Here is a 123,750-nt window from a genome sequence, read left to right as displayed (position 1 = left end):
ATTAAAGAGTGAAAACAAAGCCTCACATAGTATTCAGAACCCTTGTGTTCATGTTAATTGCAGATTGATTTATGTGATTTATATGATGTATGATCATACGTTAGTTTCCTCTGAGCTCCAACCATCTAACAGCAAGCACAGATATTTTACTCTGATAAAAATGTATCATCTACATATTAAGGATAATTAAGATATTAAGCCTATTCATTATACCTATTAGTTATAAAAAAGAAGGTAGAATATTTAAATAAGAAAGTGACGTCACCTGCAGGTTATTTTTGATCCTAAATGCAGGATACTTGAAATTCTTAATCGTTGAACTATGTGCAGATGAATATATCTGTAGAGTTTGGACGCACAAAGATGAGTAACACATACCTAACCTCAAAGTGACATTAGAACGAAGATTTACTGCAGCACATGGAGAATCATTTATCTGGATGTAACTGAATCATTTTTCAGAAATGATGAATTATCTCCTCAACAGCAGTTTTCTCAGGCACATCGGTGAATTTCAGGGTCATTGGCCGCTCATTTCTTTCCTTCTATTCTCAACATGAAATATTAAAACATCCTTTAAGGACACAAGTGCAGTGAGACAGACTAAACACTGTGTGGCACTGTCAGTCCTCCGACTTGGAACACAGGAGGGAAGCACATAAACAAAACAAAAGAATCTTCTCTCATATGCCACAGCTCCAAAACACAACCCCACTTGTCAGTAACTCTCTGCCTCCCAGAGCACACAGCAATAAGCCTCGCTGTGTACGTGTTTGTGTGTCTGTGTGTCTGTGTGTCTGTGTGTGCATGTTGTAAGTGCGTGTACCCAGTCGGAGGGATGGCGTGACTGGTGGATCACAGAGGAAGCAGGCTGAAGGCAGGAGATGGGTTCACAGACGGGTTGAGGGACCGCCGAGGAACAAGAGGGCAGCAGATGTATATTACCTCAAACAGCCAAACATAAAAGCTCAGCTTAGTCCATGCATTGTGTGTATGTGTGTGTGTATATATGTGTGTGTTTGTGTGTGTGTATAGGGTCATTCTTAATGGTGTCAGAGATCAGTGAGACCATTAGAGAAGATTAATATATATTGTTTTAACCCCTGTTCAGATTATCATCACAACTCATTATTCCTCTCATCCAGCATCCAGCCAGTTTCACTCTGCATGTGTGTGTGTGTTTGCGTGTTCACGTGTGTGTACATGTGCACCTGTTATCTGCCCGTGTACTTGTGTGTGTGTGCTTGTGTTTTTGTCGCACAGGCATCATTTCCTGTCATCAAGGCCAAAGGTTGCTAAGCAACTTCACTTCTGCCAATTGTCAGAAAAGATGCCTCTCCACTGACCGACTCACAACCCAACTCTCTCTCATCCTCTTCTGTCGTTGCCGTGACGTCGGAGGGAGGAGGCAGCCTGTGTGTTCATGGCCGAGCGTGTGTTTACATGGACCAGTGTATATTTGTGTTCGCAAACATGATGAAGAGAAAGAGGGAGAAGAGAGGGATGTGGAGAGGTATTGTCTGTTGGATTTTTATGATTCCTCCAACTAATAACGAGGGTGAGTCAGTGGTGTTGCTTCATGTTGGATCCCCTCCAGTGGTTTACATAAAATACAACAAAATATCAGAGCATGAGCCGAATATTACACTGATGAAGTGGCTGAAGTCTCTGTGTCTCTGAACATAATTTATTCTCATGGTCTTACCATGATTATATATTGATTATATGTACATTCTAGTCTAGTTTTTCGTTTATTATTATATTTTACACATCCTCTCTTACTCCTGGTCACACTTTATTTTGTTATACTTGTTTTTAAACTATTATATTATTCTACAAAAGAAAATTGTATCTGATCTTACTACAAATGTTTGAATACACACAAAAAATTTACAGTGTAAATATTTCATACACAGTGCATATTTCATGATCACTAAAAGTACTTCCTGGTTATCTACCCAGGGACACATGTAGGTATGAAGTGAGGTTCGGCAACAGGACATCTACATCTGATTAAGAAGGACTGAAATATTAAATTGTGCGTTTATAAATTCAATAATTGTGTTGCATGGCAATGTTGCTGCTGGGTAACAAGACAGGGGCCCCATTTATATCAATGAGATCATACTAAATACAGGAAGCAAGTCTCGTTATAATGCAGTGATGTATCAGTGACTATAAAGTTGATCGGTGCCTCTGCAAAGGTTTCATTTTAATCTTCATCAAGTGCAATGCTGTCAGCTCCATCAAGTTGCACTGAGACAGAATGGTGCCATGAGCTGGACACTTGTGTTACCATGCTGACATGATCATACACGTGCAATGAGGTTCAGGTGTAATGTTTATCTCTTAGTTAAGATGCAGCTGAGGATGACTGGAGTGTTTTCAATTATTTAAGGACCACATCAGCCGAGAAATTGGACATAAATTCGGACCTGATAGTGGTGCTAGATGAAAATGATTTGATCCTGAGAGGGACCTTGAACACATAGTCATCTATCAAGTAACTGTTGCGACATCTGGTTTGAAACCACTTATGTCCCGGCAGCTTCACCAGTTGTTGGAATATCTCAGTCTGGATTAAAAGCGGTGAAGCAACTGAATTGAGCCCAAACAACACGATACTTAAGAATAATCATGATACCACGTTTGAAAACTTCAAAAGAGCATTTTTAAACCAGTAATTCTACTTTAAATATATCAAAACTGCTTCTTCAGAAAATTAAGTATTACTAAGTGATTATTAAAGTAAATAAATTACTACTGAGTAATGATTCAATATATAACCAGTAAACCAATAAGATTGTTACTTGTCACGTGTGTCCTTTATGTCACCTTATGTAAGAGTTGTTGACTTTATCCCTTAACCAATAGGAAGTGACTATATTGATGATCCATATATGCCATATATACGTATATAAATAAAAAAATATGTACATAGTAATTTGTGGGCTGTAACATTATATATATTCCACTAACGCTGCAGTGATGATAAAGACTGAGAACAAGGAACGACAGGTTTACAGTCAACAGAGACACATAATTGCTGTTGTTGCCTTTGTTCCCCCCACCATGAAAACTGAAACTTTAAACACTAGACACTGATACCTGGGAACAAGGTGTGTTTGTGTGTGTGTGTGTGTGTGTGTGTGTGTGTGTGTGTTTGTGTGTGTGTGTGTGTGTGTGTGTGTGTGTGTGTGCCCTCTTAACCTCTGTGTTCTTCTACTGTAACCAAGTCAAGTAAAGCAGTAGGCATGCTCCGTGTCACACTGCTGACTGGTTTTGTAAAGTGTGTGTACACTGTGTGTGTATCCGCACTTTGTATGGGGATGTGCCCTCAGGGCGTTGTCATGGCAATTCTAACGACTGATCAGGAATATTGATCTGTAATCAAATTCCCACGTGTGTGTGTGTGTGTTTGTGACAATGCCGTGGAATGAAATACTTCCTCGTATACAGTATAATGCTATGTGATGGTCACCATGGAAACACACCCGAGGGGCGCCTACCACACACTGGTAATATTGTTTGGCCTAGATATCTATCTTCAACCAATAACATAGGGAATGCACATCTTTGTGTGTGTGTGCACCTCAGTGACTAATGTAAATCAGCATATGAACACACCACAGTGACAGAGCCGCAGTGAAAAATGCATGAAATGATTCTGTGGAGCAGAAAGAGTCTTGCACGAGTTACACGAGACAGTAAGTGTGAGAGGGATAGGACGGAGGGGGGAGTAGAGGAAGAGCGAATGGGAGTGGAAACACACATCCAGGGAGAACCAATAACAACCTATTACTACCAATTCACACACAAACACACACACACACACACACACACAGAGTCTTCCTGCAACCATCATCATTTTCTTCAGTGGGAGAGGTGTGTGTGTGTGTGTGTGTGTGTGTGTGTCTGTGTGTGTGTGTGTGTCTGTTTTCAGGCTTGAATGTGGCCTAGATATCTTAAACTGTTGAGATACACTTTGCTGCTGCTGTAGGAATTATGATAGCTGTGAGGGGTCTGTCCGCTGTGGGCGAGGATCGGGAGCCGGACGGTGTTTCCTCGCTCGGAGTGAAATTCTAATCTTTTGAGCCGCACTAGTGCTGAGACAGTCTGTCTGTTAGACTGCGGGTTTGTCTGTGTCCGTCCAAAAATCACGAATGTTAATAATGTTTGAAGCAGAAAATGAATCAAATTTACTGTGGGGATCATCTTACTTTGACATTTTAGCACTTGCAGGCAAATAAGAAAGTCATGACAAATAAAAATACAGCTCAAATTTTCATTTCATAAGATATTCCTACATTTGTCTGTGAGGAGCACTAGTAAACCACAGACTGTTCGATTACAAGATACCAACCGACAAGTGAAACCAAATCCTCCGTCTGAAAGTTGATTTTAATTAGTGATTTGAAGGTAGAAAAAGGGGTGAAACTTAATAATTGACAGTGGAGATTGACTCATGATTGGTCAGGTGAAAGTATCGAGGGGACATTGATACCGTTGCAACCATTGCAATATGGCAGTGTCCATATTTTGGCTTCATTCTCTTTAAAGTGGGAGTCAATGGGATGTGTTGTCCATCTTTAACGGCAGTCTCTGGGCTGTAAATACAGACGGGACTAAGTGTGACATTTTGGCTAATAGTTAACATGCGATCTGCATTTCAGTCTCAACACAGGGCCGATGCAGACCTGAGCCAAGTTGAATTTAAATGCCTGAACATTTCTGCTGCACTGAGGAAGAATCCTTCTCATTTCGGTAACAACGAGGCTTTTACCTGCAGAACAACAGACCAAATAATAGATGTTTTATCCCTCTAGTTGGATCTAAGAATAACAAATTCGCCTGTCTATTTTGTGATCCATTCAAATTTGTTTTCTCGCATGTAATGAGCATTCCAGCCTCTCGGAGCCTCCACCGTGGGACTCTCGTTTCCTGCCTAATGGAGTGTAAACACCATTCAAAACATCCCCCAGAAAATCATTTGCAGGCCATTTGTTGATATTATTAGCAGGAGAGCAGTTAAGAGTTGTCCCTGTTAGCTGTTTGCTCAGACCTACTGTAAACTGTAGTTCTAATATTAGTTCCCAAAGTGGGAACCAGGGACTGCCAGGCGGACCTCAGGGACTTTCACGTAGCCCTGAGAAAAATGAGCTGTAGTTGAGTTCCAGCTCCATTTTGAGACTTGTATGATGCCGGCTCTGTGTTGGTCTCACTGCCGTCTCACCCAAACATAAAATATACTTTGTTTCTTTGCTGAAACATGTCATTCCTAATATGGATACAAATGAAAATAAATTATGGACAAATCTTGTAAGTAAATTGAGTTTGGTATAAAATACAAAAGTCCAATTTTTAAATGTACTTTTATTTACTGGCTCCTTTGCAGGTTCTGGTTTTAACCCAAACACATAATATAAGCAAATGGAACATTATGTGGTAGATTCATCTAAACCATCTTTACCAGATACAGCATGGAAACAAATAATACTGATAATGTACCTGTACATGAATGCAGTCAGATCACAGGATATTTGAACTGTAGCTGAACCTCAGAAGCAAATCAAACTCGTGAGAACTGGCTTTTGAAATTGTGCCGTCGACAAATTTCCTGCGAAATATGAAGACGACTGAATTCACTGGAATTTTCCAACACTCTACAAGAATATAGTCAAGTACTGACATTTGCACTGTGAGTGGGAATTTTCCATGTCTGAGATATCTTTAAAAATTATGGCTTTATTTATTATATGCACGTATTTCAGTCTAACAATTTAGATTAAGGATTAAATAAATAAAGTTACAGTTCACCTGTTTTCACATTGTCATATTCTTAACCTTTATATAAGTAAAGGATTTCTATTCCACCACTGTTATGGAAATGTTCTATATAATAAAGCATCAATCACCCGTTAATTCATGTCCCCTGGAACCTTACATGAACTAAGCTGATTTGAAGGTATTGTGTTGGTGCCCTGCCACATTTTTTGGTTTAGTGAAGCGACACCCCTGCTGAGTGAGACTTGTGAAGTTTCAGCTCTCACATGATGGCACCTTCTGCCTGCACACACACACACACACACACACACACACACACACACACACACACACACACACACACACACACACACACACACACACACACACACACACACACACACACACACACACACACACACACACACACACACACACACACACACACACACACACACTGTCCAGGTCGCTGGCTGCTGAGATAACCGCCAGGCAGAGACAGAAAGAGGGATGTTGGGATGGGGTGCACTGTGAGGTGGAGGAGAGGGGACAAGTCACATGCTCTGACTCGCTCTGTCAGTGTCAAGTTATCCTCTATTAAGAAAAAACTCCAGTGAAAACTTTCAAAATAAAACTGTTAGTGGAGACGACACAGCGACAACTCATGATTATTATTCAGTTTTGTAGCTTAGTCTGCATGATGAGGCAACAGCATCTGGATCTGCCTGATTTTATTATCAATTTACTTGTTAGAAATTTCCACAACAACAAGAACAATATGAGCTATAACGAGTTCTGCATCCTTTGCATCCTTCTTGAAGATTTCAATTTCCGTATAAGATTATTTTGGGTGTATTTCAATTTTTGTCATCAAAATTGTTATTGTAATTATTTCCAGAAGCTCAGATTTGCACATTCAGATTTCTTCTTCTTTCTGACCAACACTAAAATCATAAAGATGAATTCGGCTCAATATTATAGAAAACTGACAAACGAACAACTATTCACATTTGAATGCTGTAATTTAAATACTTTTTGCTTAAAAAATAGACTCAAAAGATGAATCAACTATCTACTAAAATTTTCCTCAATTGTTTTTTTTTGTGCGATTGATCAACTATTCATTCTCTAGAGCACTGATTGGTTTCTGGGTGCCTGTGGAAATAATTGACCTACCTTGGGGCCCAATAGTCAATTTTTACCCCGGGCCCCTGGAAACAGTTAATCCGGCCATGGGCGAATCCAAAAAACTCAAATTAGAATATCCCACAAAAGGCTGTTTGATTCCTGAACCATAAACAAACACACTGACTCTTCTATCAGATTAAAAACATCTCCTCAGAATCAGAATCAGAATCAGAAAGGATTGCCAAGTAGGTTTACGCCTACCTGGAATTTTCTTTGGTAAAAAGGTGCATACATTTAACATAAAGCATAAAAACACAATAAGTACTTCACATAAGAAAGAAATAACTGTACACAAAACAAATATATAAACAAGACCTAAAAATTTAAATAAAGAGTAAAATGCAAAAACAGATATATACAAGATATAAAAAGTTAAATAAAAAGTTAAATGCAAAGCAGGAGAGAAATGGGGATGTGCAATATGCAATATACTGTTATGTTATGTGCGTTAATGTAACACAGAATTGAGACGTGGGTGCGGGATAAGAGTCCAAGTCAGTCGTCTCAATCTGAATCACCACATGTATTAAATCACCCACTTCCGGTCGCGGACAGTCTTATTGTGAAGGCGGATCTGTGTGTTCCGGCTGCGTGTGTCTGTCTTCACGCAGCTCTCCTCTCCCCGGTGCTGAACTCCCGCACCTGGCAGCGGAGGAGCAGGACGCAGACGCACCAGGGAGGGCGCCGGCTCCTTTTACAACTTTACTTTCCCAGGTTATTAAAACTTCCTGCGTGGCATTCCCTCATTTCCTCCCTCTTTGTTTTCTCATCCTCCGTGCGGACGGAGTGAGTTTGGATACCGGCAGGGGGTTGGGGGGGGCGGAGGCAGGAGGACCGGCGGGCTGCTGTCAGATGGAGCACCGGGGCTCCGGGAGTGAGTGACGCTGGTGGATGGACGCTGCTCCCCGGTAAGCTCTGCATGCAAAGTTTCACTTGTGTTCTTCTTCTTCTTCTTCTTTAAATTTTTCTTTGCATCCATTCACTTTTCCTCTGCTCTCCGGTCCGGGGCACCGAGCTGTGCGAGGGTCCGTGGCTCAGCGGGAAATGTCCACGTCCTGTGATGTGGCTCTCTGTCGATGGCGCTGAGTAATCCCATAATAATAAGGGCTTATAATGGAATAATATCATCATGGGCAGGTGTAAAGTGGCTTTGCAAGAAAATGGAAAGTCAGAGTCCTCATAGGCCACTTTATTGTTGACCTACATTATGTGTATTTACGATTTATTTGGAAATATTGGATGTTTGTCTTTCTATGGTTTATTATAGTGTTAATTTCATCGTTTTCCAGGGAGGTGTTTCAGCTTATTCAGCCTCCTAGATGTCGTCAGTGTGTGTGAAGCTGTCGGCCTTCACAGGGATGGAAACCTACATCACTGTAACGAGAAGAAAATGTCACATTTCTAGGGATTCATTGTTTGCCCTGGTTTTTTATTGAAACACTCTCGGTACAGAATTTGCCCAGTCCATGCATTTGTGATGTGTGGCCGGTCTGAATATAAACCTGAGTTAATGGGTTTCTGCAATCTTGGAGGTATGAATATATTTGGTTCCTGGTGTCTGGTTTGGATTCAGCGGGGGTGATTTAATTTTCACGTGGCCTGGCTGTTGTGGCAGGGGAGGCTCCTAATGAGTTTAAAACATGTTTTCAAAGGGCTCATCAGCCAGTTTCCTAACAGTGCAGAAGAATGGCTCTCCTTATTTTTTTAGTGGTTCATTGATGTCTGCCCAGCAGCTACTGTTGAATCACAACAAAAAGCCTTAAACAGCGCGGCCCTGGACTTCTTACACAGTCTAGGCTACATGCCCATTATGAAAATAGACGGTAAAAGAAGAGTACTGCCAGATTCCGTCTCAGTATTTTCATCTAATGCACACACACACACACACACATAGACACACACACACACACACGCTATGAACTTGCTTGCCAGTTCTCCCGTTGTCCTCTCACTGCAGGCTGAGTCTACATATGCCTGCATGGACTTGCTGTTGGCCCAGACTTCTATTGTCCTTCTCCATCTCTGTGTCACTTGTCCAAATCCTCCGCCTCCCAGTCCAAGTTAATAACAAATCCGTAGCTTTGGAGTCGTTTTTTTTTATTTTTTCCCCCCAGAACCTCTGGGGATCGATGAGCGGTGGAATGAGCACACGGTGGACCGACCGGTGGGGGGGTAGCCGTGTCCTCGTGACAATGTGGACTGTGTCACGTGGTCCGACTCCCGTCGTTTCCTGCCAAACTCCGCCGCACGCTGCCCAACAAAGCATAAAATACCATGTACTTAAGAGAAAAGAGAAGTCCAGGGCCAAGAAATGAATCCGTGCTTTTAACTTAAACCGAGATTGTCATTTAATTTGACATCTCCTACATGATATTCCAATACTCCAGTCGGTACTTATAGAAATTAACCACATGGCTGCTGCTGCTGCTCGACAAAGTCATGAGATTTTATCTTAAATTATAGCTCAAGGAGAAATTGCAGCTCAGCGAGCTCTAAGTAACACTAATCATCATGAGTGGAAATTTATTGCGATTGACCTTTTTTTTTTTTTACAATACACCCAACCCCGCACTTGGTTCTCTGCATTGCAATATGAATCATGTCCGGATTGTGTAAAGCCGGTGTGGATTAGAAGCAGTAATGGCCTGTTGTCATCACAGAGTTGTCCAGCTGTAGGATTACAACAGCTGGAGGCCTAAGTGCTTCCTGTGGTCTGCACCGACTCTCTGTGTTTGCACCTTTGCTCACCTCCAGCTCTGTGTTTGGATTAATTTGGATTTATGTTTCCTGCACAGCACTTTTCGCCGGCTGCCATTCTTCCTCCAAAGGTCGCTTATTGTTTCAGAGAAAAACAGAGAGAGTGTTTTTTCTCAGGCTGCAGCGCTTGAGGGTGAAGGGTCTTGTGCACAACGTGGCAGGCCTGACAGTCTCTGGTTTGTTTTGAGAGCTGCAGTGTTCACCAGCCACCAAGGCCGCACAGCAGAAACACATGCATGCTTGATCTGTCCTCATCTCCTGAACAGTCTGTCGCCACCTCCTCCTCGGCCCTCCTCTAGGTTCCGGCTGTCCACTGCACGGCCATGACGGGCACCCAGGAGCCAGACCTGCATGAGCAGCACCGAGGACCAACGCAGGGGGAAGGGAATGAGAAGGAGGAGGGGGAGAAGGTGCATGTGTCCGTTGAGGGAGAGGACAGGGAGCAGGAGGGGGAGGAAGAGGAGGAGGAAGAGGAGAAGGAGGAGCTGCCGTACCCCGATCTTGCACCAGTGGTCCTTTTGGCTCTGACCCAAACCAGCCCGCCCCGCTCCTGGTGCCTCCGAGCCGTCTGCCACCCATATCCTTCACCGCTGAGTGCCCCTGAAGCACCGTGCACATGTGTGTGTGTGTGTGTGTGTGGGTCTGTTTATAATGGGAGAGAGTCATTGTCTGTTTGTGTTTCAGCTCTGTACTTTCTCAAAATCCTGTACCAACAAGGCACAGAGCGCCTTGATGTTTACTTTACATTTATACACAGGGGAGACAGAAAGAAGGTCAGTATTGTGCATATCCCAGTTAGTGTGTGTGTGTCTGTGTGTGTGTGTGTCTGTGTGTGTGAGTTCGGAAGACCTCAGGTATTTCCTTGGACCCATTAGCTGTGAGAAAAAATGGTTAACACTCCTCCTGATTGGAGGTTTCCATGGAGACGAGCCCTAATGAATCTCCAGGGTTACAGTCGCCTGTCAGTAGCATTGTTACCGGGCCTCCAGTTCTACAGCCGGAGTCACAAATAGGACAAACTCACGTCACCCGCCCGAACCTCGCTCCGCTTCTGTCTTCATCATCTCACCCGGCACCCTCCGCCCTGTCTCTCACTCCCTCTCTCTCTCTCTCGGAAGATGTGAGGGTGTGAGTGTGCAGTGTGTGTGTGTGTGTGTGCAGTTATCAGCGCTGTATTGTTGTGTGTGTGTGTTCCAGCTATGAATACTCCAAAGCATAAACGTCAGCATCACCTCAGGGATTTGTCGAGGCTTTCCAAATTGAACATTTTCCACTGCTTCGACTTGAATGTGTGAGTGCCTATTTGTGTGCTTGTGTGTGTGTGTGTGTGTGTGTGTGAGAGTGTATGAGGGACAATTTTGGCTCAATACCATCATTGTGAGGACATTTTGACGTTGTGTGGACATTTCAGCCGGTCCTTGCAAAGGGTTCAGACTCGCTTTTAGGATTAGGGTTAGGGTTAGGCTTGCAGTTGTTATGGTTAAGGTTAGAGTAAGGGTTCTAGGGAATGCATTATGTCAATGAGCATCCTCATAATAGAGAGACTAGTGTGATTGTGTGTGTGTGTGTGTGTGTGTGTGTGTGTGTATGAGGGACAATTTTGGCTCAATACCATCATAGTGAGGACATTTTGACGTTGTGTGGACATTTAAACCAGTCCTCGCAGTGGGTTCAGACTTGTTTTTAGGATTAGGGTTAGGGTAAGGATTAGGGTTAGGCTTGCAGTTGTTATGGTTAAGGTTAGAGTTAGGGTTCTAGGGAATGCATTATGTCAATGAGCGTCCTCATTATAGAGAGACTAGTGTGATTGTGTGTGTGTGTGTGTGTGTGTGTGTGTATTCCTCTGCTTGAGCGCGTGTGTCATTGTGCGCTTGTCAGTGCGCGTAGCTATTTAGCCACCGTCAGCACTCTGTGTACTCTATGAAATATAAATACATAATTGCTGAATAAATAAAATGGACACCGAGAGGAAAAAAAGAAGGAAGAAGAAGAAAGAAAAAACCCACAAATGCCACGAACCATGCTCCTCTGTCGCCTGCTGGGCTGTTAGCGTGGTCGCGTCCCAGAACATTGTACGCTCACTGTGTCAGCACTAAGTTAGTGGACACACTTACAAACGCACACTCATGATCACACATGTGAGCACGCACTCACACACACACACACACACACACACACACACACACACACACACACACACACACACACACACACACACACACACACACACACACACACACACACACACACACGAGCAAGTGAATGCCCTCACACAAACGAGGGAATCTCCCATGGAGAGGCTCTGTGGAGGAATCACCTGGTTGCTTGGCAACAGCGTAGCTCTACCCTGACGGCCCAGTTACTTCCGCTCGCTGTATTTGTTTGTTTTTGTGTGAGTCTGTCTGTCTGTGTGTGTGTTTGTGTGTGAGTGTGTGTCCGTACAGTATGGCGACTGGCATGTGTCCCATCTCGTGTTTATTGCTCTACATTAATTACTTATTGTGAGTGTGTGTGAGTGTGTGTGACTTTGTGTGACTGTGTGTGAGTGTGTGTGAGTGTGTGTGTGTGCTCCTGTGAAGGATCTGCGGGGGAAGCAGTGGGTGGACGTTGTTCGACAGGGACATTAATGTGAGCTCACTGGGGGGGGGGGTGTAGTCCCGTTATGCCTGATGTGACCCCTCCTTCCTGTTTAGCGTTTTCTTCCCTCAATTCATATTGCAAATTAATTTCCCATCTCCCTCCTTCCATTTCCTCTCTCTCTCTCTCAGAGACGACCTCCTCTCTGCCGTGTTTACTGTACATCTCCCCGTCCTACAGCACATCTAACAAATTTATTCTGAAACAAAAACAAGATTAGCTTTTGCCATTATGTAACGTTCCCTTGTATTCCTCCCGAGCTGCGTTAGCGTTGTGTTATTCCCCGGCGCCGTCGGGAGGAGCAGGATGTTAGTGACACCCCGAGTGTGAGGTGCCTACTTTGTGAAGTGATGAGCTTTCCATGTGGCAGTGATCAATGCTCCTTTAATGTAACATATGACACATGGAGAGAAACAGGCAGGCTCACACACGTGGAGAGGTGCACACACACACACACACACACACACACACACACACACACACACACTGGATATAAGTTATTCAGCAGTGCATTAAACATTCAGTGCGTTTCCTTTTGTTTAAAGATGAGAAAAGCTGATTCTGTCACTCTTATACAAGTACCTTTCTCTGCCTGTCTTTCTTCTCCTGCTCCCTCCCTCTCATCCCTCTTTAGTCGATATCAGCCCCATCCGCTCCCATTCATTGCTCCCTCTATTCCTAAACTGCCTCTTAATTGGCCTGAGGTGTGTGTGTGTGTGTATATGGGGGAAAGTTGGGGTGCGTGGGGGGGGGGGTCAATGTTGGAAGGGAGGAGGTCTTACTCAAAGTATGATGAGCTGTCAAAATCATTTTAGCCAATTAAAATGCTTCTAGCAACTGTTTCCATGGTTACCGGCTGTCACACTGTTTGGGGGTGGAGCTAGTGTCATCAACAACTTGACAGCAACTTGGCCCACCGTCACTTCAGAGACTCTCGCTCTCTCTCTCTCTCTCTCTCTCTCTCTCTCTCTCTCTCTCTCTCTCTCTCTCTCTCTCTCTCTCTCTCTCTCTATCTCTCTCTCTCTCTCTCTCTACGTCACACACACACACACACACATACACACACACACACACACACACACACACACACACACACACACACACACACACACACGTAACTAGGTTATGTTTAATCAAGTCTGTGTGTGAGGATTCCAAAGTGAAAGTGTGAAGCCCAGCAGCAACGAGCATGATGAAATAGTCAATAAATTCACACAGTGAATAATTCACTGATGCATTATAGATCTGTTATCATTATGCCCTCAATAAACACTTGGGTTGCCAGGTTTGAAAAAAAAATCCCTCTGGGTGGTATTGAACCTTAAACCTACTACACCTGCCTCGCCTTTAAAGGGATAGTTCACCCAAAAATGAACATTCACTCTACTTTCCACTATGCAGAATTTTTATTTTTCGGTGAACTTTCCAGCAGGGGGATAATTATCGACATTGTATATTTCCCTCAGGATCAATAAGGTATCCATCCATCAATCAATCTGAGTTGATTTGTGAACATTTATTGACTTACTCTGTAACTGCCAAAAGTGTCACAAGGGACAGTATTGATCACTTTGTAAACAAACAATCAGGTATATATATATATATATTTTAATTTATTCAGATGTTTGCATCAGACACAGAACACACAATCAGAAAAATCTATTTACAAACTAAACCTAAATAGAAGTAGAAAGTAACATATCTAAAAAATATTTATGGTCATTGTTCCATATAAATCCAGCTTGTGAACCTCATGGTGGCGCTAGAGAAACAGAAAAAGTTAGTATCACCCATAGACTTTATATAAAGATGGACGACATGACCACGTCCTACAAGTGAAGCCAAAGAATTTTGATCGCCCCCTGGTGGCTGACTGCAGCACAGTTTATGGACCCCACCTCCTCCATGTTAGTGAAATGGACATGGGCCAAACTAAAGGTCGTTCTTATCCCACTGATGTTTGTTCAAATGTCAATTTATCTAGTAAGAGTGAAACGTCATCACAGCTTAGACTAACCCATAACAGATTCTGATACTGTGGCTCTATTCTGTGGCTTTCATATCATTTGTATGATTTCCGGAGAGTAGGGGCATCTTTGTATATGGTCTATGTAATCACCTAAGTCATTAGAATTTATCCCTATGGAATCACGAATATCCGTACACAATGTAATCTCTAACCATTCATCAGTTATTTCAACCTGGAGTTAAGTGGTGAAGCGATCATCTGACTAACGGATATTCCCCGTCCATATAGCTGCTAATGAAAATATCTTTCAGTTCAAATAGTCATTATAATGACTCCAGGGTTTCCCACTTTGGTTTTTGTACAGATTATCTTCAGAGCTTTTTTGCCAGAGGCCGAAGGGGTCAAGGAAACGTCTCCTGATGATCAGCGTCAAGAGTATCAGAGAAAGATTAAGTGGTGAGGAGAATCTGAACCAGACGAACGGATCTGTAAAACCGCTCAGCCCGGACGTTGTTCTTCCTAATAGTTTTCTCTAAATTACAACTTCCTACATTATATAAAAGCTGCCGAGTGCGACGGTGGCACCACACTGGAAAATCTACAACCTTATTAGGTGTGAAGACAAAATAAAATCGGCCACTGCTCGTGTGTATTCGATCCAGACAGCGTGCGTGTCTCTGTGGAACATCCTCTTAAGTTAATGAATGTTCTAAATGAAAATGTTCCCACACGCTGGCCTTAGCATGTGTATTCCAGCCCAGGGTGGAGGATGATGACAGAAAGATCACGGAGATGTGATCTGATTTGATTTCTAATGTCTGCCTGACCTTTATTACCTGTGTTGGCACTCGAGGAGATAGAGGGGGGGAAAGCACGAGGAGGAAGAGGAGGAGGAGGAAGAGCAAGAAGAGGCGGGGTTGAATCTTGGAGAGAGATGAAGAACGTGAAGATGAGAGGATGAGGCAATTAGGGAGAGACGGCAAAGTGTTGAGGAAAGATAACGTTTGCAGTTATTTACAGCTGAAAGCTTAAAATCCGAACCTGTCTCCTCTGTGCTTTTCGGCACTGAACCGTTTTCTTCACCTCATCCCTCCCTGTCCCTCACTCTTGCCTCCTTGTTGCCGCTTGTACATCTCCATCTCTCGGCCTGTCTGTCTCTATAAGACCCTCCATCTCGCCGACGACGTTAATTATTAAGCGTAGTTGTAGTTTATCTGTTGGCTGAGACTCAGGTTTCTGACAGGGAGACTACAGCTCTACCCAAGGGCAGTCATATGTGGGGACGGAGCGGAGGGGAGGGCGCCGAGCAAAACCGATTCTGGGAGGGGAAGGAGAGTGCGAGTGCACGGGAGTGAATGAGAGAGGGGGTAAAAATGATATGATTCGGCACGAAGATGGGAAATTATACCGTACTATATAAAGGAAGATGAGAGACAGAGAGCGGGAGGAGCAGAGCAAAGAGAAAAAATAATTGGGCCAAAGAGAGGAGGAAAAAGCCTGTAAGAAGAAAAATGAGAGAGACGATGGAGGGAAAGGTTGAGAGAGGAAAAGCGATGGAGGGAGCGGGAAAAAGAGGAGTGGACGTTCCCCGGTGTGTTTCACTGCTGATGCTGAATGATGGGCCAACCGTGGAAAAACTCCCATCTCGTCCATCACTCAAACCTTGACCCGGCCCCGCCCCTTGTTTAACTACGCGTGTGTTTGACTGGGTGTGCGCCTGCGAGCGTGTTTTATGGACACGCCGGCTTATTCAAACTGCTGTAACTTACACAGATGGAGCGAGATTAAAACTACCGTCCTCAGCATTGAGCAGATGAAGGATGCCGCAGCAGGGGTTGTGTGCGCTGAAGGACGTCATTTGTGTGTGTGTGTATGTGTGTGTGAGTGTATTAATTGTGTTGTCTTCCAGTCCAGACAGGATGCAAGCGGATTGTGAAACTCAGGAGTCAGTTCCCACGGTGAGATAGGGGTTCCCATGGCAACCACAGCAAAGGGAGGACACTGGATTACCCTCGCTCTCTCTCTCTCTCTCTCTCTCTCTCGTGCTCCCTCTTTTGCTCTCTTCTTTCTCTCTCTCTCTCTGTCTCAAGGGTGATAAAGGATTGTACTCTCATTAATTTTTCCGCCCTCTCGAGAGCAAAGTGTCCGGAAAGGGGACTCGTGTGTGTGTGTGTGTGTGTGTGTGTGTGTGTGTGTGCATGTGTGTCCATGTGCCTGCTCCAGGCTTTGTTATGTATGCGTCCTTGGCTCTTGAATACATTCCTGTCATCCATTCAGCAGTTTTCCCATTTGTGAGTGTGTGTGTGCACCTCAATCCAAAATCATTTCTTTAACTTTCTACCTCAGACTCCTCTCTCTTTGAAACCTCTCTGCTATTCCCTTCTTTCACCCCCTCCCTCACACACGCTCAGATGTCTCGCCGCCTGTTTCCTGGTAGCTGACTTGCTTTTTTTTTCCGCTTGTGAATATTAAACACGTCAAAACCTCTCACCGGATGTTGTGTTTGTAAATGACGGATGATATATTTAAGCTCATTATCGCAAGTTTCCACCCTCGCACAAGTTGTTTCTGTGGTTCATACATTAAATCATGTGCTTGTAAATTTGATTTTCACAAGCTGCAGGGTGCTGCTTCACCCGTGGAGCTGTGTGTTTTATACGCTCAGACAGATAGATGCTTTTTTTCCATTAATGTTTTATACGTTACAAGGTTGAGGCAGCTGGACCTTAAACTTAAACCCCTCAGGGTTTCCATTCGGGTTACTACATTTACTAAATACAGACTGGCGACAAATTTGAAGGATAAACCTGAATAAATGAGCGGAGACACATAATGAATTCAGATGATTGCACACAGGGCTCACAGGGTCACTGAATGATTCGATGAGTGTGAAAATGATGTGAATTATATGCTATAGCTCTCACAGTCACCACATCTCAGTGGGAGATGTGGGACAGCTGTGTTGGACAGAGCTCAGCGTCTCCGTCACCAAAACACCCCACGATGAACGGTGTTTACCCCTGCAGCAGAGTTACGGAGACTTGAAGAATATACAGGGCCAAAGATCACCCAAGCTATTCTGGTAGCTGCTGGTGGTGAAAGCTCTTTCCTGAGACACTGAACATTATTTTATTACCTCAAGTTGTCACTGAACTGTGTGAAGAAAAGACTTTAAACTCGTCCCTGACTGTGTTTAATTAGGTTTTCTTGTTCAGGTAGATTAAAGGTGACTGTGCGCGCACATTTTAACACCAGGACAATTCAACCATTTACTGAAGACATAATTTCAGGTGGAGGAATGGATGAACTTGTGATTTTTCTGCACAATAAACCTACATAGATTAATACATTACAATATATATCCCATTACTGAGGACAATTATGAATAAATTAAACTACATAATTTATGTATTCACAATGTTTAACAAGCATCTGAGGTGTTAATACAGAAACTGTTTCACTCTCTCTCTCTCTCTCTCTCTCTCTCTCTCTCTCTCTCTCTCAGAATGAGGTAGGATCAATCACCAGCAGACATTAGGGACCATTATTAATGAGTTCCACTCCGAAAACATGCATTGAATCAGATGTATAATTACAACAGAGTCTGAAGGGCCACGTAAAAAAAAGAATAATATAAGATTAAGAGAATAAAGTCGTCACTTAAGGCTAAATGGCATTTAGAGAGGAATATGAGAAGATCAGCCTGTCGCCTGCAAGGAAATGAGAAACGAGGATCATGTTAAGTTTTACTTTAATATAAGTTTCATAAATAACAAAGCATTGAATCCGAACCCAAAAGACTCTGAGGAAATTGTCCTCGAGTGGAGGAGAAAATGTTTGGTGGTCGACTGGGAGGTTATGGCTGGTTACGTCTGACTGATTCTTTTTTTTTTCCCCCTATTGAACTACTACATTATTCTCGTAATACAACAACTTTATTTTTGTAATAGAACTAATATCTAAATCGTCTCCATTATATGAAACCTTCTTGTGACTGCACGGCCTCCAACAAAGACATTTTGGCTAAACACATCCAGACCTTATATAATCTCCCTTCATTAAAACAACCTATGTGCACAGAGAGGTAAATTCCTCCACCTGCTCTGACCTCACAGAACAGGCTTGATATATTCAGGCTTGACATTCTCTCCCACTGTTAGTCCATAAATTGAATCTTTACACTGAGTCAACTCCACAGTCAGAACCTACTGTTTAGGTTGATGTGGCGAGTAATAGGCAGTCTAATTGGCTTGTGTGATTGGCCAGAGACTCTTGTCAATCAAACTGATGAGCATCATTTACAGGCTCATTATTATGAAATGTGTCAATATTGAATATTGTTATTGTGACCAAACCTTTTTACCGTCATGAACCTTGACTCTGATCCACATGGTTTGAGCGTGTGAGCATTTTGGCAATCCTGCTGAACTGTGTGACTCTCGGGATGTTCCAGCCTTGTGGCCACACCCCCTACTTCCTGCAGGTAACACACACACACACACACACACACACACACACACACACACACACACACACACACACACAGACACGTACACACTCACAGATACACACCCTCACACAAACTAATTATGTTCCCCGTGACACTTTATTATCAAGGGTCTGAAAAGTTTTAGCTTAAATTTTTTTCCACTTAATCAGTTTACACTAATCCTCTGGGTTTTATTATTGTGTGTGTGTGTCTCTGTGTGTGTCTCTCTGTGTGTGTGTGTGTGTGTGCGCGTGTGTGTGTGTGTGTGTGTGTGGGTTATGCAGGCTCTGGATGATGGGATCTTTGCGTTTTTTGCCGGGGAAATGGTGATGAAGATGGTCGCTCTCGGGATCATAGGTCAGAGTGGTTACCTAGGCGACACATGGAACAGACTGGACTTCTTCATCGTTCTTGTGGGGTGAGTGTTTGACAGACACACACACACACAAACACACACACGTGCACGCAAACACACGCTCATCTGACATTAAATATGAGCCAAAAGTGTGTGTATGTGTGTGTTTTGTGTAAAGCTTAGACACTTGTTTAATGCCAGTTAAATGTCAAATGTGTGTGTGTGTGCGCGTGCTTAGAGGAACCGACAAAAGTGTGTGTGTGTGTGACAACTTTTGTAGAATGACAATCGCATCGTTCAGTCCTGAGAGACGGAGACATGTGTGATTGGTTAGTTTTGAAGGCTATGTATCCCAGAGACCCTGCCCTGCGTTCTGGTGGACTCCCAGTAGACTGTCAGAATTTGTCAAGGTCAGGATGATCGCGATGCCGATGACACAGCAGCGGCTTTCCCTCTTCACAGAATGCTGGAGTATTCCCTTGACGGACACAATGTCAGCCTATCAGCCATCAGGACGGTCCGGGTTCTCCGCCCTCTGCGAGCCATCAACAGAGTTCCCAGTGAGTTTCTCTCCTGTTCCCTCCAACACGCGCTCGGAAAGTATCAGGACCGTTTGTTTTTATGTCGTTCTTTGTTTCGTTCTGTGCCAACACATTGGATTTTAAATGAATCAGTGGCTGTGAGGTTACAGTGCTGACGTTGAAAGTTTTAAAGTGTGTTTAAATTCAAATCAGCACAGCCTCCTGACTTTAGGACAATGCAGCAGGTCAAAGATTTTAGAGAGAAAGGACGGCAGGTTTTAATTGTCAACCCGTATAACTTGACTTGAGGGGTCTCTAATTTAACCTGACCATGTGTTTCACTCGCGTGAGTCCAGACTGATTTGGCAGAAAGTCCCTGAAACAAGTGTGGAGGGAAGAAGGCTGCAGCACAGGCCTGGCAGCACATCAGCAGGAAAGAGACCAAATGTGTCTGAGCAAATTCTTAAATGTGATGACGGTGCACGAATTCGCAAGGTTTATGTTAACTTATCCAATAAGGTTCTAAATTCTTCTATAATTGGTTTAACACGCATAAAAAAAAATTCCAAAATCTTGTGCAGAGAGACCCTGAGCTGAAAGTCAGCAGCTTCATTAGTCACAGCTATGACAGTGAAAATGTGCCACTGTCCTACTCCTCTCCGGCTAAACAGTAGAGTTTTTCTTTAAAAGAGACATTCTGCTCATTTTCAGGTTCATAGTTTTTATTTGGGTTATTACTTTAAATTATTAACCTGCTCCAATGTTCTGGAAACACATACATTTACTCATATTCTCAAATGCTGCAACTCCTCTTTTCAGCCTCTGTCTGAAACACTCGGTTTTAGCTCCTGCTTCTTTATGACCCGCCCTTCCGTTATAGCCCAGTCTGCTCTGTTGTGATTGGTCAACCCCTCTCACTTTACCTGACTTTGGTATAGGAGGCGTGTCAGGCTAGCTGCTAGGTGTGACGGGTCTAGAATCAGGCGACGACCCAATTGCAGATACCTCACGATCCAAGAAGAGATCCAATGAACAAGCTTTAATTTGAAGAGTATGCAAACAGGAAGACAATCAGGAAGGAAGTGGTAACCTATCAAAATAAATATACGTGCCAAAAACTGTGATCTCTCCTCCCTCATTGTCTTGTAAAATTAGCACATTCAGCGGATGTCACATTTACATCGCAGATAAAAAACACCGTCAACTGCGGGGTAGTTTGACCCGTGAATCCCAATTGTATTTGTTCCCATCGCAGACAAAAGCCTGGAATGAGCTGCTGTTAATGGGTTTTTTTGACCAGTGGAAAAGGGGCTAAAGTCCTTAACTAAACACAATGAGCCTAACAAAAGATCCACAGTGAAGTAATCCAAAAGTCCACAATGACAGGGGGAGAATCACGAGTAGTTGTGGATTAAGCAAACATGGACCATGGTGATGAAGCAGAAGTATCTGCTGGAGAGAGAGGGAGGAGCTTTGGCCTTTTTAACATTGGATCTTTTACACACACAAAAAAAACTGTAAAACCCACCTGAGGAAAGACTAAAAAACCACAATAAGTTTCCTTTAACTTCCCAACCTGCCCAGCTACTAGACAGCTACATACTAATCCATGAAGTCATTGAAATCATTCTGATTTCTGTGTTGTTTTCTCAGAGCTCAGCACAGACGGGTCAGTTTCTTTTTGACTACACTCCTTGAACTTGGCACAACTCAGACTGAGCTCTTCCAAAATTGTAGGCCGCGTTTTTGACGGAGCCAAAAGTCTAGAAGCAGCTAGCAGGAACATTTCTGTGTCTGTGCTATTCAACAGAGTGGAGTGGAAGATAATTATCAGTGTTTGAACTCTAATTATTTGCCATTCAGTTAATTGCTCTGCTCCAGTTTTGTGCAAAATACATGAAGAGATTCTTCCCGTCTAGCCAACACTTCCTGGGACTGACATTTTGCTTCACGCAGATCTTCACTTGATTGAGTGTCAAGTCCTGGTGTTTACGCTGCGTGTGTGTGTTTTGTGTGTCTGTGTGTGTGTGTGTTGGCAGGTATGCGTATCCTGGTGACGCTCCTCCTCGACACACTTCCCATGCTGGGCAACGTGCTGGCGCTCTGCTTCTTTGTCTTCTTCATCTTCGGCATCGTTGGCGTGCAGCTGTGGGCGGGGCTCCTGAGAAACCGCTGCTTCATGGGAGAGGATGTCAAGATGTGAGTTACTATAGTAACCGGCGGCAGATGTCACGACGAGCGACGCGCTGGCCTCATTACTCCGAACCCGGTGTCAAAAGTTTGTTCACCCCGCTGGTATTTCCTAGAGGGGATCAATAGGGCTGATAGGCCGATCTCATTTGTTCTCTAATCAGTTCCTTCTGGGGAGGAAGTAAATGTGTCGACGTGTTTCCTGCTGGAATCTCAAGAAGGCTCAGTGGATTCTTGTGTGTTGTTATTCAAGCGTTAACACAAACCTTCAGAGTTTCCCTGTCGCTGCTCTTCTCTGCCACATGATCCTTCGTGTCATGTTCGATCACTGTCGGCATGACGCTGTTGCATCACTGCTCTCACTCCCGCTCACATGTTCACACACACACACACACACACACACACACACACACACACACACACACACACACACACACACACACACACACACACACACAAACACACACACACACACACACACGCACACACACACACACACACACACACACACACACACACAATCCCATAATATCATATAACATTGGATAACATTGTGTACACCTCCTGACCTCCCATCTGCTCGACCAGATAGTAATCACTGGTAGTGATAACACTGTATGTGGAACAGCTTTTAATATGCAGTGATCTATAGGGTTGTCATATACATGCAATTTGATAATGAATGTACTGTATGTTACCAATGTACCGTTGCCATTATATCATAAAGCTCCTCCTGCCACCACTAATACTGATTATAATGATAAAGACTTAACTTATATAACACATTTTAAACAGAGTTTCAAAGGGGAAATACAATTTTGTCACATGTGAAATTACAGTGAACTTCATATTTTGAAATACCCAGAATTGTCAAACTAAGTAATACAAGTAGAGCGAGACTGGGTACAGCACATACACACAGAAGAAGAAATAAAGTGAAATGAAGTGGTTTATTATTCTGAATTCTTAAGTCTTAGACAATGGACATGATAGACAATAGACAATGACATATTTTTCTTTTAACTCAACATATCTACTGAACAGAAATACACATCATGTATGTTATGGCTGAAAAAAGACAACCCTATTAAAATATTAAAATCTGCAGCATTCAGGTTTTAATTTAGATCCGCACCAAAGTGTGAACATTCATAAATATCAGCCCTGAACTTTAATACACAATATTCCCTGAAAAACTTCTCAAAATGTTGAACTTCCATTATCCAAAATGTTCCCAACAATGTTCAAACCCAGAGAAATCCACGATGTTTTCAAAGTAGCTGAATTATTCATTTTGGTCACTTTTTAATTGTGAAGTTTTGTCCGTCTCTCCTTTAACTTCCATAGCAAACATCGTATGATGGAGGAAATCACAACGCTAGCCAGTCACCTGTTTGATTATTCATTGCTGTTTTCCCATGATCCTTTGCTGCTTCATGACATTGTCAAACTAGGCCCTTTCTTATTGTTTTGATTGAGAGACCCCAAGTGACCCCAAAAAATCTTAATATTCATCCATACCCAAATTATATGGGTTCTTCCCAAGCCCAGACACAATCCTCCAAAGTTTGGTTTAAATTAACTCTTAACAACTTAACCAACAGTCAAACAAAAAGACCGACAGGGAGGAAAACGTAACCTCCTTGGTGGCGAGAATAAATGAATAAGAGGCTGTTTTTAAAGATAAGCTTTATGAAATGACCTTGATTCAAGAGTAATTGAGAATAAGTGACTCCTCAGTTTTCAAGCCAGTAATTCTCTGATTCTCACATTCATCAAACTCAGAACTGCAACACGGCATTTCAACAGAAACTCTCAGTGCGGACAAAGAGGGACAAACGGCCTTGAAAATCAATCAGTTCATCACTGACGCACGAGTCTGTGATTGTATCTCTAACACGCTACAGCTGTTAGAGAAAAGGCAGCATCATATTCTCATCTCGCTTTCTCCACACGTGGTCACAAGAGGCTGCTTAACGTCAGACTACACATGATACTTCTCGATTTTCTTCTCAGTTAGCAATTTGAATTTTTGTTTCTGCTTCATAAACAACAAAGTGCCCTTCCCTAATAAGGAGCGAGTGCGATGTTCCCCTGTGACCCTTTCTACACCACAGATGATTGATTACTTATCTCTCTGCTGCTTCCCTCCCTCTCCCTTTCCTCTTCCATTCATCCTCATTTCTCTCGATGCTTCCACATTTCCCACCTTAGCACTCGTCTTCTTGTGTTTTTCCAGAACACTGACATTTTGAACAAAGAACAGGTTGATACAATTATTTAATCCTCGTTTGAATTTAATGCTCATTTTATTATATTTGGGCAGTTTCTAGCAGATGGGAATATCCTCTATTTACACATGGAGTCAACTGAGCTCTCTAACAAGTATTATTTGTGTGGTCTAAGCTATAACTCATTCCTTTCCCTCTTAGGGCTCCATTGTTGTCCAGACATGATTAAACCCACACCATTGTACTGGGTGACATTCATTTAAAAGAACATGGGCACAGTAGTTTAACTGGTGTCAGTCTCACTTACTGTATAGACCCACTCGTAGATATGAATCTGCAGCTAAACATAGTCCGTTATTCAACATTTACTCCTCTTCCTCCTGTCGTACAAAAAGGAAACTCAAATGTTCCAGGTACAAGTGCTGCCATCTTGCACTGTGGTATCAAGGGCCTGTCAATACATGTGTTTAATCAAATCTCAGCTCAATAATGACATATAATCATGTTTTAAATCATAAAATAACAAATTAAAACCAAATTTACCTTACAAATGAACACTTGAGTCATGAGTGTGATAAGAATTACTTAAAATGACAGGAATCATCTTTAACCCTTTGATACACAAGCTATGCAAACCCCCTCTAAGGCACAACATGGGTCAAAAATGACCCGTATTGACTTCATGCACGGCTGAGTGTTTCTTTGCTATATTTTTGGAAATCTAATTATTTCATCATTTAATATTCAAAGTATTCATTAAATATCTTGTTTTTGATTACCACAAATCATTATTTTCATTTTATCTTTCATAATTTATGAACTAAAATAGTTTTTGTATTTTTAAATCAAGTTTACACACATGGGTCAAAAATGACCCGATGGAGTTTAAATTGTAAATATCTTTGCAATAAATGTATTTCATCATTCAGAATTTCAGGAATTCCTCAATTAACTTGTTTTTGATCATCACAAATTCTTATTTTCATTTTTCCTTTTCTACATTTTTAATAAAAAACATTTTTGTATCACTACCCTTCCATGGGTCAAAAATTACTTCGTATTCATTTCACATGTTATTTCATGCATGGCTGTGCTTCTTTGCTATATCTTTTAAACCTATTCATTTAATCATTTAATATTTCAAAGTATTCATTAAAATATCTTGGTTTTGATTGACACAAATCATTATTTTCATTTTCTCTGTCTTAATTTTTGAACTAAAATAGTTTTTGTATTACTTCATCACGTTTACACACATGGGTCAAAAATGACCCATGTATGCAAGTGTGAATTTGATAGGAACCTTTGATTTGTAAATGTTTGTAGTTAGGAACATGTTTACTGTGGACAACTTTTCACATGCCACACTTGTCAAAACTACTTCTCAGAACTAAATCATGTTGACCTAGCTATCGTTAGCTAGAATTTACCTAGCTTCCATAAGCTAACATTAGCTAGCTAAAAGAGAATATGTTAACAGCTAGCTAATAATTTTGGACATATTTTTTTACCCACCAGTAGAGGGAAATAATGTTCAAATGTTATGTGAAGTTATCTTTTCACAAGATATCAAATATTTTCTTAGGTAAAACAATTGTAAAACAAGACGTACATGAATCAGATGTGCAAAAGCAGCCCGTTTAGTTCTGACAAGTAGTTCTGACAAGTGTGGCATGTGAAAAGTTGTCCACAGTAAACATGTTCCTAACTACAAACATTTACAAATCAAAGGTTCCTATCAAATTCACACTTGCATACATGGGTCATTTTTGACCCATGTGTGTAAACTTGATGTAGTAATACAAAAACCATTTTAGTTCAAAAATTAAGACAGAGAAAATGAAAATAATGATTTGTTGTAATCAAAAACAAGATATTTTAATTAATACTTTGTAACATTAAATGATTAAATAAATAGATTTTAAAAGATATAGCAAAGAAGCACAGCCATGCATGAAATAACATGTGAAATGAATACGGGTCATTTTTGACCCATGTTGTGCCTTAGAAGGGTAGTGATACAAAAATGATTTTTATTAAAAAAGTAAATAAGGACAAATAAAAATAAGAGTGTGTAATGATCAAAAACAAGTTAATTGAGGAATTCCTGGAATTCTGAATGATGAAATTCATTTATTGCAAAGATATTTACAATTAAAACTCCATCGGGTCACTTTTGACCCATGTTGTGTATCAAAGGGTTAAGAAAAATGTATTTGACTTTATTTGACAGGGTTTATCACCTATATTTCAGCCAGCCACCAGGGGGCAATCAAATTATTTGGCTTCACTTTTGCATAGCTGTCATGTCCTCGATCATCGCAGTCTATGGTCCTGCTCTTTAAAAAATCTAACAATTACATCCATTCTTATAAGGTCTGAAGTTGTTAATGATTTTTATACATGTACGATTAACATGCTTCTTTTTATTCATCTTGTGCCCCACTCCCTCTTCCAGGAGATATAACGTTTCCTTCCTGAGTGGCTACTACCAGCCGGACGGCACGGACGACCATCCCTTCATCTGCTCGACAGATCGAGACAACGGGATGCTCCGCTGCTCCGACGTTCCTCGCCGCCGCGTCGGCAGGTCGTTCTGCTTCCTGGGTCCCGGGGAGGCCCAGTCCGAGATGGGACTGATGGACAGAGAAGAGGAACCAGTCTCATGCGTGAACTGGTATCGGTATTACAACGAGTGTCGCGCCGGGGAAGTAAACCCACACAAAGGGGCCATTAACTTTGATAATATTGGATACGCATGGATTGCCATTTTTCAGGTAAATGACTGAAGGATTTTAATGCAGTGGTAAATCGACAATGATATGCACCACACATTAGAGTGATTACTGTGTGTGTGTGTGTGTGTGTGTGTGTGTGTGTGTGTGTATTTGTATATTCAGGTAATTACTCTAGAAGGTTGGGTCGACATCATGTACTATGTCATGGATGCACATTCCTTCTACAACTTCATCTACTTCATCTTCCTCATTATAGTAAGTACACACACACACACACACACACACACACGCACACACACACTTCGTTTACTGAGAGTGCATCTGGTGTAAGTACAGTACAGATTAGTCCACACATTGCACAGAACTACAACACCCTTGAGTGTGATCTTTGCAAAGGACACTCAGATGTGTTGCCGTGGTGATAATAACCTGGATGTATTAAGTGAATACATTAACGTCTTGTTAATGAGGACTTTGTTTGTCAGCAGCAATAAAATTAAAAGCATCGACTCAGGACTTTGCAAACAGTGCATGAATTGTTTATACCCCTAGTGAGTCAGTGCTTACATTTAAAAAATGCTATTTCATAATGATGTATCGTTTATACCATGATGAGTGATTGGTTAATCTGAATAAACTGTAGATCATGTCGCTAATCTCATTGGCTTTAAAAGTGAATGCAAAGCTACATTATATGTAATTTTCTGACTTTACAGTGAGATCATGATGACATCATTGCTAACATATGATCATGAATTATTATATGTTCTATATACGCTTTGTGTCATGTCTATAACCCTATAGGATGCTGAGATACATCAAAATATGTACTTCTTTGTGACTATCTCATTACGTCACTTGTCATGTGATACAAACGATGTTGTCAGAATCCAAGATGGACGTTTTCGAGAACACGGCACGGGCTACAATCTTCTGCCCGAACAAATCGGAATGTTAAACTTGCCGAGCAGCTAATGTGTGTTTGTGTTCTTGTGTGTGTGTGTGTGTTGTCGTGACCAGGTGGGCTCCTTCTTCATGATCAACCTGTGCCTGGTTGTCATAGCAACCCAGTTTTCCGAAACCAAGCAGAGAGAACACGCCTTAATGAAGTCGGAGCAGAACGCCCGGCAGCTCCACCAATCGGCTTCCACACTGGCCAGCTACAGCCAACCAGGAAGCTGCTACGAGGAGATCATCCGCTACCTGGCGCACCTGGGCCGCAAGGCCATGCGACGCCTCTCCCGCTTCTACGCTCAGACACGCCCACACTTTCACTGCATGTGCACGTGCCACAGGAACCGGGGCGTGGCCTCTGCCAGAGGAGCCGGGGAGATGAATGGACTCGCCCACCGGCACTCAGGCCACGCCCCCAATGACCTGTCCCACCTGCATCAGGTTTACCATCGCCACCAGCATCATCATCATCACCAGAATCCTCAGCCTCAGCCTGAGCCTGCAGTCAGTAACGGAGGGAGTGGATTTAATTACCCCTTCATCTCGCCCCTCCTGAGCAGCCAGGAGAAGAAAGCCCGGGATCAGATTCGGCTGACGGCCCCAGAGAACGTCAACAGGCTGCCTCAGCTGGTGCTGGAGCACGGTAAGAACAAACGTTTGTATTTATGAGTCGTCCCAAGGTCAAACATTCACAATCTGCTTCTGACAGGGGCAGAATCACAGGTATGAAAGCACCCCCCTCCTGTGCCAAGCCCCCCCGAATTAATTCGACATCAACAGACAGTTTTGTTTTTCTTCTACTTGTTCCTTCGAAGAATTTTTTTTTTTTTTTAAGAACAGGTCCCAGAATACAATTATACGTATTTTCCAATCACCTTCATTCATATTTTTGACCTGCTGATCTATATTAGAGATGGATTTGATCTCGGGATAGAATCTCCAGATGATAGACTTTTGGACCTGATCGATGAAATGTCGAGCTAAACAAAAACATGATTAGGAAAAAGACATTTTCTCAGATGTAATAGGGCCAGAGACACAACATAAAGCTTTTATTGATCAGGAAAACCATTCTCTCTATGTGATAGCATGATAAGTCACAGAAATACCATAATGAAAAACGCATATTTTGAGGTATCTCAGCATCCTACACGGTTATAGACACCACACAAAGCTTATATAGAATGACAAATAATTTACAGTCATATGGTTGGAATGAAGTTGATGATATAAGCATTGACTAACTAGGGTGTAAACAGCTCATGTATGTTTTGCATCGTCCTGTAGATGCTTTTCATTTTATTGCTGGGGACAGCAAAGTGCCCCCCCCCTCATTTACAAGCTTTTACTCCTGACACAAAGCAAACAGAACACCAGACTGTGATCCATCCAGGTTATTATCACCACGGCAACACATCTGAGCGTCCTTTACAAAGATCACACTCAAGGGTGTCGTAGTTCTGTGGAATGTGTGGACCGCAAGGATGGAGAAGAGGAGAAGCGATGTGTGAAACAAAGAGAAGGTTCACTGTACGTACAACAGCTGCATCCTCCATAAGCTCCGATGCTTTGGCAAAGATCAGCCAAATGTCACCACACTTTACAGCACCATAGATCTAAGGGAGAAAGTGTCAGATTAGAGCACGATGCTCAGATAAGACTCATTATTCAAGCCTTAAAGGTTGAAGTGTCTCCAGACAGTTGAGTTAAAATATGACTGTGTGATCAGATTTTCTCCTTTGTGTGAGATTTTCTGCAAACTGAGGGAGAGAGATGTATTTTCATGACAGGTTACTGAAGATATTTTCACAGATATCAGTAGACGTGTCTCTGCATCAGATGTGAAATGAACATGAAAACTGGTGAAAGACGTTTTTCATTGTTGTGGCACTGAGCTCAAAGCATTGTAAAGATACATAGAACAGCATTTAACCCTGGGAAACGTTCCATACTTATAAGTGACAGTAATTATTTATCGTGTTGAATCACACACACACTCAGAATCACGGGTCAGAATGGATGAGAGTCACACCTCTAAAGTGGTGAATGCTCTGTATTTATACAGCGACCGAAGTGCTTTACAGCCGCTCACCCATTCACACACACACACACACACACAATGCATCGATGTGCAGCACTCTCTCTATCACACATCACTCACACAAACAGCCGGCACAGGATCCTGCCCCAGGACACTTACAGGCACGTGGAATGGGGGGAGGCTGGGATCAAACCGCTGACCCTCTGGTTAGTGGACGACCCGCTCCACTTCATGAGCCACAGCCGTGTATTATCTCTGTGTTTTGCCTTTTGCAGCCTCTGCCTGCTCATAGTTTCCTAGCAGGACACATTATCTACACACAGACACACACACACACACATCACAGGGATACGGGATCACATTTACTACATCAGTCTCCAGTGAAACATGAATTCGTTGTAACTGCGATGACGAGTATGAGCTCGTTTAGTCTTTGTTGTTGGACGATTCCTCCCGAGCTGCCTGCTAATGAATTCCACTGAAATCTTACTCCCACTTCACTCCACATCCCCAACCCCCCATCACACACAGACACACACACACACACACACACACACACACACACGCACTAACACGCTTCTGTTCTAATAAAAGAACTCCCCCTCTGCACAAAAGTGTCCCAACTGCACAGTATCTTCCATATTATTGAATTCTTGTCTCCCAGAAATGAAATGACGGCGCTCTCCTTTACCGAGCTTCTGGATATCTTGAGTGACACAGTGTCTTCCCACAGCAACTCCAACACACACAGTCATCAATCTCTGGTTTCACCTATGGTTTTGTGTGTGTCACCCCCCCCCCCCCTATCCAGGTGGGTGCTCTGGGCATCCTGCCTTAACGCTGCCAGGCGAAGTCCCGGGGGATCCCTCGTCGTGTCCCTACTGCATCTACTCCAATCACCTCGGCGACGGCGAACATGTTAACGAGCAGCCCGAGGACCAGCAGCTCGGGCACGGCAACTCGTGCCCTGGCAACAGCCCGTGTCACAGTGACAGCCCGTGCCAGTGTAGCAGCCCCCGCCGCGCTGATGTTCAGGTGTTGGAGCCAAAGAGGAGGCTGCTGGAGCGCTGCTGGGCCGGCTTCAGCAACAAACTGGAAGTCATTGTCGCCAGCAGATACTTCAACAGGGGGATCATGATTGCCATCCTCATTAACACGCTGTCGATGGGCATCGAGTACCACGAACAGGTAGGTCTGCGTGTTTGGATGGACACGTGCCCGGCTATGTGCCTGCCCCCCCAGCAGATTGATTGTGATGACGGGTTTGATTGAAAATGGATGTGCTAATCACTGGATGTGGTTGGAGTCAATAAGCTCACCCCCCCAATCAACACTTACAGCGAGCGCATATGGGATCGCTGGGTGTGTATCCGTGTGTGTGTGTGTGTGTGTGTGTGTGAGGCCCTGTGTAGGTGTGCACACATGTATCAGGAGATGGAGAAACTCATAAGACCTGAAGTGTTAATTAAAGCGTGACCCTGGGACAGGAGAGAGAACGAGCGGCGTAAAGACGGGGCAGAGCGAGTGAAGCGAGCGAGAAGCGAGCGAGGAGGAGGAGGAGGAAGAGGAGGAGGAGGAGGAGGAGGACCGATCCGACACTGTGATTGGCTGAAAGGCAGCGGTAGACCGTGGGTGGGAGACGGGCAGATTGCATTTGGCCCATTTCCCAAACAATATGACAGATCAAGATGGCCTTAGATTCTTAAATGACTAATGTGAAAGGATAAAGCCAGACCTATTTAGCCTTTTTATAGTATAAGTAAAAACCCAGAGGAGACTAGAACCAACAATGAAGCAATATGAATGAATATAATCACGTACAGAATGTGCAGCCAAAGCCTCATATTGGTCCCTTTCCCCCTCTGTGCTACAGAAACGTATATTTCCATCCAAAGACATTTAAATACAAATAGGAGCTGCACAGAGTCAGCGGGCCACGTTCCAACGTTTCAGTGAACGTGATGAGTGCGGTTTAGTTCCAACACCTCAGAGACTCGTGTGTGATCTCAGGAGAGCAGCGCTGTGTCAGGCAGATGTCACCGAGCATGCTCAGACTCTCGGCGCCTTGTTCTCACAGCTTCGCTTCTTTACAAGTCGAGCGGAGTAAACCACAGTGGTTGTGTTCTCGTTAATAAAGACATTTCACCCAGCGCCATGATGGAGAGGACCTTTCTGTGTTTTTAATGAAATAGGTTCTGTTCAACAACAGGGCAGCGACAAAAAGCTGTGTGAGACTTAATCAGACAACAGGCTGTTGATAATATATTAACCCTGGTTAACATCAGCTTCAACACCTTGTTATTTGTGCTCTTAAAGATTAAAATGCTTTGTCTGTAAAAAGAATGATAATTTAAAAGTCATCCAGTTTTCTTGCCTTTTAGATTCGGTTTCTTTTCGCTTTGGCCCTTAACCCCAACCTGAGCTTTTACATTCTAGGTTTGTCTTAATGATAGATAGATAGATAGATAGATAGATAGATAGATAGATAGATAGATAGATAGATAGATAGATAGATAGATAGATAGATAGATAGATAGATAGATAGATAGATAGATAGATAGATAGATAGATAGATAGATAGATAGATAGATAGATAGATAGATAGGTAGGTAGGTAGGTAGGTAGGTAGGTAGGTAGGTAGGTAGGTAGGTAGGTAGGTAGGTAGGTAGGTAGGTAGGAAGTAGGTAGATAGATAGATAGATAGATAGATAGATAGATAGATAGATAGATAGATAGATAGATAGATAGATAGATAGATAGATAGATAGATAGATAGATAGATAGATAGATAGATAGATAGATAGATAGATAGATAGATAGATGATAGGTAGGTAGGTAGATAGATAGAGAGATAGATAGATAGATAGATAGATAGATAGATAGATAGATAGATAGATAGATAGATAGATAGATAGATAGATAGATAGATAGATAGATAGATAGATAGATAGATAGATAGATAGATAGGTAGGTAGGTAGGTAGGTAGGTAGGTAGGTAGGTAGGTAGGTAGGTAGGTAGGTAGGTAGGTAGGTAGATAGATAGATAGATAGATAGATAGATAGATAGATAGATAGATAGATAGATAGATAGATAGATAGATAGATAGATAGATAGATAGATAGATAGATAGATAGATAGATAGATAGATAGATAGATAGATAGATAGATAGATAGATTGATAGATTGACCTTTGTTTAATCGTTCACAAATAAAGAAGTAAGTATATAAACAGCATGTTTGCTTATATAGACTTCCCATGAAAACTATAACAGATATAAATGAGGCAGTGATTCATGTGAATCTATATTGTTTTTGGTCATGTTTTTTTTTTCTCTAAGACCCTGAGGTAAAGTTAAAGGTGATAAATCTGATGATCGAGTAACAGAACAAGGTTAAAAACTCCCTCAACTCAGTTATTCTTAGACATTTTCTTTAATGCCCCACTTCGGAATCAGAAAACCTTTAATGGCTTATTATAAAACTATAAATGATAATAATAATAAAGACTAGAATGGCTTTCAGCTTCCACCAAGGCCTCACTGTCTCGATAAATTCAATCAAGCTGCACCAAATATCCCACACTCACAGATATCACTTCCCTTAATATGCCAGATTTTCCATCGATATCCATGAATTACTCCCTGTGAGAAACAATGTCAAAGAAAGTGAAAAGAAAATTCTGATCCAGATCCGCACCAACTATCATCGATTGTAGTCAAACTGACAGGAGTAATAATCGGGGAAATTAAAGACAGAACAAACCAAGTTGAATGTTTTTCTATTTGCATCAATTAGAGTTGTAGGAATTAGACACTTAATAAAATAAATATGTCCAAACTGCTTGATTTGATTTGGACTAGAAGCAGCTCACTTGGCTCCATGCAGCAGCAACAAAACCATCCTTCCATCTCCAACTCCCTAATGAACACTTTATATCTCCTACAAATCCTGAAGTGTAAGAAACCGACACTGAGCTGTTTTACAGGACTGATATGCGGGAACATTCCTTGGCTGGTGTAGAAACCTCCTGGAGTTTCTGACTGTAGATCAAATTCTCCGCCACGTAGGCAGTGAAGAAATGTTAAATGTTAAACTAAACCTGGGGTCTGAATAAATCCTCAATAAATTATTCTTGAATCTTTAACACAACAGTTATTTTCTTATGATTCAGATCAACTCAAATCCGATGGGCAAAACTTTCCTCCCAGTCATGTTTGCAATCCCCTCAGTTTGAGAAGAATTGATTAAAGTCATATCAATAATGTCAAGTGTGCATCTATAGATTTCCCGAGTGGTGACGCCTTTGTTTTCCGATGTGTTGAGTCAGAATGTGGAAAAAAACACGTATGCTGTAAACAAACCACACCTTAATATTAATATTTTCACGAAAAGCAAAGAAAAAGGATCAGATGTGACGGACGCAAATAATGTTTTAAAACATTTGTTCACATCAAAAGCTGCTGTTTAGAGGTGACTGTGAAAGAAAGAGTGATTATGTCAACAAATGTTTAAAGTAGGGCTGGGCAATGATTAAAAGTTTTAATCGCGATTAATCGCATGATTTCCCTGATTAATCACGATTAATCGCATTTGTATACGCAAAATCCAATAATGAATTAAAAAGTAGTGTATAGCGCAATTTTATTTTCAATGTTCTGCCATATGAACAAAAGTGCCATAACATTTGTTGTGCAAACACTTTTAACATCAGCATTTAATACAATAGCAGTTAAATAAAATATTCAGTGTAAATCTCAACTTAACAATGTTATCAAAGCAAATACAAAATTAAAGCTCAATGCCACTGCCAGGGCATTAATGTTATCCTCTTCGTTATGAAAAATGTATACTCCTCCCTGCGTCTAACGTAGTCTGCCGAAGCCTCGCTCCGCTCGCTGTTTCGTTGAGTGATTTGCTGATATCAACTGTGTGTTTTGCATTTAGGTGATATTTTAGACTGGAAGTACTCCGGTGATAAGAAAATTCACCTTGGCAGTGGTTCTGTCGACTCCGCCGTCTGGAAGAACTTTTAAATGAAAATGGTTATGTAAAAGCTCCGTACCCTTATCCATGGTTGTTTATCCGCCAATTATTTTCTTTTTTCCGGTTCCGCAGCAGTCAGCAACAGACTTTCACAAAATAAAAGCCTGACTTTCACAATAAAACAATAAATAATCAAACCTGAGTTAATGCGAGATAAAATAATTAATCGAGTTAACTCATCACTTGAGTTTACTCGATTAAAACGGGTTAACTTGCCCAGCCCTAGTTTAAAGACTTTCCGAGTTCTGACTTGAGTCGGTGACACATTTTTTCAGATTATTCCGACGCACGTTCATGCACATCAATACTGAAGTGGGTAAAAACCATAGACTGGTAAAACCACACCTTCATTTATGGGGCAGCTCCTCTGTGTATATTAAAGACAGGTTCCAATAACAGCACCTCTGAGTAGTACTTTATAAACTCCCAACACACTGAGTTCGCAGTGCTCTGCTCTCTCAGTCTGTTTACTTGTTCATTCCCTCTGTGCTTGTCCGTCTCTGCGCATCAATCTCTTCTCTCTCTCTCTCAACAAACTTTGCCCCCCCCCCTCTCAGCCTCAGGAGCTCACGGATATTCTGGAGATCAGTAACATGGTGTTCACCAGCCTCTTCAGTCTGGAGATGCTGCTGAAGCTCATGGCTCTCGGCCTCTTCGGCTACGTCAAGAACCCGTACAACGGCTTCGACAGCGTCATCGTCATCATCAGGTGTGTTTGTCCTTGTGTTTACCACCCCCCCCAAAAAAAAATTTGGAAATCTGTCCTCAGTCATTTTGAAAAGACCTGAGTCAGCAGCTGTCACAGCCTCTCGTACTGAAGGCAGTTGCACTCCCGGTCCAAGCAGCAGGCCTGCATTCCCTCCATTATGTAGTACTACAAGCTGAATTATGTATTTCTGCACTTGAAGGCTCGGCTTGTTTACTGCTCTCACCTTCCTCCAGCTAAGCTCTCGACAGCATTCGCCCGTTTCCTGTTTTCCGTTGCCACATGTCACGAGAAAAGGGCCTTTAGCACCTTCTCTACCTGGAAGGGAGGCTTTTCCAGGACGATAGCGACGCTGACTTAGAGAGACTTACAGCTGATCCCCCGACTTGGTTTGCTTTATTGTGTGTTGAATCAAGCTTTGTGTTTATAATCTGCTTGTCATCTGTGTGTGTTTTAGTGTGTGGGAGATTGTGGGGGAGGCGGAGGGAGGCTTATCGGTGCTGCGTACCTTCCGCCTAATGAGAATTCTGAAGCTGGTCCGGTTCCTTCCGGCCCTGAGGAGGCAGCTGGTGGTGCTGATGAAGACCATGGACAACGTGGCCACGTTCTGCATGTTGCTGATGCTCTTCATATTCATATTCAGGTACGGTGTGTTTGCTTCTTTCTCCGAAGGCATCGCTGCAGGGTAAGACTCAAGCTTTTTTTCTTGAATTTAATTAGGGTTGATTATTCCTTACACAAAATTATAATCGGGACATATTAGAGGTGTATCATCAACTTTCACACAAACACAATTATTCACACCGTATCTTGTTGCACAGTAACCATATTATATTACCATCTAATGAAGGCAATGCATTTTTTGTTGTTTTGTGTGTGTGTGTGTGTGTGTGTGTGTTTGTGTGTGTGTTGCAGTATCTTAGGGATGCATCTGTTTGGCTGTAAATTCGGTTTGCAGCAGGACAGTGGAGACACTTTACCCGACAGAAAGAACTTCGACTCTCTGCTCTGGGCGACTGTCACCGTGTTTCAGGTGAGAGAGAAACACACAAATACAATCAGACGTGAACGAGCGCTCAGCAAATACACAGAGAATATTCAGCTTAAACGAATCGTCCCAATCGACACATTTGATTTTTAAATGCTGCTGCTGTCACTGGCACTCGTGCTGACGATCTCATCCATTACTTCATTTGCTCCAATTTGGAAACGCTGATGCTCCATTTTTCTAAAACATATAAAACCTCTCCCAGGTGGCAGCTAAGAAGATACACTTCACAGGGAGGAGAAATGAAACCCGCGCTCCACAGGAGCTCGTTTAACACTGATGAGCATCATTACTGTTCAGCTGACAATGAGATATAGAATACGCTCTTATTCTTCTTCTGATTATACCGACTGGCATGGATTTTTAAAGGACAGATGTGGATACCAATATTTAGGAGTGAAAAACTTCTCATACTGATATATCACCCACTGTATATATATCTATATATCAAACATTTACTTGAGTTAAAGTACAAATAAATAAACAAAAATGTTCTCGTTTGACTGAACAGTAAAAGTGCCGCTCTCTCTTGACTCTTGTTGAAGGGGGCGGGGTCTAATGTTAGTCGCCGGTTCCGATTGGATCAATCAACTATCTCCCCTCCCGCTATTGATTACTTTTAAGAAACATGTGCGTTATAAAAAATGCAGTGGAGAAGAAAGTACAGATATTTGCTGATACTGTATATGTAGTATAGTAAAAGTCAAAAGAACCTGAAGATACATCTACTTAAATAAAGTACTGACACATCAAAAATGGATAGAGGTACAATAACTAAGTAAATGTACTTAGTTACATCCCAACACTGGTGGATTGAGAATTGACATTTATAAACTATAACTTACATAAGTAAAAATATAAAGAAAAACACAAAAAAAATTAATATAGAAGATCAATTAAGAAAATAAGCATTATTACACAAGCTGTAAACAAAGCAAACAAATGCAGAAACTCATATTTCTGTGAAAGGCTCATATCAACCAATTGATTGCCCAACAGATATATTGGTCTGGCTCTGCTACTTACAGCAGATTTTTGAAAGAAGGTTTGGATTTCCAGTCCATTTTGTGTCTGACTTCCTCCTCTCGCTCTCCCCCCCCCCCCCCCCCTGCAGATCCTCACCCAGGAGGACTGGAACGCCGTGCTCTATAACGGGATGGCCTCCACCACGCCGCTGGCCGCCCTCTACTTTGTCGCCCTCATGACCTTTGGCAACTACGTCCTCTTCAACCTGCTCGTGGCCATATTGGTTGAGGGCTTTCAAGCCGAGGTAAGGGCAACGATGCAGTTTTGTTTGAGCCGCTCAGGGAGCGAGTCGGAGGGAACAGGACTAATTGAGCTCTGTCGTGCTGATGATACCAAAGCTCCTACAAGAGAATAATCTCCTCCATCCGGCCTGTGTGGTTTCTCCTTTCACTCTTTCCACCACTCTTTTTTTCTCCCGTTTTGTTTCTCAGTTATTCTTGCTTTCTATCCGCTTTCCTCTCTTTCTCACGCTCACACAAACACACACACAAAGCACACACGCACACTCTCTCTCTCTCCAGGGTAGGGATGTGTTTGATATCGCCTGCCATTCACAGTTGGTGAGCTTTTGTTGTTTAGTTTTCATCTTTTATCTCCAGCATCAGAGAGCACTTGCTCGCTCTCTCTTTCGCTATCAAACACACACACACACACATACACACACATGCACACACACACAAATACCCTTTGCCAAAGCCGTCTGCCTCCATCTTTCTGGCGTGAATTTTAATTAAATTCAGTAAAGCTTTATTGGCGTGACTACAGGAGATCGCTGCCAAAGCCATGCACATAACTCAACTAGAGAGCACTGGAGATCCCCTCCACCCTTCTGCCTCCCGCTCTTTGTCTCTCAGTCCCTCCATCCCATTATTCACTTTAACAACAGTCACCAAAGAGTGACTAAACGAAGGTGATGATGAAGATGATGACAGTGGAGATTATGATGATGGTGGTGACCCTAATGTGTGTGTGTGTGTGTGTGTGTGTTTTAGGGTGATGCCAACAGATCGGAGGCAGATGACGAGAGACAGTCGCTCTCGTTTGAGGACGAGGAGAAGTTGAGAGAGTTGTACGCTGCAGGTACAAACTCCTAAATCATCTCCGACACGGAAATGCAAACTCCCCTGCAGTCACCTCGAAGGGAGATTTTCCTCTTGGTAGTCGGAATAACCTTTCCAGTCTGTAATCAGAGCGTCTCTCAGTGGAGCGGAGACCTGATCCAAGGCCCGAGAGCCGACTTAAATTCAGTCAAGCGACACCAAATTTCACACAATCGTAGATATCTGTCTTTAAATATGTCTCTATGAATTATTAAGTTGGGAAAAAACGTTCTATCCCACAATGTTAAAGAAAGTGATAAAAAGAAAACCCTTTGAACCGCCCCTTCGTCTGGATCCAAGCCAAAGTGTAATGGCTTGTGTCTTGGCCCACGTCCCATTGTTCCAACAGGTTTCATGGAAATCCTTTCACGTTTAAATGCACCAAACAAATAGATGTCAGTCCCCTAAACATGCTGGATTAATTTAATCGAGATGCATGAATTATTATCTCACAATGTTAAATAAAGGTGGATTATATATTATCCTGGATCTGCCCCCTGATCCATATCTGCCCCAAAATCTAGTTCCTCCTTGACCCAAACTGCAGCTTTCTATCAGGTTTCATGGAAATTCTAGTCTCTAAATGTTGTTAATCATTAGTAGCCTATGTAATAATAGTTTATTTACATGTTTTATTTATTCATGTGTTTGTAAAGTTTTCATGGCTGAAGAATTGGCAGGAATTCTCCATTTTTAACAGCAAATTTCCAAATGCTCATCACGTCTAATCCTCAAATTCCAAGAACAAACAACTGTGGGCATGACCTCTCTGTCTCTGTTTGTATGTCTGTGTGTGTGTGTGTGTGTGTGTGTGTGTGTGTGTGTGTGTGTGTGTGAGTGTGTGTGTGTGTGTGTGTGTGTGTGTGTGTGTGCAGAGCTCAAGATCCAGTCAATGATGCTGAGTCCCAACGGCCTCCTGAACCCAAAGGCCTCCATGCCCCACCTCACTGCTCCGTCTCTGCCCGTCATCACGCACACAGCAGCCACGCCCACCATAAATAACGGCCAATCGCGGCGGGCGAGCATGACCTCCATGGATATCTACAACCCGGAGCAAAGATCACCGGTGAGCCGTCGTCATTTTACTCATATTAACACATTAACTGTCATTATGTTGATTTAGTGAAGCAGTCAGACAGAGGATGTTTGAATATATTGTAAAAGATCAATCCAGGCTGAGCTGTGATTCAAATTTGATTAGAAGGAGACACTTTTTCAGTTTGTCTTTCCTCCATAACAGACTGAGTTGTGAAGTGTGAGTATAATATAACTTTTGACACAACATGTGTGTGTAGAAATGGATTCATTTCAGTAGGTGTGTGTCTCTTCCTTCACAAATGTGTGACACGCACAACTGCACTGAACACGTCGAGTGCATCCAACAGCTCGGATCATGTTCTTCTGTCAGAATGATGACGGGAGGAAACGTGTTTCCTGAGGTGTGACGCAGTGAAATCTGTGCAGCGCAGAGATAAAACCTCCTCCTGCTGCAGCCGCTGCTGGTGTCCTGTTGGTTTCTCTCTGGAATCCAGTCCCGACGTCCCTTTGAATCGGATCTATTTGTTTGAAAGTTAACTTGTGCTAATTGGGCTCATATGACTTTTTTCATGGGTCTGTTTCTGTTTGGGTCCAACAATTTGAAGACCACTGGCATGCACCAAGCATTTGCATTCCCACCCTCTGCAGTCATTAGCGGTTTGTTGTCAATTTTGGCCAAAATGAGAACTTGATTTAGGGAAACCAGGGACATAGACTCGTAGTGTTTTTAAGACTCCAGCTGTGGATGTCTGAGTGGCTGGAGATGATGTTGTGAGGTTTCTCTCTTTCAGGTGCGTGGGTTGATTCACAGTTTTACCTTTGCTTGCAGAGTTATGCAGGTGCATTAAACTGTCATCCTCTCTGGATCTGGATTCACACAACACATTGTAAATCTTAAGCACAGATAAATATTTGTTCTTCCTCTCTCCATCGCTAGATTTCTGCGACTCTGAAACATTTGAGTTTTTCTTAAAAAGCTTTTCCTTTACCCTCCTGTCACTATGCCAACGGAGTGGGTGAAGTGCTTGAGTCCACAAAACCCTCTCGGAGTTTCAGGGGTAATCTGTGTTGCAGCCGAATCCAATACAATTGAAGTAACTGGCGACCACTTCTTCAAATGTAAAAAACTAAAGCCTCCGTACTGCTCCTGTGGTGTTATCCACGTGTCTGCAAGCCCAGAGATTCAAATTCCTCTCGAAACAGCCTCATTTACACCTTTATTTTGTAAAGATAGATAGATAGATAGATAGATAGATAGATAGATAGATAGATAGATAGATAGATAGATAGATAGATAGATAGATAGATAGATAGATAGATAGATAGATAGATAGATAGATAGATAGATAGATAGATAGATAGATAGATAGATAGATAGATAGATAGATAGATAGATAGATAGATAGATAGATAGATAGATAGATAGATAGATAGATAGATTACTTTATTCATCCCCGAAGGGAAATTAAGTCGTCATAGCAGCCGGTATATTTGAATACAATAAAATACAATGCAATAGAATAAAATAAAAAAATATTGAGGTAGAAAGAATAAAAACAGAAACACAAGATAAATAGGTAGATAAGGTGCAGTGGCAAGATGATGGTAATAGTACTGATGATATGATGGTAATGTTATTGTTGGACAGTATATAAAAATAGTACAGTATATATAGTATATAATATAACATAATATATAGTTATATATGATAGTAGTTATACCAATATAATAGCAGTACATAGTAATAATGGCCGCAACAGTATATATAATAATAATAGTAAATATAATAATAATAATAACATGTACACATGTATAAATATGTGTATATAGACTTATATATACAAAGAATATACAGAGAGTATGATATAATATGATATGATATATAGTAGAGGTATAAATATAAGTATTTGACTATACAATAGATAATATAATATACTATGAGTGTAAGAATATGTAGACAGAGTGTGCAAAAGACAATATTATTGTATAAAATGATATATAATATCAATATGGTTTATATTAACACATATCACATATGATGTGAAGTAAGAATAAAACTTTATATGCATTTGAAAAATCCTTAAGAAATCCCACTATGTGTTGCTGTTGTTTCAAACTGTCCTCGCAGACTATGTGGGACAGCGGGCCGGAGAGCCGTCGCTCCAGCTGGACGAGCATCAGTCGAGCCCCCAGCCTCCACCGCAGGAGCCAGTCGGGGGAGATGGAGTCGCTGCTGTCCGACACACACTCCAACTCCAACTTCAGCAGCAGGGAGCAGTCCCTGGACCAGGCCGACTACCTGCAGGTGCCCATGCTTCACACGCCCGACTGCAACGGCACCACCTTCCGACTCGCCGACAACTACGACGACCCCCCCCTGACGACGCAATACCACGGTGATCATGATGAGGACGAGGTCGAAGAGGTGAATCCCTGGGCGTTTGTTTTATGTATATACAATGGACAAAATATAGATTAGGCTGGTTTTATGAATTATGTTCACGTGACAAGGAAAATGTATTTTGCATGTTCACAAGTTCAAAAACTCTTGTTAACTGAGTTAACAACTGTGTGTGTGTGTGTGTGTTTGTGTGTGTGTGTGTGTGTGTGTGTGTTTGTGTTCCTTCCAGAGTATATGTAAGAAGGTGAAGAAGATCCTGGAGCCATATCAGCCTCAGTGGTGTCTGGAGCATGTAGAGTGGTCCCTCTATGTGTTTTCTCCACAAAACCGGTACACACACACACACACACACACACACACACACACACACACGCACACAAACACACACACACACACACACACAGAGTCCCCCCGTTACTCTCCTGATTGGCCTAGGTGACTCAAATCCCAGCGTGTGTGATAATTCACAGTGGAGGTGTGAAGGTTGCAGCGATAGGCTCAGTCTTCAATTTTCACTTTTATCAATTAAACCTGACCGAGTGTAAACAGACACATTATAATGAGAGGTGTCGGGGATGTGTTATAATTACCAACCCTGACGCTCCCTCCTCCTGTTTGTGTCTCTTCCTCAGGTTCAGGGTGTGGTGTCAGAAGGTCATAGGTCACAAGATGTTCGATCACGTCGTCCTCCTCTTCATCTTCCTTAATTGCATCACCATCGCACTGGAGAGACCAGACATCCAGCCGCACAGCATGGTAGACAACACACACATGGATTCACATGTTGTACTAATTAGCATCATGCATTTCCTCTGTAACAACATGCCTGACCCCAGACTTAACCTGTACTTAATGGTTGTAATTTTGAACTGAAAATGCATTTCTTATTTCTTTGTATGTGGTTTTGATGCATTTTCATTCCTTTTGGAAAGTGCTAGTCACTACGCTACAGCAATATGGGATTTAAAGGTTGTTGAGGGAAAGGGCAGAGGTGAAGATGTGTCTGAGAGGAAGTGTTGAAGTGCAGGTGGAACGAGACTCAGTGTGGGGATTGTGTCTCAGGTCTAATTCCACCTGAGCTGATTAAGCCCCCTCATACCCCACCCCACCCAGACAGTACCTAGATTTTAGAGACGTACGCACTGGACTGAATAAGAAGGGATGAGGGATGGAGGGAAGAGGAGGATGAAAGGATGTGGGAAGGGATGAGCTAAAGGGAGGAGATAGAAAGCTGAGTGGATGGAGGGAATGGAAAAGGTAGGTCGAGGAATCTGAGACAAACACAGCGAGATGGATATATAAATATTGTCTCTATATAAAGATCCACAACATGTCTCCACTTCCTCATATCGTATAAAAATGAAAATAAAATATCCCATCTTGTGCTTTTGATGGTGGTGTCATCCACTTAATTTACAGAATTGTTTTGTACTTTTTGCATAATCCTGCTGACAAACTAACCAACTAACAGGACAGAAAACCTAACCTCCTTGACAAGTATAAGAACCACAGATGGACTTATTATGTGCAGTATGATATTAATGTCAATGTTTGACAAATATAGGCACATTTACTGCAGACATATGGATCGCTCCAGCAAAAATAGACCAGACACGAAAAAGAGTGAGATGTCCTCATCACTGTTAAAGTGGACATTAACACCAGCAGCTGCCAGAATGAATTGGACACTGAGAATAATTCCCTAGAGGCCAAAAGGAAGCAAATCTCTGCAGCCGAGTTCCAAACCATCGAGTGTTCTTAAAATTGATTCTTCCCACTATGATGAAGCCAAGATATCCTGGATAGGACAATGTCATCTAGCACTGATGATGTCATTGGGACTCTGCACACTAGTGATCATGGTGTGGTGCCGCATGTTCGACCAATCATGAGCAGTCTCAGCTGTCAAACCTGAACAAACTTAAGTGTGATAACATAAAACAATGGAAGCATCAAAGCTGTATATGTGTGTTTTGACCCGGGTCCCATCTGCTAACATGGAGCAGGCTGGGCAGCAACCAGGGAGGAGCTGTCCTGTTGTCCATCTGTATATACAGTTTTCTGGTATATGATATATGTAGGCTACTACTTAACAACTAGTTAAATTCATTACGAATAAACCTGTGTCACCTTAAGCTCAATCAAATTTTAACCTGTGACTCAACTTTAAATCTCAAGCAGCTCTTTAAGAACAGGGAAGAAAGGCTGCAGCTCCCAGATGTGGCAGCCGTGTATCACACACAGCACAACACGATTTCTCACACACTTGTCTCTGATGTAAGAGCAGAATCATGATAGCAACACATGCAGTATTTTAGTCATAATGGATGTTTCTCCAGCTCAGTGTGTAACACATTGTAATGAGCTGCAGAGCCGAATCAAAGCTAAGGAAGCTACTGGGACAAGAAAGCCTTCAAACTGACGAATATGCTTCTCTGTGAGTACTCTCATGTGTTTGTGTGTCTGTGTGTGTCTGTGTGTGTGTGTGTGTGTGACAGGAGCGGGTGTTCCTCAGTGTGTCCAATCACATCTTCACTGTGATCTTCGTTGGCGAAATGCTGATCAAGGTAACCATAACAGTGCACGTCTTACGAACATCCCCTTCACTCAACAGTCGTTTTCTCATCTTCACTTTTTAAAAGGGCAATTTTCTTCCTGGACGGAGATTAAATTAGCCCTCAGTCTTCTATTATTTTAATTTTATCAGTAATTATGGTGTGATGGATGTGTGTCTGCCTGTGTGCGTTTGACAAGGTGGTAGCTTTGGGCCTGTACTTTGGAACCGGCGTGTATCTCCAGAGCAGCTGGAACATTCTGGACGGGCTGCTGGTGTTTGTTTCCATGGTGGACGTCCTGGTCTCCATCGCATCGTCGGGCGGGAACCGGATCTTAGGAATCCTGCGTGTGCTGCGTCTGCTCCGGACCCTGAGACCACTCAGGTAGGACAGATTTTCTCCCGTGTTTATTCCCTTGTGTGTCCAGTCATACATTTTACACGTGACTCTGATTGTGTGTTTTGTGTGTTTTGTGTGTTTTGCAGGGTGATAAGTCGAGCTCCAGGTCTCAAGCTGGTGGTGGAGACTCTCATCACGTCCCTCAGACCCATCGGTAACATCGTCCTCATCTGCTGTGCTTTTTTCATCGTCTTTGGAATATTAGGAGTTCAGGTAAACATTTAAACTCTATACGCTCGTGCATTTCAGCTTTCTTACAGAAAAGAGTTTAAACTTATTGACCCAATGTTTAAAGTCACCAAACATCCAAAGCTTGTTGTGATTTCCGCTGCGGGGCGACAATGATCACCACGGTTTATAATAAATGAGGCAGAGCTCGGAAAATGCTTCAGGTTATAAAAAGTGAAGAGAAAAAAAATTGGGAGAAAATGCAAATGAGCAGCTGATTATGCACCCGAGTCCCTGAAAGTAATTATAAAAACAATGGTTCAGCTACAGGGAGATTGTGCTGAGAGAGTTTTTTTTTTTTAAATCAGTTTTTCACCTGGATTTTCTTTTATTAACATCATCCATTAAAAATGTTATTATTTATTTATTTTATAAAGTTTTTCGTCCATTTTAATATAAAAAAAACAGATTCATAATTTTTCCAATAAATAAAACACAATTAATCATAAAAATCATTAAGATCATGGTAAAAACAATGGATACAATTTCCTATAGATAATAAAAAAATACAAGAAAGAAAATATATAGTTTATTTTTTAACTATGTTTTTGTAATTTCCTGTTATTTTCCTTGTGAAATATTGGAAAAATATCCTTTAAAGTAAACAATCTACAAGAGAGAATTTCTCTTTCGATTAAACTGCTCATATCTCACAAATCCTATTTCTTTATTTTAATGGGCCATCAGGGACATTTTGAAGAAGGTATAATATAATGAGAATAAGTCATGATTTAATAATTATTATTTTATTCCTCACATTTTCCCCACCTTTAAGTGGCCCTAAAACTCAGTCATACAAAGACATTGGCAACCACTGTGTAAAATATAAAAATATATTCATGGTAATCCTGTTATATGTGTGTGAAATTAACATTATACAGTTAGTAATATAATATTATAAAGAGGGCATATGACAGTCCCCTGGGAGTTAGCATTAGAGGCCATTGTGCTGAGATGACAGACCTGAATGTGCAGCTGATTGAATCAATCTGGTCGTCTCGCTGTGTTTTCCCTCACGCTGGAGAAGTCACGACTCTCAGGAAGTGCTTTCAAAGAACAACCCCGTTCAGTCGTCTCTCCACGGGGCGTAAATTAAAGCAAATTTATTCATCAACTCTAAATATTCAAGCAGAATTCTCCTCCACAAGTGCTATTTGTCCCTCTTCCTGAAAATCTTGCTGCGAATCCTCAAACGTAACGCTGGCACAGTAAATGAAGCTTGATGAATTCCGAAGCTAATATTAACACACCAGCATATTTGTTAAAAACACAGTTTGAGTGGATTCTCAGAGAACACAGAGAATCCTGGAGCGTTACAGTGCTTGTGATGGCTGTGAGGCAAACTGGACCAGATGGTGTTTGGATTTCTCTGCTGTAACATACAGTGTGTGTTCATAGACTCTAGTGTGTTCGGTGACTGTGAAGATACCCCACTCTATACTGCCCACTTGTGGCCGTGCTGCAGAGGAGGCAGAATGTGGAGACTCAGGGACTTTTAATGGAAAGGATATGAAGCTCAAAGAAGCTGCTGCACGAGCCAAATGTTTACTAATGTTGTTGTTCCCATCTGCTCTGCTGTGATATGAAATCTGATACAGAGAGGTGCAGTTGATCTGATTCTGCAAACGTTGTTATCAGAACCTCAAGTAACCCTGAGCTGAGGTCCGCCAGGTTCTTATATAGAGCATGGAGCCATTAGCGTTTCGGTCCTTTATGTGGATTTCTTCTTATTTTGGCCACGGGCCTCATGAGCTGAATGGATAAATGAATTAGGAATTACTGAAGGGCGCTCGCTCAGCGCTTTGCTTTACACAAGTACACAGTTCTCATCTGTTGTAATCTGTGCACACATCTGTCTGGTTGCAGCTGTTTAAGGGGAAGTTCTTCTACTGCGATGGACTGGACATCACTAACATCACCAATAAAACTCAGTGTCTGAGCACAGGATACCGCTGGATCCGCCGGAAATACAACTTTGACAACCTGGGACAGGTCTCATACACACACACACACAAACACACACAAATATGTTTACATCCTTAAATATAATGACTTAAGTTATGGGGACTTGCTTTTTGTCCCCATAAGAAAGACACACACTCATCCATCACTGACACCCGCTCGTACAAACTGATTGACGGCACGACGCTGGTTTACATGTGTCTCGCTCTTCCAGGCGCTGATGTCACTGTTTGTCCTGTCGTGTAAAGACGGCTGGGTCAGCATCATGTATGATGGCCTGGATTCTGTCGGAGTGGATCAGCAGGTGAGAGCGCACACTCAGACACACACACACACACACACACACACACACACACACACACACACACACACACACACACACACACACACACACACACACACACACACACACACACAGAGCGAGAGAGAGGGGGCTGTATGAGGTGAATAATGAGGAGACATAAAAACTGTTAATCCCGTGTATTTTGTGTTTCTCTGTGTTGTGTGTCAGACTCAGGCTCCATATAATCTTGTGTTTCGTTTTTCAAGCAGAAAGGGGGAAATATTTCGGGAGAGGGGGAATATTTCAGGAGCGAGAGGAGGTGTACGGAAAGAGAGAAGGCAGATGGATAAATAGATGTGACTTGACAGTGCTGGCAGTTTCACTGCTGACTCATTACTTACATTGTCTTCTTGTTTATGCTCTCTCCTCTTCTTCTCCACCCCACCTCACCCATTGTTCCTCACTCTCTGGTTCTCCCCCTTTCTCCTTTTTGTCCCGACGCTACCTCCACACCTGTCTTCTTTCCTCTCTCTCTCTCTCTCTCTGTCCTATCTTCTGCTGCAGCCAATAAGAAACAACGACCCGTGGATGCTGCTGTTCTTCATCTCGTTCCTCCTCATCGTCAGCTTCTTTGTGCTCAACATGTTTGTGGGCGTGGTGGTGGAAAACTTCCACAAGTGTCGCCAGCAGCAGGAGGAGGAGGAGGCGCGGGTGAGGGAGGAGAAGCGACAGAAGCGCCTGGAGAAGAGGAGGAGAAGTGAGGAAGGGGATGGGGGGGTTGGGGAATGGGACACCATCACAAAAACGGGGGCTTCAATCTGCCTCGGTAACAGACTCAACTCTTCTGTGGACGTATTCCACATTGAATTTGGAACATAGTCTGTAACTAAAGATGGAGGACATGTCGGTTCCCCTAAAGCGTCTTCTCCGTGTTATTGGATGGGACATGGGCCAAATTATAAAAGGTCAAAGTCGTTCTTTTCACACTTTTTTATTACATTACTTATTTCATGCTATTTGACAGCTGAAACGTTGCTACTGTGCAAACTCTGGCTCTTAATGACATCATCGGTGCGAGATGGCAGCGTCTGCATCCAGGATATTTTTTTGCATCATTTCTGGACAGTGGGAGAAAGTGCAGACACATCTTCCATCTTTACATACAGTCTGTACTTTTCCTTTCAGCTTCGGGAGCATTATTTTCAGGGTTGAATTGATTTTTGCTACACAACATCTGCAGGAGCGTTAATGTCGACTTTAACAATGTCGAGGACATCTCGCTTTTATTTGTGGCTCCTTCCATTTCACATCGGGTCTAATTCGCTGGAGTCGTCTCTAGTGTCTCTGCAGTAAATGTTCCTGTATTTATTGAAAACCGACATTAACGTCACACCGTATATTATGAGGCCTTCTGTAGTTATTGACTTTGTCGTTACATTCATCCAGACAAAGTTGTTTGTTTATATCCCTGCTGCTGAGGAAGAGACACATTGTTTCTGCTCAGTTTAATTTACATCATAGAGGAAAAAATGGCAATCAAACAACTACTAAAAAACTAGAAATGTGGCAGGTGAAGAACAGATTGAAAGACGACGGATCAACTGCATCCAGAGGACACTGGGAACGTGATGTGGTTTGCAGTTTGTCCCAAAGGTGTTTGGATGTGGCTGAGGTCAAGACCCTGTGGAGCTCTGGAAATAAAACATCCTTTTATTGACCTGACTCAGGAAATATGATACTGCGAAGTTGGAAGCACTTTATTGTCCTAAAACATTGCTCCCTGTAGCGTTAAGATTTCCCCTTAACTTAAACTTAGGGTCCTTACCATGAAATAAAGCCCCATGACTAAATGTATACAAGACAATTATGAGTACGTGTAAAGTTTTAACCTGTATAACACTCACTTATTGCCACTGCCCTCTCTCTCTCTCTCTCTCTCGCTCTCTCTCTCTCTCTCTTTCTCTCTCTCTCTCTCTCTCTCTCTCTCTCTCTCTCTCTCTCTCTCTCTCTCTCTCTCTCTCTCTCTCTCCGCAGTGTAATCTCTAGTATTGCTTTTCCCTTTGTCAGTTAACTGTCTGGCAGCAGACAGCGAGGGTTTCTGCCCAAAGACACCTTGAGGTGCCATGCAGTGTGTGCATGGGTGATGGATAGGATTGAATTCCTGAGGTGGCAGTTTTAGTCTGTAGACACACACACACACACACACACACAACCACACATGCACACTCACCCCCACTCACAGCAGTGCACCACTTGGCAACCACTTCATCAATGACTTCATAGCCCGTATCATATTTTTATTTCAGAAGTGTTTTAATGACTAAATGTGTGTGTGTGCGTGCGACACAGGGGCCCAGGAGAAACCCTATTACTCCGACTACTCCCCGCTGCGTCGATCCATCCACACCGTGTGCACCAGCCACTACCTGGATCTCTTCATCACCATCATCATCTTCACCAACCTCATCACCATGAGCATGGAACACTACAACCAGCCTAAGGTAACCATGGCAACACCTTCCTCCACCTGTCCTAGAACCATAGTAATGAAGGCGCTGGGACAGTACAGCTACAGTGTTTGAAGTGTCTGCGTGTGTGTGTGTGTGTGTGTGCTCTTCCTGCAGTACTTTGAGGAAATACTGAAGTACTGCAATTATGTCTTCACGGTGGTTTTTGTCATCGAGACCATCCTCAAACTCATCGCCTTCGGCCTGCGGCGCTTTTTCAAAGAGAGGTAATCACGCCCTCGCATGAACACAAAGATGCTTCGAGACATACAGCATTCTGCAAACTGACATTGTGTGTCTGTGTGTGTGGGTGTGTGTGTGAAGATGGAACCAGCTGGACCTTGCCATTGTGTTGTTGTCCCTCATGGGAATCGCGTTGGAAGAAATCGACCTGAGTGCTTCCTTGCCCATTAACCCAACCATCATACGCATCATGAGAGTCCTGAGGATAACACGAGGTACACACACACACACACACACAGTGACACAAACAAAAACAAAAAAAGTACTACACCCACACACACACACAAACAGGATGTCAGTGACAAGTAGTGACACGTTGTGATGTTTCAGTGCTGAAGCTCCTGAAGATGGCGACCGGGATGAGGTCCCTGCTGGACACTGTGATGCAAGCCCTGCCTCAGGTAAGAGGCCGCACTGACGCTACAACACAAAAGAGGTTTGTTCAAGTCCCCGCCTGGTTTCCAGATCTGATGAAATGCAGACAGCTTGTTTTATTAAGCAGTTTATGAGAGCTGGCACTGACCGCCTCCCCCATGATTTACTGACATCACTGATTTCCCAGCCGGCTGGTGTTAACCCGGAGACCCCAAATAACCACTCAACAAGCACTAAGTCATCCTCGTGTTTAGCTTCAGGCTAAATGCTAATTCCTCCATTAATCACCAGTTAAACTGTAACTTTATGGCACATATCTTCTTGGCTGCTCCGGTTGTTTTCATACCCGACGTCCGTGAGAAGATGAAATATGAAAGTCCAGTCGAAGTCTTATCGCACACGGAGACGCCACACGGCAATTTATTGTCCTCTGAGGCAGGGTTGTAAAATGCTGTCAAGTTGTAACGGCTGCAGTATTTCTCTCCGCTGTTTTCCGCTGCTTGTGAGCTGGAGAGTAAAATTAGCGGAATGCTACAAGCAGAGAGGATTTCTGGATGGCGGCAGCAGCATGAGTGATTTTTCCTCTCTCTGCTGGAGCTCTCTGCAGCAGCTCCTGTCTCATTGATGATGCTTTGTTTTTGATGCAGTGCTATTGTTGGTCTCAACCAGAAATTCATGAGCAAGGACTGAAGTGCACTGTCCTGGAAAACCTTAGTTAGCTTTACTCCCTGGATGGTAATGTCGACTGGTTGCTGAACCTCTTCGGTCAACACGGGAATATCTCAATTACTGCCAGTACATTCATGTCCTCACAATGTGAGTTGTGAAAACTCCTTTAGTCCATTAACGTTTTAACTAAAAGTATCTTCAGTTCAAGTAACATTTTAACATTTTCAACTCTTTGGTTAATGACGATATACCTGCAAAGCTAGGGCAGTGGCGTCTACCTTAAAATCTGAACGTACACAACAAGCATTCATAAACACAGGCGAAGGATCCATATTTTACATAACCGTTTATTGTAGCGAATACTGTCACTTAATTATGAAATTATCTTAGATTTAGAGAATTTTATCATTCTTGATCGTACAGAGGGCAAAATGATTATCGTGCATCTGGTAACACTGCTCTTGTTGAATATTAAACGAGCAGTGATTGATGACTAGCAGAGACCAAAGTGCTAACTCGTTTAAGAAACTATTAGGGTTTCTCTATCACATTATAAGGTCTTGACCTTTAATATGAAAAGTGCCAATAAAGGCAAATAAAATGGAATTGTATTGCGCACAGTCCAGTATGACGTCGGATGTGGTGCAGTGCACGAAGCATCAGGAAGCGCAGGGAGTGCACGGTAAACAAGAAGTAGAATAAACAGGCTGTGCACATTTAGAATCTGTTTGAGGTGCAGTTCTGAGGTGGAACCATTTGGGATCTCCTCTCCAACTTGAATGGGTCAGTCCAGAATCACACGGAGCTTCACAGTAAAACACAGCTGTTCATAAAAACCAGTAGGGACCTCGAGCGACCCGAGGGGATTGAACCCTCTGCAGTGGCGTCCCCTGCGCTTCATCAGTTGTTCTCTTCATCCTCTCACTAGACCTCTCTACGAGGGAAGGCGAGTCAGTTCCATGTGAATTGCTCGCTGCCGTTTTCGAATACACAAACATGTTTGTCTTTCATGAGGACTGGATCCAGGCTGTGAAAAGTGTACCTTGTGTTTCTGAAACTGAAATCTGAGATATGATTCAACTCCAGGTATCACGATGGCTCCTGTTAGTTTCTAAGAAGTAGTAAACATCAATCCAGTAAGGCTTTGCAGTCTTTGTCTATGGCTTCTCTTCTATCTGTTTGCATGTTTGCGTCGCTCTCTCTCTCTCTCTCTCTCACTCTCTCTCTCTCACTCTCTCTCTGTATACTGTATATGTCTTTTTCTCTGTGGATCATACACTGTATATATCTGTGTGTGCGTGTAATATGTCCGTCTAGGTGGGGAATCTGGGTCTGCTCTTCATGTTGCTGTTCTTCATCTATGCAGCTCTGGGAGTTGAGCTCTTTGGAAAACTGGGTTAGTGTGTGTGCGCGTGTATGTGCATGCATGTGCGTGTGTGCGTGTGTGTGTTGCGCGAGTGTGTGCATGCATATAAATCAGTGCTGATGTGCAGATGTCCGTGTGTGTGTGTGTGTGCGTGCGTGCGTGCGTGCCTCAGCTGACATTGGTGAGATACACGTGGATTACGTAACATGAATACATTTTGTTGTGTTGCATACATTAATTATGTCGATGTAGAATCAATGTTCTCGTCAGTGCTTTAATCTACACACACTTTCTTCTCTCCCCTCGTTCTTCCTCCTTCGAGCTCAAACGCCTCTGACTCTCTCTCCCTCTCTTCGCCCTCTTTCAGAGTGTTCCGAGGAGAACCCGTGCGAAGGCCTGAGTCGCCACGCCACCTTCGACAACTTTGGCATGGCTTTCCTCACGCTCTTCAGGGTGTCCACCGGGGACAACTGGAATGGGATTATGAAGGTTATTTCTCTCTCTCTCTCTCTCTGTGGAGCATTTCAGGCATATGCACAGACATATGCAACTATCAGATATTAGACAGGTGTTGCATTAAGCGGAGAGCAGATCACTGCTTTTACGACAGACTAAGAGCTGCTGATATTAGAGGGTTAGGAGGGCGTATTATTCTTCTTTGACAGGCTCAAGGTCCTTTCACGCTCAGATCAACATCCCCCCCTGTTGGAGAGGAGAGAAAATACAGCCTGCCGCGTTGAAAAGACCTGAATATCACCTTAATCCCTTTATCTGTTATCTGCTTCCTTTATTGCTTCATACATAACGTTTGTCCTCTCCTCTTATCGCCGTCCTCCAGGACACTCTGCGCGAGTGTCGGCCGCAGGATCGCCACTGCCTCACCTACCTGCCCTTGATCTCCCCCATTTACTTTGTCACCTTCGTCCTCACGGCTCAGTTCGTGCTGGTCAACGTGGTCGTGGCCGTTCTGATGAAGCACCTGGAGGAGAGCAACAAGGAGGCAGCGCTGGAGGAGATGGAGGAGAAGAAGGAGCGGGAGGAGAAGAAGGAGCAGGAGGAGAGGAAGGAGAGGGAGGAGAGGGCGGAGGCCAACCGACGCCTCAGTGCGGTGTCTTTGAGCGGAGCCCCGGGGCTAAACGTGGATGCACCTGCTCAGGTGACGTTCAGCGTGTGTTCATATTTCTTTCACGTGTTGAAGCGGAGGGAGGGGGACACTGACAATGATGATCTCATGTGGCAGGTGCAGGTCGAGGACGAGGAGTGTTCCCAAGGCAACCTGCTGAGCATGGGACGCATGATGTCTCTCCCCAGCGACAGCTACGTTCAGCCACTCAGATGTTCCCCTCATCCTCCCGTTGGCCACGAGGTTTACTCCGGCTACAGCTACTCAGGTACTTACGCTATTTATAGCCCATTCAATTAAGGCAGCAGTTTTTTCACTGTGCTATAACCACTAACTGATTGCTGTAAAGATTATTGCTTCCACAAATAGCTTAAAAGGCGGCTGGGGTGTGATGTGGCACAAGTGAGTGATTCTGTGATTAAAGGCCTGATAGAATAAGATGCGGTTTTCATAATGGCGACAAATTGAACATAAAGTACATTGGTTGACTTATTTTTAAGCACTGGTGGTTCTATCCCAGAGTAGCTTTAGAACAGCTTGGCTAGAATCAACTCGTCAAAACAGAGTAATAGTGAGTTTTAAGTGTACTTATGTTTAAGAGTTAGATTGAAGTATATTACAATTTAAGGAACAGCAATAACATTTAGAGTGGGATGAGCAAACCCCCCAAAAGAACTTATTCACAACCATTTTTTACTTTATGTCTTTATGTTTGTGTAAATTAGATTAGATGAGATGAGATTAGATTTAACTTTATTGTCATTGCACAGTACAAGTACATATACAACGAAATGCAGTTTAGCGTCTAACCAGAAGTGCAAAAAAAGGCAGTAAAAGTGCAGAGTATTGTGCATATTAAAGTGAAAATGTAAATAAATAAGATCTGTACAGTAGAAATATATATGGAATATTACAGTATTAACAGGAATTGTAAGATATAGGGACGATGAATACACTATGAGCAGGATAAAAATATAAATATATATAAATATGAATACACTATAGGCAAGGTAATACAGTAGTAAAAAAAAGTAACAGTCAGTGCAAATGTACGAATGTTTAAATGTTCAGTGGTTGGAGGAGGGTGTGTGGCAGTCCAAGCCAGGGTGGATACACTGAGAGCCACAAAAACGTTTCATTCATTGTTACACAGTCAGTAAAGCTGATTGTGACTCTACCTTATTCTGTTGAGTTGCTGTCATTCATGCGATTATCTACTGTGAACACTATCTTCTGTAGGCTCCATGTCGTCTCTGGCCTCCAGCGGCGGCGGCTCCATGCTGCAGGTTCCAGGAGCTCTGCCGGCCATCAGCCACGCCACACTGGGATCCGGCCGCAGCTCGAGGCCGATGATCTGCCTCAGCACGGCCCAGAGCACCGAGAGACACTCCCCACGCAGACTCAGTCCTGCCGACAGCACGGAGGGACACAGGCTCAGTCCCGCTCACAGAATAAACAGACTGAACTCGGCTCACAGTATAGACGGATACAGGTTCAGCCCGGCACATCGGATAGACAGACACAGGCTCAGCTCTGCTCACAGTATGGACGGATACAGGCTGAGCCAGGACCATAACACAGACAGACCCAGACTCATGTCCAGTCACAGTATAGACAGACACCCGTCCCTCAGGCTGAGTCCCACCCACAGTGCCAGCAGACATCCTTCTCATTGGCTCAGTCCTGAAGACAGTCTGGACCGAAACATGCTGAGTCCCTCATACGTCCCCGACAGTTCAATCCAGAGGAGACCAGCTTCCTTCCACACCGCCAGCAGACAGCTGCGAAGACAGGTGGGTTATCCTCACCTCTTATTTCCTCTTCTCTTCTCTTCTCTTCTCTTCTCTTCTCTTCTCTTCTCTTCTCTTCTCTTCTCTTCTCTTCTCTTCTCTTCTCTTCTCTTCTCTTCTCTTCTCTTCTCTTCTCTTCTCTTCTCTTCTCTTCTCTTCTCTTCTCTAATAGTATACAATAAGAATATACAGCTAGATTAAGAATATGAAGAATACCTCGTTCAGAATTAAAATGTTTATATAAGTTAATATTGGATTTACATACTTTTTTATTTACTGACATAATTTTTTACTTTTAGTTCCAACTCATTACCACCAAACCATTATAATACTACAATAGCAAAAGCTCTAAAAACTTATTTTTTATTAATTATTAATTGATTTACAAATATTCAAGAGAAAAATCTCAACTTTGCTCACCTCGACATAGAAAACATAGACAAAAATGTTAAAAACAACATAAAAAAACCGTTATCGATTTAGTCCTGATGGAACAACTCACAAACACAAATACTCAGAGTGCAAAAAAGCCCAAGACACTTTAAAATGCAGCTCAGCCTTTATACAGCCAGGGGTGTTTTTTTAGTTCTCCAGATTCAGCCAGGAACAACAACACACGTCAAAATATTTTGCTGTTTACACACATACACCTGTGGCGGTTGAAACACCAAGTAGTATTTTTGTTGAACGGTGATGAGGTGCAGACTTTTCACCTCTATCTGTTAAAAATGAAGCAAGTTAAGTTCAATTAAGAATTAAGTGTTCACCGTGATGGATTAAACAAACCAAGGCAATGGTTTGGTAATGGAAGTTGATGATGCCTGGAATTGGAGGAGAAATGGCCACGTTTGCAGAATCTTAAACCTAAGGAGGGGAAATGACAGATTTATAGTTTGGTAGCAACGACATGATTGGATAACTGCAAACACCCCACAGTCAGCTGATTAGAACAGAGGCCAGAGGGTGAATGGGACATAGAGAAAGTCTTTAACTTAAGCTTAAATAAAAATATACAAGTATTATTGATTCTGCTCCATGCTTTGTAGTGTGGGTGCATCGGATTGCATGAACACAAATTCTCTGTACCACATCATAAATCATCACAAGATTGTTCTTATGCACAGGATGTGATGATGTTCAAGGAAAATACACCATTTAACCTTTTGATCCTGGTTGACTTTGATTGTTTATTGTCTTAATTCATTGACAGATTATATTCTTCAGTTGTCATCACTAGGGTTGCAAAATTCCGGGAATATTCAAAGTTGAAAACTTTCCATGGGAATTAACGGGAATTAACGGGAATAAACGGGAATATACGGGAATTAACGGGAATACACTGGAAATGTGTTAATTTATACTAACTGTATCTACCTTGTCGTATACACACATAAATATAAACATTTTGTTTGGTTATAGGCTGATTTGAGCCCTGAGGAAACTTTGGGCACTTGACTATATGCTTCTGCATCGTTGTATCATTCTTTACATAGGTCTTTGCACAGTATTTGCAAATGTTCAACAAATTCAACATGAATGGGGTGAAATGTCTCCACACATGAGATAGTGCACGTGGCATTGTTCTGTAGAATAAGATGAGAAAAAAGTTTGTAAAAAAACGCTAATGCAATGCTAGAGATATAAATAGTTAGCCAAACAATTGGAATAGTCTGTAAAAATATTTTACAATTGATGGATAAATGTATGGAAATAGGCTAGATGAACAATCCTCAATCAGCATGCTAATATATTTTCCCAGTAATATCATCGAAACTTACCTGACTAGTCCTGCACACTACAGCAGGCCTGAACAGCCCTGCTGTAGAGTGAAGGATGCTGGGAGTTATCTGTGCATGTGATGGAAGAATGCACAGTGGAGGGTTGAAAATCAGCGGGGAGCATGTGCTGCTTTCCATACATCTTTAAAATAGAGTTTTGAATGATGTTTTTATTGCTCAGCGTTTAATTTGCGTATTATAATTTTTTTTTCAAAATTCCCAAAATTCCCGAGCTGAACTTCCCATGGAAAGTTTCCAGAAAGTTTCCGGAAATTTACCGGAAAGTGTCCGCCCCTTTGCAACCCTAGTCACAACATGGTACTCAGTGTTGTTGTGCATGTGTTGTTTCTGCAGGAGGCCGTGCGTGGTGACTCTGTGGATCACGGCTCAGCAGACAATCTGGCGGAGCCTCACCTTACTGTGCCCACTGTCTCTTCCACGCCACCACGCCAGCGATCGTCCAGTGTGCACACGCTGAAGTACGCGCACCCCCAGAGGGTCATCTCGTGCCGCAGCCCCAGCCGGAGCCACGGTGAAACCAATGGACGAGAACATGCACCTGAGCAGGCCGATGGCGGTTCGCAGCCAGACACAGATGTGGAGACAAGGCCGCAGAGCTTTTCCGGTCTGAAGGTTTCGGGCGGCGAGTCCAACCTATCAGCTCCGCCCTGTGGCTCCAGAGGGCCCAGCTTTGGCCCCGCCTCCAGCACGGGGCCACAGGTGGACGACGCTGACGAGGAGGTCAGCCGCATTAACAGTTCTGGTCCCACGGACTCACACACACAACTCCCTCCCAGCTCTTCACACAAAACCAGACACCTCACCCCGAGCCCAGCAGAGCACAGGAGCCAATCAGTGTCCCCGGTGTTGGGCAGGAAGAGGAAGCAGAGGATGAGCCCGCCGCCAGGGGAGGAGCCGGTCACTATGGCGACCCAGCTGATGGACAGCAGTGTCGATCTGAGGAGGCGAACTCTGTCCTTTGACGCCACGAGCCTCTCGCCTAATCAAGCAGAGGGGAGCTCCGTGGACGACTGAACTCAGCGACCGGATGATGGATTGGTTATTCTCTTAAAGATGGAGGAGACAGGTGTGCTGCTGGAGCCGGAGCGCACGAGAGGGGCGGGAGTCGCCATCCAAAACGGGAAGGATTACCGGTTTCCTGTTTCAGGCCACGCCCCTCGCCTCGTCCCGTCCAATCACATGATTTTCACAGGGTGTTTGAGATGAACTCATTCAGACTGTGATGATGTTGGAGTGTGTCTAAAGACTTGCATCCCGTTGTGCTGTTTGCACACAAGATGCACACAAGGAGACGTTTCCTTTACTTCCTTCATAGTCCTAGCTTTAGTTCAGACACAGTAGTCTCTCTCTCTCCTGCGATATTTACCCAAACACTAACTTAACCCTTGCTTGCGCTCCCCCTTCTACGCCCACTCTCATCCCGAACCTCGCATCTCAAGCCTAGGTCAGAGTACAGGACCAGATCACAATAAAGTTACTGCTTATAGACATGGAGACAGAGAAGATAGGGACTTCCACCAATGATTATTTGGAGTATCGATTAAAGCTTGGGTTGGTAATCCTGGAAAAGCTAAGAAAAGCAGGCTACACTTTGAAAATATGCAACCGATACATCCCAACCTTCAAAGCTGCATCTCCAAAACACATCGACGCTCACTGCCTGGCAACGTCTAGAAGTCGACTTTTCCGTGATTCACTCACAACAAGAGCAGGACTGCAGGTTGATTCTGCTAATTGGTCGTGTTTATTCCAGTCCTCCGAAGGCCACAGACACCAGCTTTTTTTGTTTCTGCTATTTGTCTAACGATTTAATTAATTTAATGATGGTTCTTAATACGAGAAGAGGATTTCAACGAATAAGTTAAAAATGTGTTTGGAAACCACTCACCAACCCTTCGTTTAATCTGCAGATTAACATTTCTTCCAGCCCAAGGCGATTTCTAATGATCAAAGTTCAATATGCTTGAAAAATAATATTTGATTTATTATTAAAATGAATATTTAATTAATTTGAATTATTAAAATTCAAACAGCTATCGTCGGATCATCACTTGTGCTGCATCTACAATCAGCATCAATTATGCCGCGTAACATTTTACAGAACCGTTTACTAAGTGTTAAAGTCTTCTCTTGCTGCGTGGTGCAGAAATGAAGGTTTGAGTTCACAAAAGAAAAATAATTTTTAAATGAATAAACTTACAAACATGAAAGCTTTTTATATGAAATTGCTTAATTTGTAATTGCACACTTCTACAAATCATTTTATAAGAGATATATTACTCCAAACACAAAAAGGGGAAATTGTACAGCAGTGTAGTTTTTAGCTGTTAAATAGGACGTCTATTATAATTTATTTTACCTCTTGACCTGCAGTAAACTGCCAATGGCTCCAGCTCCATCATTCTCAGATTAAACTCTAAGCAAACCTCCCTCCAGGATTTTTCCCTCCACGCTTGAAACCACCCAAACCCGACAGTCAAAAAATGAATTTGCTGTTTGAGCCTCTGCTTTGAATTCCTGTAGTGTGACCTAGGCTTTATTAGTCTCTACCTCGCTTCCTCCCGATTCCCACCTCTTCGAATGTTAGTTTTCTCACTTCCCCTCCTTCCACTTTGCTTTTCTCTGTCTTAGTATTCTCAGGGTAGAGGTAGATCAGACGCAGGTGAGTGTGAAGCACGCGATCACAGGCCTGCAGACGTAAGGTCGCCCCCTGCTGTCAGAACCCAGAGCTGACGCGGGGGTTGGCGGATGTTCGTGGAGATAATGCTGTATCAAAGGGGTTGCAAGGTGAAATGGCGACTGAAGCAGATGCACTGAAGGGCTTATTCCGGTGATGTAACAGTGTGTAAACTCTTTGTAGAAAAAAGGCTGACACTATATTTTATTAACACAGCGGCGATGTGACGAGAGCTTCAAAGGAAACTTCCTACGGTTCTGAATGTCATTTTATCTGCAGGTGCTGGATTGCGAGGATGGATGACGTTAGTGTTACAGAATGACGATGAAGCTCGTGATGACTCTGGATGATGCAAATGTTTATAATATTATAAATATAAATATATATATATATAATGTTCCTGCAGATTGTTGGAAGCAGGGAAGGGACGTACAGTGAGCTCACCTGCAGCAACATGATTGGACAGTGCTGGAATAAAACCACTTCCTTTCTGACTTTCATTTGACTCTGTGACCTTGATTCTAACTCTAGTCCTGTAGAAAGAGATTTAAACCCTCACGCAGTGGGAGCGGCTGTGGACCTTCAACGTGAGCTGTTTAATCTAAAAATAAAGCTCACACACAGCTGTCGCCTGCTGCTGCTAATCAATTCGTCATAACTCGAGTGCCCTCTCTAATTATAGTCCTCCAGCAGATGTGGATTCACATGGCTCACACATCCTCGGATCTACGTCAAGATACGTAATTATGTTAAAAACAGTTTCTCACGTTGCACGATGTAAAAAAGACAGAACTTATTTAAAGACGATGCAAACGGGAACAAAGGCAGACTCGCAGCTCTGTTAGTGCCTGTGGTGCTGGATAGGTTTTATTTTTCATACTTCATTATTCCACTTCAGCATATCACAATAAAATATTTAATCACATGAATATTTCACACTGGAACACTATAGCGTTCAGAATGCATTAAGCCGACCTGCCTTTATTTCCCTGCCAAGAAAATGTACCAATTTCAGCAAGTTCTATCCACCCCCCTCCCCCTCATTTGTTTGCTCACAATCTATTGGTCAAGGCGCCTGACTGTGTCAATTTCAGCCAATGGGAGGCCACGTGTCTGCAGGGCAGCTTGTGATTGGAGAGAAAGGCTGAGGGCAAACAGAACTTTCAATACACCATAGATAATACCTTGTGTCCTTTAATTTGGCAACGTTATCACTGATTTACATCTATGTTAATCTGCACTTCACCATATGAACATGCAGTCAAGGTGTGTGTGTGTGTGTGTGTGTGTGTGTGTGTGTCTGTGTGTGTGTGTGTGTCCTTCCAGGTGTATAAACAAGTGTGTCCAGGTGTACCCGTAGGTCTGTTTCCAGGTGTGAGTGAGTGCAGCTGTGGTTTGAGTGCGGCTGTGTGTGTGTGTGTGTGTCTGCAGGAACATTAGACGGTATTCATGACACAGAGAAGTCACAACTAACTAAGCTCAGCCAGCAGTTGCCATGGTGAAACTAGACCGTACATCACATGACCCCCAAATCCCACCAGTCCCAGGAGAGAATGGAAAGCTACAAAACAGCGAGGCAGGAAGTTGTCTGTGAGGCGTCGATCATCTCACACCTCCTCTTTCTTTCTTTCTCTCTCTGTCCATGTGTCTGTCTCTAGAAGGCGGGAGCCATCGGTCTCTGCTGTGTGAGTTTCTGCGGGTCCAGGGTCTCAGTGAAGGGCGGGGCTTGATAGGGGTTGGTGGTTACTATGGTAGCACCGTTGGCGATGGGATACGGTGTAGCTCGAGCATTGCCGGGGGCGGTCTCCAGGTGTTGCCATGTGAACAGGTTTGTTTTGCTGCCAGTCAGGAAGCGTCGCAGTGCGCTCAGCGTCAGCACAGTCTGTTAGTAACACAAACACACACACACGCGCACACGCGTTAGCAGAGGCTGTTAGTTACACACTGATTTATTTACATTACAAAATGTAAGATAAGTGTTGCACCACTCTAAAAAAATATATAAAGGATGTGTGTCGAAACTTTAGGGAGTAAATAAACTGGGTTCACCATCTTAGTTTGGCAGATCAACATGCTAAGACTTGCTGATGAAGACTAAACACAAACTAACTAAAGTGCGGTTCGGGACGCCATTTTGTGTCCAAACCCGACCGAGCCCAAGAGAAAACTACTGATGTGTAGAGTGAGTATCTTAATAGCGTCAGCTGGAAGGAACGCCGGGCTGAAGCATACGAAAAATAAAGTTGCTTGACATTGCTATGCGCCTATTAGATGTATTTACTTGTTAATCAAAGGTTAATAAGCTAGCCCCTCCCCCCTTCCCCCCGAGCTCTGCAGAAACTGAGTTCCAGAAACTCATCTCTAATGTGGATACAGAACAGAATCTTCCGTTTTCTTAAGTTCCTGCAGTGGAAAAGCTCACATGCAGTTTTAGTGCAGTTACACAAACAGGAAAGATGGATTGAACGAACTGTTCTGCTTCCGTCAGTCTATCCTGACCTTGAGTAGCTATTGTGTCGAACTCAAAAATGAAGGATCCCTAATTTCCCATATTTAAATTTTGCATTAACCCTCCTTGCCTGGTAAACTCCTCATCTTACAAGCTCCATTCCCTTTTAGTAACACATAATTTTTTTATGAAAACACAGTATAGTCTCCAAGCATAGACTCGATAGCATAGAGTGTGAAACCACTGAGAAACTATTCTCAGACTTTATAAAGCCAGAGGACATTAAACAAGTTTCACAGGCTGAGTTGAACTCCTTAAATCGACCAGACTTCCCCAAAAAGTATCCAAAGTCAAAAAAACATTGATTTTGTTCGTTTGACTCGTTTTGTGAATCCTCTAAAGAAGAATATTGGAATATTTTTCCACAGGATTAATGGAGAAAAGATTTTATGTTAGAATAAAGTGAGGGAGGGAAGGGTCTTAGGCAGCAGCCACTGCTCGTCCTCCGTGAAGGGAATGCTCTTACATGTGTTTATAGCCAGCAGACAAAGATAACCCTGAAAATACAACACACACCACTGGTCACACACACACATTTATGGGGATGATGAAGACACATTCACATGAACGTACACACACAGATGTAGGTGTACACACAGATATAAGCATACAGACCCAGGAGAGGATGGAGAAGAAGCAGAAAGTGATGGTTGCTCTGGCGGCGTCGGAGCCCTGGGCCAATGGCAGCTCGTCTGGAGAGGTCGCCTGCCACTGATTGGCCAGAAAACAGAAGCCAACGAACCACAGGAAGCTGGCCAGGCCTGGAGGGGGGAACAGACAGGGGCTTTTAGGGCTTTAGGTTGTAAAAGGCTCATGTGGATCGATACCCGCTCACTCAATTAGGATGTTAAAATCATCTAAACAGCAGCAACACAACTAAGAGACGTCATAGCAGCTCTGTGTTGTTCGGTCATAAACTAATGAAAGTTTGACCTGATGATGGCGCTACATGGAAAGTTAACGGTCTACAAGACTACAAGTCATCCTGAGGCTAACGGGAATGTCTGTGCCAAATCTGATGGCAAAACGTATGACAGGTTTTACTGAAAACCACAAATTTTAACCTCATGGTGGCGCTAGAGGAAAGATAAAGGGATCAACTAAGTTATCTGTGAATGTTTGTATACACTTTGGTATTTAGTGTTAGCCTATAGACGTTGACAAAGCCGATTACAAAGAGAACATAGAGACTTTATAAAATCGATGACTCTTTGGAGAAGCTAACTAACAATCATGAGGTTGGTGATCAGCAGCATCTACAGAACATAAAACCACGTGTAACCATCATGTGTAACTTTTATACTTTGATTTTCATTTGGATTCAACAAAACAGATTTCATGTCATAATTTGTCAGCTTTAGTGGAGCTGGTTGGCGACTCTTATACCAGCAGACAGGCTAGCTGTTTCCCTTTTAGTGCTTTATCTTATTCTGTTTTTAATCTCGTCCAGTTTTGTCTTTCATACTTTCACTACTTGAGTTTTATTCATTAGCTATTTTATATTTTTTAAATTTTGCGCCAATTTATTTCTTAACCTTTGACAATCTGTGCATGACATTTATGTTTATTCTTACCGGAGAAGACGAGGTCCAGCAGGACGGCACGTCTTCTGTCCCGGATGTTGCTGATGGAGGGAAAGTAAACGTCCAGGATCAGGAAACAGATGCTGCCTAGGAAACAGGCCACGCCCACCGTGACGCCATAGTTACAGGCGTCGGCGTTGTTGTTGAAGACGCAGAGCAGACGCTCGCTGCCGATGTTGATGTAGCCCTCGTTAACGATGCAGCTGAACACCACCACGGAGAAAACCTGCAGGCAGAGACACGTGGGCCGGTTTATTATCTCACGGGCGAGAGAGAATGAACTCACACTGATGTATGAATGAGCTCTCATTCCTCATACAGGCCCCACAATACAAACACTGTGTGAGTGCTGTGAGGGGATGAGAGGAAGAGGCAGATTCAAACAGATATTTCTCTTTAATATAAAGGTTTTGTTCACCAAAATAACAAAATACAGTCATTCAATATTCAGTCGTTATAAACTGTCGTCCAGTTTGGTGAAGCTGGGATCAAGAAACTCCATTTTTACTAAATAAAGGGTCACTTCACCCAATTACAAAACATCTTCCCACTCACTCTTAATGGTAATGAGCCAGTTTCAGTTCAGGGACTTTGAGACTTCCATCGGTGATTAAACCAAACGAGCTGCGTGTCTGCACACAAAGTATCTCCTGGTAACTGAGGATGATTCATTGTGTTAAAAGCCGTGTTTTTTAGTATCTCAACTAATTCTAGAGGTTCCTCCTGAAAAGACTCATTGCTGTTGAGCTTTTCTCATGTTAGAATATTTTCTATATATTTTATCTGGTGAAAACACAAACAAAATTCCCTTTACCTCCAATGGGGTAAACATTTCGTGTTGGGTCTCAAAATAGAACTCTCCTTGGGTGTTTGCATCATGTCAGCTGAAATATTAAAGCTTCCATGTTGACTTTTTGACCCCCAGTTTAGCCATGGAGCTACTTTTTAGCTGCTGGTGCAAAGAGACACCAGTAAAGCCAAGAAATAGGAAGATTGCAAGCTACAAAAATCTATATAAGACAATGATTCATTTATCTTATTTTATAGACCTAATGCTTAACGGAGAACATTTAATTTGCACAGATGGTTTGGACCCTACACTTAATAAATCAATAATGAAATGCTCTTGTACAAATTTTCAGGTCTCCATTGTTTTTAATACTGACCTGCTCTACGTTTTTCATATCTGAAAAGCTTAATCATTCCAAATTACTGCAGATGCTTTGTTTCTACCGTGAATGGAAAAATTGCTTCTGACTAACTATACGAGCTTCGTTGAATTATAAGACCCAGCTCCGAGGGGCTGTTAACCTGCTTTGTCTCCCTAGAAGCAGGTTGTTGTGTTGTGTCTTCAGTGCACATTACAGGTCTGTGTGGTGGTGACTCACATGCAGACGCTGGGATGTGTCACCTCTGAAGCTGAAGCCGAGTGCAGACACAAAGAGGCCCCGGATAAACATATGGTAATCACCCTGTGCTGCTGCAGCTCCAACCTGCAGCTGCAGCGCTGGGTTCGCGTCTGTTCATCATAACACATTAACACCACAACAGATCCCTTTATTAAAACCGGGTTCCATTCATGTCCTGAGCGGTGCCGGAGCTGCAGGCTACATGCAGCTTGTGAATGGGAGACAGACAGAGGTGGGGGGTGCAGGCCCATCCACCGAGGAGGCTTACCCACGACATCAGCCTGAGGATGGTCCGGGGATGCGTGAAGAAAGCGACCGGGTCGAAGGAGATGCTGCCGGCCCTCCCGGCGCCGTACGCGCCCGCTGGCTCCATCCCGCCGGGTGTGTGCAGCCGCAGGCCCGCAGAGAGGAGGAGAGGAGTCGGGGAGAGGAGGAGAGGAGGAGAGGAGTCGGTGAGAGGAGGAGAGGAGTCGGGGAGAGAAGCGGAGGAGCAGCGGCGTCCTCCTCCTCCAGCTCCGAGTCACAGCGCGTCACCGGGAGAAGAGGCTGCTATGCGTGGACGCTCGGTTCTCATGGAAACACGGTGCTGAAGATCGCTCCCCTCCAAAATGATAAATGTGTGTTTGTATATTTAATTTGGCTGTATATAACCTACATATCCCCATGATGACGATGAATAGACTATATTATTTAACTCACAGTGCACCCTTAAAAAGAAGGTTCAAATTAGAACCAAAAGTGGTTCTTCACTGCTTTGCCACTGTGGTCAAATCAGCCGACACAGAAATTATACTGCGCGCATATACTGACACTTATGGTAAACGCATCCAAACCCCCCATAATATTTCAAAGTTCTATAAAAACACTTTGCTCAATAAGTTCAGAGAGAGACTGATATATCTGTGTTCAGGACCTCTCTGACTATCTACATACTGAATATTAAACATATTTACTGTATATATATGGAGATTTTTCAAAGTAAAGTCAAATATGTCTACAATCAAACCAGTTAATTTCTGGATATTTCAAAGTACTATAAAAACCCTTTGCTTAATACGTTCAGAGTGAGACTGATATGCCTGTGTTCAGGACCTCTCTGACTACCTACATACTGAATATCCAACATTTTCACTCTATAGATTTGGAGATTTTTCAAAGTAAAGTCCAACATGTGTACAATCAAATCAGTTTATTTCTGGATATTTCAAAGTACTGTAAAAACAATTTGCTCAATACGTTCAGAGAGAGACTGATATGCCTGTGTTCAGGACCTCTCTGATTACCTACATACTGAATATGAAACATATTTACTGTATATATTTGGATATTTTTCAAAGTAAAGTCAAATATGTGTACAATCAAACCAGTTAATTTCTGGATATTTCAAAGTACTATAAAAACCCTTTGCTCAATAAGTTCAGAGTGAGATTGATATGCATGTGTTCAGGACCTCTCTGACTACCTACATACTGAATATTAAACATATTTACTGTATATATGGAGATTTTTCAAAGTAAAGTCCAACATGTGTACAAACAAATCAGTTCATTTATGGATATTTCAAAGTACTGTAAAAACAATTTGCTCAATAAGTTCAGAGAGAGACTGATATGCCTGTGTTCAAGACCTCTCTGATTACCTACATACTGAATATCAAACATATTTAATGTTTAGATTAAGATATTTTTCAAAGGAAAGTCCAACATGTTTACAATCAAATCAGTTAATTCCTGGATATTTCAAAGTACTGTAAAAACAATTTGCTCAATAAGTTCAGAGAGAGACTGATATGCCTGTGTTCAAGACCTCTCTGATTACCTACATACTGAATATCAAACATATTTAATGTTTAGATTAAGATATTTTTCAAAGTAAAGTCCAACATGTTTACAATCAAATCAGTTAATTCCTGGATATTTCAAAGTACTATAAAAACACTTTGCTCAATAAGTTCAGAGACAGACTGATATGCCTGTGTCCAGGACCTCTCTGATTACCTACATACTGAATATCAAACATATTTAATGTTTAGATTAAGATATTTTTCAAAGTAAAGTCCAACATTTTCACTGTGGAATAGATCAATCTATACAGTAAATATGTTTAATATTCAGTATGTAGGTAGTCAGAGAGGTCCTGAACACAGGCATATTAGTCTCTCGCTGAAATTATTGAGCAAAGTGTTTTTACAGTACTTTGAAGTATCCTGATATGATCTTTTGCACAGTGGAAATGTTTGACTTTACTTTGAAAAATCTCTTAATCCAAACAGTCAATATGTTTGATCTTCAGTATGTAGGTAGTCAGAGAGGTCCTGAACACAGGCATATCAGTCTCTCTCTGGAATTTTTGAGCAAAGTGTTTATATAGTACTTTGAAGTATCCAGAAATTAGCTACTTGAAGCTAAAAATGTGTGACTTATTTTGTAAAATCTCATAATTGATGTATTTGATTATTTGTATGTGAGCAAGATTACACATCCTTCTTTTTCCATGGCATTTTAATGCTGTATAGTAATGGACGGCATGAGGTTTGCATTTTCTCCCTCTGCCTGTGGGTTTGATTTGGTTAGTGCGGCTTGTCGACTCCAGAGACCTGCAGACAGAAGCTCACTGAGGTTGAATAACTGAAAAACCTTTCAGCCATATGAGTTTTTAACGGAAGACTTTATTAGACCTGATCGCACACACGGTTAAGGACAGTGTGGTTGAGTAGATAAAACAAGATCCATGTTTAGAGAGTCCTACACACACACACACACACACACACACACACACACACACACGTCTCTTTATTCTGATATTAAAGCTCGTCTTTGGTTTTGTCTGCATTTTTCGCCTCCTCAGCTTTCGCGGCCTCGATGTACTTCTTCCTGTCTTCATCCTCCTGGAGACACAAAGGAGACAAGTTTATTATTACCAGAGAATAAAGGAAGCTCTCTCTCACACACACACACACACACACACACACACACACACACACACAAACTCTCACACAGTCATCAAAGCTCAGCTGGCGAGGAAGATGATTTTACCTTGACTCTGTCCTTTTTGGCTTTTTCCATCTCTTTATCTAAAAACTTAACCAGGTCCTTCACCTTCACTTTCCCCTTGTAAACCACCATCTGACGAGAACACAGATCAAACACATCAACAACTATCACAGGTCTGCAGTTTGTCACACTTGCAGCAAGGTTAACATATGCAATGTTTAATGTACGTTACATTTAAAATACAGTATTTAACCTAATTAACGTAATGTTGAACGGTTTAAAACAAGTTGTGTTTGGGCCAAAACGCCCTGAATCTGTATTGCTCCAGAGAAGCTTCATACCCTCTCAGCGTACAGAGCAGGAAACAGGCCGAGAGACGGGCAGCGTCCCTGCATCGACAGGTTGATGTCATTGGCGGAGGCGTCGATGCGAGCGACCACCACGTCCTCTCGCTCCTTCAAGGCCTCGGCTAGTTCTTCCCACAGCGGGAACAGAGCCTTGGATTCCTGACTGTACGGCAGATCTGAGGAGCACACGGTGAGCACTGAGGTGAAGAAGAAGCCTCCACTTGGGACTTGAACCCTTTGACTCTGTGCGACCTGTGCGGACAGCGGTGGTGTGTCAGTGTAACGTGTGTTTACTCACAGAACATGACAAAAACAGTCTTGTTGGGGTTAAAGGCGACTTTCTCCAGAGTCATTCCCACCAGCTCCTTCACCGGCTTGGTGTCCCACCCGTCAGGTACCGGCTCGCTCTGCAGCTTCGGCTGTTGCATCAACACAGACACATTCAAACCGTCAGCTCGACCTGTCGTCCCAGTTCCACTCACCAGATGGGAGTGTGCGTTACCTTAGCTTTGCCCTCCAGGTAGGACTGACAGAATGTCTTTATGGTCTCTACGTCCAGAGAGTCAGAGGGCAGGTGATAGGTCACATGGTCTGTCAGGTTGACCAATCGGATGATAGGAGCCTCAAAATCCCGTACTCGGAAATACTCCATCATCCGGCCATTACGAGGCTCGAACACGTTCACCCACACAAATAAAATCTGAACACACAAAAGGAAAACGAACAAAGTAAGCGGATGTTTGAAAGATATAGTGTGTGTGTGTGTGTGTGTGTGTGTACCTTCAGCCTGAACGCCCCTGCAGCAGCGTTAAAGGCAGAGTGAATCTCTTTGAAGTCTGCAGAGCTTTCGTTAACAAACAGGAGGGCGTGGTTCAACACAGGCGAGGCTAAGATCTGATTGGCCGTCTGCAAGAGATAAATACAATATGAAGGTACTCAGTCCACATCATAGACTCTATGTTAAGATGTTACAGATGAAACTCAGTGCAAATAAACTAAGCCACACCAATTCACACACACTCATATCATATCAGTCCCATAAATGTGCCGGATTTTTCATTGAGATCCATGAATTATTTGTCTGGAAATTTAGTGGAAACATCGAAAAATACATTGTTACAAAATCCCTGGATCTGCCACCTGTTCTGGATCCGCACAAATATTTCTCCAAATCCTCTTCACAATCCACATTTCGGCTATTTTATTCAAATCAAAGGAAACCCTTCTTGTGTTTGTTTCAGAGTTAGTTACCTTCACACAACAGATATAAGCAACACGTGCTTCAAACAGCCTGAGAATCACAGACTTTTCAAAAATGTGCAAACAGGCAGCAGATCATCAGACAAATTCCCAAATAGAAAGTCAAACATTCCATTATATTAATATTCACAGACAATCCCAATGAGTTTAAACACAAAAAACAGCTCCAAGCTGCAGTGGAGCAGTTACAATGTGTGTGTGTGTGTGTTTGTGTGTGTGTGTGTGTGTGTGTGTGTGTGTGTGTGTGTGTGTGTGTGTGTGTGTGTGTGTGTGTGTGTGTGTGTGTGTGTGTGTGTGTGTGTGTGTGAATACAACATGCACTTAATACCTTTCCGGTGTATTCAGTGACTGGGTCCATCTGGTAGACAGTGATAAAGATGATCAGCTCCTCTTTAGATGTCTGAGGCATCATTTTATAAGCCTGGATGAGCTTAGACTGCAGCACACAAACACACACACAGAAAAACACACACACACACACACAAACACACACACAAACACAAACACACACACAAACACACACACACAGGTATGAGTACAACAAACTGCTGGTCTTGAAATACTGTATACATTCATTCATATCGAAAGAAGTTTCATAAAAAATGTGTGTGTGTGTGTGTGTGTGTGTGTGTGTCTGTGTGTGTGTCTGTGTGTGTCAGTACCTTTTTTAGCAGCAGAACAACATCATGGGTGAGACCATATTTACTGATAACTTCATTGTTCTGTGTCACAGCAAAGCTGACGTCAGGAAGGTCCATGGCTGCAGAGTAGAACACCTGGACGTACTCGTGATCCAGCTCCTGCAAACACACACAATCACACACAATCACACACACACGGTTACAATTGAGCGAAGCCACAACAGCAAAAATTAAAAGTAAAACAGCAGATTTTCACCTTGAAGAATCCGACCACCGTCAGCTCCTCTGAGGCCTCTGATAGGCTGCGATCGGTGATGAGGTCAGCAGCAGATCCCGCCCTCCGTTTCAGCCAGGTCAGGAGGGACGCCGCACTCACAGGAACTAAATACGATAATAACTGAAATAATCTTCCATGTTGTAGAAAGGTCAAATAATAATCAACAGGCTCTATACACATGTTCTAACCCTTCTATTGTGTCTGTTACTGTGGAGCTGGAGATGATTAGTTTAGGTTAGCATGAAGCCAGGGGAAACTGCTAACCTGGCTAAACCTTTTCAAACCTATTCAGTTTCTCATCTAAAAGGAGACGACTGACAGAGGAGCACATCTGAGGCCTAACCCTAAATTACAGCTCCACAAATGTGCTCTATAAAATCTGTGTCTTTCACGTACCAGGGCAGGGGACAGGGTTCTGTTTGTCTCCGCCCAGGTACAGCCTGATTATTGGAGGACCTTTGGCGTTGAGATCTTTCACCAGCTCCTTCTCCTTTGAGACATCGACGACGGCCAGTTTGACCTCTGACCCCTGAAGCTCCGCAGCTGCACCTTTAAAAGCTGCTGATACATGATGGCTTTCTGCAGACAGAGGAGCATCTGCACATGGAAACACAGACACACACACACACACACACACACACACACACACACACACACACACACACATACAAACACACAGCAATAAGGACAGTAGTTTGAGGAAGTATTTTGGTTTTAAGGTACAGGTAACACTTACAATCCATTGAATTGCTCTGTGGTGAACATTTAGGTTAAGATCAATCGGTGTGACTTACAGAAATGCACCAGGAGCTGGTTGTGTTTTCTCAGCGCCCTTTCGAAATCCCCTTCGTTCAGCTGCAGGACGCCGTCCTCCTCGGGGAGAGGTTTGTCGCCCTGTCGCTCACGATGCTCGGCGGCGGCGACAAACGCACACAGACAGAAGGCCGACAGCCCCAGCAGCAGCAGTCTCCTCATGACGGCTCAACCAAGATCTGACAAACTGGTCACTGGTACAAGCTTGAAGGGAAGGTACGTCTGAAGGGAGGGGTGAGAGGAAGGGCTGATGTGTGCATGTCAGTGTGTGTGTGTGTGTAAAGGTGGGTGTGTGTGTGTGTGTGTGGTGCAGGTAGAACTCATGTTGTGGGGACCTCATTCGTCTTAGTCACATTATAGGGACGTGTCTTGCTCATGGCAACAAAAGAGACCCCACAAAAAATGTTTTAAGGTGTTGTAATGATAAGGTAAGTCTCCAAGTGTGTTTGTGCATGTGTGTGTGTGTGTGTGTGTGTGTGTGTGTGTGTGTGTGTGTGTGTGTGTGTGTGTGTGTGTGTGTGTGTGTGTGTGTGTGTGTGTGTGTGTGTGTGTGAGAGTGCTGAGCTGGTAGCTGTGAATGCTTTCTGTTATCTGCCGACTCGACCCACCGGTCTGTAGCTGATTAACTTCCCTATCTAAGCCCCGTTGTATCTCTGCCATTGGCTGCTGTTCATATCAAGTATATCACGAAATATCTAAATGCCCTTTGCCTAACACAGTTCCCCTCCACAAGGTCAGAATGGAAGCGAAAACACACGCGAACACACACATTTAACAAATGCACAAATTCAAGATGTGCAGAATTCACCCACCAGCGCAGGTGTTAGAAGACTATACGTGATCGGCCGTGTTAAAATAGTCAAAACCTTTGTTTCCTATCAACATAACAGATTAATAATTAACTTTGTCAGGATACTGATCATTGCACATCATTACAACAGCAGGTAAAGAAGGTGCATTAATCAATCATTGCATTACAGGGCAAAGTAGGACACTGATATGCCACCAGGAGGTCACAGCAGGTTTAATCACAGTATACATCATGTCTGTTCCCCTGAAAAACAAGCTCAACACTTTGAGAAAAATAAGCTCATTTGTTTTCTTGCTGAGAGTTAGACGAGAAGATTGATGCCTTACATTCAAATATTAAAAGTCTGGCCAGTGATAAGAAAATGTTAACTTAGCCATTAGGACTGCAAGCCAGTGACACAATCCTCCTGCTATCACTCAATCTGATTTGTTAAATCTGTACATAAACCAAAGTAGAACGTGAGATGAAAGTGTTGGTGTCTTTAAATGCAAACTTAAAACTAATCTAATTGAATAAGCATTTTGAACAAAAGGTCAAACTATTTCTTAAATTTGTGAAGATGAGGGCAGACACTTGCACATTCTCTTTAACATCCTCAGCTGAATATTGTGCCTTTGAAAAGTAATGCAAAAAAAGAGGCAAATTTAAGACATGGAATCAAATTTGAAAAACTAAAATATATGGAATACGACCAGTTTAATAAACTGGTTGTAAACTGTGAATCTATTCACAAGATCAATCTGTGTTAAATCTGGGTTTGAATGGATAATAATAGAAAACAAATAATAATTAATCATAATTTTATTCATAATAAAATCACAATTTAAAAAACAACGTGTGCAAACTTTAACTCACATGTAAACAAATGTTTTACAACAAACAAACACACAAAAATCACATTTAACGATCACAAATCGTACCTGCACATCCACACGTGTTTTACTATTGGACCAGAAAGAGTCTCACACACACACACGCAAGCACACACACACACACACACACACACACAGACACACACAGTCCTGAGTAGACTGTTCAGATGAATAAAACCACCTGTGTGGGTTTACCATGACGGTGCAGGGTAAAAAAAAATCCCTGTGTGTTTAGTAAATCCGTTTTTCCATTAAGCTTTGTTTGGTTTAAACATGTCCGACATTCACACCTAGTTTCCTCTGTTTCATCACAGAATGTGTGTTCTCTTAGTATTTAAATATGTAAATCAGCTCATTATCATGTTGGTTCATGTAAATCAGTCCCTGGACTGGACAGGAACTCGTTTGTCCACATGTCCTCTCTGTCTCTGTTTGTGATCTGAGTTCTGGTTAAACGCTACAAGGAAGGATTCAGTATTCAGTTCCTCCTTGTGTTTAAAAAAAAAAAAAAAAAAAGGGAATCCACCACCATACGTTCTTACAAAATATAAAAAATGCGAAAAGTATTCTTGTTTTTGTTTGTATAAATAAATTGTATATATTAGAATTGCTTTTTAAGATTGAGCCTTACACTGTTAAAAAAAATGGCAATGACAGATTGGGATATGATTCGGGGGCTGACATAGATAAACAAACAATCCTATATAGAGTTTCCAATTAACGTAAACTGCATGTTTTTAGACTGTGGGAGGACGCTGGAGTACCCGGAGGAGGAAATAGTACACAATGTGTCCGTTGATTCATGGAGTAATAAATAAGGATTCATTATTAAGAAGATTCATCCTCTATCTATATCGCTTATCCTTTGAGGGTCATGGTGGGCTATCTGGAGATAAACCCAAATTACAAGGGACAATGACAAACTACCATTCACATTCAGGTTTTACAGGCAAAAGAGAGTATTGATTTAACTTAACCCCACTCTGCATTTCCTTGGACTGTGGGAGGAAGCAGGAGAAAACCCACTCAGGGAGAACATGGCAATTCCACATAGAGATCGACCAATCAACATCGGCTTCAAACCCTCAACCTTCTTCCTGTGAGGCGACGGCTCTAACCTTCGCATATTTTGAAAAACGATGATCATTTAAAATAAAAAGGGAAGCTTTTTAAGCGTATAAAGCAGCTGTGGTGAGTCTCGATTCTCGTTGGGTAAAAGAATCAAGTTTCTATAAAAATAAAAATTAAACAGAAATGTCCACGGAAACGTGTGAAACTGCTCGTCGAGCACATCCACTTCTCTTCTGTCCAGTCTGTACATCTCTTAGAGCTCCAACACCTTAAAAACTGTCCTGGTTTTTAGGTGGAACAGTCCGGGTAGTCCTATGGTCGTTTGTAAGTGAACACATGGTGTCCACACTCTGGGCAGGAGTGATATGAGTCTTGTAGTCCACATGCAACGAGCGGGATCAGACAGAAACCACAGACCAGCCTGAAACACACGAGGGGTGTGGGTTAGTTAAGCCTGTAACAGCTCTCTAACATTAACGTGTGTGTGTGTGTGTGTCTCACCCCATCACTGCCAGAAGTAGACACAGGCCCCAGGCATCCTTGTTAGGATGGTACTTGACCTTAGTGGTAACAGTTCGCCGGCAGTGTGGGCAGCGCACCAAGCCGGGCTTCCGTGTCAGATGCGACGGTGTGATGCGGACCGGCGGCGGCTGGGTTTGGCTGCTGTTCACAGTCTGTCTTGCACCGACTGTAGAAGGACAGAGGACAGTATCAAGGGTCAAACACAACCAGGGAAGGAGAGGAAATATAATTTTCACCTGCTGGGTTGGATTATAAATGGAGGACCTATACCTTGTGTGGTTGGATGGATTATGTTTCCAGTGTTTCGGGGAGTTGAGGTCACAGACGTGGGGACAGAGGGAAGAGACAGGACGGGAAATGGATCCCGCTGAATCCTAACTAGAGAAAAAGAAAAAGTAAAACGTTACTTCACATGACGTTCTTGAACACATCTCTTTCTCTCTGTTTCAGCTCTTTGTGCAGATATTTGCAGAACAATACAGAAGGTGAGAGAGAGTTGGGAGTTTTGAACCAGTACATTTAAGAATATGGCCTTTAGTGACCTTTAACTTCCTCTTCTCATTCATTTTAAATACCTGTGTGTATATATGCAGTACAGGCATAATGTATAATCAGTATAATCAATATAACCTTGTGTTTATGTACATAAATACATAAACAACATCTGCTCATTAAAACTTCTGCTCTACTGTAATCAGACTGTGACGAGTCTGCACTTTAAAGAAGACACGTTCTGCTCACATTCAGATTCATCGTTTTGATTTGGGTTATTCAAATGCTCTAAAGTTCAGAAAACACATCACTGTCCTCGCACTGCTGCAGCTCCTCTTGTCAGCCTCTGTCTGAAACATTTGGCTTTAGCTAAAGTATCTTTAAGGCCGCCCCCATCCCTCCTGATAAAGTCCAGTCTGTAGTGATTGAAAAAGCATCGGAAGTCTCCTTTAATATTGTCTGTTTAAATTGTTCTGTTTCAGTTTACGGTTAAGACCAAACTACTGTCCCGAAGATGCTTGTATTTTGATATCTACTTTGCTGATGAAATATGACTAATATCTCATTTTTCCTTATCTTAATTATTTTTGGAAATCCAAGTTTTATTGTCTGCACTGAAAGACAAGATTCAGATCTCTAGAAAGCGTATTTTATGAGTGAGAAAACCCCCAACGCACAGACAGGAAGATGAATGAGCGATGAGAGATATTCTACCTGCTTCTACGTAGGTGGGTGGAGGCGTGGAGGGGGAGGAGAGGGAGGCGTAGTAGGAGGGGGGAGGTGGGGTGTACAGTTCTTGAATATTCCGAGCAGGAGGGTGGAGAGTGGACTCTTCGTATGAAGGAGGTTCCATCAGGAGATCATCCGGTCAAACAGGACGCTGCTGAGAAGGAGGAGGACGGACAGAGATGGAAATAATGTTCATTGTGATGTACACAGACAGGGAGAAGGGCCAAAAACCAAAGGGATTATCAACATGGGATTAAACATGGGATTGAACAAAGAGTTTTCAAACATTTCGAACAAACCTATACCCAGTACCCAGACAAACTGTTGCTAATACTTTGTATGAAGTTAAAGGATAAATGAAATTGTTTCTTGTCACCTTTTTGAAAGCATCCCCTTTAATTTGAGTGTTAAAAAACTTTGCAACACACTATGCTTTTCCAAACGTACTTTTTTTTTATCCTGAATGTTCTCCAATTAAGCAACATCAACAATCCTGTGAATTCTGTGAGTGAAACACTCTGAGAAAGATCCCTGCTCCACCATGAGGGGTTTTAGAGTAGATTTATTTTAAGGGGTGAGATGCAGAAATAAGTCATTTGTATCATAGACGTGTGAAAAAAGATGGCCGACGTGACAGCTGCCAAAAGTGAAGCCAAAGTGTCTCAGACGCCCCCTGGTGGCTGGCGGGAGTATGGGTCATAAACCAAACTACATAGTCCATATACGGGTTAAATAGATTTTTAGGTAGCACTTAGGTAGTTTGGTTTTAATTAGTTATTTGATGCTATGAAAATAGGGTGAAAATGTAATTGTTATGGCCAAACATTACCCTTATGAAACCCAGTGAAAATGTAAAAAATCATCCAATCTCATGATGTTAAAGAAAGTGATAAAATGATAACTTACATTTTATGGGGTCTTTCAAGACCCATAATGCATCCTTCCACCCAGTTTTGTAGTATTCCCTTTAGTTTTTACAGTGTAATCTTTAATATGATCTTTTATGTTAACTTTCTCTTTTTACTTTTGTCTCGTTTTGCTCTGTGTTGTTTTATTCCCATGTATTTTGTAAAGCACTTTGTAAGCTTATTTAGAAAAGTGTTACAGAAATAAACTATGTTATTTGTAATAATAATAATAATAAATATAATTATATAATAGATATAATTATAATTATATACTGACTCTAGTATCTCAATTTGGTTGGCATTAGTTATAGGCCACCACTTATTTAATGTGTGTTTGTGTGTGTGTGTGTGTGTGTGTGTGTGTGTGTGTGTGTGTGTGTGTGTGTGTGTGTGTGTGTGTATATGTTTGAGTGAGGACATTTTGGCCATTACCTTTTTCAGAGAGCTGGTAAAGAGGGATAAGACTTTCTTTTAGGGTTAGAGTTAAGGATCTAAGGGGGAATGCCGATGAGCGTAGTCACAAAGACGAAGTAAAGAATGTGTGTGTGTGTGTGTGTGTGTGTGTGTGTGTGTGTGTGTGTGTGTGTGTGTGTGTGTGTGTGTGTGTGTGTGTGTGTGTGTGTGTTTGTGTGTATGTGTATGTGTGTATGTGTGTTTGGACACTATTGTTATTATCTGAACATCTCGGCCTTCCTTCACTTCAAGCTGCGTATTGTCACATGTCACATAATCACGTCGGGTCTGCCTCTCTGATTCTGTTGTTCAAGTTACCCCCCCCCCCACCCCCCCACCCCAAACACACACGCACACACACCCTCTTGTAACATTATAGTCAAGTCGCACAAATACAAATTATTCAGTTACTTACACACTGTAAAATACATGTTTCTCTCTCTACAATGTATTTCCAGAGCAGTTGTGCTTTCATTGAATTAACTTGAAGTATTTCCCTTTTTAAAAACTCATTCTCAGCTTATTTCAACTCAGACGTTCAAAACAACAACAACAACAACGACAACTACACACCGTCAGTGTCGTAACTGACTCTGAACTCAGATGATCCTGAATCATTCTACTGCCAGGGATGTTTTTTTTAAATGTTAAATGCCATCTCATTACATCACATTAAAAGCAGCCGGACCAGTAACGAACGTGCCTTTTGAAAACAGACGTGTAACTCTACCTCACATGGGTCCCTTCTCTTTTGTGAACAGGAAACATCCGAGCCCTGGAGTCTGATCCAAAACCAGGCGCCAACCCTCCTCCGAACAAACTCCAAATGCTGCCGGTGACGACCTGTCCTCCGTCTCTGATTGAAGTGTGAGATGTGTGAGAGCAGTGGTCTCTTACCTGGGACGAATCAGGAAGCTGGGCCAGAGGCTGGTGACAGGCGTGACATCACAGCCTGTTCAACCTGTTTTCCTCTGGAATTAGAAACATTTTACTTCCCACAGAATGAAAACCAACCCTCTTCCACCGTTTCCCTCTGGAGTTCAGCCTCTCACACAAACCTGTTCCCACATGAAAACTCCTCCTTTAAACACACAGGATAGTAAATCTTCATGTGTGATATTAACTTAACCATTTATATATTTGTTAATGTGTTTGTTTATTTAACAAGCACCAGATAAATGTCACGTAGAGACAGATAGAAAGTGAAGGGGACATAAGATCTAGTTTCAATAAAAGTTAAAATCCAATCTTTTTAATTTAGCTTTTAACTAAGCCTCTTATTTATTTCTATCTTGTGTCTTTCTACTGCATCCGTTCTCTTGCACTGTTTTTACTTTCTCTCTCTCCACCCTGACTGTGTTGTTTTTTCCTTCGCCTGTGTATGTAAAACACTTATGCTCAACTCCAGTCTTCTTGTTTTCTCGCTCGTCAATTTGTTTGTTGGTTGGTTTGTTTGTTGTTTGTCTGCAGGTAAGATAACGCAAAACCCACAGCACAGATTCCCGTGGAACTGGGTGGGGGGGATGTGTTGTGGGGCAGGGAAGAAGCCATTTAATGTTATTGTTGACCCAGGATATTTTTTTATACAATTCTTGAACATAGTGAGACATTTTTTGACATTTCCCTTCTTTCCCAGGGAATAACTCATGAATCTTGAAAGTGAAATGAAAAAAAACATTTAGGGAACTTATTTATTAGGTGTGTGGTGCAGTGTCTTTGTGGTGACTGTCTTTCTTTCTTTCTTTCCTTCCTGAAATAATCAATGCATTGTTAAGGTCATTTCAAAAATAATCATCAACACTTTTTAACCCAAATTCATTTTATTAAGAAAACCTGAAGACGCTACATGGATTCTGATTGGCTCAAAGTGACATCATAGCTCATCTTTAGATGTTGTGTTGGTCGGCGTCTCTTCAGAGTCGTCAGCGTCCTGAAGGAGAGAACAATAAATGAATGGATGAGAAGAGGGTGAGTGGAGAAGAGATATTCTGATGTAGGAATATAAAAGAATACAAACCTTGTCACTCTCCTCAGCATCATCATCATCATCATCTTCATCATCATCATCATCATCATCATCTTCCTCATCCTCCTCAACACCAATACTTTCCTCCTGAGGCAACACTCCTCCATCATCCAGGAACTTAGAGAAAGTCTCCAGGTCTCTGTTTCCAGCGAATTCGACCACCTGGGAGAAGCAGAAAGACGTGATCACGAGCTCTGTGATGGAATGTGTGTGTTTGTCTGTGTATGTGTGTTTGTGTGTGTGTGTGTGTTTACCTCTTTGCCGCCGGCTGGGAAATACTTGAGCGTGGGGAATCCTTGAATAGTGACAGACTCTATCTCGTTGGCTGAAGAGTCGATCTTGGCGATGATAATATCTTCGTGGCCAGCGTACTTCTCACCCAGCTTATCCCAGATGGGAGCCAGCTCCTTACAGTGTCCACACCATGGAGCATCTACACACACACACCAACATAACAACACACTTACACACTTAATTCCAGCCTGAGTTGTTACAGTACACATGTCACTCTGAGGCAGACGGACACACTGACTTACAAAACTCCACAAAGACGTTTTTGGTCGGGTCCAGAGCAACAGATTCAAAATTCTTCCCCACCAGGACAGTGACTGGTCCTTTGTTCCAGTCCTCTGGGATCTCCTCTGTGCGATAGTACGGCTGCAACAAAAAATACATATTTAAGCAACTGATTGCTATGAGTGTGAGTTTAAGTACTCGAACGAACACCAGTGTGATAAGAACTACCTAAAATGACAGAAACCTTCTTGAAGATGACTTTTTTTTCCAACCTTTATTTTGACTTATAAGTTTGGTCCATGTCCCATCTGCTAACACGGAGGAGGAGGGGTTTATGATCTACTGTATATACTGCAGCCAGCCACCAGGGGACCGCTGAAACACTTTGGCTTCACTTTTGGGTAACTGTCATGTCGTCCATCTTTATTTACAGTCTGTGCTCACAATGAGGTCATGAGGGTTTGAGAAGAAGTTCATCTACAGGAACTATTTCTTTCTAATCTTTATTTTATTGTGAAAATCTAGATAATTCAAATTAATAAAGTGAATCCATCTGAGGGCTTTTAGAGGAGCTGATGACATCTCATATATATGTCCCCATATGGGACACATGGAGACGTTTTCATTCAAATGAATGAAGTGGAGTAAAAAATACTATTTTTATGTGATGTTATGTTATCTATGTTATTGTGTAAAGTAGATAATAGGTGTTTGTGTGTTTTACCTTGGCGGTGCCACCCACAACCTCCTGGCACAGTTGTCGCAGTGAGTCTACACTGAGGTCACTGGTGTCGATGTTGAACTTCTTTCCCGTGTCCATGTTGATGATGCGAGCAGTGGGGGCGTCGCCCTCGGCCACGCCAAAGTATGTCAGCACATGAGACATGGCGGCCGTCACGTCGATGACAATGAACAGCATCTGCGTGACACAAACGCAGACACATACAGACACACAAACACATATACCCACAAACGGAAGAAAATTGTTAAGACAATAAGGTTAAATTGAGCTTTAGGTCTTATAAATATTTAATCACTTTTAATGACACTTTTTTGTACAAATACACACACACACACACACACACACTCACACACACGCACACACACACACACACACTGTGTTACCTTGCCCTTGAACTCTTTGGCAACAGGCCTGCTTGCGTCCAGCAGAGCCGTCTGACTCTCCACGGTGGAGTTGATGAACAGCAGGCTGTGCAGGAGGATCTTCGAGGAGAAGATCTTATCTGAAGTCTGAAAACACACACACACACACATGGTGGGATTTGAGTATAATTTAACACTTAATTGTCTAATGATGTGTGTTTGTGTGTGTGTGTGTGTGTGTGTGTGTGTGTGTGTTTGTGTGTGTGTGTGTTTATCACCTCCTGCTTGAATGGGATGATCAGCTCCAGACTGTTTTCGTCGATGAACTTGGTCAGGTTCTTTTTGTCCAGTGTCCCTTCTTCTGACAACGCAAAGTCGGCTCTGCCATCGTCGAACTAGCAAACAAACACACACAAACATACACACACACACACACAAACACACACGTCACATCACTTCTAATGGAGGGTCTAACCAGGTATCTCCCTGATCTCTTGGGCCCCTCGGCCTGTTCAGTAATCTTTGCAGACATGTAACACAATCATGATGAAATACTGAAATTCAATTTTATAAATTTTTTTGGCTACTACTTATTTCTATAAATACCCTAGAAAAATGCTATAAGCACTGTATCTTGGCACTAGATGGCAGCAGAGCTAACACCATGAAAACTCCCTGTACCTAAACACTGTCTCTCTATTAACCTCCGGACTCTTGTCTCTCTCTTGATGTCAGAACATGTTCGTACCTTTTTGAAAAGCACCACTGAGTTTTCTTGCACTTCATACTTCTGGAAAACCTCAGGAGTCGCTGTCAGAGCAAACTCTGTGTCCGTCACGTCCAGGGAAAGTTCCTTAAACAGCTTCGCCGCCTCACTGTCCAGATCCTAGTGATGATTAAATTTAAATATAGTTTGAATAATAAAACAAATATATTTCATGAGTTTTAAAACTGGGTAGATAACGTACGTCAAAGAATCCAACGACATTGATGTCATGAGCGTCGATGAACTGAGCTGCAGACTCTGCAGAGTCGAGCAGTGGAGCACCAGGACCTGAACGACGCTTCATCCACTGGACGATTCCCTCTGCTGTCCTCTTACCTGACAACACACACACACACACACAATTAGGTCAGGCTCACGAATATATGTCTATGACCTGTTGAGGTATATAGATAATGTACAAAAGCATAAACCTAAAAGTTTGACGATTTGGGAAATGTTCATGTGTTTGTGTATATTTAAAACATGGCAAAGACACTAAAAATCTGATCTAAAGAGTTAGGGCTAATCTACCTTCACTATTTCCCCTTACCCTCACCTAACCTTTCTCTAACCCCTTAAACTAACCATATCATTAATTTAATGAGAAACTGACCTGAAACTAATCGTAATCTTAACCTACACCAAAATAAACAATTATAATAAATTAACAAATCCTAACCCTTACCCTAATCTAGCTTCCCCCTCGACTTAACCTGAACCTAACTTTACCCATCCCACTCTAAATTTAACATAAACCAAAAACTAAACCTAAACTTAAAACTTAAACAGTCCAAAGTAAAGTCCTCACTCTAAATGATTTAAGTTGTGGAAGCCACACACACACACACACACACACACATATACACACACACACACACGATCTGGAAATAGAAACTAATTATGTGCAGCTGTGAGACTTAATCATCGAGGGTCTGAAATTTATTTTTTAATCAGTTTAATTTAATCCTCTGGGTTTGTGTGTGTGTGTGTGTGTGTGTGTGTGTGTGTGTGTGTGTGTGTGTGTGTGTGTGTCTGTGTGTGCTATGTGAATGTGTGTTTACCGGTGAAGTCGACAGGCTTGCGGCCACCATCGATGAACAGTTTGAGAGTTGGGAATCCTCCGATCTCAAACTCCTCCGCCAGCTCCTTCTCCACCGCCGCGTCCACTTTGGCCAAACGCATCTTTGACTCCTCCCCCTTCAGTTTCCCAGCAGCCTCAGCGTACACCGGCTCCAGACGCTTGCAGTGACCACACCAGGGCGCGTCTGCACAAAACCCACACAGATCATGTAGAAGACAAACTGGGACCTGAGGGGGGGGTCATGAACTGAAACAGGCCTCGGCTCCATCCACCTGTTTGTCACTATCAGCAGCACGTGAGCAGATATACATGGAAATAAGCTGCTGATAGCCGCGGTGGCAGTTGGCTTCAGGCTCTATCCCCTTTGATGACCTCTCCTCTGACTGAGCTCATGTGTGGGAGAGTTGAACCTGGAGAACATCTGGACACGAGAGGCCACGTGTGTGCACGGCCATTTGCACGATAACGCCTCAATGCATAAGAAGGCTTTAACGGTTTTTATTTCGATAAAAAGACTGAAGGTTCTTGTACTCAGCTCTTCCTGCAGCTTTTGGTCGTATCCCAAAGTTTTCCTCTACTGAGTTGAGACCTCACAGCATTTAGTTGGAAAAAGGCCAAGAATGACCCTCTTCACTTGTTTTACATTTTGTTTTTTCTTCTCACTCTAAAAAAAAGAGCTCACATCTGCACTTCTTCTTTTAAAAATACATATCTGCATCACATTACAACACAAAATCATATTTGTGCTAAAAAGCAACACAGATGTTTAAATGAAGGCAAACAGATGTGATTAACTTCGTGAGAATTGTACAATAATTGGAGGGTTTTTTGGAAAACTTAAATATTTAAAACATTTTAGAAGCGAATGTCTGTTACTAGAAACTCCGTTTTACTTTTTGGGACCTGAACCTAAGGAGACAAATATCAAAGATTTCAACCCTATGGGTGCAGAATGAAACAAGTGTATGTAATAGAATGAATGAATGTAAGTTTACAAGTTAATATGGACTCATCTGCACACAGGTGAGATTGAGTTACGGTTAATTTAAGTTTCTATGTCAAGTAATGCTCTGGTTTGTAAAAATGTTTGTTTGTTTTTCAGTTATTCATATTTATATATATTACATCGTAACTACTCACAGAATTCCACCAGTAGAAACTGGTTCTCGCTCAGAGCTCTGTCGAAGTTGTTGATGTGGAGAACCATCACATCTTTCTCCTCCTCTATCTCGGTGGTTTTCTCTTTCTTCACCTCCTCCTCCTCTGTCTGTCCTGCAGCTTCTTCTTTGCTCTCCTCTGGTGTTTCTGTCGGTGTGTCACTGTTCTCCTCTGCGTCGTCGGCCTGGATGCAGGAGGCCCACAGCAGCAGGCCCAGCAGCGTCAGGGACAGAAGCGTGTGCGTCCTCATGTCGGCTGTTGTGGTGCCTCCGCTCAGGTGTGGAAACCTTCAGTACATGTGTCCCTGCAGGTTTCTACCTATATGTGTCTAATATGAAGAGCGTGTGTCGAAATGTTACTGGCCTCCCTGCTCACCCAATCAGGAGTTACACCCTATCCAGTTTGAGCCAATCGGGCGGTGCCCTGTAGAGTCAACAATTGGGAAAACTGGCTGATCTGCTGTTAATGTTCCTGGAGCCTTCACAAGTACACTCATCCATTTGCTTCCTCCTCCCTTTTCCTGAGAATGATCCTGTTTTTCTTTCAGAGGTTGTCACCAGACAGACGGGAGCATGTGGATAAATATGCTGAGTCATCACTCTGGGCCTTATCACACCCTCATTTACCTGAAAACAGAGTTCTATCACATGGATGTAAAGCTCTCATTGTCACCTCTCACCGCCCTGATGCAAATGTTTCTTTCACACTGTGATAACAGATATTATTGTTTTGCTTAGAGCTCAAATTCAAATTTCAGCATCACATGAGCACATTGTCAGCAGATTCATGGTTTGCATTAGTCACAGGAGAGTTCACCTCTTTATTTAACCCTTAAACTGTTCATACTTTACTTAACACTGTATTAAGGGACTCTATAATAGTATTATAGGGAATTGTTACCTTATGATATTGCTGTTATTCATGTAACTTTCCCACTGCTACCTGTTCATATGTACTTTTGTATTGTATGTGGTATGTACTGATGTGTTGTGTGTGTATTTGATGTACTTTTGGTGTATTTTACGAGAAGCGAAAGACACATTTCCACTGAAAGTTTCTGAAATGAATTATAATGAGAAATATCAATGGTTCTATTATTTATACCACTTTCCTTGAGGGACACACACATTCATACAGTGCATTTATTTGCAACACTTCCTCTATCACACATGACACCTCCACTGCCTGGTCAGAACAGCTGCCGTCAGGGCTGCTGCACACTGGAGGATTTTCAACTCTTGACCGATTTTTGAAATGTGGGAGCCACAGACACACTGACAGATTTAACAGATCTTTAATCTTATAATCTTCAGATCACACACACACTGGATGAACTGCCTCACTTGCCGTTTGTAGAGAACAATTTCACAGGGACAATTCCAGAGAAAAATCACACAGAAACTTGCCATATCTTCTTCTTTGGGGCAAATTAGCGCCACCTTCTGAAGTGGAGGGTGGAAAAGTCTTGTGATTAAACGTGACTTCAGAAAAAGAACAAAAATGGGCGTCTGTACTGTTTTGCAGCAACAAAAAAAGAATAGTATGGAGGGAATAAATGCCAAAGAAGGATTTTACATTTTTCTACAATTTTGAGGCCAAGACAGTGGCGAGTTGGTAAAGTATCACTGTTTTTAGTCCCATTGTTTTATTACAATCCACCTCATTGTATCAATCATATGTACTGTTGTCTCATAAACTCTAAAATACTGGCAGCGGTGGGATTTGAACCCACGCCTCCGAAGAGACTGGAGCCTTAATCCAGCGCCTTAGACCGCTCGGCCACGCTACCTGTACAACTTTGTGAGATTGCCATTTACACAAACGTCTAACAAAGACATTCAACAGTTCACACATATGGACATTTAGATTATCCAATCAACCCACTCTAGATGTGTTTGGACTGTGGGAGGAAACTCTTGTACTCTTGCTCCACAGAGAAAGAAAGAAAAACCAAGACTTGAACCGAAGAACCTTGCTGTGAGATTTAAGTTCAAACCACCACAGCACCAGAAGAAGAATACAGGATATACAAGAATAAAAGAGACACATTCAGGAAACATTTTATTACAAAGTGTGAACAGGACCTCAGAGCCGTTAGCACGACTATCGTATCAGGGTTCAAATCTCAGACACACAGGAAACAGACGTTATTCTTTTTTTATTAAACTTTTTACAATGACAAACTGTGACGGACACACAACTTCTCACACTTACTTCAATGCTGCATGTGTGTGCTCTCCGTCAGTGTGTGTGTGAGCTCTGGGTTCGGGTCCCAGTACGCCAGCAAGTCACTGAAATCCAGCTGATTGTTTTCCAGGCCGTGTGCGTTGTGGTGTGTGTTAAAGGGCATGTGTGTGTCATTGTCTGTGTGCGTGCCGCCCTGTGAAGGTGTGTTCGTGTTTGTGACGTCGGGTGTGTTGGTGAAGCCGCCCAGGGAGCAGCAGGGGATCGGCTCGGTCCAGAAACTGAGCGGGAGATGGCGTTTGACCATCGGCCGGCCGCGGCCCAGACTCGGGCTCACGTGGTCGAAGAGTTCAGCGAGGGGCCCTAAAATGGAGTTGCCCTTTGCGACCCCGACTGCTTCCTGTTCGGTCACGGCGGAGCTGCGCTCCTCCGGACTTCCCGCTCTCGCTATTCTCAGCAGGTCGTCGTAGTAACGCAGGCGCCCGCCGGTCGTGGCGGAGACGGAGTCGCTGTAGATGTCACAAGCGTCCTGGTCCCCGGAGCAGCGTCCGAAATACCTCTGAACGTCCCGACTGATGAGGTCTGCGAAGGTCAGCAGCTGCTTGGTCACGTCCAGAGCGCAGTGGGCCGGGTTCAGAAAACCCTCCTCTAAGCCTTCGTCCTCCTCTTCCTCCTCCTGAGCGTCAGAGTCTTCATCGTCCTCGTCGTCTTCTCTGTCCTCTTCATCTTCCCTCTCCTCTTCCCTCTCCTCCTGCTTCTCTTCGCCCTCCATTTCAATGTCGTCCTTGCACGGAGAGCTCTGGAAAATCATGGGGAAGTAGGTCGGAGTCTGGGCCTGGACCAGGAAGTTCCTGATGACGCCTGCCGCCATGATCGCTCGTCAACGCTGGAGAGACGGTGACAGGAGACAAGAGGTGAGAATCCAACAGGATAGAAGGACGCTGACCGGATCAAATCTTTGAAAATGGTTTAAAAAGTGAAAGTTTTATTACCCAGAGACGTGGAAATCAGCTGAGATTCTGTTGAAGAGAAGGTCTGGTCAGGTCACTGATGGATCCACGTTTCTGTTTGTGTACGTGCATGTGTGATACTGGGCCACTGGGACTGTCACTGTATATATACCTCCGCACGCGGCCGCAGACGCGTGTGTGTCCCCCCCCCCCCCGTCCGACGAGGCAGCTTCCAGAACAAATATTTGACTGTCGAATTGGTCAAACACTCTTTGTTTACTTTATCACTGGGAAACCGGGGAGGGGGTCCGAGGCTAATGGATCCTCTGCCAGGGGATGATGGAGAGTTGTTAGGAACACACACACACACAGACACACACGCTCAGTTGCCTTTTCCGTCCCCGTTATCGGGCTAGTTAAAGGATAAAAAGAGCGTGAAATCAAATCACATGCTGTTTTGACTTCTAGAGGGGAACACTCTGCACCGACTTCAGCCCCCACCCCCCCACTCGTCTCCCACCGGAGATACAGTCAGACGCAGCTCGTCACGATCCATGACGCTCTGCAGTGATTCTTCTTGTTTTTAATCAGATGCAACATTAACCAGGCAAACTCCCCAGAAACAGATGGATACTTTATTGATCCCGAGGGAAATGTAGGCATCAGTTATCACACAAAACAGTCAAATGAAAATAATGAAAGGTCAAAATGTGTCGAGAATAAATTCACTCTAATGAGATAACAAAGCAGCAAAACTATTACAAAGGTGTCACTGTAAAGAAGTTTGTGCCAAAGGGAGATATTGACAATTCAACATTTTAAGTATAGGGTGATTGAAAGACACAAGGAGTATTGAAACCAAATATAATACAGATTTAAAGATAAGTAACTGAAGCTATACAGAGCTATACAAAGTTGTGCATTAGACTAACACAGCCTGGACAATTATGGTGCAGCAGATATATAAAGAAAAACTGTGCAAGAATAAAACTTAAAATATCAAATCAAATACAGATGAACACAGGCAGTGCTGGTGACAGTCTGGCAGCCCAGTGACGTGGTTAATGCAGGATGATTCAGATGATGATTTTATTGTCAGACGTCGTGTCAGTTCCACCTGAAGCTGTCGAGCGACTCAGAGAATTAAACTCTGAGATAAAATTAGATCAGGCAGAGAAAAGATCCCCAAAGCAACAGACTGTCCCCGATGAACAGGTTAGAACTTGACATGACAATAAACCAAGAAAGCAATGAGTTTTAACGATTTAAAAGATACGGTTGGAGATGATTTATGTTTTTGTGACTGTCAACAAAAAGACCAAAACCAACAATATGTTAGTTCATTCTGTCGTCTCTGAATGTCCAACTTCCTTTCCTCTGTCAGGCTCAGTGCCCCGCCCATTTGATTCTTCCTAAAATGTAAATGAGATGAGTGTTTGTGTTCATTTCTGTCTTAAACATATGATTTTATATTGAAAAAGAGTGTACCCAGCAACATTTTTAACTTTCCTTATTGCTCACAATTTGCCATAAACCACATTAATATGGATAAACTTATCCTATAAAGAACGTTAACTTTACTTCCCTGAAAAGCATTGACAGTTTTTCCCTAGTACAATAAATTCCAATTGATTTCTATGTGGAGCCTGAAGAGTATTTCAACCAAAATTAAAATATGCATGGTTTTAAGTTACATGTATAAACCTGACCAAATAGGAAATAAAAACTTCTAGTCATAAATATTACATTGTTCTAATCTTTAGTTGATGATAAAATGTCCTCTTTTATATCGTGTCAAATTCTGTGCTTTTAAAGAAACGTCCCTGAAGTTGAAGGTATGAAACTTAGAAAACATCTTTCTTAAACTTTTAATTAGAATTAAACAGTAAAATGCACGAGTCATGCATCAGAGCCTCTGCATGAATGTAATGATTTGATGAAGCCTCACTGAGTAACTCCATCACTCACTAGATTTTACTGACCTTTACGGACATCTGTAACTCTGTACATATGTGCACGTAGAGCATTAATGTGTTTGTGTGTGTGTGTGTGTTTGTGTGTGTGTGTGTGTGTGTGTGTGTGTGTGTGTGTGTGTGTGTGTTATCAGGACACCCTGGCTCCCCTGGCCTCCCTGTCTTCAGTATCCAGGCTTCTGTGTTGACTTTAGGGCTAAAGATCAATAGCGGCAATATGTCAGCTCTCAAGAGTACGACAATAAATTACACACGTTTTTAGGCACAGAAGCACATGGATACACACACACACACACACACACACACACACACACACACACACACACACACACACACACACACAGATGTGCACAGCTACCGTTATTAGGACTTTGTGAGGACTTCCAGTATAACAGTTTATTCCTCATCTTAACCACAATCAGTTCATAACCAACTTTAGCCTGTAACTCAAAACCCACATTTCCAGACACGTTATCAATCACACGTCTTTAATAGCGGCTCTCAAACTTTGCCAGAACCTGTCCACCTGGTTGTCATCATCGGGCCACTCCAGGTACGTCCTGGAGTTCATGACCCTCCGCAGCCTGCAGAACTTTTTGGGGAGGGTCTTTTTGTCGATTGGTTCCAACAGAATCAGCACAACCGTGTCGTCGTTTTGTTCAAACAACCTAAAATGGGTGTAGTCCAGCTCGTACTTGCACCACTCACTCTGGACAAAATGCTGAGAAAGGACGAAGAGTGTTTTGTGACTCTTCTCGACGGCGTCCATGATGTTGTCCATGATCCATCCACCGGGACGGAAATCCCTCTTGTGGAGGCAGAGTCGGAGCGGGGGCTCGGACTGCTCCAGCTCCGGGACCAGATGCGCGTCCACCCAACCGGAGTCCATCTCGCTGTAGGACACAAAGGCGTCGTACTCAAGCACTCCCTTTTTCAACTTTGGCTTCCTCTTGGCTCTCAGCCAGGCCCAGGTCATCTCCACGTACCACGCGGCGTTGAACTTGTGACACAAACCTGCAATGAGCAGCAACACAACCAGGAGAACCAAGCAGAGCAAGGAAAAGGATAAAGCTGCTTGGCACTCGAACGCCGACAACCTCACGTCCGCTACGCTGGTTCCTCTGACGGCGTCAGGCGAGTCGCATATGTACGACTTCAACTCGTCTTCGATTCTGACTCGATGCTTCGTCAAGCCGCTCGTCACCAACTCCACAAAGTCACATGAGCAGACGTACGTGTTACCCGCTGCCTCCAGACTCTTCAAACTATCATAAGCATTTAGAGTATTTCCGCTGAATGTCTGTAAGTCGTTGTTTTGAATGGAGATGGCTACAAGGCGAGGGTATAAACGACCGACAGGCAAACTATTGATCTTGTTGCCGGTGATGTACAACTCTGTGAGGAAAGGCAATCCCACGTCGAACACGATCAACTCATTGTTGGATAAATCAAGGACGTGCAAACTGGGCGGCAGACAGGAGGTCACCTTTGTTAAATGTGTCGATGAAAGGTTTAGAAACGTTAGACTGGGAGGCCAGGTACACGTCTCAGGCATAACGTGAAGCATGTTTCCACTCATGTCGATATTGTTTAGGTTTTCCAGTTTGGTGAAGAGGTGGCTGTTGATTGATCGCAGGTGATTTCCGCTGACGTTGAGGGTTCGCAGACTCCACAGGCCCCCCCGTCCGTCGCACATCATGTTGCTCAGCGCTAAATCACTGAAGAAGTTGTCACTGACGTCCATGTACTCCAGCTTTGAAAAGTCAGCAGCGGATTCACAGGGGAGGGCGAATACCTTGCAGTTCTGCACAGTCACCCGTCGCAGCCCCCTCAGCAGCGGCTGCAGGAAAAAGAGAGCCGGGAAGTTGAGGAACTCGGGGACATCCACGTTTTTTAAGACAGCAACTTCCAACCGCAAAAAAGAGTTTGGGATCGTCCGAATGTCACCCACAGGAAATAAGAGGAATTTTGCATCTTCAAGTGCCAACATAGATATGTTAGAGTCTGGCAGCATGTTTAGAAGAGCTACACATGCTGCAGTCGCCATGCTGATGTTTTTAAAAATAATACGTGTAGTACCGCCATTGTAGGCCACTTTCAGTGGGTACATGTCATATTTGGAGAAGAAGACTGTTTCAGTGAAAGTCAGCGTTGTGGTCGGGTGTACAACATCTGAGAGAACCACTTCTACGAGCGTTCGATTCCTGTTAAAGGGACCATTCAGACTGAGGGTCACACGGCTGATGGGCCCAATTCGTCTCAAACTTCCTTCTGCATAGTTCCGTAGGTTTGTCCCATCAAAAACCAGCTCCTGAAGACCACTCAGCCCAGAGAAGTCTGTTTCTCTGACGGACTGAAAGTAAGGTCCTCCAAACTGGAGGGTTTTTAATTTCTTCAGAGGCTGGAATAGATCGACTTCACCCGATGTTTTGTATCTGTTTCCCAGGAGATTCAAGTGCTGAAGGGAGAGAAGGTTCTTAAACCAGTCAGCAGACAGTGCAGCCAGTTGGTTCATGGACAGGTCCAGTGTCTCTAAATGAGTCAGGGGGACAAAAGCTCGTCCCTGGATGGTTTTGATTTTGTTGTGACTCAAGATCAAAGACCTCAAACTGGCATATGCACTAAAATCGTCCTGCAGAATCGTCTCCACTCTGTTGAATGAGAGGTCGAGTTCAGTGATGTGCTGTGGGGGGGCTGCAGGGACTTTCCTCAGGTTTTGGTTTGAGCAGTCACACGATGTTTCCTTACAGAAGTGACACTGAGGTCTGGAAAGTGAGAAGCTTTGATGCATTAGAGGCATTAACACGAGAAACGTCAGGATCTTCATGTTGAGTTCCTGTAAAACACCAAAGAAAAAACCCCATCAGGCCTTTTGTTCCAAACTGTTGAAGAAAACAATAAGACAATAAACAGACATGCTATTAAATTAAGCACGTTAATGTGCTAAGATTGGTTAATTAGCACTGAACACAAACTGTGGAGGGAAATGGGAACGGTCATTACAATTCATCCTGTGGAAAACATGAAATCTCAAATTTAATAGCAATTAATTCAGTAGTTGTTGAGGCTTTTCACTTGAAACCACAAATGACAACCTCATGGTGGCGCTAAAGGAAAGGTTGGGGATTCATCCTCTGGGAACAATGAATGTTTGTTAAAATGTTATGTTGGTTATTTGGTAGATAATGATGTTGATCTGTTTTCAAAGTAGTAGAACAATAAATCGACATTTCCATCTCTGCAGCAATGCTGTGTTAAAAAAAATATAAGTGGCTGTGGTTAATTATCAAAAATGTTCATATTTATCAAACTATTCCTACGTCATCTAATATTTAAAATACAAAAGAACATTGTGAGTAAAACAAATGTTGTCTGAGCTATTTTCTGGTATAGCTTAACCACAGAGAATCGCCAATGATCACGTTTTGGGTTAAATCTCCATCCACTCTTCTTATTTTCTAAAATATAGATTGTTTCAACATTACAAACATTTTGATCTGTATCTAATAACATAAATGTGTTTTAACCATGATAGTGTGACAGTGAGCCGACGTGTAAAACTCCAGCATCTTGAAACTGAAGCAGCTCTATGGAATTTAGACTATTTTAGATTATTAATATTAGTACATTTATCTGTGTGAATGTGAATCATGTCCTTCTTCAGTGTCGAAGGGAGAATTAATACCAGACGTGTATGTTCCAACTGTTTCGCCATTTTCAATTACTGCACATATTTAAAATAAAATGTTTTTATTGACAAAATATTTATAAATATTATTACTAAGCTCCTCTTGCCTCACTTTTGTTGTTTTTAATCAACATTTTAAATTCTACTGCATTAATTCAACAGGGGAATTTATAAATTAATTAAAAGGCAATGTTACATTATTCAAAGTCACAGTTAATGCTCAATGCTAATTAAATTACCCACCATGTGTCTTTATGGCAGCAACCAAGCAATGAATTAATTTATAAAATCGTCAGTGCATGATTAAAAATGTTTTAATTTGTCTGAAACTGAGCCGGTTCATAAAGTAAATAATCCTGCAGAAGACTATAAAACACAGATTAAGCAGGACAGAGTGAAAATACAGTGAAAATACCTTGATACGAGTGGTGTCCTCCTCACATCTTCACCAGCAACATCATGTCAGAAAGTTGAACTCGTTTTCTGTGTCACTTCTCTAGTTTGAAAACGATTTCCCCCCCAAGTCTCACTGGGTTCATTGAGAATCCTCAGGAAGCAGCGGCTGCAGTTCCCTGGCACAGCTTCAGGATCAGATCATTGCCGTGACAACAGGAGGGCTGTGGTTTGACTTCACAGATGAGTTGTGTGCAAAGAGCTGACAAGACTGCACGAAGAGCTGGAGGCGGATCAGCAGCTGCCAGAACCCAAACCCGTCTCCGCTGTCAGCTTCACGACTGACAGGTGCTCGAACAGCGGAACAGAGAACTTTGATGAGAACCATGAAAGCGTTTATGTGAGCGGGTCTGTCTTCTGACTGACTGACAGGGAAATCTGACTCAAGGCGGAGGCACCTTTTAGAGTTTCAGGAGTGGGTTGGACTAACTATTGGTCATATAGTTGGGTTAATGGTCGGAGGAACCCTTCACACCTGTTACTTTGGTTCAGACTAAACAGAAAAGTCTGAAGGTCCTGACCAAACCAGTAACGAGAGCAAGGCTTCACTCCATCCTCAGCAAAGGGATTCACATGTATTTGTGACCAGCGTTTAAAACACTTGCCCTGTTACTACAATATACTGAATTTCAACAACAACAACGAGTGCAGCAGCAGTGTCAGATGAAGCACTTGTATGAAAAGGAGAAGCAGCCGATAAAAGAAGTTTATAAAAAAAACACTGTCTCTTAAACTGAGTCTATTAAAGCATGTGAGCTTGTTCCTCATTTCTGCAACAAGAGCTGAAAACTTCCCCTAAAAAGGAGCGCGAGCCGAGGAAAGAAGAAGCTTCTGCACCAGCACTTAATGCTGTGGTAACATTTTAAATAAATCCCAGTGAACGATTGTGTGAGAACCTATAATTAACCATAGTTTCCCTGTCCTCTCTACATGTTCAGTGTTTCCCAACAGTCGTTGTCAGCAGGATTAAATAAAAACACTGTTTCCACAAAAATTGAGTGAAAGGATGAAACATGGGTCAAGAAGAGAAGACATATTTAAAGGGTCTGATATCTGTGATTGTGTGCAACTCGCTGCTGATCCAAATAAAATTCTGACTCTAAATGTGGAGCAAGAAATCTGTAACCACCACCAATGTGTCGCTGAGGTGATGTGGATCCAGTCGTTGATGAAGCACCTTTATTAGTTTAAGACTGATTCTTACTCTTCCCCACCAGGTCGGCTGTGGTCTGCTGCTCTCTCTTCCCATCAGGACATGACAGAATCATCGGATCCTTCTCATCTTCATCACTGTTCTTACAGCCCTTTGTCTTGCTGTTACATTGCGTAGTAATTGTTTTGATTCTGCTCAGCCTGCACCGGACGAACCAGCTGTTACGGAGTCGACTGTGAGCACCTCTGGTTCTGTTGAACCGGACCTTGATGCTGCTTATTAAGGCTTCTGAGATAAAACTGCTCCAAAGCCTCACTGCAGATGGTTCTTTAGATCTATGCACCAAACAAACTCCATCAGATTTGAAAGGCTGATTCAGATAAACTCAAGCTCGCTCTGTTGTATGATTCATTAAGTTTTAAAGAGCAGCCAAGATGGAACGGCAGGAGGGTAAATTATTAAAAGAAACCGATGTGCCGTTCAAGTACAAAACCTTTTTTTTTATTTTCTATGATCAAAACTGCAAAACATCTAGAAAAATATACAACAAATGGTTAACCTTTCACAACATTAAACATTTGAAAATGGGAACATAAAAGAAAAGAAATATTCACATTTTCCCCAATATTGATAAAAGAACATTCATTTTTATTTCCTTTCTTTTACATATCAATGTTTTTTGTTTTTTTTATACGTTTGCCAATATTGTTTTAAGGTCTGCCGTTGCTTTTAAACGTCTCCACAGTAGCCGGAGTCGTTGGAGAGCTGTGAGTTGGAGCTGCGGTTGGAGGAAGAGTTCCATATGTCGAGGTTCATGTGCGGGCCGAACGGGTGGAAGCTGGAGTACTGCATCGGTCTGCAGGTCACCTCCGGCTCCCGGGTGAAGGGAGAGTGCGGGGGGGTGATGGGGGACACGGGGGACATCGGGGCCGACCTCTCCGGCTGGAAGTGGCTCTGGTAGGGCTCGCTCTGCGGCGTCCAGATGGATCCGAACAGGCTGGACATGGGGGAGAGGCTGCGGGTGCCCGAGAAGTACGGCTGTGGAGGAAGAGGGAAAACATGAAGTCTTTTCTGAATCGTTGAAGCTAGTGTCAGTGCTCAGGTGAAACCGTGCACAGTCGTATCTCAGCACTTCCATGAGATTCTAACCTCACCTGTAAGAGCTCTCTGCTGCCAATGAGCATTTGACTGTTTGCTTCTGGAGTCATTTTGCATAATTTAAATCTTGTCTCTCCTTTTCAGTTTAAGGCATTCGAAAGCACAAAATGAACGTCCTCGCCCACGACCAGTAGAGGTCTTCATTCTCTTCTTCTATTGTTAAATTCTGTCTTAACTTCCTGCAATTAGTCCAAAAGTCTGAACTATCCCCCCAAAAAATGAACAAAATGAACCCTGGTTCAGTTGGATCCAGACTGACACCACCTTTTTGGGTTGGACTAACTATTGGTCATACAGTTGGGTTAATGGTCAATGGAACCCTTCACACCTACTTTGGTTCAGACTAAACAGAAAAGTCTGAAGGTCCTGACCAAACCAGTAACGAGAGCAAGGCTTCACTCCATCCTCAGCAAAGGGATTCACGTGTATTTGTGACCAGCGTTTAAAACACTTGCCCTGTTACTACAATATACTGAATTTCAACAATCTACTAACAAACACCACAACTGGTTTATCTGTGACAGGATTGTATTGGCTGATAATTCACTCATGAGTAACAGGAGAATGCAGCAGCAGAGTCAGATGAAGCACTTGTGTGAAAAGGAGAAGCAGCCGATAAAAGAAGTTTATAAAAAAAACACTGTCTCTTAAACTGAGTCTATTAAAGTATGTGAGCGTGTTCCTGATTTCTGCAACAAGAGCTGAAAACTTCCCCTAAAAAGGAGCGCGAGCCGAGGAAAGAAGAAGCTTCTGCATCAGCACTTAATGCTGTGGTAACATTTTAAATAAATCACAGTGAACGATTGTGTGAGAACCTATAATTAACCATAGTTTCCCTGTCCTCTCTACATGTTCAGTGTTTCCCAACAGTCGTCCCAAAACAGATTTAGTGTCTAATGTTTTAACTATTTATCAATTTTAACCCTTATATTATTCATTTATGTTTCATTTACGACAACACAACTTAAACTACATCCTGTAGATCTATATTTAACTGTCTGCTGCTCAAAGACATAAACGTTTTTCTTTTTATTCTATACTTATTGATTGAGTTGGGCATTATTAATTAAATTTAAAAAAAAAACCCTAATGCTGTGGCTACATTTTAAATCACAGTGAACTATTGTGTGAGAACCTGTAATTACCCATAGTTCCCCTGTCCTCTCTACATGTTCAGTGTTTCCCAACAGTCGCCCAATACATATTTAGTGTTAAATGTTACAACTAAATTTTAACCATAATATTATTCATTTATTTTGTGAGGAACACAACAATATTTAACGGTCTTGAAACCTTAATTACAATAATTTGATGTATGGTTATGTAGATCATTACAAATATATCTTAACATATATATAAGGGTTTTTAGTTGTTTAGGAAATAATCTCTATATATTAATCAATAGACAATATAATGGTTAGTTGCTGCTCTATACCACAGATGTACATGTATCTCTTGTACTTTGGTAGATGTCATTAAGGTGAAACAGGTGAGCGCTTTGGGGATGTGAGTCGTCACCTTGCTGCCCACACAGGCGGCCGTGTCCCAGGTTGAGGGGGATTCCTGTGGCTGCTCCTCGGTCCAGCACGTCTGGTTGCTCTGTGAGTTCTGAACCTCCTGGGCGGGAAAACCACCTGGAAAAGTTCCATTTCCTAAAAAAAGGTGAACAACAAACATGTACTGAGTTTCCATCCATAGAATACTTTAAGGACCCAGAATTAGAATTAGACATATCAATATAAAACTGGATAAAATTAAACTGGTCAGTACCTATGAAGTTGGTTTCCTCGCAGTAGGGGTAGGGGTTGTTGCACTGGGTGTTTGCACTATTCCAAGTAAACCTGCAGGAAACAAGGGAGATAAATTCTCAAATTATAAACGAGTACCAAGCCAGGACAAATCTCTGGGATTACTAACAAAGACATTTGAAGCAGGCAGGGGTGTCGCTTACATACATGTACCACAGCCATTTTAATTCAGGAGATTAAAGTTAGAAAATGTAATTAATTTCGCCTGTAAATTAAAGTTTCTTGTGCAGTTAATACAAACGTAATCATTCTGTTCCCTCAATGTGTAAAATACAATAACAGTCCATTTCTTCTTTAAAGCTGCAACTGATTTCTTTGGACACTAGGGGGCAGACGAAACCCACCACATTGCTGAAAGATAGCTTATCATATGTGTTTTGTCCTTTTAATTTGCTGTTAAAATAAAAACATCTATTTGTAGATCTCAACGTGATATGCAATCGAATCCTTACCCATTATACGGTCTGCTGGGGGGTGGCCGAGGTATGTAGGGCAGCGCCTCAGTGGTGTTGTATCTGAACTCAGTGGTGAGAGGTATGGACGGAGCCGACCACGTCTCCTCAGGTAGATACTGATTGCTCAGGTCTGAGGAAGAACACAAACACTTTACATTAGACTTTACAACGGAAGCAATGGAGACTTCTTGTAGTTGAAGTTCAAACTTTGCTCCGGAGACAAAGCGGTTTGTTATGAATGTCTTTACCCATGTTTCTTTCCACTCCTGCAGCAACAGAAGCAAAACTGGGAACAAAGCTGGAGGCTGGGGGGTCGGAGCTTTGGCACATGTCTTTACGGTACAAGTTGTTCATGCTGAATGAACAGAGGAAAAGCAAAAGGTTACAGGTCAAACACCACTTGGATAGGATGTGGATGAACATTGCATATTTCTGATTTATAGGTTTAGTTCAAATCTTATATAGTTTACAAAATGATGACTTTATCGCATCAGAAACACTAAAAGAAAAGATTAAAAACCTTCCTGAGCAACCTAACTGTACAGTATATTTTCAAATCACCATGTTTCATTTAGTTTAACCTTTTATTTTATTCAACTTTAAAAGTGCTGTGTACAATCCAAATAAAGAAAACATTTCTTATATTTTCTTAAATATCGTCCAAATTAAAACATACATGAAATATGTTCATTTTCTACTGACCCTGAAAAGTTTCCATGGAGGCTAATAAAATCCCCAGAGCCACTTATCCACGTGATAGAGTCTGTGTGTGTGTGTGTGTGTGTGTGTGTGTGTGTGTGTGTGTGTGTGTGTGTGTGTGTGTGTGTGTGTGTGTGTGTGTGTGTGTAGTGAGTTTACTTTAGTACCTTTGAGCCTTGTAGTTAGTATTCATGTTCTGGTAGCAGTCTCTCTCCACTGGGTGGACGTTGTACTGCATGGAGTCCCCTGTAAAAACCAAAGCAATTCATTATTGTAAATCATTCTTATCTATAATAAAATTACAGTAACTGTTGAGCCACAGAAAAGAACCACTAGACACTCAAAGGAGGAAGTCCTGTCGCTCTAATGTCAGAGTTTGAGTTCCTGTATTGATAGACAAGGCCGTGCAAAGTGGTGCTGTACTTTTTCTCGATGAGGTAGTGCAGGCGTGGGTCCTGGAGCCGGGGTCCTTGTCTCCCTCCATGCTGCTGGCGCTGCTCCAGCTGCCCCAGCTCCCCCTGCTGGCCCTCACGCTGCCTGATGAGCTCCCGGAGTCCGAGCCCGACTCGCACACTCCACCGGCGCGTCGCTCTGTGGCAATCTTTCTCCTCGGGCGGGCAGGGCACACACCTGTCGGACGACAATCAAAGCCAGTGATGTTACACTCAATTGTTCAGTTGTGTGTGAATCTGTGAGGCTGCAGCGACAGGCCAGGTGTATTCCCACCGTTTGGTTTCAGGGGGTTTTCGGCACTATGACCAGGTTTTGGTGCTTCTGGCTTGGAGCTGTTGCAGCAGCGGTTCCTGTTCCGAGGCGCGCTGACGATTCGCTCTCCTGTTTTCCACTCAGGTTCCTTTTCCCTCTCTGGCATCACTAGCATGTTGTGCTCCGGAGCGCTGGTGCAGCAAAACCAGAAAAAACACAGTTTAGTGTCTACTCTTTTAATACCTCTAAAAAAAGAGCCATATCAACAGTTATTTCCCTATCAAATATTTGAATTAATGTTCAGAGTTTCATGGATAAAGAATATAGTGACGTCTACCTGGAGACAGCTTCTGTCTTCCTGCGGTTCCTCTTTCCCTTATTATTCCCGAGTGCAGTGCCAGTCTCAATGCTCTGTGCTTTCTTTTTCTGGCCTTTGGTTTCTTCTCTCAGCTGCAGTGGTAAAAACAATAAAAGGGATTATAGATATTTTGTCATAAACCCTTCTTCAGATGGTATTCGTTTCAAAGATTTATTGTACGCTGTTTCTCACCTCCAGTTCTGAGCTGTCCCTTTTGTCAGAGGTGATCTTCTCTGCATAGCGCTCAGTGCAGCTCTTCTCAACAGGACTACACACTATCAGACCTGGTCTAGGTCCTGGACTCAGTGTGACGTTGTGTGGGAAACCAGCAGGCATTTCCACGGGAAACATAACTGCTGGGGCTCGATCTTCTATAGGGCTGTGGGGCTCCTCTTTAAAGTCTGCGGGTTTCTTTTTATCCAGCTCGGGGGTGAAAGCTGGTTCGTTGTTGTTGCAGACGTCAGAGTCCGGGGTCAGAGGAGCGTCTGGGGTCAGGTCTTCGTGCTCTTCATCCACTGTCACAGCGCCACCTGCTGCAGACGAGCTGGGCTTGTATTTGGAGTAATAAAGCGAAACTTTGTGTTTCTTTGTGGTTTGGGATGGGGTGGTCGCGGTGGTTTTCTTCGAGGACTGAGGACGCTGGGTGGGGCTGTTTGCCAAGGCAGGAGAGCCACGGCCCTTGCCTTTGTCAGAGGTGTGACACGTGTCCACGTAGCTCTTACAACTTCCCTTTGTTTTACTGCACAAATAAGACACATTTTAAGTATTTTAACACACAAAAAAAAATCTACTGTACATGGAAAAGACAACAAAAACAAACACTGGACGTACTTCACTCCATTGGGTGTTATATTGTTGACAGAGCCATTGTCCCGGGACAGGATCGAGTTGTGGTTGCTTCTGATGCTGGGTGTGAAAAACTCAGTCAAGATGTACTGAGCCTGATGGAACGCCATCAGACAAACACCGAAGAGCGAGAAGCTGTGGAGGAAAGAAACACAAGATTTGTAGCTACAAGAAAAAAACAGATGATTGTATCGGAGATTAATAAAAATGTTCATGGAGGAAATCCTTGATTAACGGAGAAGGTACTGACCATGTGAAGATGAGGGTGATCACCCAGAAGGTTTCCTCCCAGCTCGGGCCGGGAACCACCTGAGCACAGAGAGGCAACATGTGGTGCGGCAGGGTCACGTTGAGGGTGAAAGGAAAAGAAGTTCCACGGGACGTCACCAGAGTCAGGTCCCGGATCACCCAGGACGACGTGAAGTCTGGGGTGAACCTGAGGAAACACACATGAAGAGACAATGAACTAGGATAAATACTACAACTACTGCTTTGTTGGAATGTAAATAAAGTAAAAGACATGTAGGTAAGTAAAAAAAACAGCTGACAGAAAAAGAATAATTGTAAAAATGGCCCCCGAGGATGTAAAACATATGTTCAATGCCTGTCGTTGAATGATATGAAACCTCGCTCTCAATTATACGTCAACATTTCTCAAATAATAAGTGAAACAGATTTAAAATTTCCTCTGTAAACAACACATTACGCTTAAACTCCACTTACGCGATGGTGATCTCCGCGGAGGTGTTGTGGTTGAGGCTGAAGGAGCGACACTGCAGCACCTCAAAGCCAAATCCCTGACACTTGTATCCGTTTATATTCATGAACATGACCGTCAGGGGAAGCTCTCCTGCATTCTCCACTTTGAAGCTTTTTCTGATGGCGAACAGCGGCCTGTTGGTGCGCAGACCTGGGAGTGGCACAGGGTACAGTTGAGACATTTGTGAAGCAAATACTTTTAACTCAAATCAAAAGACGATATTACTCAACAATAAAAGTTGTATGTTAGATGTAAACAACGCTCTCACCATCGCGACACTCCATCAGGGTTGACTGAGGGACGTTGAAGCGCAGTGAGGCTCCCAGGCCCGGGAGCTTCCCTCCTATTCGGAGCAGCTCTTTGGCCCCGTGGCCCTGAACCGTCACCATGTCGAACACCGTCAGGTTGTTCCTGAGGAAAAAACACACAAACCAAGATCTTAAATTCACACCTTCAAAAGAGAGGAACATTTAAAGCCATGTTTTTATTCGAATAACGTTAAACTTCAGTATTTACGGTTGTCTGCGTTTTCATCATATACCAAATTAAGTGTATTGTGGCTTGTAGTATATGTATATATATTCTACTGCACCTTCACAGGAGAGCAGGTGCATTAAAAGTGTTGGGGAAAAAGTATGATTATATTCCTCCTATTGGGGTGATTTAAATACCTGATGACGAGAATGGTCGTGGTGGGTTTGTGTTCGGTTGGAGTGAAGACCACAGCGACCTCTCTGGCCTCCCAGGGCTGCAGCAGCAGACGTAGGACCCCCTTTTGTGACATAGTCTCGATATTTTCACTCGCCTGGGGCAGGAAAAAGCAACATGATTAAACAAGATTAAAGCACAACAACAATGCCAGTGTTGTCCATGTGTATCAGGAACCAAGAGTCAAAAAGCTATGCTATATATTAACAGTGCCAAAACTTTATTAACCAGGAGGTATTTACCTTTGGGGGAGAAGCTGACAGAGAAAACTCGGTGGTGCTGATGTTGACAGAGAGGGGGCTGATATTAAACCTGCCAAAGGAAAACAATGCAATTTTAATCAGAGCAATATGCTGGAGCATCGTGGCACGAAGCCGCTGAAGCAGAATTTGATTGAATCAGTCGCTGTGATGTAAAACAGTGACTCTGCTCTGCGTACCACTTGGTCAGGAGGTCCAGAGCCTCTAAAGGGGCCGGATACAGGGAGAGGATTCTAATTTCTACAGAGACCACAGAAGAGGAGGGATTCTTCAGCATGAAGGTCTTCACCTGAAACACAAAAACAACTTCAAGTTTAAAGTCTTTCTTAAAAATAGCTGAACTATCATTTTGAGAGTAGAGCCTATAAGGAGTTGCCCACCTTGCTCTCATTGACTGGTGTAGCACCAAAGTCCAGAGCAGCAGACGTCTCCACAGGGAGTCTGGGCCACCTGGGAGGACACACACATCCACATTTATGAACGCTGTTCATTATAGGAAATACTCAACTTCAAAGTTCACAATGGCATGAAAAGGCAGAGGCAATGAACTAGGACTCACCTGCAAGGCAGTTTGTCTTTGTGGTTCTGCCATCGGGAGCAGAGCTCAGCTGCCAGTTTGCTGTCGACCGCCCAGGACGAGAGGTGAAAGTCTGGGAGGAGAGAACGCTGCCACTCTGAATGACCTGATGTGAGAAAAGGAAGAATATATAAAATGACCAATAAAATATTATGTTTTCAGCAAGTTTCCACAATTAAAATTTCAGAATTTAAAAGCCAAAAAATGTACATGATTGACTTATAGATTTTGCTCAAAGGTGATTATGACAATTTACCTGTTTCAGACAATCTGAGTGGGCAAGGTCGCCCACACTCTCGCTCCGCCTCCAGCACCACCTTCCCCTGCTGGGAGAATGAACACATAATTACACCACTGTACTGATCCCCCATCCAACATACTACTAACCAACCACTTAAGCTGCCATTTTACCTTGGAGGGAGTAGAGTGAAAGAGGAGGGGGACGTGCAGAGCGGAGCCGAGGCTGGTTTCCAGCTTCAGGGAGGCCAGCTGATCGACTGGCAGCTCCCTGCTGAGCAGCTGGAGGGACAGGATCCTCCAGCAGCCCTGGGGAACTGTCAGGGGGCCGCTGAAGTTCATCACCTGACCGACAGGGGGCAGCAGAGATATTAGTGTCATTTCCTCTCCTTACCTTTACATCCTTGTGGTAGAAATATAGTGTTTTATATAAAATAAGAATGTTTACTGGTCACCATCTGATCATTATGGTGCTGTGGTGCATACCTTCATTACTCCCTGAAGCTTCTGTGAGAGGCTGGCCTTCATCACAGTGAGCGGGAGCAGGAGGGTGTTCGTCATCCACACGTCCACCAGGTCGGCCTCTCTTTGTTTCACCTGGAACAGGCTGAATAAACCCCCCCACCGATTATTTTCAGGAAGACAAAATAGTTTCAAAATTGAACTATGATACACTATTCAGTAACATATGCTCAACAATTGCTGCTTATTGAGAGGAGACAATTACTATAAATATATGTTAAATATCAGGTGCTGGTTTCTAGCTGCAACTCAAATGTTATAAAACAATTTTAAAAAATAAATAAATATGGGAGTAAAATAGTAAACAATACCTGTGTGTGATATGTAGGCCAGGGAAGCTGTAGGTTGTCCTGTCTCCCAGAATCTTTAAACCAATATGACTTGTGCATTTTCTTCCGTGGCCTGGCAGTGAACCTGACATAGAACACGTGTTAAGACATTCAGGTTTCAATAAAATGTCACACAGCAGGAAGTGAGAAATTAAAAGTATTCACCTCTGCAGCCAAGGGTGGCAACTTCAGTGAAGTTTTTTGCCTCTGGTCTCAGAGGAACCTGATTCAGTTCTAGGCTGACTTCCCCTTTTGATAGCACCTGCATTTCCTGGAGAGATAAAAACATATTGTATAAAACACAGAACAATTTTACGTAGAGGCTGTGAAAAAGCAAGATAAAGAGAAACCCCACCTTTACATAGAGCTTCTTGCCTCCAGCATTTAACAAATACACTCCTATATTTGGTTCCCCTGTAGGAAACAAACAGAAAACTGAGCACATATGTACATTGTATAATACTAATTTACTGATTAGTTCACACAGTAATAAGCGATCCAGTTTACAGTGAGTGTGAATCTTCTGATATGGAAATCTTGTGTACATTCAGGGAGACATTTTGTCAGCAGTGTCGACTTTTTGCCTTGTTTCGATAGAAGTCCACTACAGAATCAAGTCTGACTGCAAAGATGTTTACTGGAGGATGATAAAACTTCATTGGATGTGTCTGTTTTGGTCATAGACACCTACCTTCTGCAGCCTGTCCAGCAGTGGGGGCCACCAGAAGCACCAGAATATGCTCAATGACGTAGGGCTTGAGCTTGTCCAGGTCAGTGGGCCGGTCACCACGCGCCGACAGATTAATCTGCAGACTGAGGCGCTCCTCACTCTGGAGGCAGGACCCCTGGGACGGGACAGGAAAGACATACCAGTCACGCACCGAACAGATTCAGATAAGGACATGGGAACAATGAGAAGCTTAAGAGTCAAGTAAATAAACAAAAGACAAACAAATGAAACATTTATGAATTTTTTAATTTCCGGAAAAAAATCACTGGTGGAAAGTTTTCATTGCTGTTGACCAACTGTCACTGAACAATGAGGGCCCGAAACAAGGGGGCCGTAACCTAGCAGTGACCGACCCTGTGACTAACACCCTCATAAAACTGATAGATCAGTGGAGTGCAAATCTCACTTGGCTTGCCTCGGTGGGTGAATCCCCACTTGACGACCAGACGCCCTGGTTCAGAGACACTAACGCTGAAGGACTGCAAAAGCAAAACCAAATCACTTGAAACCAAGTCTGCTGCTGCATTCCTTCCTGACTGATTTAATCTGAGTGGAATCGACACTGACCAAAGACCAGTTCACTATTTTCTCAGTGAGGTCCACCAAAATAACAGAGGAACAGGTGTTGATCTTGGATATAAGCTGAAGGTCGCAACTGAGAGACTGAATGGATGATTTCAATTATGAAAATATAGTATTGTTTGCTGCGGTCTCTTGCGTCACCAGTATTGCGCCACATGTGCACTGGGAGCCCCAGGTCAATTATTGATTTTGTTGAGAAAGCAACTGAAAGTCTGGCGAGAGATCTCACCCTGCTCAGAGGCTCTGGAGAAAAGTGAAGGTGCTGCCTTTTCAACCTGACATCTTTGTCTGCGTATTTGCATTATTTTTTAATTTATCTTTGCCTCTGTCGCATGTTAGAAACTTTATCAACATCACAAGGTGCTTACTTTAAGTTTTTTCCTGCTGTATTCCCAGATGGGCTTATGCTGACATTCCAGACAATTTACTAAAGGGCTGGCAGGAAAATGACAGGAGCAACTGATACAGACATTTACATTCTCGCATACGGTCCTGAAAAACCACTGTTTCCAAATTCAAGCAGGTTTGATTTTCAGTGATCCATTCAAAGGCTTCATTGAGGGAGAAGAAGTACCTGAGGATTGTTAAACAGACTCTTGGGTAAGCTGCACTCCAGGAGTAGACCCACAATAGTGATGTTGGAGGCATCTTCCTACAGGAGAAACATATCACATCAAGCAGATTAATGACTGAATATAAACATTGAAGGGAGGATTGACTGAAAACTAGTGGTGGTACAGTGCATTACACTTTATAGTACAGTGGAAACCAGGTAAAGTGATCACAGATATATTGATATAGTGTCTTACTCATCTTAGGGTTAGGGTTAGATTTTCCTCAAGTTCTGGGACTATCATACAGAAGCACTTAACAATAAATTATGAAGATCACTAGGTTAATAACTTTAGTCTTTAAACATGGTGTTAAATGTCCTGGTAATTACAGGGGAGGATTGAAGTATAAGTTTATCAGCCTTTAAACCTGTATGTGAGCGGCTGTCCATGTACAGCAGTTGCCGTCTTTAGTGATTTCGAGACCTTCAGGTTCTTTGCACTTGGCCAAACTGACATTTTGCAACTGCCCCCCCACTTCCTGTTGTGGCAGGGCGGATCTATGTCAGATACCTTCTCACACGCTTGTTTCTAAAACCATGCACTCAATTCTCATTCATTTACATGCTGAATTACAAGCTCATATAATTTTATATTGAGTGTGATTAACATAGTTTTAAAATGTGTGCACAAATGAGAGATAGTACAAAGTTCATATACTTTTAAAATGAGTGTTTTTGATTATCATCTACTGGTAAATATTTAGTTCTTCACCATGGAAAGAATTCTGAACGTTTAGTGGGATCCTTCTTGCTGTCTGAGCACACATTCAGTAATTTCACAGCAACAAGTGCTTGTCAGTGTGTGTCACAGAGTCTGTTTGTTTGCATGCAGCCCTCATTTATCAGGCCTGGCAGGAAAGAGGAAATCAGCTGTTTCCAATGATGAGCCGTTATTTGCTTATCTGTGTGGCATGCACAAACCATTTCTGTAAATACATACCTGAGTTTGGGTCAGCTTAATGCTCTGGATGTGAGGGAATATTAGCTGACTATCCTTTCTTTGGGTGGATTTTAATGACCCCGAGTGAACTCCTGCACCAAAAATCTGGAAAAAGAATGGTGAACATTAATAAAGAAAGGATTCAACACAATCAACAGGGGAAACAAAGGAGCTGTGTCTTTTATTAGGCCTGAGCTGAACTTTCTAACATGCTAGGTAATGTTTTGTGTTTATAATTAAGATGAAATAAGTTGGCTAACAAGGATGTAGCGATTTTTGGTGTTATTAAAGAAAATAAAAACACCAATGGTACCATTATTTAAGTTGTAGAAACAAAATAACAAGTGGACGGGTGTCACCGACTGACAAAGTGTCAACAGACAAGTGTGGAAGTGTGAAAAACACACACGCCAGTCCTGTGTTGTTGGGCTCTTTGTTAACATTGAAAAACAAGTAAACGTGAAAAGGGAGTGGCTGCTGGAGGCTGCACATGATAGTCCAAGTGTCTGCGTGCCTGGGCGTGTTCATAAGCACATTTCAGAAATACTGTGCAGGTTTGATACGGGATGGACAACATTCACAACTAACTGCTTGTGGAGTAAATCATGTGGAGTTTGTAATTATTTTGCTTTGGTTCCACTGCAGTTGACCAAGAACACAATTCTATAAGAAAACAAGCTTCCAAGAACTGACATTTACACTTGTTAAAAAAACTGAAGAGATTACTTAAATCCAACAACGGTAACAAAGGTCAGGTGAGAGAAAGTGGCTAAAGTGGAACTTCAAGACCGACTCTGTGGCTTGAGTGCAGTGAGTCCAGAGGATGCAGCAGTTTGCAGCATGTGAATGAATATTTACAGCCCATATTCTTAATTTTTATAGTAAAACTGAGTATAAACAGGAGTCAGGAGTGTAAGCAAATATGTTTTTTAATTCCTTTGTTTAAGCATGTGCATGTGGGATGAAACTGAAATGCAAAAACAAACATTACTGATGCTGGTAAAGTACGGAGCAGAAGCCTAGTCTGTTGTTAGTTTGATATCTTAATTATTGAAAGGAAAACGTTTGATGTGATTAATGTTGGAAAGCTCAAATAGTGTTAATACAACAAACTGGTGAGCATCTTTCAGAAGGGTCACAACGCATTTATGAACAGGGCCCTGAGGCTGTACAGCAGGGGGGTATTAATGGAACTGACCTGGTATGACAGCAGCCCATGGGCCGATGTGTTTATAAATAATGTGTTTTCTACATTGCCCTCCTCAGACGGGAGGAAAATTAGTTTAAAAGATGCCTTCCCTCTGGGTGGGATCACCTGGGAAAGAGAAGAAACGTGAGCACAATACAGACACACTAAACAATTGAACAGAATTCATTCTGAACATGGTGTGGAGCACACATATGGAAACTTACTCTTCTGTGAAAGGAAGGTATGTAAAAATGCCTGCTGGATGTAAACATTGACAGCAGTGTCACAGGAACTTCCTGGCTGGGGTTGTGTATATATATGGTTTCAGCTCTTGGCAGCCCCAGCGGTCTGTAAAGACAGAGAGAACAGCATCATAAATAACTTGCTTCTTCACTCAGCTTTTACCCAGGATACATCACGGTAGCCTGCTGAAAACCTGAAGGTCAACAACAAAATTTAAAAAAGGCCCCAAGTTGTTCTCTACAGAACTTTCCTGTGCAGTATGAGTCAGCTTCCTCTAACTAACCACCATCTTGCACTTTCGCGGTCGGGGTCTGTGCAGTAGCGATTGGGAACTGAGACGCGGTAGTGAGGCCTCTCTCACACACAGGCTCGACCAATCGAAAGTCAGTCTCAGCTGTTTCAGTGCGATTATGAAACATCAAATAACTTATCAGAAGTAAACTAAGCAGACAAATTAACACTTAAAACACCAGTGTGACAAGAAGAACCTAAAACAACTCAAACATATATTTCACATATACTTTGACTTTTAAGTTGGGTCCATGTCCTATCCACTAACATGGAGGAGGCAGGATTTATGACCCCGGTCACCAGGGGGCGATCAAGACATTTTGGCTTCACTTTTGGGGGCTGACACATCATCTATGTTTATATACAGTCTATCAACAGCAGAGAATGCAAACTAACTACTTATCAAGTAGAACCATATATGTAGATATGGACATAAATGAGGAAAACATTTTGAGTTGGATCAGCTCAAAGATCAGATCTCTGGATTCGGCAATTTCTGATATAATCCACCGTATAGACTGACACTCAATATTTTTCTGCACAGCAACATTGCGACCATAGAAACTATTTCATTTATTGTACCCTGCCACAAGCTATTCAATTGATAATGTCAATACATTTCCCATTTAATTAAAAAGACTGTTCACAATCTAACCTTCTGACGTGCTGTGTTCTCACAAACACATGGAATACATAACAAAGCCATTTAAATATATAAAAATATAAATTTAGGATGTGAAGTACTTTCCTGTGGGCTACATCACAAGCTGACTGGGTCTTAAGAGTTCATCTTGCATAATGCCAAATATGTGCATGACTTAACGTACTTTTTTATCCCTTTGATATAGAGGGGGGGGGGGGTGGGACATTTACAAGAACCTCTCTGCAACATAATGCAATTCAACACTACAGTTTTGTAATAAATACGGCCACTTTGAAGTTTTTATGGTTCAGTGTTCGTCGAATCTGCTCCAAATGGGGTGCAGCGTAATTTTTATGTTATATTTAGATGGCACGGTTTCGTGTTGTTCTATTTGAATGCATTATAGAATAAAGCTGTCAGTGGTTGTGGTGCTTTATGTGCACACCTGGTACATAACCTTTAAATGTGGAATGTAAGCACATTGTTATATGAAACCTAAAACAGCTGTTTTTACTGCTTTTAATTTAATTACAACACAGTCATCTGCCCAGCCCTGCTGTGCTTTAAACAACACAGCTACTGCAAACTGTTCCACTCCAGTCCACAAGGCAGCGGTAACGCAGAAGCCTGGCCAACAATGATGACGCTATATAAATCGACCATTACTAAAGTAGGGGAAAACATTTGGAAGATTCCAATCATGCTCAGGTTGATCGGAAAACAGACAAGGACTGGTAATGAAGTCCATTCAAAACAGAAGAACGAGACTCAGACTCCTAAAATAACACGCTGGACTACTCAACCAATCCGGCAAGGTGAACGCTGAAAGACCCACCCCCAAGGTTCATGTACTTGCACTTTCCCCATAGTGAGGACTATTTGGGAAGTAGAAAGATTTCCCCCGGAACACAATTTAGAACCTGCAATTTTAATTCAGTTCCTAAAACGGTTCCTGGTTCCACGGGAAAGTTCCTGCAGTGTAACCACAAGGGTTCAAGCTGGTGATCAACAGCCAGTGTCTTGTGATGGAACAGAGCCGAACACAGTCAAACACCAAGAAGCACATGGAGTTCAGTGAGCTGATGTAATCAAAGCTGGTCTGTGTGAACATGTGTGCTTCTCTCTGCAGAGAGAAGCACACATGGGAAAAGAACACTGGACTATAAATTATTTTGTTAACTTGATTTTTTTATATTTACGCACTGTATATGGGTCTGCTCGAGGTTTCAGTGCGTACTCAAGGGAGAATGTTGGGGCTCTGTAAATAACATACAGTCTAGACTTGCTCTATATGAAATAGCGCCCTGAGATAGCATCTGTTATGATTTGTTGAAATATAAATAAAACTGACTTGACGTTTCAGAACAAAATGAATAACATGGATGCTTGTTCAGACACGTCATATTAAAATGAGAAACGAGGACAGTACTTACTGCGTCCCGAACTCCAACGCTGGGGGCTGAAAATGTAAGGGCCTCCCATTCTCAAGCATGTATGGAGAGGAGCTGGTGGAGAGAGGGAAATCACAATAGAAAAAAATTAGGACAAACGACAATAGTTATTTTCAATTAGTTAAAAACTGAAAACAAACATTTGAGACAAAAACATCAATATGTTAGATTTTCCAAACAACTTAAAGCAAGAACACTGAGTCCCCTTTTCTGGCCGAGCATGTGACAGTTCACAGGGATGAATTAACAGTGATCACGGCCTCGGGCTGCTTCACAGACCATCTACTTCCCTGCCTAACAAAAGAACTAAAAAATAATTAACTATCATACGAAGATGTGAGGCAAGTAAAGACGATTGATCACTTGCACATGACTATAATTACCCCACCTAGAAAAAAGCTTTGCTTCATCGTGCGAGTACCTAACCAAGACAACAATATTTACACAGCGCTCCGTATATTCAGGCTATCCTGGAGATTTAATCATTCAGAACTTTAACAAGCCAAACTATTTTTTGATAAAACTTCCTGTGTACTCACAGGTATCAGTTTAAACAGTTATGACCCATAATCAAATTATCATCAAGCTGGGTTCATAAGTCCAACAATTCAAACAATTTGTATGAATATAACATCACTTTTGTAGAAAACAGTCTAGCAAAATTAGAAAGAACAATTGTTAAATAGCAGGAATAGGTCAGTCAGGGTTAAAAATCTGTATTGTATGGAACACTTACAATCATAAACTCATATGTAATGGCATGGCAATGGCACCCATGAATATGTGGATTGTGTGAAGTCACAGAAGCTCCTATAGGTGCTCCACTGTTTTTATTGGTGACACTGTGGAAGACATCCAGAGCTAATGAGCTTGGGGAACGGGTGCACTTAAAAAATTTAAAAACGGGGAGACAGCAGCTGATTTGTTGCTGCATGTGGATCTATATTTGAACCCGTGTGAAAAAAAAGTCTGAACTCTGTTGACAGAAGACTCAAACAACTGGTGATCAACCTAAGCAAGTGGAAAGAGGGTTTGAGTGTTTGTGGATCAATGGTAATAAAAATTGAAACAGACCATAATTCAAATGTCCACGCTATCTCCAACATACTGCTTCCTCTGCAGTTTCATTATTTCACTAATGCAACAAAACACATTTCCCAGTTCATAATTCAGGAAACGGTTATTATCTACATAGCAAGTTGTGAAGCTTGTAAATATTACTTCAAATTGCAAACTGCATGTGTCATGGGACCATATTTAATTAGCTCAATATGCATAATGACTGTGAGACCCCTGGGTGCATTCAAGTCAGGATGGAATTTGGAGAATCATTACCAATCAATCAAACATCCAGCCAAAACCAAAAGATTACCATTTTACTGTCACATGTCACAAAGACAATCAGCAAATCGTGACAGTTGAGAAGTTTAAATTTAGAGAACGTTTGACACTTCCAATTGAAAAATTGACAAAATAATGAAAGATCATTTACACGTATTTAATCAACTAATTCTTTCACCACCAATCTAGTTTACCATCAAGCGCGACAAATGGTTCGGTCACCAGCACCAACACCAGTGTGAGGCCTGGGGCTTGTTTTGTTAAATATGCAGGGTCATTTTTATGCCATTTATTAAAAGAATAGTTTGTCTAAAGATGTAAAAATAAAAGAAGTGCATTAGTAAAGACCTTCACTACAACCTGCTGCTCACAGTTCAATAAGAAAACCAAACTGGTGAAAAAACAAGGAGGCAGCAGCAAAAGAGAACATGAAGAAAACCTCCACATCAACCCAGAAAAAATATAAACGGGCATTGAAGGAGAAGAGTCTGTTTTTTCTCCGTCAACACCATCAGCACCAATTCTACACTTTCAACAGATTACAACTTCTGAGTAATTTCCGTCATCACAGTAGTATTTTGTCTTGAACAGTATTTCCTAGTCAAGTTCAGATTAGATTCATGACAAATTACACGATTAATATTGCAGGAACAAGACAAATCAGTCAAAGTCAGTAAAATACACCGCACATAATGAATATGGAGCAATACAAAGAAATAGGATGTTTAGTGACGGGCAACAGGAAGTGCAAATACTCTCTGCTGCATTTTGCCCACAGCAGCAACCCACATCTTGTCAATTTAAAAACAAAACCACTCTTCTATCAGTGACACTTCATTAAAACACACAACCGAATCTACAGTTGGTTGCAAACACACACAGGGTGGTTTAACGTTTCTTCATAATGGGGGTTTCTCCTGACCATTACAGTATGAAAGCACATGAATTGAGCTCCGGATTATTATACATGTTAGTAACTACAGTTCCTCATACTAGTCACCAATAGCCATCTGCCACAGATATATATAGCATCGGGGGTGCATTACCTAGAAAAGACAAGCAGGCTGTTGGTACGGGAGAGAATAAATTCATAATTTTAGCTGTGCAGAACAGTGGTTTAGAAATAGTTTTTTTGCTACCTAGCAACAGTTAGCAAATTCGAATGTACTTTCTATGGAAAGCAGTTGTTCCAGTTTTCAACTACATCCTCAATATCCTCATCCAGCCATAAACAAGGCTTTGAGCCAGTCTGCTTTACATAACAACTTCCCTGATAAGGTCTGCAGTCTTCCTGATGTTATCCTTACAGAACGTGCTGTGTGAAACGTTTAGGTATCTTGTTTCACTGTGTGATTCGTCCCAAAGTTGTATTTTGCAACATGACAATGATCCAAAACATACAGCCACAGTTGTGAGGAACTATCTTCAGCCCCAATAAGAGTCCTGCAACAGATAGCCTGGTTCCCACAGAGCCTGGATTTCTACATCATTAAGTCTCCGTAGGATTAAATGAAGTGACAGAAGACACCGAGCCTAAATCCACAGAACTGTGCGATGTTCTCCAAGAAGCTTGAACCGTTCTATCTGCCAAGTATCTGGAAAAACTGTGCAGAAGAGTGGGAGGACTGGTCCCAGCTGCCATGAAGTCCAGAGCCTGAACCGTGACTGCAAGCAAATAAGTGTATTGTTTCCAGAGTTGTTTAAGGGGGTTGTGTGGGGAGATTATGTCGGTATAAATGATTGCTGACACATTCTACCACTTTTGGGACATGTGTCATTCAGCAACTCTTCATAACTGGAGCGCTGGCATTGATTTGAATGACTCTAAAAGGTTAAACATGTAAAAACACATGGACACTGTGGAGTTTAAAAGTTTAAAAGTGTTGAGTTTCATGTTCAATACACGTAAAACTCACACGACAAGAAAAAACAGGCAGTGTCATTTCAGTGGTGACGACTTTCAATTTTTAACAGCCACAGACTGGCAATGAATAGTAATGTAAATTTACATAACAGGTGGAAATATTAGGGAAATTATTTCCTGTTTGGGCAGCAAACTCATTTGCCAATCTAATTTATAATATTTGCAGAAGTTCCCCATCGTTTAACCTGTAATAAAAATGTCTGTACATAATAAGGCTTTTGTATAACTTCTATTAGGGACGATATCTTGATAATAGTCACTGAAATTGGAGCCGAGTTTAGGAGTGACTCTTACTTGACAGAAATTACAACAAAATTTAGAGTGGTTGGAGTACTGCTGAGTGAAGTCAATATGCAGGCATCAGTTCAGTCTGTGTCGTACACATCTGTATCTTGTTTTGATAAAAGTGGTTGAACAGAACAGCATGTACTACTAGGAGAAAAAATAGAATCATACACTTGACGCACTGTATCGGTGAAAGACTGATGATTAATTATATATTCTGCACCACATAAACTGCCACTGGCCACCTGTGCCAAAGCTCAAGTGAACTGGGTCGCTTTCTGAACAGCAGCTAAGTGCATATTGGCATTTTAAAAAGGATGCAGAATAGAAAAGAGGTCAATGCTGAGACAACAGAAAAGAAAGGCGCTCTGACAAATATGAAAACCCCCCAAAAAGCAATCTTCTCTACCCTATCTTTCTTCCGCTCTGGTTAATCAATAAGGGCAGCATTTTGCATTTGTGCCCTAACAAGCATCAAGATAGGGAGAACGGAGAATCTGCTCAGTCATATGAAACCACAGTTGTCTGCAGTCTATACAGCGCTGGGACGAGCAGACACACGGGCAACTGGGGCAACGCACAACAATGTACAAAGACATCAACTACTTGTCAGACTGTAGGTGCCGTTTTACTGTGGAGGGGCAGGTGTGAAAACAAAGTTTAACAAGTTTGGCACCGTCGACTGGAGGCCGACTGGGATTTTTGAGGGTCTAAGCCAATATGTTATTAGGGTGTTAAAACATTCGTAAAGCTTTACATCAGGCCCTATATATATATATATATATATGAAATTATTTTGTCAGTGAGTTCAAATATGTTGTTGGCCGCTTAAGACATAGAAATGTAATCAAGTCTTGATATTTTACAGTTTAACTTTAAATAAATAACCACAAATAACACACGATCTCCAACTTGATGTATCGTGCCTTTGCCGAAAAGTAGATTGTGGACGTCTTATTGATAAATCTCTATTAACGAACGTTAGAGTTTATGTATATTTACATATTTGAAAGTAGTACAAGTGTTAAAAACAGCAGCTTTGATGTAAATATAAGACTGAATCACTCACAGAGGTAATTTTGACATGTCACTGTAGGAAAAGCACATGTCAAGTGTAAATTCTGAAATTAATAACTGGCCCTGGGACAGAACAGAGCCATTGTTAATGTGATCAGGAACACCTGGACCGTTCCTACAGTGACCGGTCAAAATGTCAGCTGTGAAAAAGGCCTGTGGCGACTCGCGAGCAGTGTCAGGTTCACATCAAGTGTCAGGTTCTTGTTGGTGAAGGGGGGGGGCATTACCTCGTCATTTGTTATGTATAAGTCACTTAGTCTTTTCTGTGAACTCAGCAACAGCTGCTCTTGAGGAAAAACTCAGTATCTCAACAAGCGAACCGCTGAGCTGTAGTCCAAAGGTTCTGTCCACTGTCACAGTACAGGAATAACAAGTTATGTTTGGCGCCATTTGATCCCCTGGATCTCACTCCGACTCAGTGTGAACGGTGACCTCAGCCGCGCTGCAGGCAGAGAGGTCAGGACCAGAGGAGAGATCAGGTCAATTGATGTTCACACGTTTGTAGAAGGCAAAGAAACAATGAGAATAACAGTGAAATGGAAACCACATGGCACAGCAACACTAGTGCCGAATGATTAACTCAATTACGATGGCTAGGTTTGGGTCAGGAAGATCTATGGCTTTTAAAGGAACACAATAAAGGACGAGGTTATTATGGGAAATGACTCTAAAACGAGCTCATGAGACGATAAGTGGAGCCAAGACCTTTTGACACAAGACTGGACTGAGGAGGAGATATCATTAACCTCCTCATCTGCACGCGGCTCTGCTCTACAGGCTGGAAGAGAGTGATGGCAGGCCTGCTAAGTACCTGATAACCCAGGCACGAGAGGCCTCACAGCCCACAGCTCTGCAGGTCTCGAGTTCACCCGGCAATACAAAGCCTCCATTGCTTCTCAACTTCCCTGCATTTAAAAATAGCCGTGTTTCACCATAGTTCAGCAAATGTTGGCTGCATGTAAATCAGATGAAATTTATATAAAAACTTTAAGGGTCATCCCTTTATAAGGAGTAGTCTGAAGATATAGTACAACACAAAGCGAAGGAATGACCCGGATGCAGGTTTACTGAAACAGATCTGTAGTCTTCAGGCTGATATAAGGGTGATTTTATTCAACACTGGAAATCAACCTCCACAACCAAAGACATTTAACAACTTTTTTCACAAGACATAAAGCAGCTCTTAAAAAAATTTAAGGATTTAAACATCAAGTAATGCTTTGAAAAGGCTAAAGTTCTGTTCTTACATTACTCACAAGGAAAGATTTTCCAAACAGGTGTGCACTAAGACATCTTGCATTAACTAATGGGCATAACGCCACTATCATGTTGGGTTGTGTAATAATAATAACTCAGCAGAGCATGACACACATCTTGCAGAGACAGGTTAGCTGAACTTCACCCAACATGCTGAGGTACAAACCTCAAGGCAAGAGAGGGTTAAAAGGCACACGTTAGCTAGCTGTGGTATATGACAGACGGAGCTCGTTGCATTACTGACATTGCTTAAACAAGGATATGTGCAACTATTCACCAAGGAGGGATAAAAACAAGCCTGTAGCAGTGACATCATCAGCCCGTTACTAAATATGACCACGACTCGGTGAGATTTTGCTGCGAACATCCACTTTCCCAACAATTTTCCTACGGGAAAAAATGCAGCTGGGAAAGACGGACCTCCCCTCTGTTTTCTTTCAAGGAGTTCTAAAATTAGCCAGGAATTTTGTTCTGTGCCTCTTTAACACACGCCCCCCCCCCCCCCAACCCCAAACTCTCTCCCTGGCACACACCCCTCACTCACCAGCATAAACAACATACAGGGGAAGACTTTTAAAGGGCTTAATAGAAACCTTTGGCCGAGCTACCCTGAAACCACACCAGGTCGTTTGTCTGAGTGAATACAAAAACATGTCACCTTACAGCTGCAGTGCGACTCTGCATAAACCATTCCACGGAGCTGTACTATAACTTTCAGATTGTTGGATATGTTTAAAGAACGTTGGAGCATTTCTCTTTTCAATCGAGAGCACAGGGGTAAGCTAGTTTTTCCACTGGGCTGTTCACAAACTGAACTCATGCCACAGCTCTGGTTTCATTCTGTGCCTTACAGTGTAATTCTGGTCCACACCAGAGGAACACTTCAGCGTGATGCAATCTGTATGCTTGTTTGGGGTTTGTCAGTAATTATGTGGCTTGGTGGAAACTCCACCTACTCCCAAGTGCCACTCATGAACAGGTGGAAACCTCTCATCATCTCCATTCACTTTTATGATTGTTGAATGCATGTGTGGCTTTCTCTGACCAATGTTTGCACTAGGAAAGTTTTTTTCATGTTTTTTTTTTTTAGGTCTGTTTCGTCGGATGTGAGCAGGAAGCCACAGACGAGCTTCAGTTGTCTGCTGTTCCCACAGAAAGTGAACAAAGATAAGAACGTACCTGTCTTCTAGAGGAAGACCGTCTTTTTTCCGCTCCCTCTCCACCTAAAAATGAAAGAAAAGACACATCATTAATCACAGTTCGAAAAGTAGAGACTCCAGCCCATGTTCTTCATCCACAGTGTAGCCTGGAACAAAACCATATGAGGAGATTGTGGGATGGAGGTGGCCTCGACATGACAAACTATTTTCCTAAACAAGACGTACAATGCATATTGACACAACACCAACTAGGGGGTACATAGTTGAAATTGTGGATGGATGGATTTATAATGTGTTAAGTAGCAACAACACCACTCCTTCCTTTACTATTTTAAGCATTCTTGGATACCTTGAAGGGAGCTATATAAATCCAAGTTAGTGTTGTGATAATTATTACATTATAATTATTTCCTTTGGAAGGCAGCAATGCATTGGAAAGAAGAATGCGAGTTATAGGCCTGCAATAGAGTTTTCATCATCAGCCTGCAAAATTGAATCAGCCCATGTTGCTTTGTTTAGAAATGAAGAAATCGCCGCACACAATGTAACACAATAACTTCCATTATTTGAACATGGTGCCCATTTAAAAAGTAAGACAACAAGCACAAAACATTCTTCTGCAAATGATGTCAGACAACAGTGGTTCTAGGAAATCCTAATTTGTTGTGTTGGCAGAGTATACTCTCCACAGAATGAAACCATGAACATCCATTGTCGCACTGGTGATAAACAGTGTTTATAGTGTAAACAAGTTTGAGACCACTTTCTCATTCCTACAAAGAACAGAGGATACTTCCAGACATCCACACAGTTCACAAATCATGTCAATTTAAATTCACTGGGATTAACTCGAGTTACTCTAACCATGTGCACACTTCTAGTCATTGCCTAACCAGATTACACAGTGGATGTCAACACACTGCATGTACTGAGTTCATGTCTCTTCAGAGAACATTTGACCGACAGTGCACCACACCTAAAGGACTTCTCAGTGTTGCAGTGTTGGCTTGGATCAAACCCTGATGGAACACTAGTGTGTTAACGTCGCCGCAATTTGAAACACGGAAGCTAATGTGCAGAACTGTGGTCAGTTTCAGTTTCGGACAGTTTACTTTCACTGACTGAGGCTTGGCGAGTGGGGATCTGAGGCAGTACAAACAGCAAATATGTTTAACAGTCACTGACCTGACCCAACATGGAGGCGAAGGCTAATTATTGTGATTGGCCAGTGGGCTCCGACGGAGAAGGCCCTGTTTTATGCCAGGTTCTGCGTTCCTGCTGAGAACGGTATGCATGTCGAGGGAACATGCAGAGCTCAAGCAGAAACTACGTGTGAAATACTGAGTTCTGACTGTCTGCCAAGTATGGTAAAAACTTTATGGGCTCCATTTTGGCTTCATGATCACACAGCAAACAACACCAGTGGGACATATATGTTATATAGTGGCTGTCTGAGCAACATTACCATGGAGCAGGTTCTGTCGGGTACTTTATTGCCCCCTCACCCATCTTTCCACCACCTCACTCAATCCAAACACTAACATAGTGAAGCTGAAAAAATTAAAAGGAAATTACATGATCCTCACAACAGCAACATGCTGCGTTTGTGTGATAATAAAAGAGACTGAGACACATTATTGTTTACTGATGTAGAAACATCCTTTATGACTCTGGCTATGTAAGCAATGCTGCAAATCAAATAGATGGGCTGCTATATGGCCATACTACAATTATAGGATCTTTGCACTGCAATGCTTTTTAAGACATTCAATTCAATGCATAACCCAAAACAAATACATTTTTATTTCTTGACTATTAAATCTATCAGCCCTTTGGAATCATGGTTTTTCAAACTTTGGGAAATAAAATTAGATTTTATCTATAACAACTACACATGCCTTGTCGAAACATAGCACAAGTTACAAGTCTCAGCTTGAAAAGCTCCCACTGATTCATCTTTGTTTTATTGTGAATTTTATCCTACAGTGCCTCCAGCTCCTTGAAAGCGTGGCAGGTTAATAGCTACGGTGAATGAGAGAAAACTGATTTTCCTGCTGATTAAGCAAAACAATGACAGCCCACACGATGCTGCTGCTTGTAGCAACAGGTGAGCAATTACAGGCAGGAGGAATATTCAAAGGGAGAACAACAGTCAACAGTAAATGAATTGGATTCTAGATGTAGGGATTTTAAGATGAATGCGGGATTACATTTTTTTAGGAGAAAGGTCTGTATACAAAACACAGCACTGGGAAACTGAATGAGGGAAACTGACCTAATCCAGCATTTACTAGGGGACTAGACAAAACACATCTAAACATATTGTCCTTAGTCAAAACCATAACATGAGGCAAAATTAGGAGGGAAATCCAAATAGCAACAATTAAAGGCTCTATTTATGCACACCTGCTCAGGTATGACTGTGGGCCGGATCTGAAATCAGCTTTAATCATGTGTCACTGCACATGACCCGGCATCCCCACTTCACCGAGCCTCCAGCAACGTACAATACTTAAATAGCTGACCAGCAGCAGCAGCAGGGTATAGAAGAAAGACATCCAAGTCATGCTCTATTTCACATAGCCCATGTAACTGAGACAGTCCCTCCATTCTCTGCTGCCTATCTAAACATGACATCCAACAATGTCAACAATTCTGCCATCTGCCAATTGGTCTGCAAGGAAGGGACGAGTGGAAAAACATGTCGGGACGCACACATCACTTCCATGTTAACTATTTAACTGTGAATGTGTGTTTTTTGTGGAAGTCAGCCCTCAAACCTTCCCCCCTTTGCTTCCAATGCAATCCCAGTAGCACCACTATCTGTTTACAGAGCCCTGCACATTGCCACACCCCCCCTCCAGGTAACATGACAGTCAGCTGGTGACCTCATGACAGATCAGTAAACACTACGCTCCCAGCAGCTTGTGTTCTGTCTCTTTCTTCAACGACCAGTGATGATCACACCCCGACTGCTTTAGGAAACAGGAACTAAGTTTCTTTTAAAAATAAAAATAAAGAAGCAAATCTTGCAAACTAAAAAGGAGGAGCAGAATAACTCGTACCTAGTGTGAAAGGAAGCACTGGAAGCGTGTTCCCTCTCTCTCTTTCCCAGTGTGTACTGGGGACTGAACTCCACAATGGACACTATGTACAAAAGAAAATAAGGAGGAGCCACATGGCAGGTGGCCTCCCGCTCTGGTCCCAGTTCAGCTCAGAGAACTGATCAGTGGCTTCTTGTTCAGCAATTAAAAAAACATGTGCACCAAATATGTATTCATAAACAATAAATCTGGCGTGGATACTTATGTTCATGTGCAGGGAATATAAAGAATATGCACAGAAGAGGCGAGCTGCAAAAGTGGAGGCAAACAACAATAGAGGATGCACACGTGTTCGTGCATGTGGCTGCGATTGCAAATGCTGCCATCTATAAAAATATGTTTCTGCATAGACACACAGACAGACACACACAATCACATTTCCTCCTCCATGCAATAAGGGGAAAGGGTTGAGGGATGGTTACCTGAAGCGGGGCCAGTGGCTCTGCATCCTCCGGCGTCCAGACCTCGACCACGCCGGTGGACATCTGACTCAGAGCTTTGTGGGAGCAAGAGATCAACAGTGAGACATTTTCAAATAAAAGACACGGTAAGTCATGGAGATTTATTAGGATTTAAACCAGTGGGATCGAGTGTTTTGCTACGAGTGGAAAGCAGCGAGGTGACAGGAGAGGAAATGACAAAGGCTGCTTGCTAGGAAGAAGGAGGAGGAAGGTTAGCTCGGTGGCTAACGAACTTGGACAACACACAATTCTCGCTACACAAGACTACAACTCGAGTGTGTGTCCGTGGAGCTTGTGTGTCCTTGCGACAGAAAGACACAAATACCAGGTTTAAACCCCGGTGGTTCGGTTATCCCCCCTCTGGTTTGAAAAGTTGTGGTTTGGTAGAGAAACCGAACAAGGAACTGGAAGCTAGCATGAACGAGCAGAGCTGACACACACACACACACACACACACACATTAAAAACACACAGCTCCAGCCCTCCTTTAAAAATATAACAACACACCTCTCGGCCACTTAAATATAATCTGAAATATCCCAACACATATTTTATAGTTTAATAATTCCCCTCGCTAGCATTCGCTGTCAAATCAAGCTAGCTAATTGTTTTATTTTGGTAACAGTCGTGTTTTTCTTTTTTCAGTTTTTTTTTACGCATAGCGAAAATAGAACTAAAAGGTGAGCACCGACCTTGCAGCTGCGCCCCTCCGTGCTGCACGCTAAACGGTAAAAGTAATTGCAGTATTCCCAGTAGTACATTGATCCAGGTCTTCCGGTGCCAGTGGCCGCCCGGGTGGTGGTCCTGTAGCCCCGCCATGCTGCCCTCTCTCCTCGGCTAGCGACCAGCCGTGTGTTCCGCCGCGGTGCTTCTTTCTTCTTCTCTCCCCGGAGCAGCAGCAGCAGCAGAAGGAACAGCAGCAGCAGCAGCAGCTCCCTCCCCCTGTTCCTCCCCCTGTCCCTCCCTCCTTTCCTCCCTCCTACTCCTGCAACATCCACACAGACTCACAACAACACTGAGCACCGTGTGTCCGCTGCTGGAGGCAACACACACAGCTGATGCACACACAACATGCAAGGATACACAAGTACAATGTCCCCTGCAGTGGTGGGTAGTGATTCATTACTAGGCTCAGGCCCCTGGACGTCACCTCTGTCCTTATTTGACTTTACACTTCAGAGGCAAACAAGAATCTGTCCTGGCAATTCACTGGTTTATGTTCAATCCACTTCACTGGTTAACTTAACTTATTGTTTCTTACTGTATATATTGTTGTCTTCCTGTATATATTGTTTTTTTATGTCCAATTGTTTTGTTCTATGTACAGTGCACCAACCACACCAAGGCAATTTCCTGTATGTGCAAATATAATTGGCAAATAAAATAATTCAGATTCCAATTCTGGTTTTATTCTCACCCTGTATATCGTCTTGTTTACACTGTATATATACGTTTTTATTCCATCATTAATTATTGCACGTTTAATCATTATTTTTGACTTGACCTCCTTGCTGCTGTAACATGGTAATTTCCCTGTGGCGGGACTAATAAATGATTACCTTATCTTATCTTCCCTTTGTTATCTTAAGATAAGTCTGGTACCTGGGGATCTAATACAACTGCCATGTAGTCGAGGTCAAAAGGGGCCAAACAGTTGTTTTTACCCCCCGGGCTCCGCAGAAGGAAAATAGTTAAAACTAGCTAAACCTCAACCAGCAGTGAAATGCTGATGCGTCTGTTGCGCACTAAATCTCAGTCTGTGGCCATTTGACCTCTGATATGCGATAACATTTAGCTGATAAGGCGTCTGCACCTACTTAGGATTTTAACAGCAGGACTCAAGTGTTTTTATTTGTTGTATTAGTGAGTTAAACCTGATTTGAATACATATCAACAGTTCAAGTAATTTGAATAGTCCACTGATATAGCAAACATTAGGGGGAAAATACTTAATTTTATATTAACCTTATGACTACTAGTTGGTCTTTTGAACATCTCATTTCACCTCAGGAGCTGCAGGACGTGACTCAGTTGAGTGAGTGACACAGAGCTGAAACTATGCTCTGTTTGAGCATCTCTGACTCATGAATCATAGTTGGGACGAGTTGGGCAGGTACACACAT

At 42.5% G+C, this 123,750-nt stretch overlaps 8 protein-coding genes and 1 non-coding gene across 10 annotated transcripts; 1 reads left to right on the top strand and 8 right to left on the bottom strand.

The window, feature by feature from the left end:
• Positions 1-10,031: 10,031 nt before the first annotated feature.
• On the top strand, positions 10,032-58,509 carry LOC133022565 (voltage-dependent T-type calcium channel subunit alpha-1H-like). The gene is made up of 34 exons (XM_061089392.1): positions 10,032-10,285; positions 18,704-18,797; positions 19,088-19,221; positions 19,621-19,718; positions 21,719-21,878; positions 26,559-26,877; positions 27,001-27,093; positions 27,859-28,435; positions 30,645-31,021; positions 35,435-35,586; positions 36,041-36,226; positions 36,499-36,616; positions 37,746-37,901; positions 38,650-38,737; positions 39,633-39,823; positions 41,924-42,220; positions 42,426-42,526; positions 42,829-42,952; positions 44,695-44,763; positions 44,951-45,135; positions 45,237-45,363; positions 47,245-47,370; positions 47,555-47,644; positions 48,188-48,380; positions 49,973-50,124; positions 50,248-50,357; positions 50,455-50,588; positions 50,704-50,774; positions 52,735-52,813; positions 53,151-53,272; positions 53,622-53,939; positions 54,024-54,174; positions 55,146-55,699; positions 57,829-58,509. Exons 1-34 carry the CDS (start codon positions 10,032-10,034, stop codon positions 58,507-58,509), a joined length of 6,681 nt encoding a protein of 2,226 aa, XP_060945375.1.
• Positions 58,510-61,826: 3,317 nt separating this feature from the next.
• LOC133021755 (synaptogyrin-3-like) lies at positions 61,827-66,046 on the bottom strand. Its single transcript, XM_061088726.1, has 4 exons — positions 65,942-66,046; positions 64,256-64,490; positions 63,297-63,442; positions 61,827-62,054 (listed from the first exon to the last, which is right to left on the bottom strand). The coding sequence occupies exons 1-4, from the start codon at positions 66,044-66,046 to the stop codon at positions 61,827-61,829; spliced, it is 714 nt and encodes a 237-aa protein (XP_060944709.1).
• Positions 66,047-68,321: 2,275 nt separating this feature from the next.
• On the bottom strand, positions 68,322-72,246 carry zgc:136472 (uncharacterized protein LOC678514 homolog). The gene is made up of 11 exons (XM_061088713.1): positions 71,986-72,246; positions 71,588-71,788; positions 71,171-71,295; positions 70,936-71,073; positions 70,602-70,709; positions 69,794-69,919; positions 69,516-69,713; positions 69,312-69,432; positions 69,008-69,189; positions 68,709-68,798; positions 68,322-68,560 (listed from the first exon to the last, which is right to left on the bottom strand). The coding sequence occupies exons 1-11, from the start codon at positions 72,164-72,166 to the stop codon at positions 68,477-68,479; spliced, it is 1,554 nt and encodes a 517-aa protein (XP_060944696.1). The 5' UTR covers positions 72,167-72,246; the 3' UTR covers positions 68,322-68,476.
• Positions 72,247-75,070: 2,824 nt separating this feature from the next.
• Positions 75,071-76,625, bottom strand: si:dkeyp-75b4.8 (lipopolysaccharide-induced tumor necrosis factor-alpha factor homolog). The gene is made up of 4 exons (XM_061083396.1): positions 76,487-76,625; positions 75,551-75,658; positions 75,260-75,446; positions 75,071-75,179 (listed from the first exon to the last, which is right to left on the bottom strand). The coding sequence occupies exons 1-4, from the start codon at positions 76,623-76,625 to the stop codon at positions 75,071-75,073; spliced, it is 543 nt and encodes a 180-aa protein (XP_060939379.1).
• Positions 76,626-79,676: 3,051 nt separating this feature from the next.
• On the bottom strand, positions 79,677-84,788 carry pdia2 (protein disulfide isomerase family A, member 2). Its single transcript, XM_061088702.1, has 11 exons — positions 84,496-84,788; positions 83,336-83,539; positions 82,477-82,610; positions 82,257-82,394; positions 81,787-81,903; positions 81,530-81,655; positions 81,129-81,323; positions 80,425-80,545; positions 80,143-80,321; positions 79,880-80,050; positions 79,677-79,792 (listed from the first exon to the last, which is right to left on the bottom strand). The coding sequence occupies exons 1-11, from the start codon at positions 84,761-84,763 to the stop codon at positions 79,736-79,738; spliced, it is 1,710 nt and encodes a 569-aa protein (XP_060944685.1). The 5' UTR covers positions 84,764-84,788; the 3' UTR covers positions 79,677-79,735.
• Positions 84,789-86,220: 1,432 nt separating this feature from the next.
• trnal-aag (transfer RNA leucine (anticodon AAG)) lies at positions 86,221-86,302 on the bottom strand. The gene has a single exon. It is a non-coding gene; the product is annotated as a tRNA-Leu (tRNA).
• A 426-nt stretch (positions 86,303-86,728) lies between these two features.
• On the bottom strand, positions 86,729-87,568 carry LOC133025745 (protein PERCC1). Its single transcript, XM_061092491.1, has one exon. It carries the CDS (start codon positions 87,566-87,568, stop codon positions 86,729-86,731), a length of 840 nt encoding a protein of 279 aa, XP_060948474.1.
• Positions 87,569-90,064: 2,496 nt separating this feature from the next.
• tlr2 (toll-like receptor 2) lies at positions 90,065-93,782 on the bottom strand. Its single transcript, XM_061092480.1, has 2 exons — positions 93,724-93,782; positions 90,065-92,456 (listed from the first exon to the last, which is right to left on the bottom strand). Exon 2 carries the CDS (start codon positions 92,445-92,447, stop codon positions 90,099-90,101), a length of 2,349 nt encoding a protein of 782 aa, XP_060948463.1. The 5' UTR covers positions 92,448-92,456; positions 93,724-93,782; the 3' UTR covers positions 90,065-90,098.
• A 1,611-nt stretch (positions 93,783-95,393) lies between these two features.
• On the bottom strand, positions 95,394-122,508 carry tmem131l (transmembrane 131 like). 2 transcript variants are annotated; one of them, XM_061087898.1, is made up of 34 exons: positions 122,320-122,508; positions 121,589-121,662; positions 118,082-118,125; positions 111,001-111,072; positions 108,615-108,738; positions 108,400-108,516; positions 107,202-107,306; positions 106,223-106,300; positions 105,028-105,181; positions 104,692-104,750; positions 104,502-104,607; positions 104,319-104,421; positions 103,972-104,092; positions 103,660-103,830; positions 103,505-103,574; positions 103,231-103,354; positions 103,052-103,121; positions 102,851-102,960; positions 102,654-102,723; positions 102,375-102,508; positions 101,972-102,114; positions 101,667-101,853; positions 101,194-101,379; positions 100,929-101,078; positions 100,290-100,836; positions 100,077-100,189; positions 99,761-99,930; positions 99,458-99,664; positions 99,202-99,280; positions 98,584-98,690; positions 98,333-98,465; positions 97,843-97,913; positions 97,591-97,724; positions 95,394-95,952 (listed from the first exon to the last, which is right to left on the bottom strand). In XM_061087898.1, the coding sequence occupies exons 1-34, from the start codon at positions 122,444-122,446 to the stop codon at positions 95,644-95,646; spliced, it is 4,569 nt and encodes a 1,522-aa protein (XP_060943881.1). In that variant the 5' UTR covers positions 122,447-122,508; the 3' UTR covers positions 95,394-95,643. The 2 variants fall into 2 exon arrangements, with proteins under 2 accessions (XP_060943881.1, XP_060943887.1); XM_061087904.1 differs by having other exon boundaries at positions 103,505-103,571.
• Between the last annotated feature and the right edge of the window lie 1,242 nt (positions 122,509-123,750).

This window comes from Limanda limanda, chromosome 2, assembly GCF_963576545.1.
Source record: "Limanda limanda chromosome 2, fLimLim1.1, whole genome shotgun sequence".
Taxonomy (NCBI): Eukaryota; Metazoa; Chordata; class Actinopteri; order Pleuronectiformes; family Pleuronectidae; genus Limanda; species Limanda limanda.
Note: the sequence above shows the minus strand (reverse complement) of the source record. Positions and strands in the feature narration are given on the sequence as shown.

What these genes read in the sequence shown, in the direction of transcription:
- LOC133022565 (XM_061089392.1), top strand. Translation starts at nt 10,032, where the DNA reads ATGACGGGCACCCAGGAGCCAGACCTGCATGAGCAGCACCGAGGACCA. An exon ending in AGCCATCAACAGAGTTCCCA is followed by an intron (nt 19,719 to 21,718) that starts GTGAGTTTCTCT and finishes GTGTGTTGGCAG; the next exon opens with GTATGCGTATCCTGGTGACG. An exon ending in TCAGCTGGTGCTGGAGCACG is followed by an intron (nt 28,436 to 30,644) that starts GTAAGAACAAAC and finishes CCCCCTATCCAG; the next exon opens with GTGGGTGCTCTGGGCATCCT.
- LOC133021755 (XM_061088726.1), bottom strand. Translation starts at nt 66,046, where the DNA reads ATGGAGCCAGCGGGCGCGTACGGCGCCGGGAGGGCCGGCAGCATCTCC. An exon ending in TCCTCAGGCTGATGTCGTGG is followed by an intron (nt 64,491 to 65,941) that starts GTAAGCCTCCTC and finishes CTCTGCCTGCAG; the next exon opens with GTTTTCTCCGTGGTGGTGTT. An exon ending in GCTGGACCTCGTCTTCTCCG is followed by an intron (nt 63,443 to 64,255) that starts GTAAGAATAAAC and finishes TCCCCCCTCCAG; the next exon opens with GCCTGGCCAGCTTCCTGTGG.
- zgc:136472 (XM_061088713.1), bottom strand. Translation starts at nt 72,166, where the DNA reads ATGAGGAGACTGCTGCTGCTGGGGCTGTCGGCCTTCTGTCTGTGTGCG. An exon ending in TTGTTCTGCTGCTAAAAAAG is followed by an intron (nt 70,710 to 70,935) that starts GTACTGACACAC and finishes TGTGTGCTGCAG; the next exon opens with TCTAAGCTCATCCAGGCTTA. An exon ending in CTGCTCTGTACGCTGAGAGG is followed by an intron (nt 68,799 to 69,007) that starts GTATGAAGCTTC and finishes TGTTCTCGTCAG; the next exon opens with ATGGTGGTTTACAAGGGGAA.
- si:dkeyp-75b4.8 (XM_061083396.1), bottom strand. Translation starts at nt 76,625, where the DNA reads ATGGAACCTCCTTCATACGAAGAGTCCACTCTCCACCCTCCTGCTCGG. An exon ending in ACCCACCTACGTAGAAGCAG is followed by an intron (nt 75,659 to 76,486) that starts GTAGAATATCTC and finishes CTTTTTCTCTAG; the next exon opens with TTAGGATTCAGCGGGATCCA. An exon ending in AATCCATCCAACCACACAAG is followed by an intron (nt 75,447 to 75,550) that starts GTATAGGTCCTC and finishes GTCCTTCTACAG; the next exon opens with TCGGTGCAAGACAGACTGTG.
- pdia2 (XM_061088702.1), bottom strand. Translation starts at nt 84,763, where the DNA reads ATGAGGACGCACACGCTTCTGTCCCTGACGCTGCTGGGCCTGCTGCTG. An exon ending in CAGTGGTGCTTTTCAAAAAG is followed by an intron (nt 81,904 to 82,256) that starts GTACGAACATGT and finishes TTTGTTTGCTAG; the next exon opens with TTCGACGATGGCAGAGCCGA. An exon ending in TTGTGGGTGGCACCGCCAAG is followed by an intron (nt 80,546 to 81,128) that starts GTAAAACACACA and finishes TTTTTGTTGCAG; the next exon opens with CCGTACTATCGCACAGAGGA.
- LOC133025745 (XM_061092491.1), bottom strand. Translation starts at nt 87,568, where the DNA reads ATGGCGGCAGGCGTCATCAGGAACTTCCTGGTCCAGGCCCAGACTCCG.
- tlr2 (XM_061092480.1), bottom strand. Translation starts at nt 92,447, where the DNA reads ATGAAGATCCTGACGTTTCTCGTGTTAATGCCTCTAATGCATCAAAGC.
- tmem131l (XM_061087898.1), bottom strand. Translation starts at nt 122,446, where the DNA reads ATGGCGGGGCTACAGGACCACCACCCGGGCGGCCACTGGCACCGGAAG. An exon ending in TGCCACCCTTGGCTGCAGAG is followed by an intron (nt 104,422 to 104,501) that starts GTGAATACTTTT and finishes GTTCTATGTCAG; the next exon opens with GTTCACTGCCAGGCCACGGA. An exon ending in AAACCCCCTGAAACCAAACG is followed by an intron (nt 99,665 to 99,760) that starts GTGGGAATACAC and finishes GTCGTCCGACAG; the next exon opens with GTGTGTGCCCTGCCCGCCCG.